A 138,286-nucleotide genomic window follows, 5' to 3' on the forward strand; every position below is an offset into this window, starting at 1 on the left:
AGCCACTCCCCCGTCCCTTTTTATCTTTTATTTTGAGACAAGGCCTCGCTAAGTTGCTTAGGCCCTTGCTCGGTTGCTGAGGCTGGTCTTGAGTGTGCGCCACCATGCCTGACTTCTCCTTGCTAGGGGATGCTCTGCCTCTGAGCTGTATCCCCAGCCCCTTCTTGATCTTTTTAAAAAACTAATTTTCACAAGTTTTCTAACTTGTTAAAAGTTTTTTTACTTAATATGTCTTAGAGATATTTTCATATCAGTCTAAAAAGAGCTTCCTTGTTTTTAAAAGCTGGCCATGGTGTTAACTGATGGAAAGGAAAATTCTCCTTTCATTGACATAAAGTAAGGGAAAATAGGATCATTTTTCTCTTTTTAAAAGCTTTCAAAGAGGGCTGGGGTTGTGGCTCAGTGGTAGAGCACTTGCCTAGTAAGTGTAGGGCACTGGACTTGATCCTCAGCACCACATACAAAAATAAAGGCTTGGGCTGGGGATGTAGCTCAGTTGGTAGAGTGCCTGCCTCGCAGGCACTAAGGCCCTGAGTTCAATCCCCAGCACCGCAAAAAAAATATATAAATAAATAAATAAATAAATAAATAAATAAAGTTTGGTTTTTTTTTTTTTATTATTATTTCAAAAAGCTGGTGCAGTGGTATATGCTTGCAATTTCACTGACCTTGGAGACTAAGTCAGGAGGATTCCAAGTTCAAGGACTGCCTAGGCAATTTAGTGAGACTGTCTCCAAATAAACCCTAGAAACAGCAAGGGATGCAGTTCAGTGGTAGAGTGCCCTGTATTCAATCCTCAGTACCTAAAAAAAAAAAAAAAAGAAAGAAAGAAAAAGATGCAAAAGATAATCAAATGATGATGGAAACTTCAGGAATCAGTTGGGCCTCTACTGGAGAGGTCAAGGAAGGGTAGCCAGGGTCAAGCAGAGGAGACTGAGGGACTGAGGGTAAGGCAGCTTCCCAAGGCTCCCACACAGGTCTTCCTTCTCCCTCCTCTGCACTGGTCAGCTGACCCTCCTGGGGGAGGGAGCAGGAGTGCCTTGAACTGAAGGCACCCAGTAGGTCCTCCCCTGTGCTCCTCAGCACCCAGATACCCGTGGCCACGGTAGCCCACTGAGTGGCTTGTGATTGAATGGATCATGTCTTCTTCTCTCGGAAGCCCTGGATCTGGGAGCTTTCACTACGACCATGAAGAAGGTTCTGAACAATGTGTCAGATGAGATGCTAGAGGCCCTGTTTTTGAAGGTGGACTCAGACTGCAATGGCTTCGTCACCTGGGTGAGGAGGGTGTCCCTGCTACCTCAAGTGTCTGGGGGAGGCTGGGGGGTACAGTCCTTAATGGGTAGAGCAAATGGAGTTACGAAGATGGGGAGGCGGCCATAGCATCAGAGAACCTTCCTTTAGATTCTATACCAGCTGGAGTGCTTGCCAGGAAGGAGAACTTTGGTCATTCTCTCTCTCTCTCTCTCTCTCTCTATCCAGGATTGAACCTAGCGGAACCTGCCCACTGAGCCACATCCCCAGCTCTTTTTATTTTCTGAGACAGGGACGCTAAGTTGCTTAGGGCCTCACTAAGTTGCTGAGGCTGGCTTTGAACCTGTGATCCTCCTGCCTCAGCCTCCGAGCTGCTGGAATTACAGGTGTGCATCACTGCACCCAGGGAGGAAACTTGATGTCTCTGAGGGGTCCTTCTGTCAGTGGAGCTCTTCACCGTTCATTCTCCTCTAGGGGTGTGGAAGAATCTGTGACAAGTGTCTGGCCCCTGCTTGAGACCTCCTCATGGGGTGTCTGACATGGGACTATCCTGCACACCAGACTCCTGTCCAGCTTAGGGAATCCAAGCCAGTGCTATGACCATCTTCTGGCACTTTATGGTCACTCGGGAGAAGACAAACCTATGACTGCTAAATCCAAAAATATCAGGTTTATAGGATGGTAGTGATAGTGCTTTTGTGCTTTCTGTTTCTAGATGTTCTATAATGAGCACATATGGCATGTAGCAAAGTACAAACATGGCATGACATGCTGACCTAGTGAAGATGAGGCACGTGCAGAGCACTTTATGATTGTACTTGACCCTCACAGGAGTGACGTGGGGTAGATGTGGGAAACTAAAGCGGCTCAGAGCTAGGGAGTAGCTGAGGCAGCATTCAAGCCCCGGGAGCTCTTTGAGATCCATGGGAACTGTCCTAGCACGTCCCTGCCCTTTGGTTTAGGTATGTATTGCAGGTTCTATTTTCAAAAGTGTTTTTGCTCTTATTTCTGTAAACATTCTATAGTACACATTTCTAGCATTCTCCGCCATCTACACAATGATCCTTCTTAACACCTCTATTCCTTTCTTTTTATTTTTTGTTGATATGGGGTCTCGGTCTTGCTGTTCTTGCCTGGGCTGTCTTGACTTTGTAGGCTCAAGCAATCCTCCCGTCTTAGCCTCCTGTGTAGCTGGTGTGTACCACCTTGCCTGACTCCTTTTTCTTATAGCTTTGTATGGTGGCTGTTTTGGCCCTGGCAGTAGTTTCATGAAGCTGTTTGGAGCCTAGAATTGCCCAAGTGGACCTAGTTATGGGTCCTTCCCATTGTCCACTTGGTACATGAGCTTGGGCAATTCATACATACTTAAAGGGCCTCTTCCTTACCTGTACAGTGGAGGCGAGTGCAGAGCTCCAGACGAGGTGTGATGCGCGCTGTCCTTGCCATCGCTGATGGTGTTCAGGAGAGGGGGCTTCTTGCCGTGTTCACAGATGCTTGTGAATAGGCCTTTCCCAAGTTCAGGATTCAAACACAGGTCTATGCTCTGGCTACTTCCCTTGGTTGGTGCTCAGAAAACAGCTCAGAACCCCTTGGAAGGGGCTGGGGAGGGATGAGGAAGACAGGAAACCAGACCTGGGTTCCTGGAGGTGACTGCTGAGCTGCTCATGCCCTCCCTCCCTCTCCTGGTTTCCCTGGGGCAGGACAAGTACGTGGATTACATGATGCGAGAGTTCCATGGGCTAGAGGAGATGAGGAAGAGCCAGTACCGCCTGCTGTTCCAACTCCCCATGAAGATCGTCCCCCTGTAAGGAGCCTCTTCCCTGGACCTGGGGTGCGACTGAACAAGGGCTGGAGCCAGCCCTGCAGGGAGCCGCCTTCCTAAGGCCCCGAGCCGTTCTCTACTGGTGCCAGCCAGGGATCTGATACCAGACCTGCTGCCGAGTGCTTTTCAGTTCTTTTCTGCCTCCCAACCTGATGAAGATAGGTGATTTGTCCCCATTTCACAGATGAGGAAACTGAGACTCAGAGAGGCCAAATATCTTGATTCAGGCCAAGAGGCAGAAAGTCTTGGGGTTGCAATTTGGCTCTCAGCGCACCTTGGGTCGGAGTGTCAGCTGCCTTAGGTAGTGACTGGGACCTGGGAGCCAGCTCCTATGGTAAAAGCCGTGGTGACCTACACTGGTGTCCTGGTCAGGAGGGGGCTCGTCAGGAGTACCCAGGTCAGGCATGGGAAGACCAAGAACTGGAAGTCATCCTTGCCCTCCAGTAGCTCGGAGTTTAATAACAAGGTAGTTGAACTGAGAATTGTTGGGGTAACTTGCAGGCAGGATTTGGCTGGGATTTAATTGAGGAATAGCCAATAAATATGAACACTAGAAGGTTTGAGGACCATGATTTTGGCACAGACGCTACTCTCTGTAGTCAGACCTTCACTGGACTTCTGTCTGTCCTGAGACAAAGTGTCAGGAAGCTTGTCTCTTATTTTCTCCTATTTATTTGCTTAATCTGCAAACCTAGAAGGCATTTCCAATTGGATGGAGGAAATAGCCAAATAATATTCGGTCACCTTCACAAAGGGGTAATTTTAAAAGGAGTCACTTTGGGATAGGGACGTGGCTCAGTGGTGGAGCACGGGCCTGGCACGCGTGACGCCTTGGGTTTGCTGCCTGACACTGGGACAAAAAGGAAAGAAAGGAAAGGAAAGCGGTGGCGTCGAGTCACCCGTACTGCGCCACCCAGCTGGGTGCCCAGAGCCACCATCTCGTTTGTTCCCACTGCCGTCCTGGGAGTGGCGGTGCCGTTAGCCTGTGAGGAAAGGACGGCATTGCCCTGGGGCCGCCTTGACTTTCCAGGGCTCTGCCCTGTTGGTGTCTGGTCCTCATAGTTTTTGGTCCTGACAGAAGTGGCAGAGCTGGAAGTGAGGACTAGAGAGGCCGCTGAGAGGATTCATCATTGTTCGCATGGAGCCGGGGGCTGAGGACGGGGCGGGAAAAGTGTCCAGGGACGCGTTTTCCTACTCTTTAACCGAGGTGGCAAGAGCGGCCGCGTTTCCTAGTGTGTGAGCCATGCGTGAGCCAGAAGTTGGATCACGTCCACAGCAAGGCTTGGGAAGGGCCTGGGGAGGGCGAAGGTCCTCCTTTCAGCTCTGCTGAGACCCGTCCTTAACTTCAGGCCGTGGGTCCCTGGAAGATCAGTTGCATTACCTGCCCTGCCAGGGCCCAAAGATTGGGCAGCTGAAGCGTCAGAGCACGTGATGCTGTGTCAGGGAGTCAGAATGGCGGTGTTCCTTTTGAGCTGGACGGCTTAGCCAACTTTGGGGCAGGAAAGAAGCCACTGGAAGGCGGCATTGAAGAATGCTAGGAAGGCTGCCGGCCTCGTCTGGGGAGGCCAGGTCCATCCCTGGACGTTCTCTCTGTGAGCAGTGCGTGGCCAGGAGGTGAAGAGTTGGGTGACAGGGTCCCAATTCCTCACTGTCCTCCGGTGCGCTCACCTCATGCTCGGGCTCTATTCTCCACCCCTCCCCAGAGCACTAGGGCAGTGGCTGGTCTCAGTCCCAGGCCCACTGCCTGCCTTGGTGGGCTGCTTCTGCTGTAGAAGACCTGGTTCTCTGTCCCATGGCATTGTGAGGGGCTGGCTGGCTACTGCTGAGGAAAAGCGTGTAGAGCCCATGTCGTGCCAGCGTCATCCTCGTCTTATTCTCTTTTCTTTTTGCTTTCGTGCTGCTGAGGATGGAACCCAGGGCCTCGCACTTGCCAGGCAAGGGCGCTACCACTGAGCTACCTCCCCAGCCCCACTGGGGCTCTACTTGGAGGAGGGGGCCGGCCGTGTCAGCCCAGTCCCCACAGTCCCTTGTGTGCGTGTGAAAGAGCTGCTCCTGCTTGCTCTGCCCTTCCTCCTGTGTTCTGCTGCGGACGCCACCTCCCTTCTGAGCTGTTTCTGCTTGCTCCTCACCATCCAAAGGAAGCATGGCTGTGAGATCGTCAAAGTGGACTTTTTCATCCAGAGGTTCAAGAAGATCGGGTGTTTCCTGACTGTCACCAAAGACGGGGTCCTGCAGTTCTGGTCTGAGTCTTTCTCGCTGATTAACTCCTTTATGGTGAGTGGGACACACGGGCGTCCAGTGTGTCCAAACGACATGTCACTCCAGCTCCCCTGCCCACGGGGTTGTTTCTTGGGAGTCATCTCAGCAAATGGCATCACCCTCCAGCAAGGTGCCTGTGCTGGAGGCCAGCCTTCTTTCCTTCCTTTGTCACACTCAGACGTCTCCCTGTCCTACTGGTTTAAACCCATTGCCTGGACCAGGCAGGATGTCACACGGTGTGAACCTGGACCCTGGAGCTCAACTGCAGGCCCAGAATCCTGGCTGAGCCACCCGCCAACCCCGAACCTGCATGGGGTGTGACGTGGCTCTCCAGGCCCCAGTCCTCCTCTGTCCAAGGGGCTCGTTGGGGAGACTTAGTGACATAGTGCATGGGATGTGCTTGAGCAGGGCAAGGCACACAGCGTGGGCCCAATAGAGAGGAGCCCACGTTGTTGTGGCCTTTCTGCTGTCAGGTCCTGGCCCAGAGTAGTAAGTGATAAGACCCTTAAGGAAAGCTGCTGTGCACTCCGTATTGCCAGGTACTCCAGAATGCTCCAGAAAGCGAGGAAAGCATTGCTCTCCAGGGCTCTGCAGAAAGGCTGCAGGTTCCCTGCCAGGGTGGCCGCCCAGCGTTCACGGCAGCACGCATCCCTCGGTGGGAGAGGCCTGAAGGGAGCGAAGGCTCGAGGAGGTTCCTTGGCTCCCCTGGTGTGTTCCTGAGATGATGGTTTCTGAATCTGCCTTTACACTAGGTTTGTGTTGAGGGGAGGGTGCATTGCTGCTTGAGCTCCTGGTGGCGGCGGCTATATGGCCGCCTCAGTGCCCCACAAGGGCGGAAGCCTAGGAGGCTGAGGAGAACTGGGAAGGCTCCCCAGGAGGGCTCCCTGGGAAGGAGAGAGGACCTGGAGATTCTTTCTGGAGGGGCTGCTTTGGCGGGTAGGTTTTGGCAAGGGCCCGCCATCTGTGGACACCTACTCTGGAGTTTGAGGTGGGGCCCGGACGCCCATCACTAGTACTGTGACCTTGGGCAAGTCCCCAGACCTCCCAAGGGCCCCTGGCATCACCCTCCAGCCATAACACCAAGTTATGGGTGTGTGTGGGTCAGACCCCACCCAAGACATGGGAGAGGACCTTAGGGGGTTTCTAATCCATCATCCTCACTGCCTGAGCACGAGGTCCAGTCCGAGAGTGCAGGATTGTGCTGGGTGCTCTCTTGGTTCCCACGGAACAGTCTGCTCCCTTCCCTTCCTACAGGAATGCCCCTCTAGTGCTGAGCATCCATCTAGAGGAACTTCTTTGAAACACAGCCTTTCTTCTTTTTTGGATCATACTCTTTACTGCTTTCTTTAGCTGAGGGCTATTGTTTTTAATCTTGGAGCAATTAAAAATAACACTCCTTTGGTGGGGCACAGTGGTGCACGCCTGTAATCCCAGTGGCTGGGGAGGCTGAGGCAGAAGGATCATGAGTTCAAAGCCAGCCTCAGCAACTTAGCAAGAACCTGTCTCTAAATAAAATATTTAGGGCTGGGGAGGTGGCTTGGTGTTTAAGCAACCCTGGTTCAATCCCTGGTTCCACCCCGCTTCAGAACAGAAGATTCCTGGGTGGTTTGCCCAACTCATCTCTTCCCTCCGCACACCCCCTCCCCCGTCAGGCTGACTTCTCTTCCCCTGGACATAGCAGGGGACATGATTTGCTCAAGGTTGTCCCTTGGAGCACCAGCTCAAGTCCCATCTGAGTAGGTGAGTGCCCAGGTGAAGGCCCCAGCACCTCACTGGATGCCTTTGTTCCCATCATTCCGTCCGTTGCTCCAACCTCGCGGAATACATCCTTACCAATAGGCAAGCCCTGTGACTGGGTGACCCCAGCATATGGTAAACAAGACCCAGACAGCGGGAAGTCAGCTTCCTTCCTCTGACCCTAATTCCTCTCCCTGGAGACATCTGCTGGGCCCAGTGTTGGGTCCCTCTTCCCCCTTTTTCTTTTTTCATTTGAAATTTTATTTGTACTAGGATTTGAATACAGGGGCACTTTACCACTAAGCTACATCCCCAGACCTTGTCATTTTTTAATTTTTTTGAGATGGTGTTGTGCTAAGTGTCGTAGGGCCTGACTAAGTTGCTGAGGCTGGCTTTGGCTCACAATCCTCCTGCCTCAGCCTCCCGAGTTGCTGGGATGACAGGTTTCTGACGCCACACCCGGCCCCTTTTCTTGATGCATGGCGGCATCATGCTGCTTTCCATCTTGCTTTTTCATTTAATAACCTATGTGGCAACTCTTCTTTTTCGGCAAGTGCACAGCCCTTCACCTTCACATCTGTCAGGGCCCTTGGTGGCAGCCCATCGCTTCCGGCAGTGCCGCAGCCCCACCCTTGCACACATGTGGGTGCACACAAATGCGTCACAGGTGCGTCTTGAAAACAGACCCTGGATCCCAAGCTCTGTACACTTAAGACTTTGAACAATTTTGTGAAACTCTCTAAAAGGGGGTTGTGAAGATGCATCATTTTATAGATGGGGATGCTGAGGCCGGCGTGGTTAGGAAGCTTCTTCAAGGTCCTGTCATTGGTAGTACCTGTGCCTGCTCGGGGTCCTGTGTGGCAGCAGCAGGTCTGCTGCCCTGCGCTCACGGTGTGCTCTGCTGCGTGAGCGTCCCCGGCCAAGCCTCCCTTCTCTTCCTCTGCCAGCTGAACCAGCAGATGTGGGTCACAGACATGGTGTGCCTGCACAACCTGAACCTTATTGCCGTGTCGTCCACGGAACTGAAGATAGGTGAGTCCCGGGCTCCCGGGCCTGCCTTCTGCCCCTTGCCCTTGGGAGAGCTGTGTTGGCTGAACCACCGTGAACATGGACGTGAGGCCTCTGTGAGCACTGCTGGGAGGGGAGGCCTGCTAATCAGAGGTGTCGCCTGGGGCTGCCGAGTGCCAGGTGCCACAGGATGGACGGAGGGGGACTGGTCACTGGTACTGCTGCCCACCCAGCTCCTTGTGGTAGGCAGGAGATGCCTAAAGAACGCATGCGTGTTCATCCACGGGAGGCCGCAGCCAGTCCATGGCCAGCCCCGATTCTCCCCTCTCCAGCCATCGTGGGCCAGCCGCCCTCTCCTCTCCCTGAAGCCTTGCTCTTCGCTCTCCTCAAGGCCCACGTCGCAGCTTGTCAGATGCTTCCTGCAGAAAGCTTCCGACTCACTCCCTGGCTCTCAGGCTGGTGAGGGCCCTTCACATGGCCCACAGGCCCTGGAATCCTGACCCCTGGTCCCGTCTTCTTGCCTGTTTCTCTCCCTGGAGTGCTGAGGCCACCGTGACCTTCTCTCTCTCCTCTTCTGAAGGTGCCCCAGCCTCTGTCCGTGTGCCCTGCCATCCCTCTGGCACCTCTCCCCACCCCGCAGCTTCTACTTTTCCTTTGGGTTTCATCTCAGATCTCACTTCCTCCAGGAATCCTTTGTGACCACCTGGTCCAAGTCAGCTTCCTCTGCTAAGAAGGTCCGCGTGATCTTGTCCCTCTCTCTTTCAGGGTCCCTTTCAAGTGCAGTCCTCCAGTCTAAGTGTGCTTCTGTGGGGTCTGCCTCCTCCAGCCCATGGGCTGCAGCTCTCTGATGCCCCTGTCTCCATGGCTGGCACCTGTGAGGTGCCTGGTGGCTACTGAGCGGGTGGCTGAGTGGATGGATGAAGTGTCCAACTGACTGGGCTTGGATGGTGGCCAGGGAGAGGAAATGAGCCCGCGGGGCAAAGCTGGATGGGAGGATGAGCCACAGAGGCTCTGGAGTGAGCAGGGCCTGGTTTCAGACCCCAGTCCTGCCACTTGGCTGGTGTGTGACTTTGGGCAACTTACTTTACCTCCCAGTGTCTCCGTTTACCCAGAAGTAAAGCGGAGCCAGCGGTTAGAGGCTCTGTCGTCAGGTGTGAGGCTCCTGGCAGGGCGCCTGGCTTGCAGTGGGTGTTGAATCAATATCAGCTTCATTATGAGGCTGAATGTGTGCTCGAGAGCGTGGCTATCGGGGAGCGCTGGAGCAGCCTGCGGGAGGTGTTTCCAGGCAGCCTCAGCCGCAACACATGTTTCCTGAGGGCCAGGTGCTGCCCTGTGCTCTCTCCCTTCGTCCTTCATGCCTGAGAGCCTGGCATGAGAACCTCATCGTAGGGAGCATCACGTCACCTCAGCTCTCCTGATGGAGCACTCAGTCGCGGCAGAGGCAGGGTGGCAGTGGCACCAGCGTGGGCCTCAGCCCCTGAGGCCTGGCCAGTCTGCCCTCCTCTGGGATCCGCAGCCTTTCTCAGGGGGCTGGCCCTGTACAGAGGCGGGGGTGAGACCCTGCCGCTCAGGCGGGACACAGCTCCGTCAGCCGGGCTGTTGCTCGTGAGGCAGAGGCTGAGCTGAGGCCGGGTCTGCTGGAAGCTGCTGGACTTTTCTGAGAAGGGTTGAGATTGGAAGCAGCTGGGTGTAAGGACCCCTTTGAAGGCTTTTGAACAGAATGAAAGCAGTGTTTTCAAAAGATTAGTCTGGAAGGGGCTGGTTCAGGGCAGTAAGACAAGGGGAGAGACGGCAAGAAGCCATCTCTTACCTGTCCTCATGATGCACCTGTGCAGAGCCTGCTTCCCTGGACTGTCCAGGGTTCCAGCAGTGGGATTGGTGGAGCTGGGGCTGGACCTGATGAGGAGGTGGGAGCATGGCGAGGAGGTGCGGGACAGGGATGGACAGTGAGTGTGTAAATGACCAGCTGAGGCAGAGGGACAGAGGCATCCAGCTGCCAGCAGAGCCCAGGGCTCAGATTCCCCTCACGTGCTTGTCACAGCCGTAGTCACTCAGCAGATACCTCAGCCCCCGGTGCTGTGCTGGGGACGGAGGATGCCCCAGGGTGCCTGCGGACGTGCTCCCTGCTCAGAGCCCACGTTCCAGGAGAGACAGACCCCAGGACCCAAACAAAACAAACGAGAGGCTGAGATAAGCCGGGAGGGGAATCAAGGAGCAGCTGCGTCAGAGGACAGTGGGGCCCTGATCCAGGTGGAAGGGCCTTTCTGGAGGGCATCCGCTGGTCTTGAAGGAGTCCCAGGAGGGCTTTGGGTGGGGTGAGCAGTGTGGCTGGAGCCTGTCTGGCAGGCTGGTCTGCCAGGGCTGGGGCTGGGACGCAGGCGGGAGTGCAGGGGCCCACGGGCTAACCTACAAGCCCTCACGGTGTGGGCTCTGGAGGTTGGTCTAGTGCAGGGGGAGCACTGGCTGGGCAGGTTTACTCTGGTTGGCGGCCTCTGGTTGTCACAGGGATGCCAAAGGGTTCCACGCGCACCTTCCTTCTGTCTCTTCCCAGAGTTCTTTGACATTAGTAACCATAAATGCGTCCGTGCCTTCACCTTTATTGATCTGGACAGCAGTATCCTGGTCATGAACTACTGGTGAGTCTCACAGGAGGTGGGTGCAGGGTCTTGGCAGCTGACATACCACAGGAGAGCCGGGACTGGGATCTCAGAGTGCCTCCCTGTAGGCAGGCCTGGAGAGACCTCCACTCCACTGCTTCCAAGGCCCCGTGTCCTCTCTCCCTCAAGCTGTTTCCTTCCTGGGCGGCATTTATGGTCTCTCTGACCTTGGAGTTGTGGTTGCTTCTCTCCCTATCCCTCCCCTGTTCAGTTAGCCATCAAACCCTTGCAGAGGCCGGTCCCGCTGTAGCCGAGGACTCTGGGAACATCACAATCTGTAGGGAGGGGTGGCTTGATAAAGAGAGTTGGAAGACTAGAGATTGATTTATTTTGATTGAAACAAAATACCAAATTCTGGTTTGGTATCAGTCTGGACCTGGGCCACTGGGCAAGGCTGGGAAGTTGGCTGGAACTGCCCTGGATCCCAAGGTGGAGGGGCAGTGGAGGATGGTGGGTGAAGGGCAGGAGCATCTGCAGCCTATCTGTCCCCATCTTTTCTCAGGTCTGACTATCACAGAGGCGTGTTCTGCTATGGGGACACCAAGGGCAACGTAATCGTCTTTGTCTCTGACAGTGTGACCACCGGACTGTTCAACCCCCATGTCCTCCCCAGAGTCTCCAAATGGGGTAGGAATTCTTAGGAATGGGGCAGAGGTCTGGGTGTGGATCAAAGTGGCCCCTAAGCTGGCCCTGGGCCCTGGGGTGCTCGCCTTACTCCCTGTGGTGGACCTCTGGGAAGGTGGCCAAGGCACCGGTGGGTCCTGGGCTGAGTGGCCTGTGGGAGAGTGGGTGGTGGGGCAACAGTAGAAGAGAAGACCAGAAACTGAAAGAGGGCAATTCTTCTGCAGGTGGATCTTGTGCAGGTGAGGACCAGGGGCTGCAGGACATCCTTACCCAGGAAGACTGGCACGTGCTGGGCATGACCCTGCAAGTCCCTCCTGCCTTCTGAGGCCAGGGATTGTGGAGCTTCTTGGATGACTGTGAGGTGGCTTCTGCTCTCCTTGCCTGAGCTGCCTTTGGGCTGGTGGGGGTGTGGCGGAGAGGCCCTAGAGATGTGGCCTCCAGTGTGGTCTGGAGGACTCCCGTCTGGGCAGGAGCGTGAGTGTGGTTGCCATCTTTGGGCAGCTGCGTGCAGGGGCCCATGCGCATCACCTCCCTGTCTCCACCTGCTGCCCGAAGGGAGTTAATAAAGGAGGTCAGTGGGCGGACGCCACTCCGTGCCTGCAGCTGTGGAGTGGTGTCCGAGATGAAGCCAGCTGTCTGTCCAGAGGCTACACTTTTAACCATTTGCTGGGCTACATCAAAAACTGGTTAAGGAAGCCACTGGAACCCTTTGCCAAGGAGTTCTAGATCCCAGCAGCCATGGGACTGGGGCTGAGCTGGGGCCCCCGCCACTCCATATCCATTTAGAAGAGCCTAGCCCACCAGGGGTCCCACCCACAGGGACACTGACCCCCCTCTGTCCAGGACACCAGCCCTGCCCCGTGGGTTTCCAGCCCGAGATTCCGAGCAGGACATCCTCCAGAGGTCCCCAGGCTTTGGTGAGGCCCGGGGCAGCGTCCTCCACTGACAGGGCAGGAATGCGTCTGCACTGGATGCAGCAGGAGGCTCAAACGGGATCCGTCCTTGCCCATCAGCCTGTGCTGCCTGCCCTGCCCTGGAAATTGGTGCAGGAGGGCCTGGTGGTCTCTGAGTTGGGTGGTGGATGGAAGTGAGGGAGGCAGATGAAGCTGGAGTGCTGGGGTCCTTCCAGGCCACCTGCTCTCTGAAGTCCGGGAACACACAGGAAGACCGGTGGGCCCGGCATGCGGGTGTGGGAGGGGATGAGCAGCCTGGGTGCGGGAGACCTGAATGTGGCTGCTTACCCTCTCTGGGCTCCAGTCCCCTATCCCAAGGGGAATGACCCTTTTGATGTCTTCTCTGTAAAGTGCGTGAAGGGAGGCGCAGTGTCAGGCACAGAGGACGCGTCCAGTGACAGTCTCCCTGCCCTCCCTGGGTCTCGCTGCCTCGTGAGACAGGCTCGTGGTGAGGACAGGTCCACAGCCCAGCTCCCTCCTGGGCCTGCGCACAGCCTGTCCCACTTGGGCAGCATCCCACCCGACTTTGGGACTTCCTTGCGTGCATCTTCCCGCCCTGGAGAGGTGGGGCTGGCGACAGCAACAGTGAGATGCATGGCCTTCCCCCAGACCCCTCATTCCCGGGATCGCCATCAGGCCCAAGGCCAGACGGTCGGCCACTTCTGACCTCCTTCCTTAACTTGCTCCTGAGGGCGCCCTGCCTGTGCCCTGGCCTGGCTGCTCCACCCGTCTGTGTCCAGCTGCTTTCCCTGGAGGCTCATCAGCTGCTGCCCCTGGGTGGTTTTGGTGGTTTTGGTGGCCAGGAGGTTCACGACTGTGCTGTGGGCTGTACCTGCCATATCAGAGCTGCTTGTTCTCCGATGTGCAGGTGCCGCCTCTGGTTCTTGGAACTTGAGCTTTCTGGATCAGGGGCACAATGGCAGGTCCCCCAAGAATGAATTTTCAGGATGAGGGGAGTCTAGGATCTCCATTTGTTTTCCACTGGCGAAAAACAACTGGAGCTCTGTAGTGAAGTGGCTTGTTTAGGTTGCAGACAGAGGGCCAGGAACTCTGCTCTGCGGTGAGCTGGCAGAGAACGCAGGGAACCAGTGCTGATCTGCCTGAGCGGTGGCATCCACCCAGCCACCAAGTCACCTGAGGCTTGATGCGTCCTGGGCTGAAAGGGCCCTTGAGAAGCAAGGAGTCCACGGTCAACTCCACGTTACCTGAGGGTCTTGACTGGCCAAGGGAAGCTAGTGTGGACCTCAGTCTTTCCCCCATTAGATCACTGGCGCAATGTTTCCGTGCAGAAACTCTTAAGTGAGAAGTCCGCTTTGTACAGAAGTTACCAGCTGAGGGTAAGTCGTGTCTTTTCTCCGCCTGTGACCATGTAATCATCTACGTACACACATCACTCAAAAATAAATGCAAAACGTAGACGTGCCTCCTGGGTTCGGTCTTGGCCCTGGGGAGTTGGCCTCCACACACGGGGCCGAGGCAGTTGTTAGACCTGGCTGGGCCCAGGTGTGGCCGGGCGCTTCACTGCCTTCGCCGCTGTGGCCCGGCCCTGCCACCACGCCTGCCTTCTGGATCCTGCAGGGTGTCCAGTGGCTCCCACCTCCTTCCTCGTGCGGGTCTTTCTCCTTTGGGCAGTCACAGGACCTGTCCGTTAGAATTACTGTCCTGCCAGCCCAGCAGCTTCTATCGCACTGAAAGGAATTCTCCAGTCCTTACCACAGGCTTCAGGACACAAGGCCCCTGCCTTGCTTCAGGTCTTGTTTCTGCTTTTTTTCTCGTTTACTCTGCTGCAGAAACTCAGGCTCCCTGGCTTTTCCCGCCAGACACCCCAAGCCCCTTACCTCCCCAGGACCTTGGCACACGAGGTCCCTCCGGCTGCAGGGCTGTTCCCCTAGGTTCCTGTATCCCACCCTCTACTTCCTTCCTAGGACAACCTGCTGCCGCCTCTGCCTCTGTCCCTTCGCCCTGCGGCCCTTGCCACTCCCAGCTTCATATCCCACCCATTATTCTTGCCCTGTTATCTCATGAGATTGACAGCCCCTTGAAGACAGGGACTGTGCTGTGCTCTCTGGTCACCTCCAGTGCCTTGAGCCGGGGGCTCCTAGTCCATCTGTTGAACGAATGCGTAGACCCCCGAGATGAGTCAGAGTGGGGGCTCCTAGACGCTCTCTTCAGAGCCGACCTGGACTTCCTCGGGCGGAGACACCCACCGCATCTGCTTTACCAAGTGGGAATCACGTTTGGGGCTTGGTTTTCCCTCCAAGTTGCCGAATGTCCCACTTTATTCAGTGCCTCGGACCAGTGCCGGCATTGTGGTGGACACTTGGCGAGAGCGTAAAGCCCAGCTTGGTACTCGCACCGGCCAGCACTGAGCGAGTGCTGGGTGGTCCTGTCTCCCACCACCTCCTGCATTCCTCACCCGCCTCTGTTCTTGTGCTAGAGAGGGAAATCTCCAGCAGGGGAGGCCAAGCGCTGGGCCAGGCCAGACGCCCACTTCCTCTGCGTGGGTGTCGTCCTTTGTGGCTAAGGCGGCCACAGGTTGTCCTCACCTCCCATTCTCCCATGAACATGTCTGACAAACTCAGAGGGTAGCCGTGGGTCCAGAGGGACAGGCTGCTTGCAGTGGGTGCTCCCTGCGGAGGAGGGACTGGGGTCTGGGAGGATGCAGTAGCTTGGCCCGGCCTCACCTGTCCTTTCACTGACAAAACAAGGGTCCAGATGAGACTGGGCTTGTCTGCTTCTAAGCACCTTCTGAGACAAGGGATGGCTACACTCCCCGATCGCTGGACCTGGGCTGGGACTGTGGGCCACGTCAGTTTGTCCCACTCGGAGAAGGGCCTCAGTCAGGCTCCATCATCTCCAGCCTCTCCAGCCCCCAACCCTGGCCATGTTCCAGGGGCTGGGCCTGGAAAGCGACTGTCCTCTGGAGGGTCTCCCACTAGGGCGGCTCTCTTCCCCAGGCTCTCCATCCCAACTGGTGTCAGCAGGTCAAGTTCATCTCCGAGCTGAACCTTGTGGTCTCCTGTTCGGCCATCGAGAAGTCCTCTCTGGTGCTGACAGTGTTGCCGACCAAAGACGTTGAGAAACCCAAGTAAGGAGGGCCTCTCCCCAGCCGCGGCGGCGTGGCCGAGAGGGGTGGGTGTGAGTGTGCCGGCGGGCCCGGCTTGTCACTGCCGGGAGAGGACCCCCTCTGTGCTAGTGGCGTCTCCCGTGGGCAGGGCAGTGTCCTGAGGATCACGCCAAGCCTGGGGGCAGGCGGTGTGTCCTGTGGGCTGACATAGGTCAGTGAGTCAGTCCGTCCTCGGGAGCCTGGCTTCGACGCTGGTGGCAAGAGTCTAGTCAGTGTCTTCTAGCCACCAGTTTAAATGCACGGCTCAGTGTGGAAGCCCACCCGCAGTAAGTAGGCAGCCCAGAACCCTTCCTCCCTCCCTCCCTCTGCCTTTCTGTACTAGGGATCTAACCCAGGGGTACTTAACCACTGAGCCGCATCCCCAGGACGTTTTTTAAAAATTTGATACAGGGTCTCACTAAGTTACGGAGGCTGGTCTCGAACTTGCCATCCTCTTGTCTCAGCATCCCAAGTCGCTGGGATTACTGGTGTGTGCCTCTGCACCCATCAAGACCATTCCTAAAGGGAGGAACGAATATGAATTGGTTCAACTCTGTGACTCTCAGTTTCCTTATCCATAAAATGAGTCAAGGACAGCACTTACCTTATTAATCTTGAGGATTTCTTCAGTGAATAATGCTGAATGTGGTGTGTGTTCAATGACTGCTACAGTGTATTCTTCAGAGATGGTTCCAATCTCTTTTCTTCATTCTAGATTCCTCTAATCCAGAGTAAATTTGCTTTTTGCAGTGCTGGGGCTGGAACTCAGGGCCTTGAGCATGCTAAACCAGTGCTCTACTCCAGAGCGAAGCCCCCAGCCCCACCTTTCCTTTGTTAAAAAAAAATCAAACCAGGCACGGATGCGATGCTCGTGCGGGTGATCCCAGGGCTCAGCTCCAGAGGCTGAGACAGGAGGACAGCAAGTTCAAGGCCAATCTCAGCAACTTAGTGAGACCATGTCTCAAAATAAAAAAAAGAGGGCTAGAGATGTGGCTCAGTGGTAAATCGCCCCCGGGTTGAATCTCCAGTACCAAAACCAAAAATCAATGTGTATTAAGCGCATATCTGTATCAAAATCAGACTGTTCTAAAGACGGTCAGAGCCCCGTGGGATTCCCTTGTTCGGTCCCCAGGGTCCCACTGCTGGCAGAAGCCCTACGCCGTCACTTTGGCACATAGCCTCCTTCCGCTGGGTGGCCCCCGAGGGTTCCCTCGGAGGCGCTCTTGGCCGGGCTTCTCTGCCTCTGCAGCCTTCACCTCAGACTCGGGCCCGTTGGCACTGGCTCCCGAGCAGACCAACGATGATCTGTGTCCAGGCACGTCTTTCGGGGAACAACAAGAGATTGGAGGTCTCTGTTGGGGAACAGCAGGGTGCGACGAGGGCTGAGGGCCGTGCAGGCCCCCACGGTGACCTTCTGTGGTGATTTCTCAGGAGAAATTTCAGTCTTGCGGTCACAGGGCTGACAGGCTGGCCTCTTCACTTTCCAGGCAGGGAGCCTGAGGTTCAGGGAGCGGAAGTAACCGTCTTGGCGCTTTTGAGCGAGAGCTTTGTCTCTGGCTGCCTGATCAGTGTAGTACCTGTGAGCCCCCAGACTCTGCTCACTCTCAGCCAAGTCCTGGGCCAGCTCCAGGTGGAGGGGCCCCTCCAATGCCCGGTGTGCGGGGAGCTCAGTGCTTTGTGCAGGGCAGTGTGGGGGGACTTTGCTCGGCCTAGATGCCAAGGTGGTCTCTGCCTCTGGTGGGCTCCTCCACCATGTCTGTGATACCGGTTTCACTCGACTACTTGTTTCTGGGGAGTCCGAATGGCTGGAGGATATCCGCGGGCCACCTCCCCGTGGCGTGAGGGCCTCCGTGGCTGGCCCTGTGGCCTTCCTGATCTCATGTCTCCACTGCTAGCCTCGCTGGCCCTTCCCTTCCCTCCTCTGGTAAGCTCTTGCTTTCTGATGATTTTTGTTATGAAAACTTTCCAACATACACACAGAGTGGAGAAACAGGACTCCTCCCCCTCATCACCTAGTGCTCAGTCCCAGTGTCTCAGAAGATCTTCTTATGATTATTTGGAAGCAGATATAAGCAAGAGGGTTCTCGGAGGGTTTTGAGCGGAGGAATGGCGTGGCCCGAGGCGCCTGCCGTAAGTGCTCGGGCAGGAATGGTGTTGGGATTTGAGCGAGACCATTGCGGTGGTTCTGGCCAGGTGATGACCCTGGAGCTGGTCGTGGGTGGAGAGCGAGGACAGGAGAACGTGAATTTGGCGGGAGTTGGGGTTAGGTTGGAGAGCGTGTTCACACATCCGCACCCCCACGCCTGCCTTCTGGTGTGGCTGCAGTGCAGCACCCTGGGCAGCAGGTGGCACCATTGACCGCTTTCTGGTTTCCCACTTTTGAAGACGCTGTCTTGGGTGTGACCTCTGAAAGTTGGGTCACCCAAACTCTGCCTCCTTCTCCCCTTTCTTCTCGTTGTAATTGAACCTAGGGGCACTCTACCACTGAGTTACATCCCTAGCCCTTTTTATTTTTTATTTTGAGATGGGGTCTTGCTAGGTTGCTGAGGCTGGCCTCAAACTCGTGATCCTCCTGCCTTAGCCTCCCTAGTTTCTGGAATAACAGGCGTGCGCCACTGTCTGTGGCCCCGGACTCCTCTTCTGGAGTCAGTCTCAACCTCCAAGGCCTTGGAGGTTTGGAAGTCAGCCTGAGGGTCCGACTTACCTGTAGCTGGTCTCCTGAATTCTTCAGGTGGTTAGAGCCAGCTGTGCAGCTGGGGGAGGAGCAGGACTTGGAGGGAGAGGGTGGGAGCCAGTGTTTAGTGGGTGGATGGACCCACAACACCTGCCCTTGCTTCCTCCTCTCACTTCTGCCACCACTACTTAGTTGAGGCCGCCGTCATCTCCCACCAGAGCTGCCCGCCCATCCCCTTGGCCACTGTCTCTGCATGCAGTCACCTGCAGGTCTCAGCCAGCAGGCGTCCTCCCTGGAGCCTTCTGTGGTCCAGACCCTGCCTCCTCTCCCTGTCCTCTCCAGCCTTCTCCTCCTGGGTCTCTAGAGCTAGCCATGTGGCCTTGCACACGCTGCTCCTTCCGTCTGAAGCCTTGTCCTTCCCTAGTGCTCCCCGTGGTCACTTCCTCTCCTCCAGTCGCAGCTTCTCCTCAGAGAGTCTGCTTCAGTTTCCCTCTGTCAAAGCCACCTCCTTGTTTCCCTTCAGGACCTGCCACGACTTGTCAACGTACCTTTCCCTGTCTCTGTCCATGTCCTTGCTGCTGTTTCCCCCAAGGAGGAAAGCTCCATAGCACACAGGTCTCTCTGGAACCCCCACAGGAGCGGGAGTGGATCCGCCTGTATCATTCCTGCTAGCCCTTGGGTGACTGTTCTTCCAAAATATGTTTCTGCATCTAAAGGCTCTGGAGCTGGGCACGGTGGCGCAGGCCTGTAATCCCAGCAGCTCAAGGAGGCTGAGGCAGGAGGATGGGGAGCTCAAAGCCAGCCTCAGCAAAAGCAAGGCCCTAAGCAACTCAGTGAGACCTGTCTCTAAATAAAACACAAAACAGGGCTGGGGTGTGGCTCAGTGGTCAAGCACTCCTGGGTTCAATCCCCAGTACCCCCCCACCCCCCAAAAAAAAAAAAATGCATGGAAGAGGGAGGTGGGTCTGACTCAACAATAAATGAAATACGCGCCCTTCTGCGTGTTTGTGATTTTGGGTGCCCTCCTCGTGGCTGTGAAGTGCTGGGAAGACTTGAGGGGAGCAAGACGGAAGGTTAAGAAACCAGCTGGGGTTGACAGATGTGAAGGCACCTGAGCTAGGCAGAGGTGCGTTGTGGTGGGCAGTGGGCAGGGAGAGTTTGGGATGACGGAAGCCACTGTGTCATCTGAGGTGACACCAGGTGGGCCAGTTCAATGAAGAGGGCTAGGGTGCTTTATGACAGGGCTCTTCAGATTTTTTTTTTTTGGTACTGGGGATTGAACCCAGGGGCACTCAACCACTGAGCCACATCCCCAGTCCTTTTTATATTTTATTTAGAGACAGGGTCTCACTGAGTTGCTTAGGGCCTTGCTAAGTTGCTGAGGCTGGTTGTGAACTGCGGTCCTCCTGTCTCAGCCTCCTGAGCAGCTGGGATCACAGGTGTGAGTCACCACACCTGGCATCCATATTGGGTTTTGAGGGGAGCATGGGGTAGAAGGATCTGGCAGGGCAGAACGAGGCAGACAAGAGGAAGCAGCATGGACAGAGGTGCCGAGCAACATGTGAAGGCCCTGGCTGTCCTGGACTCCTGTCTGGGTCCTCTGACTCTCCAAACCCTCCCCAGCCCTGCCAGGCCTCTTTCTTTCCTGCTGGTCTCAGCCACTTCTTGTTACACCCGCCCAGCCCGGGGCTAAATCCTTTCCCCTACCCAATTTGTTACCTGTGCCACCTTGGGCAAGTTCCTTGCTTCTCCTTTTAGGGTCTTTGTCCCTGACTCAATGCCCGTGACACTCTTCAGGGTTGTGTGTCCAGGTGACCCATAAGAAGGTACCCAGCACAAGGACCAGCTTACAGTGAGGACTGCCAGGTCCAGGGAGGGTCCTGGACCCAGGAGCCCTCAATTTCTTGATTTGTATCATGGTTAGGAAGATACCTGCCCCAGGGTGGCGATGTGAAGGTTCGTCAGGTTTGCCCTTGAAAAGAGGCAGAACACTTTACGCATGTCAGGAGCTGCTCCTCTTTCGGGGTCACCCTCACCAGAAAGGGGGTGCCTCCTCCACAAACCGTTGGTTTGGCAGCTGCTGTTTTGCCCACAGTCCTCAGCCTGGCAGGGTGAGCCCTGGACAGTTTCTGGGGCTGCATCTTTCTGGTTGGAGAGGTGGTGACTTTCCCAGGCTTCCCCGGGGGACCTGGCCTCCAGCTCCCTCAGAGGCCACTCGAGGCTGCCGCTCCCTGCCCTGCAGCCCTTACCCCTTCCATATTGTAGGTTGACAGTGCTGAGTATTAGAAAAGGCATTCTCTGCTTTGATTACTGCCCCGACAGGAACTTCCTGGGTAAGTATCTTCACGTCCCCAGAAGCTGCTGGCCTAGCATCTGGCCTCCAGAGGAGCTCCTCTCCCATGCTCTTGTCTGCACCCACGGGCACCAGGGGCCCGGGTAATGATGCAGGCTCTGCAGGGGTTGGCAGGGAGGACGGGGCAGGAGGGGCGGCGGTGGACGCAGGGATCCTCGCTGCACCCAGCAAGCCTGGCGGGCATCAGAGCCTGGCCCCAGGAGACCATGGCAGGCCCAGGGGCCTGGTACTCGTTTCTCTACCCCAGTGACCGGTGGCTACGACTCCCATATCCGCCTGTGGAACCCCTTAGTCTCAAAAAAGCCGGTATGGATGATGAAGGGACATCAGACCGCAGTGACGCACGTCCTCGTCAACAGCAGGAACACCAGCGTCCTCGTCAGCGTCTCCAGGGACAAGGTGCTGCGCCCAGTTCTGTTCCTCGGAGAAAGACACTAACCCTGGGGTCGTGCTCTGGCTCAGCCAGCCAGTGGACCCATGCTGGAGGTGTCCCAGGCCTAGAGGAAAGGGTGATGTCCCTCCCCAGCCACAGGCCTGCAGAGAGGCGCTCCGGATGGAGTCGCCATGAAGATCTCCCCCGTCCACAGCGCAGGCTCCCGCGGAGCCCGGCTTGGCTTCTCACACTGTGGCTCTGGCGGAGCCTCTCCTGCTTGGTTCCTTGGAAGGGCCTGGCCTGCCTCTCTGGTGCCTGGGGAGGGGCGTCACCTTGCTCAGGGGCAGCGTCCTTCAGGACACTGCACCCCGCTTGCTGCGCAGGGCGTCCTGGTCACTATGGGGGTGCGTCCCACAGCTCCCGGGTCTTTCCTTTAGGGAACAAGCTGTGCTTCCTGGGCTCAGCAGATGAAGAATTTTCAGGGCCCTTGGGGTCACCCTTCCCAACATGTCCTCACTCAGCCTACTAAGGGACTTTCCCGATAGCCTGTGAACTGGCATCATCACCTCTGGGAAGGACCCGAGGTAGAGGGGTGGGTGGTGGAGACCGGCCTGCTGAGGCCCTGTGGTGGGGGAGGAGCGAGCGTGTGCACTGGCCCTGTGCTTTCTGTGGCTCTCCGGGAGGGAGGGCTCTGAGCAACGTGGGTCCTGGGGGACGTGCGTGGGGCTCTCTGGGGAGCTTTTCCAACCCAGGAGGACTGCACAGGGCTACTCTGGGGACACAGGCAATTCAGCGGGTAGCTGCTGACTGTGTCCTAGGCTGGCTTTTTTGAGCGAGCTAGTGAGGGTCTGGGTGGGGTGCCTTGCAGGGCAGAGGTCTGGAGAAAGCTCTGGGGTGTTGCTGAGTCCTGCCCTCACCCGCCGTGTGGCTGGGTTACTGGCGCCCAAGCCTAGACATGGCAGACACTTAATGCAGGCCACGTGCATCGGAAGTGCTTGGGGAACGCGCCCCTGAGGGTCCCTCCGCCCCTTGCCTGTTTCCCCGCCCAGAACATCCGTGTGTGGGACCTGCAGGACTGCATATGCCTGCAGTCCTTGTGCGGGAAGCAGTTCGCCCTGGGGACCTGCCCCATCACCAGCGCCTGCTTCCACAAGACCGACAACACCCTCATCTGCAGCACCTACTCCGTGAGTCCCGTCCCAGGAGGGAGGGACGCGTGGCCTCGGGCACAGGGTGCACAGCAGCTAGGGACACCCAAGAGTCCATCACCTCCTTAATGGCAATCTTGAGACTGAAGCTGCCGGACGCTGGCCTGGCCTGTGAGGCTCCTGCTGTCCTGAGATTCTCCCCGAGAGGCGGGCTCTGGGCTGTGGCTGTCTTGCTCTCTGCCGCTGCCACCTTGGCTCACCCCCCTTCCCGTGCATCCTTGGGGCTCTCCTTCTGGAAACACCCTGCCCCAGGTGGGGTCAAGAGCCCTTCCTGTGTCCTCCCACGGCCCCATCACAGTGACATGGCTGTTTTTCCTGCTGAATCGTAAATGCCAGGAAGGCAGGGCCGTGTCCAAGCAAAACTCTGAAGGAGAGGTCCTGGAGGACGCTGACAGGAAGCCCACCTGTGAGTTCTGAGCTCGCGGGGGCCTGCGACATCTCCTGTCCCTGGAGGACAGGAGAGACTGGGACAAGCATGAAGGTGGACTGGCCAGGGTGGTTGGGGCGTGGGACTGAGTGGGGCTGCAGGGGCTGTGGGAATGATCAGCAGCTGGTAGGCGGAGGTTCTGCAGAAAGGAGAACTTTCTGCGGTCACTCGTGGTTGAGCTCCACCAAGTCCTCGTACCCTCTGCTGGCCAGGCCACTCTAGAAGGGGACATGGATGTCCTCCTGTGCTCTTGTTGCTGCTTCCCCAGATAGCAGAGTGCTGAGTGCTGGACCAAGTTCCTCTTCAGTCATCAAATATGGCTAACCTCCTGTTCTTTGTCAAAGAACTGAGAATATATTAATAAGACTGTCCCTTGAGGAGGAACCCTGAGGGAGGCTTTAGCCTCTCAGAAATGATAAGGAGAGAGGGACCTTGGACTTCAGCCTTGGGGTTCTAGGAACACTAGAGTTTGGGAGGCCAGGTTCTGGGAATGGAGGCTCTGGAGTAGGGTGAGAGCAGCAGCAGGCCCCTGAGAGCCGAGCAGCCTCGCTGGGAGCAGCCCAGAGGTCTTGATGGAGTGATGAGTGGCGGTCTCTCCCTGGGGCCATCATGGAGGGGCCCGGCTCACTGAGAGCAGAGCCCGTCCGACTCTCCTCACCTGCAGATTGGGATCCTCTATGGCTATTTGGAGTCTCAGCAGCCTATGAAAGCAGGAAAGGTCTCGACGCACGGTGCAGCTGTGTGCAATGTCCTTTACAGCAAGATCTTCAAGCAGGTGAGTGACCAGGACTTACCTCTGAGGCTGGGGGGAGAGCCAGGTGACACGGGGCAGGCCCAGAACTCACTATGTACCTGGGGGTGCGTTTGAGGAGCAGGAAGCAGCCCTGCAGAATGGTTGGAATGAGATGGGGTTCAAACTGCACCCCCTGGTCATTGAGTCACACAGCCCCTCCCATCCGCCGGGCCTGGGCTGACTGCCCCAGGTCTGCTCTGGACAGGTAGCCTCTGTACGTGGAGTGAGATGGAGCGCTGGTTATGGGGTGCTCTTTGGGGCTCCCAGCATGGCTCTTGTTCCAGAGCACTCCTTTTCGGGGACACTACTGTTGGGCTCTGTTTATTGTGGGAAGTGGGTGGCAGGGGGGGACCCAGATAGTGGGGAGCACCCTGGGCCTGGGCAGAGAGCTCTGGGGGCACAGAGAGGCTGGGCGCAAGGAAATCTCTCTGAGGAGTGGGAACAGGACAGGCTGCCAGGGCCTCTGCCCACCTGGCGCTCGCTGCCTGGCTCTCGGCCGTGGGCTGCGCCTGCTGCAGAGGCCCACGCCAGCTTCTCGCGCTCCCTTCCCGTCCTGGCTCTGGGCACTGCTACCTTGCACTGCGGGCTCTCAGTGCTGCCAACAGCTTTTGCTGTTTAAGCCTCCCCCGGCGTTTCTAGATGTTCCAGGAGGAGGGGCGCTCTGAAGAACTTCCTGGCCGCGGCTGCATTGCAGCCACTGTGCCGGCCACGTGCCCTTGAGGGGCATGACCGTCCTCTGCTCGCCACCGAGGGGTCAGTCAGTTTATCCTTCCTTCTTTTCCTTCCTCTTTCTTTTTGTCAGGCTAATGATGCTTCACTCACCATTTTTTGTTTTTTTCTGAAAAGGGATTATTTTTAGGGGGATAGATTCCAATAAGTGCCAATTCTGAGTTAAGGGAGACCCTACCTTCTAGAGTGAGAGCCGAGGAAGCGTGCATCCTGGAAACGGGCACTGCCCTGGGGCCCGGCTTGTCCGGCAGCAGGAGGGGCTGGGCGCCTGCATTCTTGGTGCCTGGAGTGGGGGGGCCCTCCTGTGCTGGAGGCCCCTTGGCGGTGGGGGCGCCGGCCTCCCCTAGTTCTGTGCTCCCCACAGGTGGTGAGCGGCTGCCTGCATGGCACCGTGTACGTGTGGGAAGTGTCGACCGGCAAGAAGATGGTAGATTTCTCCGTGTCGGGCACCCCGCTCGTGGAGCTGACCTCCATGGCGCTGGATGAGTCCGAGCGGTGCCTGCTCACAGGCTTGCGGGACGGCACCATGAAGATGTGGAACTACAACAATGGCGAATGCCTTCTGACCTTTCCCAACCCGGACAGCGTGGAGGTCAGTCTGGCCTGTCGGCCGGAGCCAGGGCGGGCCCCGGAGCATGCTGCTTTCCAGGGTGTTCCCGGAAGGCTCTACAGCGTGGCAGGCTGCCTGTCCTCAGCCTGCCTGAGCCCATGTCATCACATGTAGAATAAGGACAGGCGAGTGGCCGTCTCTACTCAGGCCTCCACAAGTGCTCTTCACTCTCGCTCCGAGTCTGTTAGCACTCTTCGCATACCGGAGCTTTGGAGTGCATTTCCGCAGGGATGCGGGGGTGTGATTCTGAGTTGCCCGCTCGCCCTTGTTTGGAAATACTTGACAAAGTCTTAGGGACAGTCCGTGGGTGTGACATAGAGCAAAGCCAGCAGTCCCACTTTGGGACTTGGGCCCTATGACACTGTCCTTGAACCAGCTCAGAAAGAACACCTGGCCAGGAAGCTAGGGCTTGGATGCCGGTCCGGATCCTATCGCTCAGTAATCACCCGACCTTAGCCAGGTCCCTGTGTTTTTCTGCTCTTCCTCTATAAAATGATCGTGGACACCACCCTGTCTGCTTCCTTTAAGTCTGTCAAGTTTGATGGGCTAGGTCCCTTAAATTAGATAATGGGATGTGAAAATTCTCTGAAAAATGCACGCTGGCAATGACTCTAGGGGATTCCTATCACCATGGAGAGTTTGGGCTTCTTGGTGGCACGTTTAGAAAGACTTTTGGGGTCTGGAGCCACGCTCTCTGAAGAGCTTTAGGGTTTTGTTTTCTTTCATCTTCAACAGATTAGTGGAATCGTGCACATGAACAAAGCGTACTACATGACGGGGTGGAGTAAGAGAATCACGAACTTCATGTGAGCAGCAGCCGGGGCGGGGAGGGGGCCAGGGCGGCCGCACGCTCTGCTTTGCACTCTGGGTTCCTCCCGTCCTAGTTCCTTGGTAGGTAATGGCCCTGCTTCATCTGCTGTCTGTCCTTCATTCGTCCCTCGTGGAGGCTACCATGGTCTAGGCTTCCTGCCAGGCGCAGGGGGAGCCTAGGAGGCAAGTACCGGCCCTCGTCCTTCTGGAGCGTCTCGTTCTGTGGGCAATGGCTTCTGTCTGGCTTTCGTAATAGAACATGGTAGACTGGTGGCTTACACACAACATGTTTATCTTCTGAAGGTGTCAGCAGGTCTGCTGCCTGGGGGACCACTCCTGGTTCATGGGAAGCTTTCTTGAAGGGGTGGGGGCTTCTGAAGGGGCCCGAACCCAGTTCCTTGGGGCTCCACCCTCATGACCTCATCACCATCCCAGGCCCCGCCTCCTAATACCTCACACATAGGATTAGATTTTTATATATGAATTTGGGGAGAATACAAAGCTCAGTCTACAGCAGTCCACCTCTGGCTCCCCTAAACCTGTGTCCTCCTCACATGCCTAAATTCTTTGGCCCAACATCAGTTTCTTGGCTGACTGAGCTGGATTATTACCCCCAGTGTTGATGCCTTTCCAAAGAGCAGAACGAGTGTGTGGGAGGTTACCAGGGGCATGCTGCCTGGGGTGGCACCTGTTCCAGCATCAACTTTAAAGTCTAAGCTCACTCCCCACCTACAGATCATCTAAATCAGATATGGATGAGACTCCAGGCGAGGCCAGTCTTCCTCAGCTATGAACCTGTGGTACCAACATGTCACGTATTTCTAAAAGACGACTGTGAGGCAGGCATGGGGTAGATAAAATGGAGCAATAGGAGAGAAGAAAGGAGTGGCAGATTGTGAGTTCAAATCCATAGGGTCAAATTCCTTTAGACCTTAAGGCTTTATGGTAACCCTCCTTGGCTTAATGTTCTCACCTCCAGGTCCCCTGGGGTGGATGGAGGTCCTGCCTTCCAGACCCACTGGGCAGCCATCCAGGTAGAAGTTGGGCCTCAGGTCTCCAGGCAGCCTGCTTCCATGACTTTGGGTCCCTGCTGCCATGGCGGCTCTGTCCTGGGGCTCCTGCAGGGGTTCTCTGCGAGGCTGGGGCTGTCAGGCTGGAGTCCTGAGCCGTGGCTCTGCTGGAAGCCTCTGCCTTTTGAAATCTGGATGGCGGAAATATTCAGGCCCTCTTGGCTCTGCTGTGTATGGGCCACTTTGTACTGAGGCCCACAGGAGCTACACTGGGGTGGCCAAGGAGCATGGTGCCGGAGTGTAGGATGGAACCTGTCATGTGTTGTCTTGGGGTCCTTCTTCCACTGTTTTGGAGGATAATGCCAGCTTCTGTGGAGCTGGCGGATCCGTACTGATCTCCTCTTCTGACATTCTGGTCATATTCCGGCAAGCTTGCGTATTCCTGTCAATAGGGAAAGGCTAAAATATGCTTCCATATTTTTTTTTTTTTGGTGGGGGCCGTTGCTGGGACTGAAGCCTGGGGCCTCGCCTGCTCTCGGCATCTCTTAGCAGTTCCACCTGCCACCAGAACACCAGAGTGCAAGCACAGTTCAGCCAGGCTCCTTGCCACCTCTAAAAAGGATGACTTTCCCTCCAGTTTCCAGGAACATGTCCCCATTTCCACCTGGGATCTCATCAAAATGGTCTTTATCATCCATATTTCTACTAATGATCTGTTCGAGATTAGTGGGGGTTTTTTTGTGTTTTTTTGATCCTAGGGCCTCACATATGCTAGGCAAGGACTCTACCACTGAGCCACATCTCCAGGCCCCAGTTAGATATTTAAAAAGATTAAGGGCAGGGGGGTGTAGCTCAGTGACAGAGCACATGCTTAGCATGCATGAGGCCCTGGGCCTGATTCCCAGCACTGCAGTTAAAAAATATATATGAATACATGCATACATACATGTGTATGATATATAAATATATATATATATATAAAACATACATGTAAATATATACATATTTTTTCAAGGCTTTCTTTATAATGCTCCTCTTTTCTGTGTCCTCACCAGAGTCACTTTTTTTTTTTCCCGTGCTGGGGATCGAACCCAGGGCCTTATGCATGCAAGGCAAGCACTCTACCAACTGAGCTATCCCCAGCCCCAGAGTCACTCTTAATGGCTTTTTCTAGCACATGCCTCAACTCTTCCAGCCTCTGCCTAATTCTCCAGTTCCAAAGCCATGTATGCGTTTTTAGGTATTTGTTACAGCAGCACCTCACTTCTGGTACCAATTTCTCTCTTGGTATCTCAGGCTGCCATAACCGAATACCGCACTGTGGGTGGCACAGGATGAAGAGCATTTTCTTCTTATACTTTGGGAGGTTGGGAAGTCCTAGATCAAAACGCTAGCATGCCTGGAGTCTTCTCTCTGTCACCCCACATGGTGGGAAGGACAATAGATTTCTCTGGGACTACATTTCATAAGGTCACCAAGCCTATTCCTGAGGGCTCTGCCCCTGCGACCACATCACCTCCAGATTCCTTCACCTTGAGGACTGTGTGTTAACGTATGAATTTGGGAGATACAAACACTTAGTCTTTCATTTATAAATCAAATCATTTCAAAATCATTATAAAGTGTTCTGAGTGCTGTGAAAGAAGAGCAGAGGTTTCTCTGGGGGTGGTAGAAACTGACTTGGTTGTGGGGTGTCAGGATGGCTGCGTGAGGGTGTTGTGGGTGGGGTGTGATCCGAGGGGTGTGCAGGACAGCTGCCAGGGCAGTAGGTACTTGGGGCAGGACACGGGGAGGGGGAACAGCAGGAGAAGGGGTCCTTCCTTTTCAGAGGGCCTTTGTAGGGTCATGATTGCCCCTTCTTTAGATGCCAACTTTTTTTTTTTTTTCTTGTGGTGCTGGGGATTGCACCCAGGGCCTTGTGCATGCAAGGCGAGCACTCTACCAACTGAGCTATCTCCCCAGCCCAGACTTTCTTTTCTTTCTTTCTTTCTTTTTTTTCTTTTTTGCAGTACTGGGGATTGAACCCAGGGCCTTGCTTGCTTGTGAGGCAAACACTCTACCAAATTTCCCCTTCTTTAAACCGTGATCATTTTCTCAGGTGTCTGAATGGGGTGAATTAAGACTCACTATCAGCCCCAAAGATGGCCTTTATAGTAAGCGGGTAGTAGATGCTTAGGAAATGAGGCCAGTTGGCCCAGCTGGCGGGGCTTCCAGCCAGCTCCCACACCTGGGAGTATCTTCCTCTCAGCTGGCTCCCCAAATCCTAGAGGCCAAGTTTCCCCCAGAGAGCATTCAAGGCTGAGCTCTTGGCCCTCCTGCCTCTGGCCACGTGCACAGGTTCCACAAGACCAAGCCGGTGCTCTTGTGCTACCACTGGCAGACCTTCCATGCCGAGGATGTCCTGAGCATGGCCAAGTACCAGAACCAGTTCCTCGGGACTGCCTCCTACGATGGGGACATCCTCTTCTGGAACGTCAACACCTTGAAGCCCATCTTGAGTTTCAATGCCTCCGTGAGCCCCTTGCCCTTGCAGCCCAAGAAGGTACGCTGGCAGCAGGGGGACACTCTCCTCTCACCTTTAGCTCTGCTGTGGGTGGCCAGGGAGAACAGGGAGGGCACCCTGGGAAGCAGAGCGAAGGTGGAGCTCGTTCTGGAAAGGCAGGGAGCTGGGAGGGTAGATGGCAGTGTCTACGATTATCTTCATGTGACAGATGAGAAAACTGAGTCCCAGAGAGAGTCCACGCCTTGCTTGAGGCCACACCACTAAGCCTGGGCAGTCTGCCTCTGGAGCCTGGTAGTGCTCGCGTTCCTACTAGATGCCCACTCTTGGGGTGGCTCACACCTTACCCACTGCTGTTTCATGTCACTGCTCGCCAGGCTTAGGGGAGGGAGTTAGGCAACTGTGCAGTCTCTGAGTTTCCATGTCTTGGCCGACTAAATAAAGCTGGAAGGGACTTTGGGGGTCACTTCCTCCATTGGTTTTCCGGGTGTGTTGGGGAGGGATCCTGCAGAGTTGGGTGGGCTTCCTCCTGAACAGCTCAGGATTTGTTCTTTCGTTTTAAATCAGTTTTATACTTTGGACTCCCCTAGCATTACAAACACCAGGACAGGATTTGAAACTCACTGTCCATCTTATAGACGGGAGACTTGAGTCACTCACAGGAGCAGCGTCCTGCCTCTGGGCATGTAGGGCGTTAGTGGTAGGCCCAGGAATAGGGTCAGAAGCCTTGGTCTGAGGCCTTTAAGGGGACAAGATTTCTGAGAAGCAAGCCCTCGGGCGACTGGAGGGCCCTGTGGTGCTGGCCTCGAGTTTCTCCCTAGACTGTGCAGAGCCTTAGGGCCTGTTCTCTCCCTGGCACAGGTGCAAACCGATGAGTGTCTGGCCGAGAGACACAGGCCCAGCAAACCATGTGCCATGCAAAAGAAGTGGGTCCACAAGGCCCCCCAAAAGTTCTCCAGGACGACAGCCAATGCCAGCCTGAGGCGGAACCTGGTGTCAGCCCCCCCTGTGATGAGGCACTCGTTCTCCCCCTCACTCCCGAGAGACAAGGGGTCCGACCTACCCGGGCCCTACCAGGTGGGAGAGCGCCCGCCATCCGCGTCTTTCTTGGGGTGTGCGTGTTCTTATTTGGGTGCGCCTTTTCAGAGTGACTGTCACTATCAGCCCACTTGTTTGAGATGGCCAGAGGGCAGGGTCCTTCCCCGTCTCACACCTGCTCTGTCCAACCCCCAAGGCCGCCGCCTTCCCAGGGCACTGCCAGCCCAGGCTCAAGAGTCTAAAGGCTGAGAGACCAGACTTGCAGGAAACAAAACCTGAAAACCTGAAGTTGGGTGTAGATCCTGGGCCAGTTCTCAAGCTGGAAACGCCCAGCCGTGGAGTGAGCACAGGCCCCCGGCCTGTCCCGGCATGCCTTGCCTCCTTGCAGACCAGCCTGAAAGGGGTGAAGCCAAGTTGCAGGCAGAGCACGCTTTCCCTCCTCTGAGCTGTCCTGGCCCCAGGATCCACCCTTCCAAGGATGACTGTTCTGTTTGGGGGGACGGGGAGAAGGCAGGAGGAGCTACTTCTCCTGAGTTCAGGAGTGGCCGGCCTTGGACTTCTAGCAGGGACCACAGTCTCCCCATGAGGACAGGGTCTCTCACACGGTGTTCGAGGAGCCTCTGTGATCAGTTTCACAATCAAGGACTGACTCCACCCTTGGGAGCTGAGACTTGAATGAGAAACACCACCTTCCTCACGTGCATGACCGTTGCCAGGCACAGGGTGGGGCAGACCCAGCCCGAGCATGTTCTGCCTGGACGTACTTTTGCTTAAGATGCACGCACTTGACGTTCTATACGACACTCATGCCATCCTTGAAGGATCAGGGTTACCCTGCGTCAGATCTCCCAGAGCTGGGGGTGACCTGTTCCTCTAGCCTCACTTTTAACCAGGGTGATCACTTCCAGGACAAAGGAAGGGTCTTCCCCAAAGGCAAACTCAAGTCTCTGCCCTAGAGAGCTAGTCACTTAAAATCTTGATTCCCTAGCCATCAGCATGTCCTGAGGCCCAGGATCCACAGATACTCCACTGGACTTTCCCCTACTGAGGGAGGCCACATGTGGCTATTCTTTAATCATCCTCCTGACCTCTGTCCCCCTGCATGGAAGGAAAACCACCCTTATGGTGAGCCAGGAGACCTGTCTTTCTTCCCAGATGCTTCTCAACTTTGATAGTTCCAGGCTGACAAGAAATACCCTTAACAAACCATCAGTGTACAGAGAGGCTGAACGGAAAAGAGGGGAATTCCAGAAGAAGCTTCTGCTGCAGCAGTCCACTGCCTCAGTGGAAAAGGTCGGTGCGCTCAGCCTCGGGCCAGCTGCTGTCTGGGAAGAGCTCCTCGGGTGGGGTCAGGAATGCCTGGGGATGTGGGCAGTGCCCCACCTGTGGGGGGCTTGGGCTGGGGAGGAAGAGAAGTGGCATCTCCAGACTCTGTTACAAAGCCAGAAGGGCGCTTTGCATGGCATCCAAGCGGGGTGGGTTTGTCCCTTCTCCCCTCTTCCTCCTCTGCTTCTCCTCTATTTGACCCTCACACCCCTCCCCTGAAAATGCACATCATACGCATGTTAGGGTGTGGCAGGCATGTCCCATCACCCAGCTGCAGGGACCAAGGACTTAGAGACAAGGGGCTGGAGGTCCCCTCAGAGCTAGCTGGTCCTGCTGCGGGGCGGGGGCGTGGAGAGCTGTGAGGGGCTCTTTCCTGTTTCCAGAGTTTTCTTCCTTCTCTTTTTAACAATATCTTTTAAAACTTTAAAAAGTAATATTGCAAGTTAATAAGAAGAAAGCAAGTGCATATAAATAAAAAAAAAAAAAAAAAGAAAAAGAAAAAAAGAGAGATCCCGCATATAACTCACTCACTCCTATAGCAGTAGGGGCTTCGCCAGTCTTCAAAGCCTGAGTTCTGTTAACTCTTCGGGTGGCCACAGTTGGGAAGTCCTGGGGCTTTTTACTTAGCCTGGTGGTCTGTGTATAATAGAGATTTGTATCATGGATCTTGATTGGATTTGGGACTGGAGAACTGAACGGCTACTGGTGAGATCTCAGGCACCACAAGACGGGTGTGTGTGTGAGGCTGACCTTCACACCTGGCCTCTAGGTGCCCTGCCTCCTGCTCCGGGAGCAGCCAGCTTCCTTCCCTCAGGAGTTGGGTCGTTAGCTGAGTCAGCTTTTCCCAATGGTGAAAAGCTGCCCTGGAGAGCGTCCAGAGCTTTTGGGTCGCCTCTGGGCTTGGTGGGTTTCTTAATGGAAGAGCAGCAAGGACCTCAGCAGAGGGGTCTTACCTGTTGGGTCTTCCCTTCCACCGCTTCCTTCTGGCCATCTCGGAGGACTGTGGAATGTGGCAGAGCGCTGGGAGGCCCCCAGCACCTGGTCGAGGCTTGGCCGTGCCCCTTAGGGCCTGTGGACCATGCACTTCTCTGTAGTGGTGGAGGACATTTGGTCCCCTGTCTGAGACCACTGGACTGAGCAAGGCTGAAATGCGTAGCAGGAGGTGGGCTAAGTATCTCATTTTGGACTTCCATGGCCATAGGGATAATCAAGATGTTTTCTGTTGCTTGGCAACAGGGTTTGTGGACACAGAAGCCATCACACTGTAAAGTTGTGACTTAGCAGAAGTGGTGAGGCCTCCAGTTTCCCCTTCCTGGCTTGACTGGTTCTGCCCCCTGACCGTGCTCTCAGCTTTGGGCAGGAGGCCGGCAAGCAGCTCTCTCTTCATGCCCACTGTGCAGAGTAGAAGCTGCTACGGCTGCCACATGGGCCTCGGGAGTGACACCTAAGTAAGACTCAAGTGGGCCGAGGAGGGAATTACCAAAGGGCATGATCAAAGCAAGGCTTGAGCAAGAATTCAGTTAAAGCACTCCCTTAGTAGCTGGCTAGAAAATATGGGTGTTTTCCTGAGGGTTTTTATGCATGGGAATGAGTTCCTTATCCAAATCACTTCGAGTTATAGGTCTTGAAAATTTTCGTTTGAGCCTTAGGACAACGCAAACTGAGGGAAGGAACAGGGAGGAAGGAGGGCATGAAACCATGCATCTTGTTTTCAACAAACATTTATTGATCACCTGCTATGTCTCACCACAAAGCTATTGCCCTATCGTCATTGTAGCTACAGAGGATAAAGCAGTAAATGGAAACCAGACCCAAGTCCCTGCCCTCAAGTAGCTCCTAGTCCACTATGATGTTTGTCTTCACCAGCTGGATAGTAAGGGGCATCTAGGAAACTGGGGACCAGGCAGGTACGGTGACCAGCCCAGGTCCCAGGGAAATATGTAGCAGCAGCCAGAGTGAATGCTGGCTGGCAGCCGCGCTGAGCTGGCCTCGGTCTTTGGCGTAGGTCATCTTCCTGCAGACCAGGCCCCGCCAGCCGCATGTAGCTGCCATGCTGAGCAGCTGCATCGACGGCCGCATCTACGCTTGGTCCGTCCACGGGAACGGGGGCCTGCTGGGCAAGTTCCCTGTGGACCTCGAAGACAATGGGGATGTGGTTGTGGGTGCCATGACCACTGACGAAAACGACTGGATCCTCATTACCGGGGACTGCAGAGGACACATCAAGGTGAGGAAAGACCACGCTGAGGGACGGGTGTCAGCCAAGCTCCTGACCACCCCTTGGTGGCCCTTGCCTACGCCCTGCTTGCTCTGGGTACTGGATTCATTTGTAAAACACTGGGCGGGGGGAGCAGGGTGGCTTCCTTAGGAGTCCCCTCCTGCTCTGGCAAGGCCACCAAAGTGAGTGAGGGCTTACTCAGAGGCCCTTGGGAGAAGCCCTTCTCAGTGAGTCTTCTGCCCTGTTGCCATCCCCCTCTGCCCGCAGCCAGGCGTCTCACTTGTGGTCAGCTCTCAGGGGCTGACTTTGTGCTTCCTGGTGAGCCTCAGGCAGGCCAGGCTTGTCCTTGAGCGGGTCACCACCTCTGCTTGCTCTAGGGGTTTGTCTGAGAGACGTGGGAACTGCTCCTAAGGTAGAGAGTAGTTTGGGAAGAACCCTCAGAGTGGGGTTGGGGTCCAGGGCTGCCAGGTCACTAACCCACGCTTTGTGCCTAGATCTGGGACATTAAGGATTACTGCACGCTGACTGGCCAGCGGCCACTCCACACCAGTGAGAGCAAGAGCCCCATGGACACCGAGAACAAGTTTCGCATCTTAATTCCTAAATGGCTCCAAATGAACATCCCACACTACATTCCCCTGAAGGAGACGGAGGTAGGACGATTACTGGAGGGTTGGTCAGAAAAATGCGTTTGAGCCCCTGCTCAGGAGCTGAGATGAGGAGTCTGCGCATTTCCTGTTCACGTTTGTCTGGCTTATGGGGAAAAATCTATATATATTTTTTGGATGTTAATTTTTAAAATTTTTATTTGTCCTTCTTAGTTATCCATGACAGTAGAGTGTATTTTGACCTCACACATACACGGAGTGTAACTTCCATCCTTGTGGTTGTACGGGGCGTGGAGTTACACTGCTGTGTGTTCATAGATGAGCATCATTCTCCTGTCTTTCCCATCCCGTCCCCACCCGGTCCCTTCCCACCCCCACCCCCAGTCTGGTGAATTTCCACTCGCCCCCTCCCCCAACCCATTGTGCGTCAGCATCTGAGTACCAGGGAGGATACGCAGCCTTCGGCTTTTGGGATTGGCTTATTTCACTTCATGTGAGTGTAAATGCCATCATTTCCTTCTCCTTATGTCCTTTGCCTATTTTTGAACAGGGTCGTTTTCTTGCTGCCGAGTTGCCTGGCTTCCTTATGGATGTTTAAGATCAACCCTTCCTGAGGTGTGGGGCCACGGTCTCCCTCCCACTCTGGGCTTTCTCTCCACCCTGTCGATCACTTTCCTTGTTATGCAGAAGGTTTCCGGCATCCATAGCCCCACTCCTTTATTTTTGCTTTTGTTCCCTAGCTTTTGGGGCCACATCTAAAAAATCATTGCCCAGACCAGTGTTCCCCCTAGGGTTTCTTCTAGTGATTTCCCAGTTTCAGATCTTATGTTTAGGTCTTCAGTCCATCTTGAGTTGATTTTTGTATGTGGTGTGAGATGAGAAGCCAATTTCACTTTTCTGTATGTGGCTATCCCGTTTTCCCAGCACCAGTGATTGGTGAAATGGTCCTTCCCCAATGTGCGTTCTTGCCGTCTTTGTCAAAAGTCATTTGTCCATAACTGTGAACGTATCTCTAGGCCCTCTACCTGTTCCACTTCCATGCTGTTTTGACAGTGGGGCTTTACCATGTGTTTTGAAACCAGGAAGTGTGACGCCTTCAACCTTGTTCCTTTTGCTCAAGACAACCCTGGCTATTCAGGGTCTTTTGTGGTTTACAAAAATTTAAGTGTTGCTTTTTCTATTCAATGACATTGAAATTTTGATAAGGATTGCACTAGATCTGTAGGTTGCTTTGGGTAGTATGGACATCTTAACAATCGTTCTTTTTCAATTTAATATTCATTGGTACATAGTAATTATACAGAACAGTGGATTTCACTGTGGCATATTCATACATGCATATTGTTTTCAATTAATTATTCCTGCCTTTGAATCCAGGGTATCTTTTCATTTATTTATGTTTTTTTTTTTTTCAATTTCTTTAATCAGTGTTACATAATTTTTAGTGAATAGGTTTTCCAAGTCACATAAACTTACCCCTATATATATTGCTGCAATTGCAAATGGGGTTGTTTTATTACTTTCCTTTTCAGATAGTTCATTATTAGTGTTTAGAAGCACTGCTGATTTTTGTGTGTTAAGTTCGTATTTTGCAACTTTACTGAATTCATTTATCAGCTCTAACAGTTTTTTTTTTTTTTTTTTTTGCTCTGGGAATTGAACCCAGGGGCAATTTACTACTGAGCCACACCCCCAGCCCCTATTTTTTATTTTGAGACGGGGTCTTGCTAGGTTGCCTGGGGCCTTCCTAAGTTGCTGAGGCTGAGGCTGGCTTTGAACTTGCAATCCTCCTGCCTCAGCCTCCTGAGCTGCTGAAATTACAAACATGTGCCACTATAAAAGTAGAATAAAAGGCTTCCATATTGGAATGGAAGTAGTAAAACTATCTCCATCTGTAGATGACATGGTCTTGTAAATAGAAAATCCTAACGCATCTCCTAAAATTCTATTGGAGCTAATAAATTAATTCAATGGGATTGAATGTACAAGATCAATATTCAACATCAAAATATTCTGATAAACTAACAAGGAGCAATTAAAAAATGAAATAAAGAAAATTTTTTTCCTTTCAATGGCATCAAAAAGATTAAAATAGGAATTATTAGCAAAAGGAGTGCAAAATCTGTACTCTGAAAACCACAAAACATTATTAAAAGAAATTAAAGCCTAAATAAATGGAAACACATTCCATGTTCATGGATTGGAAGAGTTAAATTAGTGTAGCATATTTTACAGAATGATTCATTATATTTATATACAAATCTCAGCTCTTTTTTAGATCTAAAAATTCATGTGGAAATGCAAAGGATCTGGAGTAGTCAAAAACACGACCCCTAAAAAAAAAAACCCCAAAACTAAAACACACAAAATGATAACGACACATCAAACCTTGAAGTCTTAAAAAAAAGAAAAAGAAAAAACAGCATGATTCAATAAATAGTACTGGGATACCTGATGAAATATTAAGAGAAAACCAAATCATTATCTTATATCTTAAATACATACGTGGTTGCAAATTTTAAGACTGAATATAAAGCTATAGTAATCAAGACAGTGTGGGCTGGGGAGATAGCTCAGCTGGTAGAGTGCTTGGCTCGCAAGCACAAGGTCCTGAGTTCGATCCCCAGTACCGCAAAAAAAAAAAAAAAAAAAAAGACAGTGTGGTTCTGGCATACCTAAAAACACATAGGTCAGTGGAAATTATATATCTGAGAGGGGACTAGTATTAGAATATATGAAGAACTCCTACAAATTAATTAAAATATAAATAACCCAATTAAAATACCAGCAAAGGATCTAAATAGACATTTCTTCAGAGAAGATGTATAAATGGCCTATGAGTGTATGAAATATCGCCGAATATTATGAGCTATCAAGGAAATACACGCAAAACAATAATGAGCTTCTACTTCATACTGAGTAGTTTGGCTATGGATAATAACAAGCATTGATTAGATATGAGCAAATTTTTTACTGCCTTTCACTTTCTTATTCAGAGATAAGGTAAATGTTTACTTTTTTCCCCTGTCCTGGGAATCAAATGCAGGGCCTCATGTGCGCTAGGCAAGCACTCTACCACTGAATCTTCACTTATTATTTCTTTTACAAGTTTTATGATTTATTAAAATAATTTTCAGGGCTGGGGAGATAGCTCAGTTGGTAGAGTGCTTGTCTTGCAAGCACGAGGCTCTGGGTTCAATCCCCAGTACCGCAAAAAAAAATAAATAAATTAAAAAAAATAAATAAATAAAATAAAATAAAATAATAATAATACTCTTCAATCATTTAAGTATTTATTTTAATATATAAGGTAATGATTGGTTTTCTCTTAATATTTCATCAGGAATCCCAGTACTATTTATTGAATCATGCTTTCTATTACCAATCTTTTTTTTTTTTTTTTTGTACCAGGGATTGAACCCAAGGACACTTAACCACTGAACCACATCCCCAGCCCTTTTTATTTTTTATTTTTGAGACAGGGTCTCACTAGGTTGCTTACAGCCTCACTAAGTTGCTGAGGCTGGTTTTGAACTCATGATCCTCCTGCCTCAGCCTGCTGAGCTCCTGGGATTACAGGTATGCACCTCTATAACCACTCTTATATACCAAAGTTTTATGTATATTCAGGTTGGTTTTTGAGTTTTCAGCTTTCTTTCATTGTTCTGTTTATAGTTTACATTATTCTGACTTAACTATACTTGCCTATAGCAGAATAAATGCCCCTTTCTTTTTTTTTCAAAATAGAAAAGAATTTTTAAAAATTTTAGTAGATAGAAAATATTTATACACATATAATTTTTCTTGACAAATAGCAACTACGCATTTTTATGGGCTTCAGTGTGATAATTTAGTACTTGTACACAATGCATAATTGGATCAGGTCAACTGGTATATCAACCACTTCAAATATCTGTTTTCAAATATTTATCATTTCTCTGTATATGTATATATACATATATATATATATATTTTTTTTTTTAGTTGTCAATGGATCTTTTATTTTACTTATTTACTTGTGGTGCTGAGTATTGAACCCAGGATCTAGCACATGCCAGGCAAGTGCTCTACCACTGAGCCCCAACTCCAGCCCCTATTTATCATGGAACATTCAGAATCTTCTCATTTTGGAGATATCTATCAGTTATTGTCAACCATGGTTGTTGTTCTTTGCTCCAGAACATTGGAAGTCACTCTCCTCTCCCACTGTACCTCTGAACCTGTTAACACTCCCCTTTCTTCCACACCTTCTGAAGCTCTGGCCACACTTTCTGCTCTCTCCTCCGATGACATTGGCATTAGTACCCACGTAAGTCAGAATGTGTGGTATAAATGCCCTTTTCTTAATCTTGTTAATTTTCATTCATTGTCCAGTTAAGTAACTGTATTATCTCCTGGAATAATGTGATATATCATCCCCTTACTCACCCCTAGATATTTTGAATATATATCTTCTCCCAATGTTCAACTGAAAAACCTTAGAAGAAGACCTGAACTCTTGTCCTGGCCCCATTATTTTCGAGCCCCGTGGACTTCGGCTCTTTACTGAACATCTCTATCTCCTACTTACCTTCTCTGTAAGACACTGAGAATCTTATATGTCCTCTAAGATTGTGAGGTTCAAATGGGGTGATCCGTATAGATGCTGTTGGTAAATAATATAGTATAGACATGTGAAAATGCTCTTTATGATTTCACTGAAGGAGACAGGGCCGGAGAAGTACGGGGACATACCCAAGGTCACCAGTGAGTTATGTGGAATGTGTCCAGAACAAGAATGCTCCTGGTCAGGGCCCTTCCACTGGGCTCTGCAGCCTGCAGTCCTGAGTCCTGCTGATGAGCTGTGTGGTGGCCTTGGAGTAAGTCATTTCCTGTACTGTTCCCTCTAGGTTGTGGCTGGCCAGGTCATTTCCCTGGTTCCCCCCACGCTCCTGAATACCTGGAGAGGCCATTTGGAAAGTGTGGCAGACATCCTGTATATAGACACCCTCCAGCTGGTCATTAGCGCTGGCCAGGACCGGGACGTCAAGACTTGGAAGCTCTCCGGTGACGCTATTGGTATGGGTCCTACTGAAGCAAACCCATACCCATGTTCCGTCTTGTCCCTGTCCCTGATAGGACATAAGCTGGCATGAGCCTTGTGCCCTGCAGGTAGGGAGCTCTCAGACTGCAGAACTGCCTTTGCTCAATAGTTTTACAGGATGCGCGTCTGACTGGCAGCCCCTCAGGCTCTGCCCATTCAGTCGTCAACTACCCACTCACTCATTCACTCACCCACCCACCGTGATGTGTCTTTGTATATTTTTGAAGATCATATATATGATAAAATATGTTCTTTTTTTAAAAAAGTAAACGTAATTGTTGTGTTATACATAAAGAAAAGCCACAAACCAAAGGGGTTCAGCTTGGTGAGTCTCCAGAACATACACATGTAGCGCGTAGAAACCAGCACTCCAGGGAGCCCCGCACAGTGTCAGCTCCTCCTCAGAACTTCCATCATCCTGAGGTCTAGATCCACATAGTGTGTGTCCGGTTTTGAACTTGGTAGCATTGGAACCATGCCATAGTTTCTGTGTGTCTCTTTCCTTCCTCTCCACATTGCGTTTGTGAGACTCATCTATGTGTGTAGTGTAGCAGTTTGTTCAGTCTTCCTGAACTGGATACCATCATTTACTTGTCTTTGTTGTTGTTGGGCATTGGGGTTGTTTCTGGCTATTTTGAGCAATTAAAAATAATGCTGCTATGAACATCCTTACATGTGTTCTTTGGTAAACAAATGTTGGCATTCTGTTGGCTAAGCATCTAGAAATGGAATTCCCAAATTACAGAAAACACAGATATTCAGTCCCAGTCGAGACTGCCAAACAGTCGCTCAAAGCCACTCCTAATCCGCATCTTTCACCAGCTGTGTTTAAGAATTCCCATTGCCTCATAATTTTGCCACCACTTAGCGTTATCAGTGCTTTGAATTTCAGCCACGTTGATGAGTATGTAATGGCACTTCATTGTGGTTTTATTTGCCTTTCCCTGGTGAATATGGAGGTTGACCGTCTATATATTTGTGGGTCACTTGGCTATATTCTTCTGTTAAATTCTTTTTCAGACATTTCGCCCATTTTTCTGTGGCATTATCTCCTTTTGAATTCGTAGGAGTTACTTATGTTTTCTGGACATGAGTCATTTGATAATTATGTATTTTATCAAGGTCTCCTTCCATTTCTGTGGCCTGCTTCTCATTCTCAGTCATAGTTTTGATGATCAGTTTTTCATTTCAAAGTAAACCATTTTATCTGTCTCATCACTTCTGGCTGATGTTTTTGCTTCTTTTTATTGTGGCAAAACCCAAAGGACACAAAATATCGTCTCTTACACAAAATTTTAAGTGTACAGTATCGTTAACTATACACACTTTGTTATCACTAGAACTTTTTCATCTCGCAGGACTGAAACTATACCCATGCACGGCAATGCCCCGCTCCTCGGCCCTGGCATCTGCAGTGCTCCTTGCTCTTTGTATGAGTTCACTGTCTTGATGTCTCATGTAAGTGGAATTGTGCAGTATTTGTCCTTCTGTACGTGGCTGTTTTCATTTAGCTTAATGTTCTCAAGGCTCGTCCACGGCGTAGCATATCGCAGGGTCGCCTTCCTTTGCAAGGCTGGGTAATATTCCTCTGTGTGTATACATCCCACTCTGCATTCATTCGTTCTCAGGGGACCCTTAGGGTGCCTCCGTCTCTTGGTTATTGTGAATGATGCTGCAATGAGTCCTCGGAGTGCTAATCTCTTTGTAACCCTATTTCCCATTGGTTTTATTTTAAGTCTTTAGTATTTATTTTGGATAAATAACCAGAAGGGGAATGCTAGATAATAAATAGTAATTCTACATTTAATTTCTTGAGGAACCGTCGTACCGTTTTCCATAGTAACTATCACATTTTACATTCCCACAAAGGCTTTGATTTCTCTATATCTTCTCCAGCACTTGTTATTATCTCTTTTTCGGATAGTAGCCATTTAACAGGTGTAAGGTGATACCTCTTTGTGGTCTGAGTTTATAATTCCCTGATGATCAGGAATGTTGAGCACCTTTTTAAAAAAAAATTTTTTTAGTCGTAGATGGACACAATACCTTTATTTTATTTATTCATTTTTATATGGTGTTGAGGGTTGAACCCAGTACCGCATGCCAGGCAAGTGCTCTACCACTGAGCCACAAGCCCAGCCCTTGAGCATCTTTTAATAAACCTTTTGGCCCATTTTTATGTCTTCTTTGGAAAAATGTATATTCAAGTCCTTTGCCCATTTAAAAATCAGGTTTTAATTTCTTTTTGGTTTTGATTGTAGGAGTTATGTGTGTCCTACATACTCACCCCTTGGTAGATGTATGGTCTATATTCACAAAGCATTCTCTCCCATTCTGCAGCTTGCCTTTTCATGCTGACATTTGTTTCCTTGGCTGCTCAAAGCCCTTCGGGGTGACACAGTCTTCCTTGTCTGTGTTTGCTTTTGTCTTGTGTGCTTTTTGGTGTCATCTGCAAGAATCCATTGCCCAAACCGCTTCTAGGAAGCTTCCCCTGTTTTCTTCTAGGAGTTTTGTAGTTCTTGCTTTTTTGTTTAAGTTGGTAGTATACTTTGAGGCCAGGGTCCAGTTGCATTCTTCATCACGTCGATACCTCGTTTGCACATCATTTGTGTAGGAAACCATCTTTCCCTCTTTAAAGGTCTTGTCACCCATCCTCCGAGTGTTTCTTTTGCTCTTCAGAAACTTTTTCCTTCCCACTTGGCTATTCTTGCTTTTCTTGCCTGGGCTTTTGGCGTTTGGATGTGGGTTTATTCACGCTGTTTAATTGGTTTATATGCTTGTCTTTATACCAGGATCGTCCTGTTGGGTTACTGAAACTTTAGAATATGTTTTGAAATGAGGAAATGTGAGGTTTTAGATTTCTGCTCCTCTTCTGTTCCACCTCCTCGCCCAGCCAGACTTTTTTCTTTTATTCTAGATTATCTTGGCTATTCAGGGATCCTTTGTACTTCTATATGAATTTAGGAATGTTTTCCCTAATTCCGTAAAAAAAAAAAAAAAATGACATTGAGATTTCCATAGGGATTGCACTGAATCTGCAGATCACTTTGGGTGGTGGGGACATTTTAACAATAGTAAGTCTTCCAAGCAATGAACGCCTGATGTTTTCCCATTTGTTTATGTTGTCTTTAATTTCTTTCAGTAATGTTTTGTAGATTGCAGGATATAAAATCTTTTGCCCGTTGATTGTTTGCTCCTAACTATTCTACTCTTTGGATGCATTTGTGTTTATTTATTTATTTTTGCAATGTAAGGGGTTAAACTGAACCACCGTCCCAACCCTTCTTTAAAATTTTTATTTTGCAATTGGGTCTCTCTAAGTCTCAGAGGCTTTTCTTGAACTTGCAATCCTTCTACCTTCGTCTCCTGCATTGCTGGGATTAATTGCCTGCACTACTGTGTCTGTCTTGATGCATTTTTAAATGGGATTATTTTCTTAATTTCCTATTTGTATTACTTATTATTATTTTTAAATTTTGGTATTGGGAATTGAATGCAGGGGAACTCTACCACTTAGTTACATCTCCAGCCCTTTTTATTTTTATCTTGAGACAGGGTCTCTCCAAGTTGCTAGGATGGCCTCAAACTTGTAATCCTCCTATCTCAGCCTCCAGAGTCGCTCGCTCATTGTTGTTAGGTAGCAACCCAACTGATTTGTGTACATTGATTTTCTTATCTTAGAAATTTTCTGAATTCATTTCCTAGTTCTCACAGCTTAAAAACTTTTTTTTTGATGGTTTTCTACATACAAGGTCATGTTATCTGCAAACGGGGATACTTCTTTCTTATTTGGATGCCATTTCCTTTTCTTTCCTAATTGCTCTAGTGAGGCTTTCTAGTGCTACATTGAATAGAAGTGATGGGAATAGGTATCCTTGCCTTATTCCTGACCTTGGAGAAAAAGCTTTCGGTTTTTCACTATAGAATATGATGGTATCTGTGCGTTTTCCTTTATTATTTGGGCGTAATTTTCTTCTATTTCCAGTTTGCTCAGTGTTTTTATCATGAAAAAATGTTGATTTTTTTTCAAATGTGCTTTCTGTTCCAACTAAAATGGTCATTTGGTTTCCATCCTTTGTTCTATTAATGTGGTCTATATCATTGATTGATTCTTGTATGTTGAACCATACTTGCATCCCAGGGGTAAATCCCACTTGGTCACGGTGTGTGATCCTTTTCCTATGCGGTTGAATTTGGTTTGCTAGTATTTTGTTGAGGATTTTCGCATCTCTATTCATCAGGCATATTGGCCTGTAGTTTTTGTTTCTCACAATGTCTTTGTCTGGCCTTGGTTATTGGTCAGAGTTATTGTGGCCTCAGAAAATGAGTTTGGAAGTATTTCCTCCTCTTCAAATTTTCGGAACAGTTTGAGAAGGACTGATGTTACCTCTTCTTCAAATGTTTGGTAGAGTTCTCCAGTGACTCCATCTGGCTCTAGGATTTTCTTTGTTGGGAGTTTTTTCATTTTATTTTTTATTTTTTGGTAATGGAGATTGCACCCAGGGTCACTTTACCACTGAGCTACATCTTCAGTCCTTTTTCTTTTATTTAATTTTGAGATAAGTTTTTGCTGAGTTGGCAAAAGCCTCACTAGGTTGCTGAAGCTGGTCTTGAACCTGCAATCCTCCTGCCTCAGTCTCCCTGGTTGTTGGGATTACAGGTGTGTACCAACACACCTGACTTGTTGGGGGACTTTTGATTACTGATTCAAACTAGTTACAGCTCTGTTCTGATTATCTGTTTCTTTATGATTCAGTCTGATGGACTGTGCTTCTAGGAATTCATCCATTTTTTCCTAGGTTACTTAATTTGTTGGCATGTGATTACGCATAGTGATCTCCGCCTCCCTTCCTCCTTCCCTCCCTCTCTCTGGTCCTGAGGATCGAATCCAGAGCCTCACGCATGCGGGGTGAACACTTGACCACTAAGTGAGCTCCCAGTGCCATCGTCGTCCTGCGTCTTTCTCTGGCCTCGGTCGATGTGTTCACTCTCATCTCTCATTTTATTTGCTTGAGTCTTTGCTAGAGTTTGGATCTGGAATGTCTCTGAAAGGCACATGGGTAAAAGGCCTAGTTCCCAGCTTGGTGCTCTGGGGAGGTCTTCTGGTCACGGGGAGTGTGCCCTCGAAGGGGCACTTTTTCAATCGCTACTTAGCTCTCCATTTGAGAGGTCGAGAATTCATGTCTTGACTCTGGTGAGGGCTTCTGGGCTATATCACAACATGGCAGACGTCATCACGGCGGGAGCACAGACGCGAGAGATCGCATTGTGAGGGCAGGACGCCAAAGGCCAGGGGCAGCAGTCTGTTTTTTTTTAAAACCCACTTTCAGAGAACGGTTTCACCCCACGAGACCAGCATGAGTCCCTTCTGAGGGTGATGTCCCCAGCGACATGGCTCCTTCCATGAGGTCCCATGCGTTGGAGTCCCACCACCCTCACGTCACCACACTGGGGACCAGGCTTCCGGCACATGCCTCCTTGGGGGACACCCTCAACCCAAACTGGAATCAGGCACCTGCCTCGTGTGCAAAGGCTGCTAGTGAGGGAGGGAAATATTTATTTCACCATTTAGAAAGAAACTTTCAGTCTGTCTTTGTTCCTGCACTTAAGTGTGCCTATATTTTTGTATTTATTTATTTTTTGGTGGGTGCTGGGGATTGAACCAGGATCCCAGGCAGTCTAAGCATACTCTCTACCACTGAGCTACATCTACAACCCCCTAAATGTAACTATTTTAAACCCTATATAGTTGAATCTTATTTTTTTCATCTTGTTTGGCAATCTGTGCTTTTAAATTTGATATTTAGTAAATTAAAATATGAACAAAATTACTTCTACAGCGGGGTCCCTCTTTGCCCGCAACCCACACAGCATCAATACCCAGGCTTCAGGGTCAGCTGGTACCTGGGTCTCTTTGGCTTTCCACAATCATTTAAATTTATTTTCTGTGTATCACATCAGTTTTTGGATCCTGTTTTCTTCTTTTGGATTACTCAAATATTTTAAAATTATTTTGTTTATCTTCTCTATTATTTAAGATTTATTTTATTTGTTTTATATTCTCTATTAAAGAATAAAATCATTTAGTTTTATCTTCTTGATTAATAATCTCTGTGGCTAGAGATTATTTCATGCACTCTTAGTACTATGTCCTACGCAAGAGCACTACCCTGCCCTCCCCTGCCGTTTATGCTAGTGTCATGTATTTTACTTGCACCTGTGTTGTCTCCCAAGACATTGTCCCTGATGTTGCATTAGGTGGTCAAATTTCTTTCACGTTTACCCACATATTTGCCATTTTTGGTGCTCTTCCTTCCTGAACTGCTTCTAGGATGTTTGTAATCATCTTCCTTCAGCCTGAAGAACTTTTATCTTCATTTTCTTTTTTCTTCTCCCCTAGTATTGGGGATTGAACCCCAGGCTCTGCACATGCTGGGCACGTGCTGTCCACTGAGCTACATCCCTAACCCTCTTTATTTATTGCAGTGTTATGTGTCTCCAATAAGCCCTCTAACATTGATTTATCTTAAAGTATCTTTATTTCATTTTTACTTTTTAACTAACTCACTTTATAGTACTGGGGGTTGACCCCAGGGATGTTCTGCCAGCCCTTTACATTTTTTATTTTGAGATGGAGTCTCTCTACGTTGCCCAGGCTGACCTTGAACTTGTGACCCTCCTGCCTCAGCCTCCAGAGTCACTGGGATGACAGGCATGTGCCACCATACCTGGCAAAACATCTTGATTTTGTCCTTAACATTGAAGACTGTTTTGCTAGGTATTAAGTCCTGGCCGGCAGGTTCTTGTCCTTCAACACATAAAAAAAAGTTCATTTCACCTGCCCTCTGGTTTCCACATGTTCTGTTGAATAATTGATTGTACGTTGCTTCTTTGAAGGTTGTTTGTCTTTTTTCTCTGACTGCTTTTGGTTTTCAGCAATTTGACTATGTCATGCCTAAGTGTGGTTTTATTTGTATTTATCCTGATTTTTTTTTATATATATATGGGTCAATGTCTTCAGTATTAACATTTCTCAGATACCATATGCCCTTAGCACTGCTTCTGCCCTGTTCTCTCTTCCCTCCTCGAGGGTTCCTAGCTGTATGTGTGCTAGATCATTTGTCTTGTCATTTATGTTTTCATGTTCTGCTCTGTTCTTTTTATCTTTTTTCAATTTCTATGGATTTTTTTTTTATGGATTTTTTTACTGACGTACTTTCAGTTTATGAATTTTCTTCTGGTTGCAGTCTGCTAGTAAGTCCATCCAACTAGTTCTTTTCTATTCTCTCTTTCTTTCTTTCTTTTTTTTTTTTTTTTTTGGTACTGGGGATTGAGCCCATGAGGGCTCTACCTCTAAGACATAGCCCCAGTCTTTTAATTTTTTTTTTTTTCAATTTTGAGGCAGAATCTTGCTTAATTTCCCTGACTGGCCTTGAACTTGTGATCCTCTTGCTTCAGCCTCCCAAGTAGTGGGGATTATAGGCATGGGCCACTGTGCACAGCCTGGTGAGTTAATTGCAGATATTGTTTTATTAATTTAATTTAATTTATTTATTTTTGTGGTGCTAGGGATTGAACCCAGGGCCTCACATGTGCTAGGCAAGCGCTCTACCACTGTGCTACATCCACAGACCTATTTGACTTTTTTCTACAGATTACAACTTTCTACTGAAATTCTCCTTCTTTCTGTCAAGCATTTACCTCACACTTTCTTTTATTTTATTTAGCACTACATATAATAGTTATTTTAAAGGTTTTATTTGCTAACCCCAATGTCTGAATCATCTGAGGGTCTGCTTCTAATGTCTGTTTTTTCTTTGATTGTTGGTTATATTTTTCTGCCTTTTCATCTATGTAAATAAAGCAGAATAAGACTCTTCTGAACTTTGTACACATGAACCATGGAGATTGAAGTTGATATTATTTTTCCCCAAGAGCATGAATGGGGTGGAACTCCTTCATCCAGCCAGGGATCGAGCTGGGTTGGGGTTGCTTTGTGGCTTTAGGTAGACTCGGTTTACTTTGTCTTCTGTGGTCTCAGGATGAAGTCAGTGGTATTTGTTGCAGGTTTCTTTCTTCTGTGGGACTGTCTCTTGTTGACCTCGTTCTATCCCTGCCCCCCCACCCCCCAGCCTCCCTACTGTTTAGCAAATGTCCTGTGGGATGAGATGTGCATTTAGGATTCCATTTAGGATTAGGATTGCATCGTGCTGACCGCAGTGGCTGGTGAAAGCCCTGAAGAGCTCTTCCCTCAGGTAGTTTACTTCTGGCTAAACCCAATCCAGCTCCCTCTCAACCTTTTCTCAGATCTAGGAGAGCCCCAAGAAAGCAGCTCCCATCCCCATTTGGCATGGAAAGACTTTCCTTTCTGTAATTTTAGTGCTTTTAGTTTTCCTTGCTTCTATAACTCTCTGATGACTTTATTTTTAAAGTATGACTTTGTAACATGTTCTATTTTTTTATTTTTTTAAAAACATTTCTTTGTTTTAGATAGACACAATACCTTTTTATTATTTACTTATTTTTTATGTAGTGCTGAGGATCAAACCCAGGACCTCATATATGCTAGGCAAGCGCTCTACCACTGAGCCACAACCCCAGCCCCTCTGTCATATTTTTATTAATTTAAAAAATTCTGGGCCTGGGGATGTAGCTCAGTGGTAGAGCATGCACCAAGTATGCTCAAGGCCCTGGATTCAAGCTTCAGCACCCAAGAAAAGAAAAATCATCTGTGCTAGGAGGATGGCCACCGCTCGTGGTACCCGGCCCAGAAACAGGGCTCCCGCTGCCCGATCGCTGTATTTTCACTACCTCCTTTTCACATCCATTCTCACATATGGTGGGTGCCTGCCTGAAGCCCAGCTGAGGGCCATGAGCCATTGTCCTGGTCCTCCTCCCCTCTGCCTCCACGCGTGGGAAGATGATCTAGGCCTGAGTGCTGTGCATACCTGGGCACTGGTGTCTGGTCATCCAGATACCTGTTGGGTACCAGCACAGTGCCTGGCACATGGTGGGCACTCAGTGTTTGGGGCAGGGGTAAGCGATCACTGGCTGACTCGAGGGTGGACGCTAGGGGCACAGGGTTCAGGGAGGGTATCTCAGTCCTTGGTCTGGGTCAAATCACAGGGACATTTGGCCTGGATGTTTGGAAAAGACTGCAGGACGCCAGAATGGATGGTGTTCATGAGCAGAGAGGAAGCTTTGAGAAGTCAGGCTCGATGGCCAACCTGCTCAAGGCCTCCCACCAGGAGCTGCAGTAAGTCAGCGCGGCCCCCTGGTCCTCCCTGGCCAGAACAGGATGCCGCAGGCCTCCTCAGCTGCCGGAAGCCCTCCTGAGGAGTGCTGGGCCTGGTCGGCTGGAAGATTGAGCATAAAGGAGAGAGTACAGAGCCCCGAGCACCTAGATGGGGCTCCCTCCCTGATCAGACTCGGACTTTCCAGGTGGCAGAGGTCCCTGCAGAGGGCATTCCCACATGGTCGGAGGTCCCTGGCAGGAGGGTGCTGAGGCCCCCTCTGGAGTCTCTGGTCCTGAGCTGACATTCATGTTTTTTGGGCAAGAGAGGCTGCTGCTACTTCTTCCTACCCCTCCATCAATTCCATCCTTACTCCTGACCAAGCCTCATATTAACTTGATTAAAAAATGTATGAAGGTCTGACTTCCAGACCTTATGCTAAGTCTCTAGAAATCCAGGACAATCCACACACAGGCCCTGCCTCAAGAGAACTCATAGTCACTTAGGAAGGTGGACACACAAACTCATGACTGCAATGCTATGTGGCAATTTGGGGGAATATTAGGAGTAGGGATGGTTTAGAGGACAAGTGACCTGATTGGGTGGAACAAGTAAGGAAGGCTTCCTAGGAAGGGAGAGTTTAGAGTTGCGTTTTGACATATAAGTAGGAGTTTGCCTGAATCCATAGACTATGTGATTCCTCTGTTCCCATCAAGGCAGTCCTGTGGGGACATATAAACAAGGCAAAGGCAGGGTTTCCCTGGGGTGGGAGGGAACATTTGAATATTCCACAAGGGAGGTCCAGGTAAGGCTAGAATGAGGTGCAGCCTCCATGGAGGACAGCACAGGGTAGTGGGAGGGACGGCAGGACTTGCAGAGGCCACTGTGTCTGGGCTTTGCAATGCCATTGAACACTTTCTCAGTGGTAGGCCTTGGGAGCATGGCCCTGGGCGGGGAGTGGAAAGGTTGGGGAGGACCAGGCCGACGAAGGGGAGATCCTCGCATGGCTCCTGGGGAGGGTCTCCTCCCCCTGCAGTGGGAGGGGCATCTTGTGAAGGAACGCCCCTAACAGCAGGGATCTGGCTGAGGCGCTGGTGTACCAACGGCGGGAGCAGGTGGCGCTGATGGCGCTCCTGAATGGGAAAGCAGACACAGAGGTGGAGGCTTGGGCCAAGCTGCACAGGATGGCCTCAATGTCCCCGTGGGCTGGAGAGCACCCCGTGAAAGACATCGAGGCCAGCTGGAACGAGTGGGAGTCCAAGGGCAAGCAGGTGAGGCTGGGGGGCGGGCAGGGGGCGGGCCCAGCGCTCAGCCTTCACTTTGGCCGTGACTCCTGCAGGTGAGCAGAGTCGTGGGCGCAGCGTTCAAGCCCAAGGAACGGTCACGGAACCCCAAACTCCTGTCCACCAGCGTGCAGTATAAGTGGATGAAGCATCAGGTACGGCCTGTGGGGCCTGAGCTGCGGGGGCTGATGCAGGCCAGGGGATCCCATCTCCTGCCAGCCACCATGGTGCCCATGTGGTCAGGATTCCGGGCCACAGACGATTCTGGCATGAGGGTCATCTGGCTGTGTGTCTGCAGGGTCCTGGTTGAGGCCGAGCCCAGGTTTCAGCCTTGAGGACAGACGTCATAGTCCGAGGGGAGGAGGTCCTGGGGGCCGGCACCCGTCTGTTGCTCATGTGCTTGTTGATGTGGTCACTGCCGTGTCCTCAGGACTCGAGAGCAGCATGGGGTGTCGTGGCTCAGGTCCACAGGAGGGGATGGGGTACGTGGAAGGGAGCGCCGAGAGGAAGGAGCAGGGCCTCGGCAAGCTTGGGCGGGGCTGGGCAGGGAGCTCAGTGGTGGGCCTGCCTGCGGAACAGGCCTCTCCCTCCTTGGCTGCCATGGGGCGCTGTGAGAGCGCCGCCTTCTCGGTGGTGAGGAAGAGGTGGGAGAAGGCCAAGACCCTTGCAGGCCCCTGGGCTCACTCTGCACCCCTGCCCCGTCCTGGAGGGGTCCTCGCAGCAGCTCGGCCAGAGCTGGTGGGCGAGGTGGAGTCCATCTCAGGAGCTGTCTGCGCCCAGACCCTGCGTGGGGGCCTTGTTCTTAGGAGGGAAGAGCTTGGGTGCTAGTGCCACCTTGCCCGCCTGCAGTGACCCCTGATCGGAGGAGTGGAGGGCGTGGGTGGCAGCCACGGCGCTCCGAGACGTCGGCTCTGTGGGAAGTCCGGCTCTTGGTCCTGGGTGTCCTCGGCCCCAGCAGAGCCCGCCCCTCCTGCCCGCTCTCTCCCCCAGATCTCTCCGCAGATCTACCAGAGCCTGTTCTTCAACGAGCTGACGCCCATCCAGCACCCCGACTCCCTGATACACAAGGTCCTGGACCAGCAGGGCCGGCACATCCGCTGGGTGGCGCACAACTTGGAGTCTGCCAGGAACCAGGTCTTTGCAGACACCACGCTCAGCACACCCGTCGCTGCCTCGCCCTCCTCCTCCTTGTCCCCCGCAGCCTCGGCCTTCAGGCTGCTGGACTCCAGCTTCCCGCTGAGGCCCCAGTCCTCCTGCTCCTTGCCCCGGTCAACCTCCACGACCTCCCCCTTAGCCCCACCTGAGGGGTCTGCCTGCGTCCTGCAGAGGCCAGAGGTCACCACAGCGCTGGCCTCTTCCCTTCAGCGGTCCCTGAAGCCTCCAGAAGTCACCCTGGTGTCCTCCATGAGGAAGAGCTCCCACGTCCGGTTCTGAGGGGCCCACCCTTCTCTCTAGCCCTCCAGCAGGACTCCGGCCCACGGGGCCCCTGTCCCCGGCTCACGCCTGCCCGTCCTGGGGAATGTGGGCTCTCTCCCTGCCCCCATTCTGCCTCTCTCGAGAAGTCCGACCATCTCCTCTCTGGATCTGCACAAAGTCCTGGAGAAGAAAATAAATGTTCTCCTTTGTCAGAGTCCTGCAGGTGATGAGGCTGGGCTGGGTGTCCCTCACACCCTTAGACCTCTGCTGAACCAAGATCTGTCACCTCCCTTGGCAAGGCCCCTGGGGAGGAACAGAGGAGAGAGTCCCCTGCCCCAGGAACCTGGGCGCAGTTTACTGGCAGGCGACAGGTGAGACCTGAGGGTGGTGTGGCAGGTGAGTCCGCCATGGGAGCTGGATAGCTCAGAACACTGAGGCTGTCTGGTGGCAGCAGTGGCTGTTTTTCTCCCTCCTCTGCTGTCTGTCTGTCCTTCACCATCGGGCCTCCACGCCAGGTCCCTGGATACATAAACTCTGTACCTGTGCAGGGCATGCAGATGGTACCCACCTGGCTCTGAAGCCCTGTGGCTTTGGAGCCTCCCTCTGGCCCAGAAGCACTGTCCAGGCTTCTGCTGGGCCACCAGCCATCTCAGTGGCTCCATCCCATCTTGGCACATGGGGACTTTTGAACACAGAAGATGGCATTTAGAGGTCATGAGGCACAAGGCCCAGCAGCCAGGCCCCTCACCCCAAACCAACTCATGCCCTTTTCAGCTTTGGTGACCCCTGGTAAGAACAGAGACCTCAGGCCCACCCTTGCCATGGGTGTGGCACTGTGCCACTCCCTAGTAGCCCACATCACCTGTCCCCAGGCTAGCAGAGCTGAGGCCTGTCTCTGGAGCCAGTTGAGGGCTCTGCACTCCTGAGTCAGCCGCGCGGGGGACGGAGAGGCTGAGGAAGGCTGAGGTGTTCAGTCTGGGTCTGAGTCCCCAGCAGCCGTCGTGAAGCGGGGCGGGTAGGGCAGGAGGTTCCAGGTCCCTGGTTCCTGCAGAGCTCCCTGCACGAGTCTGAGGCGCAGGATGCAGCGAGTCTTCTGTCAGATGTCCTCGAGGGAGGGTTCCGATGTCACCGGAGGAGATCTGAGGGGGTCCTGGAGAGGCGGACCTTTACTCAGGATGAGGGGTCCTCTACAAACATCAGATTTAGGCACGGACAGATGGACTCAGGAAAGCAAGGAGCGTGCGCTCAGTGGCACGGGGCTCCTAGGGCGCGGCGTGGAGCGCGACTCGGGTGCTACTTTTTAAAGGAGACTCCGTGAGGTGGGCGTGGGAAGCCGTCCTTATTTAGCAGAATCAGACTAGGCTGAGCCACAGGCGCAGAGGCCTGGCTTCTAGGAACCCACGGGAAGCCTGTGGCACTGCGTGGGAGTGGTTGCCTGTCTCCTTCTGGAACTTTCCCCCTAAGAAAATGGCTCCCCTGACTCCACCCTATCCTGTCCATCACGGAAGCAGCTCCTCCTGGTCCTGGCCCCCTTTACCTGTGTATTATAAATGAAGGAGTCGGGCCATTCGGTTGTCGTAAGAGGCCAGAGCTGGTATGGCCAGACCCGTCATGCCCCCTCTCATAAAAAGAGTATCGGCTCTTGTGTGTTCATTGAGTAGATAAGTTTTTTGGTAATAGATAGAAAAACCACCAACATCCTCCTGCGGCAGTTAACCCTTTCCTCCTCCACACGGGACGTGGCAGAGAGGACCCCACAGGAAGGGATGTGGGGGTGACATTAGTCTGTGATCACAGGTGGCTTGTGGTGGTCTGGGTGTTCTCAGGGTCCTTAGATGGAAGTCTTCTGTTATCTAGTCAGTAGACAACTTTGGGAAAGTACACTAGATTATAGATTTTGTATCTCTGCTTAGCGTATTATAAAAGTACAGTATTCATAGGCTGATTATCTGTGCAATTTTCTTAAGTGAAGATTGTGAAGATTTGGGAGTGACAGTCCTGGGGAAAAACTGGCCTGCGTAGTAATGGGCCTGGAAGGAACACTGGCTTTGGGAAGGAAGGTGTGAGGAATTTGGCTTTTAGACTAAAGCTATAGTCTCCCTGTCCTTCCTCGTGTCTCCTTTCCACTTTTCTTTATTCTTTCATCCTCTTACACCTATCCATCACTCAACGCACGAGGTTCACCTCCCGACCGTCCGACAACAGTCAGCAAACTGATCACCGACCGCCAGTGGAGCACCAGCTGCCTGCCGTCACCTGGAAGTTCACTGTGACAGTACCTGCAGGTTTGATTACACGTGGCTGCTGCCATTTTGAGACAACAGTCAGGCCCCGTGGGACCCCTGGCCGGACTGACTGAGCCCCGTCTCCAGGATCCCTCAACCCAACCGATCACTCCCTGCCTCTGGGGCCCTCACATCGACTGACTGCTCCCTGCCACCAGAACTCCCAGACAACTGATTGCACCCGGCCTCCAGGATCCCACAACCACACCAAACACACCCGACCTCCAGGACCACTGCCGGACCAACTGCATCCTGTCTCCAGGACCTCCAGCTGACCACATCCACCCCTGAGCTGCAGCTCCCCATTTGCCAACACATTTTGAAGCTAGAGTGGCATCTTGGATAATCCTGGAAGCTGTAGCTCCCATCTTTGGGTGGGGCAAATCCCATCCTGCGACGCCTGCTGGAGGCTTGAAGCTCATTGTCAGGTACCTCTCATACATCAGGCTACTGAACACTGGGAGGTTTAATTACTATATGACTGTTATATAGTAGATTTTCTTTTTTCTTCTTATTGAAAAAAAAATAAGTTTTTATTTCTTTACTTTTCTTGCTCTCTTTTCCTTTTGTTTACCTGTTCCCTCAGAGTCTCTTTCTCCCTTTGTTGCATGCTAACATCCAATTCCTTTTGATTACACTCTCGCCCTTTCTATTTTCTAGAACTTCTGTATATTCTTTTCTTATCCCATTAACAGCCACATTCTACATCCCTCTGCATCCTCTTTCTCCTCCATTAGAAACTGCAGACCTTATTGCAAACCTGTTTGTTTTACTGAAGATAACATTTGAACTCATTTTGTTTATTATGACAATTTTGTTTTTGTCCCCATGGGGCTATTTGGTCTAGGATTGCATAGTGTCTGGTTTGGGCACTGCTAATATTGATCTCCCCTTAAAGAAAGGGTTTTGGAAACCTATAGAGCCACTATAAGACTATAGGGGGAAATCTGCAATACCCCAGATCTGCACTGCTAGAGGGGAAGATACATGAACAACATGAAAAAACAAGGGAAGAAAATGATCCAAACAAATCTAGATTCTATATTTATAGAATCCAATGACAGTATGTTAGAAGAAATGTCAGAAAAGGACTTCAGATTATACATGATTAAGATGATTGTGAAGCAAAGGATGAGATAAGAGAGCAAATGCAGGCAATGAATGATAATACCAATAAGCTGAAAGAGCAACTGCAGGAAGCAAAAGATTATTTCAACAAAGAGATAGAGATTCTTTTATCCTGCCTCACTGAGATGAGTGAAACCCACCTTGCTACCATATCAAGGGATTCTTGGGAGGCAGGGCATGGTGACACTTGCTTGTAATCCCAACTACTTTGGAGGCTGAGGTAGGAGGATTAAAAGGTAGAGGCCAGCCTGGGCAACTTGGCAAGACCCTGTCTGAAGATTAAAAAAAAAAAAAAAAAAAAAAAAGACAAGGTTGGGGTGTCACACAGTGGTAGAATGCCCTGGGTCCCATCTATCCCCTCCTACCTAAACAAACAACAAAAAAAGATCTTTGGGCTTTGCTTTGACAGCCCCAGAGGCACATCTGGGTTTTCATGGGGCTTAAAGCTTATACAGCAGATTTTCATCAGGAAACAAGTCTCCAACAATAGATACCAAGATGAGGCTCTGGGTAATGGGGAGACTGGCTCGTCAGGAGCTGTGTCTTACACTTCACTAGTTTCTTGGTAAGCCCACCTTCTCAGCCCCTGTTTTTACTTGTGCAACAAACATCCATTAAGTACCTTCTAATCTAGAAAATTCTTCCTCATGGTAGATCTGAAAAAGGTGTCCTGCTGGCACCCAGGACTGGTCTGCTCTGTGGCCTCAAAGGTGGAAATGGAGGTTGGCAGCCTGAGATCAGTGCCGGCAGGGTGACCTGTTCTCCTGAGGGGAGAACTTTTCCTTGCCTCTTCTGAACTTTCTAGAACAATGTCATGGTGAGGCATTGGGGAATTTTCTTAACCTGGAGGATTTTTCTGCAGCTGACCAGCAATCCCGGGCCTAAGGGGACGTCACCCCAATCTTCTGCCTCTGGTCACGCTATGTCGCGTGCGGCAGAGAGGCGAGTGACTAGAATTTGGTTCCAAACAAATTGGCTTTATTTGATACACTCGGGATAACACAAACCTTAATCTTTCTAATATCACACACCAATCAAATTGAGTGGCAAATAAACATACCTCAATCAAATAGTCCAAAGTCCTCTGCCTTGTCGGTTCCGACAACCCTGAATGCGACGTTATCTTAGTTGGAGAGAAGACCACGGCTGGTCTCGGAACTCCCTCTGGCTGATGGTCTCGGAATTGCGGACGGCAGGCTCCGCGAGTCGTAAAGTCGTCAGAGCAGCAGTCTTGACGGGTGGATGATCGGTGGGGCCTGCGAACCTGGCTGACGTGGATTCATCAGGAGATCTGGGCTGAGTCGAAGCGCTGTCCGAGAGGGGAGTTTATATACCTTTTTCTTGGCTTGTTTCCAATTCTGGTCCAGACGGTGTCTTATCTCCTTGGTGCAGCGCTCTCGTGACACGTCTTTTTGTCTTGCCGTCCACTAGGGGCTTGTCATTTATTCGTCAGACATCCAAGTCTGCTCCTTTCATGTGGCCATCTACTCCATGTGTCTCTATAATTGTGGAAAACAAGTTGTGCCTGTTCCAAGTGACTCCATGATGTTTAGAGCAGTAGTTCCCAGATCACACCTAAGCCTGCGTGACTCCATTCTGAGAAACGGTGGCTCGCCATCAGCTGCTCCATTTTGAGTTTACGTTCTGCGATGCAGTGTCTCTACCCCTCGTCTATACAAGTAAACAACCCCCGACTGTCTACACAGACACGAGGCACAAACTGCTAATGAAAGTGACCACCTGTGCACTTACTGAATTAATCAGAAGCACGTGGATACACAGGTGTATCAACTTATATCAGAAAACCAGGCCCACGAGCTTGTCAGACACACCAGGCTATGGGAGGAAGGGACTCCCTCATTCAAGGACATAAAAGGAATCTCTGTCCTCAGGCTTCAGGGGAACTTGGTTTCTCCTGCCAGTGACAACCTCGAAGCCCACTCCAAGGTGACACTGGACCGCGCTCCTCCTGGACCTCGGCCTCGATTAAGTTTCTGCTCCTGACAGCTCTGCTCCCCGGACAGGTTCTTGTGCTGGTTCTTCATCTTCTCTGACCTTCGCAGTGGCTCTGCATTAGGTGCCTGCTCTCTGCCCCTGCTCTCCGTCCAGCTCCCCCACAGCGAGGCAGCCCGTCTTCCTGGCCTGGGGCTTTGCAGGGGTGGGTCAGGGGTGAAGGGTCTCCAAGTTCTGGAGGGTGGCCGAGGCTGTACCAGGTGGGGAGGGGTTCCTAGGCAGGGGCCTTGGGGAGGAAACCCAGCTGTCGTCTCCAGGGAGCCCCTTCCGCGGGACTTGCGGTCCCTCTTTTTCAGGTGAGGAAGCCGTGGCTGGGGGTTTATGTAGGTCTCATCTGGCTCTCTAGAGTGTTGGAGGTATCGGGCTGGGGGCAGCCCAGGCGGGACTCTGGGACTGGTAGGGGCTCAGATTGAATTGATGCTCAGAGCGTGGACTCTGGATTGGATTGACTGTGGTTTCTCTGCTCACTCCAGATGTGACCCTGGGCAGTGGCTTAACTGTCTGAGCCTCAGTTTCCTCATCCACAGCATGTGGAGAAGCTGCTGGTGGTCGGGCTCCTTAGCGGGGAGGATTTAGCCTGGCGATGGGGCTTCTGGCCTCTCCCAGGGGCTTTGCCTGCGCTCCCTCCCTGAGGCGAGCCTCTTGCACACCGGCCCTGGGCTCCCCTGGGTGGTCTGGAGGGGGTCCGCAGTCTGTGCAGATGTTGGCCCACAAGCCTTTTCCTTGAACACGAGGTGGTGATGCTGTGCGGGTCGCGCCTCCCTCCGCCTCTCCCTCCAGCCTGTCCTGTGACCGTGAGAGCCGCACAGACCAGGGACAGTGCTCTAGGCTTCAGGGACTTGGTGGCGAGGTTGGAAGGTGGCACTCACAGGGCTCGGGCAGCAGCACTGCTAGGCACAGAGGGCAGCCCGATGTGCCAGGTGATGGCAGCCTGGCAGGGTGGGTGGACGCCTGGGGCCCTCTGCCTCCCAACCCCCCTCACAGGGCCTGCTCCTCAGGGCTGCCTCTGTGGCTCACAGATGCGGTCACTGTGGCCTGGGAGGTGAGTGGGACAGCCCGGGCTGCCAGGCTCTGGACCACCTGCCGACCGGCCTTCCCTGTGGCAAATGCCCTCCACCCCTCTTGAGAACAGGGTGGCTCCGCCTGGCAGGGCCCGACTCCTTGAGGAAAGGGTTGTATCTTAGTGCCATCTGGGGGCTGGAGTGGCTCTGGGTCTTGCTGTGGCTTAGGAACTCCGGCTTCGGTGCTGCCTAGTCTTGGTTCCCATGATGGGGTAAGGTACGGTCCATCCCTGGACCGCCTGGCCTGTGAGCCAATTGGAGAGAGGAGACCGGGCAGGGCTGGGCTCGCACACACAGTCATTCTGGGAGTGCTCTCTGACTGATCGTGTCACCAGAGCGCTGCTGTCTCTCTGTCCCGTTTCCCAGGGACCCCGGGGACAGGCTCCAAGCTTTGCAGGGCCAGAGCGTGACCCTTCCTTGCTCCTGGAGTGTCTGTTCGTGTTGGTGGGAACCGAGGCTCAGAGAGGTTGAGACTTGCCCTTGGTCATGCGCAGCGTGGCGCCTGAGCAGCCGTGGGTGTTGGACTATTCCTTAGGCCACTCAGGGGCAGCGCCTCTGGTGGGAAGGGCACCCCGACAGGGCCTGTGGCCCAGAGATGGCCTCTCAGCAGTGCCTCCTTCGCTGGCCCTCACCTTCCATGGAGTGTGGAGAGGCCTGGGTTGGGATTCTGGCACCTTCTCTCTGGAGGATGCCCTCTGCGGTCTGCCACCAGCACGGGTGGTAGACCTCTGCCTGCTGATTCCTAAGTGCGTCAGCTGCTGGCCCCCAGCGGTAATGATGAGCCCAGGCCTGGCTCTCGGCCGCTGTGCCCCCCTGACTCTCCGTGGCCTGTCATCCGCAGCAGCTTCACAGTGCTGGGATTCCCGCTCCGTGCCCACACCAGAATGGAGGTGGAGAGTTAGATCTAGTCCTTCCTGAGGGACCCTGGCCCCGTGTGGGGAAGAGACTGGTTGAATTTCAATCGGAATTTTTATTGTTCATCCCCCTTGCAAAGCCTGGGGTCTCTTGAGCCTCCTGGACAGTTCCTGGTGTATCCGTGCTACCTGGAGGCCATCCAGGAACTTCCCTCCTGTCTGACGGGCCCACAGAGCTGGCTGGTGCCACTGGTGGTGGGAAGGCTGGCACGTTGCGAGAAGAGGTCGCTGGGGACTCTACTCTTCAGACCTTGGGGTGGATGAGGTCACTCCTGCCTTCCCTTCCTACTTCAGACCCCTCTGAGGAGCTCAAAGGACTGTGGGGGACAGAACTTCAACCCCCCTGGGGATGGGAGGCTTTCCTGGCCCTGCTTCCCTGGTCAGACTGGTCCTGGAGCCCAGGTGGCTGCCCAGGGCTGGGATCTGAGCCCTGGACGAAGCAGGAGGTCCTTTGTGCCTGTAGGGGGCAGCAGCATCCAGGCGTCTGCAGACCAGGAAGGCTGGGGGGAGCTGGGGCACCTGAGTCTAGGTCACCTGAGCTTCCCACAAGCCCTGGGACCCTATGGTCAGGAAGAGTGGTGATGGGGGTCTTTGGGTCTAGACTCCCTGGTGGTGTCCATAACAGGTGGTGACCAGCAGCTTCAGTCACCCCCACCCCCTAGGGCTGGCATCCTGAGCCCTTGGGGGACAGAGACCTGGAAAACTATTGCTGGGGCCTTCCCACTGACTCGGGTGTGCAGGGCTCAGACCGAGGTTTGATTTGGAGAAACAGTGTGGCACCCCCTCAGCTCGGGCACGAAGCACACCACACCCCCAAGCTGACGGGGCTCTCATGCTGGGCCCACTTTGGGCAGGGAGCAGGTGACAGCTAGCACCTCCTTGTGCCAATGGGGAAACCGAGGCTCCGACGGTGACCCCCAGGGTGACGCTGTGGAGCAGCACAGGCAGGGAGGGCACACAGGCCGTCCCTGGGGCCATCGCCTGCCGTCTGTCCAGGGACTTCTGGGTCTTGGAGAAAGAAGCAGGGCCCCCTCTACCTGTTCCAGCTGAGCTGACCTGGCTCCAGTGATTACCGGGATTAGCGACATCCTGGGGCTTGAGCTGGGTTTATCGGAGGCGCCACTCTGGGGCCTTGAGGGCAGCTTGGCACTCTCTACCTCCGGTTCTGTCCAGGTGGCGGGAGAGCCAACTCCGTCCTGGCCCACAGCCCACTCCTCTGCCGTGGGCCAACCTGGGGTGGTCTGAGTGGCAGACAAGTGGCCAGCCTGTTCCCTGAGGACCTGGAGTCAGGTGGCAGGGGTGCCCAGGACTCACATCTGTGTGGACAAAGCCCTCCTTGGCAGGGCAGGCCCCCGGCCCCTGCAGGGCTGGGCAGGGCTCACTAAGGGACTTGGGGAGGGCCGGCCCCTTGGGGCCTCTCCACCTTGTCTGCCCAGAGGGGCTTTCCAAGGGCATTGCGGACTGTATTGCTCCATCCAGGGACTGCAGCCTTGCAGGGTGGGAGGGCCTGAGGGTGGGGGTGAAGGGACTGTGGTGACTGGAGGGAGCCCCATGGTCTGGGCAGGGCCTGAATGGCGCCCAGCAGCTTTCCTCACGTGAATCACAAGACTTCTATTTACAGAGCACCTGCTGGGCTCTGCGGCCATCTGTACGTGGTCATTGTGGGCTGTCTCGGCCACCCTGGGGAGGGGGGACACTTGTCCCTGGTCCAACTGTCAGTCACTCTCCTGAACCTCCAGCAGCCACTCCATGCTGGGTGCACTGGGATCTGCTGGGATCTGCTGGGATCTGTCCTGGCTGTGGGAGGTCTGGTGGTCTCAGCTGCACCACGGTTCGCTGTGTGACCCTAGGACCCTGCTGCCTCGTGTCTGTGGGGAAGCTCCCTCCCCGCAGTGAGGAAAGGCAGCAGTGGCTGTGGGCACAGCAGGATCGGGTAACATTTGTGGACCACATGCCTGTCCACCCTAAGCATGAGTGTGAGCCCTCAGGAGGGCAGGGGATGTGGACGGGTGAGCACGCGAGCGTCAGATTAGAACTCCCCTCGCAGAAAATGTCACTGAGGGTAACGACCCCATTTACAATTTCCCTAAAGTGCTAAAATATCCAGGCTCCAGTCTGGCAAGACAAATGTGGAATTCACATGAAATAAGCAATGATTACTCTGCTGAAGAACATCGGAAACCCGAAGAAATAGATGATTCTAGTTTCAGGAAAAGAAGTGCTGATGTGGTTTAGAGATTTATCCTCCATACCTGACCTCATAAACCCAGTATAAGTGCAGTGTTTTAAAAATAAAACCTGAGCTGGGCACAGTGGTGCATGCCTGTAGTTCCAGTGACTCTGGAGGTCAGCACAGGAGGATTGCAAACTTGAGGCCAGCCTCAGCAACTTAGTGAGGTCCTAAGCAACTTAGTGAGACCCTATGTCAAAATGAAAAATAAAATGGGCTGGGGATGTTGCTCACACCCGAGTATCAAAAAATAAAAAAAAACAACCTGACAAGTCAATTTTACATTTTGCCTGAAAAAGAGTGTATGAGACTCTCCAAGCAAGTGTTGGAAATGGGGTGCTTGCTAACATGCATACCAAGCCCGTTGTAAGGCCAGTGTGTCTGAAAGACAGTGGCGACAACACAGGACAGAACAGGGCTCAATGAAGTGGGAGAAACTGGAGACATCACCACACTGTTCCCAAGCAATGGGGAACGGAGGCGCTATTCCATAATGGTACCTTATTGTGGTCTCTGGAGAGTAATCAAAACATTGAATTTAATCCCTACCTCACACCATACACTAAAATATATTCCAGGAGCTTCAGTATACATGTACCTCGTATGTTTATGTATGAAAGCAAATGATTGTGTGTGATAAAACTAGTGGAAGAAAATACAGGGGTTATGTTTTTATGAACTCGAGGCTGGGAATGTCCTTCCTGATCATGCACTTAGAAGCTGTAAAGGAAAAGACCGATTGGGTAATATTTTCCAAAATATCTGTTGAACAAAAGACATTCTAAACAAAGAGCAGCTGGGGAGGGAAGCTGGGGGTGATTTGGGGAAATGGGGTCCACGGGTTTTCTTTTTATCAAATCTCAGTGTGATCTGCCTTTTCCATAACAAGAATGGTTCACATAGCATCGTGATGCCAGGCTGGACGTGTGTGGCTTCCAGGTCCACTGAGGTGACCTGGAACTCCTTGCGGGCTGGTCTGGGGGGTCCCAGGGCTGGAATGAGGCCTGGCAGATGGTCAGAGGGCCAGCTTCTGCAGCAGGGTGGCCTGTCACAGTCCCTCCCTGGAGACGCGTGTGTCTTGATACCTCTGCCTCTTTAATGACCAGCTGGGCCCTTGCCAGTCTCTGCCTCCCTGCCCCTGCCTGCCTGGAATCCCCTCCCTTCCCCTGTGGACTGGACCTCCTGTCTCCTGCCTGGGTCAGAGGCTGGCCATAACCTCCGCGTTCACCTCGGCGTTCTTTATCTAACACCTACTCTGTGTCATGCTGCGTGCTGGGAACTCCAGGAGAATCATGTAGACCCTGGTAGGAGACACCCTTTCTAGCGCTCATGCTCTTGAGGGAATACTGGAACAGGTGGACTCAGCTCTGGCCAAGATTACACAGACAAAGAGGAGTGGCCTAAGTTTGGGGACTAGGAACTTTTATACCTGGAAAATCGAAGGCCCAGAGAGGGTGTGTGTCTTGCTCAGTATCACACAGAAAATCGTTCACAGGATGTTGAAACACTTGGTGAGGGGTGGGACCTCTCCTCTGCCACCTTAACTAACAGGCCTCCTGTCTTTATTGCACAGACGGGGAGACTCAGGGTGGGATCCCGCTGAGGTCATGCAGAAGTCAGGGGCAGAGCTGGATTGCAACCAGGGAGATAAAGACAGAGACTGCCCGGGTTTGAATCCTGGCCGGCAGAGACCTCCAGCAAGTCGCTTGGTTGCTCAGAGGCGTCCCTGTCCGGGGCTGTTGTGAATGTGCTGGGCGCCGGCGCGTGATCACGGACATCAAGAGTGAGGCCGCTCTGCCTCCGCAGGACCCAAGGACACGCAGTCTGGGGCTCGGGCTCAAGAATAAATTTACTCTCTTGGGGCAGCAGTCCTAGGTGCTGGGCGGCTCTTTGGGCAGGGTCACAGAGCCGTGCACACGCACTCGGTACAGGCAGGTGAAGCGTGGGTTCCCCCAGTTGCTTGAGATCTTCACCTTGACAGCACCAAAAGCCCGCGGCGGCTGGTTCTGGAAAACAGGGTCAGACATGGCAGCTCGCCCTCCCTGGCACAGGGGCACTTGGGAGTGGAAAGAGACCCTCCCATATCTCAGGTGGCGAAAGCTGAGACCCAGAGAGGGGAAGGATCTATCCCAAGGCCACACAGCAAGTCAGTAGTCAGGGGCCAGCATAGAAGGTGCTGAGACCAGAGCCACCAACCTATGGTGGCTGGGAAGGCCCCAGCTGTGGGCCTGGCAGAGGATCTGCACAGAACCCGACCTGTTCCCTTCTGGAGAGGGAGCGGCGCTTGCTGTGCCCAGGATTGCTGGGAGCTGAGGTCTCTGGCAGAGCGGGGAGCATGCTTATCATGCTTCCTGCCCAGGGTCAAGAGGGTTCAATCTCAGGGAATTATGGGGGGCGGTACGGAGGCCCAGGAAAGCTGGGGACGTCCTAAGATCACACAGCATTTGCGTCAGGGCGGGTACTACCTGCCGAGCCCCCTCCTGTTCTGCTTCCGTCCCCACACCCCTCCCCCCAGGCCTTTGTTTCCAGCCTGTGCTGGGGACAGGTGCTGATGGGGGGCTCCCAGGATGAGGACCCTAACGTTCGGAGCCAGCAACCCCCATCTGATGGGTCTGGGGGCCCTGGGAGGAAAGGCAGCGAGAGGGTCTGGGTGGGCCCGGCAACGTGGAAGACGGCGGGCCGGGTGGTCTCCCTGAGCCTCGCTTCCTGGCCTGTCGAGTGGGTCAGGAGGGATGGCAGACTTCAGGGGCTGTGGGGGTACAGGCGGGGCCCTGGCGAAGCCCGTGGGGCACACAGCCGGTGCCCCTGGGGTGCTCTCAGGTACCTGGAGGGCGAACATCTGAATGGTGTTTTCTGGCTGGAACTGGAAGGCGCCCAGGAACACCTCCTCCCTGGGCGAGCTCTCCATGCCCTGGGGACAAAGCCAGGTGTCAGGCCGGCAGGGCCCTCCGAGGTGCACCCCTCCCCGGGCGACAGGGACCAGGCAGCCTGGGTGGCCTGGGGGGCTCCCTGGCCCTTCACTGGACCTCATTTGACTGAGAAGTTCCTGATAATTCTCTGGACCTTCTTAACAAAATGGGGGCACGGTAGTCTCTGAAGACGCTGGTGGTCCTGAAGGCCCGGGTGGACATGAGGAGCCGGTCCCCCCGCTTGGCCCGGCTCCCTGCAGGGGCACGCTCACGTAGATGACAAAGTCCTTGGGGGCCGTGTCCAGGCTGCCTGACAGCGAGATGGTCTTGGGGATGTGCTGCAGGGTGAGGTTGGACAGGTAGACCTTCTGGGCCAGCCGGATGGTCACCTGGCCACGGTCGCCTGCGAAGGCCCAGCAGTTGCCAGGTGTCATGTTGGGCTGGAAGAGGCAGGTGCAATGGGGGTGAGGCTGAGGGGGCAGTGGGGGCTCCCTGCGCTCCCTGGTCCTCCTGCAGGAGCCAGGCCCTCCTGTCACAAAGCTTGGCCAGAACAGTACCCCTTCCAGAGGCCCCTGCCCACTGGTGGCAAGGATGAGCCTGGGAAGGGAGGACTGGGCCTGCTTGGGACCCCCGGCCTCCAGCCTGTGAGGAGGAGAATGTTAACTAACCCACTCACTCCTCGGTCCTTCCCATCAGTCTTTCCGTGGTCTCACGATCCCTCTTTAACTCAGGCTCCCTTACTGTCCTATTTTACAGACGAGGAAACCGAACAACAGAGCAGGGACGTGATCAGCCTAGAGCTCTGCAGAGCTGGAAGTGCTGCCTGGGCAATTTGACCCTGGACCACTTGCTTTTAACCTCTATAGTCTCCTGCCCAATAAAGGGGAAACAGGCTCAGAGAGGGAGAGAGTTTCAGCCGAAATCACACAGCAAAGGCATTCATTCAGTGGATTTTGAGCTTCTTGGTGACACAGTGTGACCAGCTCTGAGGTGGAGCAGTAGATGCTGAGACGGGGGCAGGACCAGGGCCTGGGGAGTCAGGGAAGGCCTTCCGGAGGAGCCGGGACCAAGGGGCACTGGGAGCGATCTGGGACAGTGAGTTGAGGGACAGCACAAGAAAGACCCAAAGGCAAGTTTGGACCGCAGTGAGTGGTCAGGCTGCAGAGGGAAGAGGGCCTTTCTCCTGCTCGCGGCCTGGTCTGCCACCCCTGCCCTCCCTGGCAGGCCCTTGACCCCTGCTCTGCCTAGTGAACCCTGCTCCTCCTTGGTCACATCCTCCAGGGCGCCTCACTGTCCCAGGCCCTGCCCCAGCCTGGCCTCAAGTGCTGACTCCTCTGGGCTCCTTGAGGGACCTGTGGACGAGTCGCCTGTGGCCTTGGCACCACCCAGGGCTGGCCACGGGGACGGGATGTCCAGCCGGGCATTGCTAAGTGGAGGGGCACTTGCTCTGGGACCCAGCAAGCCCCCGTCCCCTCCCTGGCCCGAGCCTCCTCATCCAGGAAGGTGAGGCCCCCTGTGGGTGCTGCCTCTGCCACACTCGGTGGCCAGCTGGGGGCCGGAAGCCACGTGACTGGCTCCTGGAGCCTCATGGCCTGCTTGGCTGCCCCCCGCTGTCCTTGGGGGTTCCCAGACCCTGCAGTCTCTAGGGCGGGCTGGTGGGCCTCTCCATGCCAAGCCTGCCGTCCAGTCCCTGCTCCTACACAGCCCCGGGCCCTGTTCTCTGCTCCTGCCTCCTGCCCAGCCTCACCACGCTGTCTCCTGCTCCTACCTCTAACCCCCGGCCCACTGCCCTGGCTGTCCCCAGCCTCTGCTGCCAGCCTCTATCCGGGGACCCTGCCTCTGACCAAACCCGTCCCTCTCCGTGGTGGCCTGCCTCCAGAATCACGTCGGGGGGCTGCGCGTAGTTCCACAGCCGGATCCAGTTCCAGTAGGAGCGGGCCTTGTCGTAGTTGTAGGTGGCTGACGTGTGCTCGAAGTCAATGCTGGACCCTGTCGGACGTGGGGGATCAGATTCCACCTGGGGAGGGGACTCGCGCTGACTGGGCACTCCTGTGTGCCAGGAGCCCTTGGGCAGCCTCACAGTGCCCCCTCTGAACCTCCTCTGGGCAGTGTCTGACGGTAGCCATGACAGCAGTGAAGAGGCACCCACCCTAGGGCAGCTGTTACCGTTAATGCGCCAGGGTGGTTCCCCACCAGCGGTGGGGAATGGGGCTCGCTGTGTCTGGCAGCCCCTTTGTGCTATTGTGGCTGGTTTTACACCCGTGGTACAGAGTAAAGAGAGGAAGTTCCAGCCCTGAGAGGGTGAGGGACCCAGGGTTGCTCAGGGGTCAGGGCAGATGCCCTTTGACCTCCACATTTCACCTGGAGGTGGCCCTTTGGCCTCTCGGATTCCTCACCGCCTCCCAGGAGACCCCTGGCTTGCTCTCACCAACTTCCTCTTGGTCTGGAATGCTTTTCCGTCTTCACAGGTCACTGTACCCACTGGGGTCGCCGCTATCCCCGCTCCCTGCTGCGCGCCCCTGGAGTCCTGACTCCTCACGGCGCACGCTGGTTTATTTCTGGTCCGTGTGCCCCCACCCCAGGGATGACTCTGTCCTGCGGACGCTGGGGCTGAGGGCGGGGCAGGAGTGGGGGCAGTGGCGCGGGAGGCCAGTGTCAAGGGCCGTGGACCCCAGCCCCACCCCTGCTCCTAGCTCCACAGGAGAAAATGGCATTCTAGCAAGGAAACCAGCTGGGAACAGAGGTCAGCTCTGAGGAGGACTGTCCGCAGGCAGAGGCGCGCCACACCAGAACTGGAATCCAGCCTCGGAAGTGCTTGGCGGCCCCTGAGGCGGGTAGCGGGGGAGGCCACTCACCTATGGACTTGAGGGCGAAGTCCGGCTTCTCGATGTAATCGCCTTGGATCATCTTCATTATCTTCTGGGTCATTTTTTGCTGAGAAGGCAGAGAACACAGCTGGGCCCTGATGTCCTTACAGATCACGAGCCCCAGGGACGCGTCCTCAGCAGGTCAGGGGGGCAGGAGACCCTCTTGTGGAGGCTCCGCTGGCCAGCACAGACTGCCCGGTGGCCGCGCTGGCAGCTGTCCCAGCGCCACGGAGCCCGGCCCAGGGGTTGACGGGAGTGCCTGAGTTCTGCGTGACGTCTCACGGGCCGGAGTCTGAAGGAGGCCACGGCGGGGCTCGGCATCGGCAGAACCTTGGTGCCGCGGGCCCTGGGCAACAGCGCGCCCGAGTCTGGACTTCCACCTGTAAGATGGGGTGGCGGCGACTCGGCTCGGAGGGTCAGAGAGGTCTAGAGGGCCCCAGGGTGCGCCGGACGGCCCGTCCTGTGCCTCCGTCACCCCCTGCAGCACTCCTGCCATTTCAAAGAGGAGAACGTGGAGGCAAAAGGGGTCAGTGTCCAGGCCACACCGCTGCCAAGGCGGAGCCCCTCCGGGTTCAGGCTTTCACTGTCCCGGCACCAGGTCCTCGGGAAGGCCAGCTGTCCTGCCCGCGGCTCCCACAGGTGTGGCGCCTCCTATTTTCCCACAGCCAGGTCTCCCTTGCCATACATTTCCCACAGGACTTCTCCCGGTGACAGGCACACAAGCTCCCTTGCCATCGGTCTGGGCTGGGGACCGTGGCAGAATCGATGCTCAGTCCTAGGAGGTGCTAGGACACTGTCTGGTTGTCCTGAACGCCCACTCTCGGAAGCTGCTGCCATGTTGTGAGGAAGCCCAGGCCACCTGAGGAGGTGCTTCAGTCAACAGCCACACTCAGTCCCCAGCTGCTGGCCAGCGTCAGCCTCAGGCCCTTCACCAGAGCCCCCTGGGTTGAGTCACCCAGCCTTCCAGGCTTCCCAGCTGAGGACCCAGGTGTCGTGGAGCAGAAACCCACCGTCCTTGACCCGTCCTGACCCGCAGACTCTCTGAGCATGAGACAGGGGTTCACACTGCTAGTTCGTGGGATGCCTTGGTGGCAGCCGTAGTGACTAAAGAATAGCCAGGGCATCATAGGGCAGTGGTTGTAATTCTATTTTGTTGATGTGGAAACTGAGGCTTAGAGAGGTTGATGACCTGCCTTAGGTTGCACAACTCCAAAAAATAAAGTATCCCTCACTCTTGCCTTGTTTGCTGGGTAAATACTCATTTATTCCTTCTCCAAACTGGGTCACCAACTTCAAGCAATTTTTCTGATGGTCCCTACCCTCTTCCTGCTCTAAGTCTGGTTAGGGGCTTCTCTGGGCTCCACAGGTTCTTGAAGGGAGGGATGGGATTTAGTTAATTACTATCCTTGAATCCCAAGCATAGGGCCAGGCACACAGTAGGTGCTTAATGATTATGTATCAATTGGTGTATGCTTTGGGCTTCTACCTTTGCTCAAAAGAAAGAAACATTTAAGGAGCACTTACCACATGACACACATTATTCTAAGGATTACATGAATTACCATGTACAACAACAATTTTCTAGATGAGGAAACTGAGGCACAGAGAAGTTAAGTGAGGAGGGCAGAGTCACACAGCTTATAGATGGTAAACATGGGATTCAAATCCAAGTACTTGACTCCAGAGCCAGTGCTCCTAACCACTATGCTTACTGTCTGTCTGAGTCAGTGGTCTCTCTTCTAAAACCCCCCAGGTCACCCAACTTGGCCTCCACCCAGAATGCAGAGGAAGCACCTGCAGAGGGCCTCATTCCGAGAGGAAGAAGTGACTCATGGAGACACTCTCCCCTCTGGCTCCTGACCCAGGCTTGGCGGGAGAGGAGGGAACCCTGGAACCTGGGACTTTGAAACAACAAAAAATAAAGACGAGTTTCAGAGAGCTTTGCTGATTCTCACACAACAAAATCCCCATCTCTGAGTTCTTGAAAACTCAGCTTCTAAAGGGAATGAGAATTCACTAGATGTTTCGGTAGATACAGCTCCGAATAGTTTTTTTAGCTGTACAACAAAGAGGCAAGGAGAAGAGAGACGAGGGAGGGAAAAACAGTAGAGGATTTGTTCAGGAGTTGACATCCAAATAATACGGAATACAGCCGGGCACGGAGGCGTGTGCCTGTGATCCCAGCGGATTGGGAGGCTGAGGCAGGAGGGTTGCGAATTCAAAGCCAGCCTCAGCAATTTAGTGAGCACCAAGCAACTTAGCGAGACCCTATTTCTAAATAAAATATTAAGAAAGGGCTGGGGTTGTGGCTCAGTGACTGAGCACCCTTGGGTTCGATCCCCAATACCAAAAAAAAAAAAAAAAAAAAGAGCAAACGAGACCAGGAAGGAGGTCACCAGTTTGCTCACATGATTAAAGGACATTTCTCAGGATGGAGGGAGGATGTGTGTTTGCAACTGGAAGGTTCCTCAGGGTGTGTCAGGTAGGACATAGCGAGGTGCCGAGGACCAATGCTCACAACAGCAACAACGGAAGTCAGTTGAACAAATCATATTTTAAGGCCATTGTGAGCCAGGGAAGCAGCAAGGACCAGATGGACCAAGATTCTGGAGAGGGGAGAACCAGCCCAGATTGGCTGACAATTTCATGTTAATCCCTGGGCTCGTTGGGTGATTCTACTCATGGACTGAGGATTGGGGCTTAGTTCAGACTATGAACTACAACTAGCGAAAGAGAACAGCAAAGTTGCAATGGTCACACGGGGCTAAGGTGATAAAATCGGGACCCGAGGAAATGCACACTGGGCCAGTCCTCCCCATGAAGTGTTTTCTGGGGTCAAAGACCACAGGAGACTAGAAGCTGCTCCCAAGTCTCCGAAAGGCAATAGAACTCCATGTCCTCTAAAGCTTAGGAAGGAAAGTCCATCTGGGGCGAGGGAGCCACAAACAAAACAAGCAAGAGATTCAAGGCTTAGGACAACGGGGTTCTCGGGCACGCACTGGAGTCCCCTGGGTTGGCTCCCAGCCTCAGACATCAGCTTCCACAGGACCAGGTGAGACCTGTTCACCCGAATGTCTGACATTCCCCAGGTAACGCTGCAGGTTCGGGTGCCATCCTGTGAGATCCACGGGTCAACTCCGAGCGCCTGCTGCTAACTGCTCTTCACCTGGGCACCTAACTCTCCTAGGCACAACTAGAAGGTGAGGATTCAAGTACGCCCCTGGAAGAGGAGGTGCCACGGGGGCCAGAGATATTATATTGATTCAGAGCTAGAAGATAAAAGGAGAATTGAGAGCCCTCAAATATATGGTAAGTCTTTCCCATTAAAACATTTGCCAAATTTTTGAAACTGCAGGGGCAGATTCCAAAGAGTTAACCTGAAAACATCCAAATAAGTTTATAAAATATGCCATTTGGCTCCATCTGAACCAGCTCAATCATGTCTAGAAAGAAGGTATCAGATCTTCCAAAGGAAAGGGGACTATTGGTAGAAGTTATAATTACTTGAAGTAATGCTGTTCTTTTGTATACAATGTGTCCAGAAAAACACTAAAAATATAAAAATGCATAAAAATTTTCATATATAAAAATAAATATTAAGAGGTTAGTCCTCTTAATGAGGTTATGGTCTTAAGAGGTTATGGTCTTACCTCTTAATATTTATTTTTATATATGAAAATTTTTATACATTTTTATATTTTTAGTGTTTTCTGGACATTGTATACAAAAAAACAGTATTACTTCAAGTAATTATAACTTCTTCAGAAAACAGGAGGCCAAAGATAATTCAGATATAGGAGTTAGCAAAGATTTTAAAGATAACCATCACTAAAGCGTTAGATGAAATAAAGGAAAAGATGAACAACATAGATGAAACAATGGAGAATTTTACCATAGAATTAAAGTCTATGAAAAAGAATTACATGTGCACACTATAACTAAATAATGTAATATCTGAAATAATAATAGATTGCACAGGCAGAATATAGAATTATTAGTGAACCTGAAGAAAGTTCAAAAAACAATATCAAGGAGCTGGGGTTGTAGCTCAGTGGTAGAGAGCTTGTTTAGCACATATGAGGCTCTGGGTTTGAACCTCAGCGCTACACAAATAAATAAAGGGATTGTGTCCATCTACAACTAAATATATTTTTAAAAAAAATATCAAAACATGGAGAAAAATAATTTTAAAGCAAAACAGGTGATAGTATAGGAATTGCACAAAACGCACTCTAAAGGTCTAGCATAGTAATTAGAATTCAAGAGAGGAGAGATGAGGGGAAAGATCAATATTTCAAGAGATAAAGGCTACAAGTTTTCAAAAACTATGGAAAAAATCAATATAGATTCAGAAAGTACAGGAAACCCCCAAGCAGGTTATCTATAGAATATTAGACACAAAAAGAATATCCTATAAACTCCCAGAAGTAAAAAGCAGATTAGACCCAAAGGATCTATAATCAGTGGCATTATAATTCTCAATAGCAACAATATAAACTAGAATACAGTGGTAGAATTCCTTCAGGATTCTCAGGAGAAACTTTCCTTTCTAGAATTCTATACCCAGCCAAACTATCAATCAAGTGCAAGGTTAGAATAAAGATGTTTTTAAACATTCAAGTTCTAAGTTCTTTCACTCTTTTCTCAGTAGTTACTTGGGGATGTACTCCATTAAAATGAGGGACAAAACCAAGAAAGGAGAAAAACTTAGGATATAAGAAACATGGCATCAAATAAAGAAGTTAGGTGCTCGGAAGCAAAATGAACAGCATCTCACCTCATCTGACATGGCCTCCATCTCTTGGAGTTTGGCAAGGAGCTGGTTCATGCTACCTCGGAGGTCCTGGATTTCCCCAGTGTGATGTCGAACCTTCTCCTGATACATCCTTATCAGGAAGGAGTGAAACAAGAAGTGACTGCCTTGTAATGCTACTATTGTGACCTCAAGTTCTACCTTTGTCAGTTAGCCCTCAAAGAACTAGTTTCACATTCTTCTACTCTCTTAGGCCCATTCCTGAGTCCACCCAGAGGAATTTCTAAAACATTACTCATTCTCTTCTTTCTGCTTGGAATATGCTTAAGACCAGCTCATTCTTTCCAAATATTTCTGAATATTTTGTTTGCAATTAAGAATGCTGTTACCAGGTGGTGACTTGTTTGTTAAAATCTCTTAACTACCATTTACTGATCACTGACTGTAGACCAGGAACTGTTCACATTTTCCTTAATACCCATAATTATCCAGGACAAGGTGGAATACTATGTCTCATCTCACAAATGAGGAGTTAAAAGCTCAGAGAGATGAAGTTTCTTTTGTATAAGGCCAGACAAATAGAATTTATGGGAGATAGGACTTCAGTCCAGATTCCTCTGACTGTGTAGCTTATATTTCCAGCAAATATACCCCAGATTCTTCTTATACCTGTATATTTTAGGTGACAGAACTTATCAGCAGACCCCTCTTACCTCAAGCTCTGCAGTGGACTGTTGATGCTGTCATCCTGGTGGAATTGAGGAAAGCAGAAATTCTCTTCAGACGGCCTAGTCTGACAGAGCTCCATGTATCCATTCTCCAAAATCATAGATCCATCCACTCATCCACATTCTCATTTACACTTCCTTCCATTCACCCACCTACCATGTATCCAAAATCTAAACTCCAATTCATTCTTCTTTTTATCCATCACTCTCACCCAACCACCATTTCTCACCCATCTACTCTCCCATCTCCCAAGCTCCCTATCCATTCACCTCCCATCCATCCACCCTACCCCATATATCCTCCTCTCAGCTATTCATCCACCCACTCACCTATCTAGTCTATCTGCCCTCTCAACCAACCATTCTCCCATTTATATATTCCTCTGTCACATCTCCTTTTCCCATCTCTACACCTCCATTACATCCAACATCCATCCATCCATCCATCCACCTTCCTGTCCATTCTCCTTCTATTCAAACTCCCATCTGGTCATCCAGTCATTCAACATTGATAGTGGCAGCCCTTTGGCCTGGCACTGAGATGGAATTGCTCAGAGGTATCAGCCCTTTCTCCTTCCTTCAAGTTGCTGCCAGTAGAGTTGGGGAGACAGTCATGATTATAGAACATTGTGGGAGGAAAGAGGGGGCTGGGACCACCTCTGGCTGGTTGTGTCTGGAGGAAGTGGCATTTTGGTGAAATCTTGGAGAATATGAAGGGGTTCATAAGAGAGAGGGGAGAAGAGAGGCCTCTTCAATCCCCATTCCCTGCAGACTTTGTAAGACTTGCTTGAAAAGGGAGTTCTAGTCATTTCCCCCTCTGCCTTCCTCCCCAGAAACCACAAAGCAAACGAGTCTCATCTCATTTAAGCAGAAAAGGACAAACTGTTGGGAAGAGAGAGAGATGTCTTCCCATCCCACTACCTCACTTTATTTGGGGACCTTGAGAAAGGAGAGATAGGTCATCAGGGGGTGAGCAACAGGAGAGCCATCCTGGAAGGACTGTTGCGTATGGTCTTTGAAAGTCACATTTAGCAGGAGAGATGGGTCCTAGATGGCTGGCATGACCATATTTGGTTCTGGAATAAATCAGGAACTTGACAGGGTCCAGATTTGGTAATAGCAAGAGGAGCCACAGCAGGACAATTTGCTGGTTGAGGTGAATCTAGTCAGCCATGAGTCTGAGAGGGTACACACTCACCTGCCAGACTTCCATTTTTGATGGTAAATGCATAGAAAACATCCAGAATCCTGTGGGGCCATAAGAACAAGGATGAACCACTTAACACAGAAAGTTAAGAGCCTATGCTCTGGATTTGAGGTATCCAGATTCAGATCCCAGCCCTGCCACTTGCTAGCATTGCCAATTTGGGGAGAAATGACTTAATTCCCCTATACCTCAGTTTCCTCCTCTGCAGAATGGGAATAATGTAATATCCCCTTCATGTTTAAATGATACCATATGCAATGTATGTCACATAAACTATATGATACTTGTCTCCTTCCACACTCCCATCCCATTATTAGTGCTGGAGATTAAACTTGGGGCCTCACACATACTAGGCAAATGCTCTACCTCTTGGTTACATTCCTGATCCCTAGAACTAATAATTGAGTTCAGCAGGGTTGTAGGATACAAGATCCACATATACCATCAATGAACAATGAACAATATACATGGAAATGAAACAGAAAATGATTCTATTTACAGGGGCATCATAAAGAACAAAGTTCTTAGAAAGAAAATTAACAAAAGAAGTGCAACATATATATTGTAAAAACGTTGTTGAAAGAAATTAAGGAAGACAGAGAGATTCAAAAGTACGGAAAAGAAAGCCCATGTTCATGGATAGGAAGACTTAATAATTGGTAAGGTAATACCACTCCCTAAATTCATCTACAGATCAATACAATTCTTATCAAAATCTATTTGATATCTCTTGCAGAAATGAAAAGTTTGGTTCTAAAATTCACAGGGAGATGTAAAGGATCCATAATAGAAAAAAAAAAAAAACATCTTGAAAGAGGACAAAGTTGAAGGACTTAACTTTCTGGATTACAAAATTTTCTACAAAGCAGTAGCAGCAATTCAGGGTCACAATGGCATACAGGTAGACACATAGATCAGTGTAATAGAATTGGGTATTCAAAATAAAGCCCTCACATTTGTGGTCAATTGATTTTCAACAAGGGTGCCAAGACAATTCAGTGAGGCCAAAAAAAAAAAAAAAAAAGTCTTTTCAATACATGATTCTAGAACAACTACATATCTGTATTCAAAAAGGATGACACGGGACTACTACTTCACACCACATGCAAAAATAAACTAAAAAAGGGATTTTGGGCTAAATGTAAGATCTAAAATTATAAAACTCTTAGAAGAAAACACAGGAGTGACTCTTCATGACCTTGAGTTAAGCAATGATTTCACATATAATATACCAAAAGCACAAAGAATGAAAGAAAACATAGATTACTTGGGCTTCATCCAAACTTAAAAATCTTGTGCTCTAGGGAACACTACCAAGAAAGTGAAGAGTCGATCCACCAAATGAGAGAAAATATTTGCAAGTCCTTTCTGATGAGGGACTCGTATCCAGACTCTATAAAGGACTCTTACAATTCAACAATAGAAACCACCTGATTAAAAAAAGATCAAATACTATGAAGTAAACCTTTCCCCAAATACACACACACACACACACACCACACAAACGGCCACTGAACTCATGAAATGCTGTTCAGCATCATTAGTCATTAGGAAAGCATGAACCAGGCCTCAGTGAGATATCACTTCAGGCCCCTTAGGATGGTCATTAAAAAAAAAGACAATGACAAGTATTTGTGAGGATGTGGAGGAATTCAAACCCTCACACATGGCTGGTGAAATTTAAGATGGCATTGCCACTTTGGAAGCAGGTTAGGCAGGTCCTCAAATATTTAAACCTAGTTGCAGTGTGACCCAGCAATTCTGCTTCTAGGTATGAACCCAAGAGCACCAAAAAGTTAGGGCCACACAGAAACTATACAAGGTCAGCAGTGGCTTAAAAGCAGAAGCAACCCTAGTATCTAACAACACAAATGGATAAGCAACACACAGGTGCGCGCACGCACACACACACATACACAAGCACACTGGAATATTTTTGTCCATAAAAGGGAATTAAGACCTGATCCATGCTACAACATGGAAGAATTTTGAAAGCCATTATATTAAGAAAAAGAAGCAACAAAGACCACGCACTATTTCATGAACTTATATGAAATGTCCAGAACAGGCAAATCTGAACACAGATTCCGTCTGTTCCATAGTCAGAACTAAGACATCAATGGTTTCCGAGGAGGAAGCTGGAAATGCTCACCAAGGGCTGCGGGGTTTCTTTTGGGGTGGGTGAAATATTCTGGATTCGATAGTGGTGACGGATGCTCAACCGCGGACACACACTAAGCCCCGCACTCTACGCTTTAAAAGGACGCACTCTGCAGGACACGAACCATATCTCGATAAGGCGGTTTTTTTTGTTTTTTTTTGTTTTTAAGTCCTTTGGTTGGTTTGAAGCAGGAGTGGTCGTGTGGCCTGTTTGTCTTCCCATGGGTAGAGTCTCGCTCTGTCCCTGCCGCCACCCTCCCCGCGAGGCAGGGATGCCTCCGCTCAGGACCACCGGACCCGGCGCCAGGCGGCGGCCACCAGGGCGCGGTCGGGACCCTGGAGGGCCTTACAGTCCTCGGGGCTCTTCTCGGCTTTCACACGATTTTCTTGGACATGGTTTCATTTACTCCTCGCAGCAACACCCATCAGGCGGATGGGGACACTGAGTCACGCGGGAAAGGTCGTGCGGGGTGACCCAGGCAGCGCCAGCGCCCTCGCTCCCTCCTCTCCCAGGACGGGCTGAGCCCGGGGCGCTCCCCGCGCACGGGCCCGAGGACGCACCGAACACGCAGAGGACCAGCACGCCCGTCTTCTCCATGAGCTTCTGGAAGAGCAGCCGGCACCTGGAGGCCAGAGAAGCCACGTCAAGGGGCCTTCACGCCCTTCCCACCTCCTGGCCGCTTGTCCCTGGCGAGGCTGTCCTCGGGGCTCAGCCAGTGCCCCCTGCTCCTGGGACCTCCGGGGTCCTCCAGCCCTCCCCGCACAGCTCTGGTCTGTGTTTGTCACCAGGCCGGGAGCTCACGAGGGATGGCGCAGGCCGGGAGCAGAGGAGACATAACCCTTAAATGAATAACCGAGGCGGCCCCTCGGAGAGCAAGGACTCAGGAACCCACGGGGACCTAGGGGTGAGGGCAGCCTGGACAGCACTGCCTGAGCAAAAGCAGGAGGTGGGAGGAGAGGCCAGTCCTGGGCGGGACCGAGGAGGGGCAGGACCCAGGGGCAGCTGAGGGAGGGAGGGTGAGGAGCCACAGGGGTCGGGATGGCGTGGGTCGCTCCGGGGAGCCCAGGGCGCGCTGCCGGCCCATCCCCTCACCTGCAGGTGTTGAAGAGCACTTGCTGGGCCTGAGTCCTCAGGAAGAAGGCCAGGCAGCCGAACCAGGCTGCAGAGGAGACAAACCACTGAGTCCCTGCGCGCTCCTCCCGTCCCCCTGCGTCCTGGCTGGGAGGCCCTCTTGACCTTCTGCTCAAGCCCAGGACAGGCCCTGGCTTGGCCTGTGGGCACTGCCCTAGGCGCCAGATCCTAACAGTGACCCGAGCCCCAAACTGGAATGCGCTGACGCCCACGGCCAGGGACGGGGAGCTCGGGAGGGGCCGGGGCTTGGCCGGGCTCATCTGCGGGTGCCTGGCAGTGAAGGTAGGCAGAAGTGGGGTGCAGAGGGGTGGGAAGGGAGCATCCACGGGTGGACGGAGGACGGAGGGGGCGTGGCTGCCCGGCTTGGAACTCCGATGAACTGGAAAGTGCATGAGAGGAGCTGCTAACCGGGTGGAGACACGCGTCAGCAAATACAGGTGAGGGCGATGGTGGGCCATTCCACAGGTGGGTGAAAGGCTGGCAGCATGGCCAGGCTGATGGCTGAGCAGGGGAGGGCGGACGGGCAACTCCTTCAAACGGCAAGTCTCCTTCCTCCTCCTGCCTTCAGCCACCAGAGCCCCTGGCCGGATGCTCCCTGGCGGGAGACCTCCGAGCTCAGCCCGCAGCTCCCTACAAAGCCGGGCAAGCTCCACCCTCCCCACTTAGAGGAGGACCCTCCCCAGGGCCAAGGGCTCCTGCAGAAGATACGCACACAGATATCCCAGCAGGAACTGTGTCAGGCTGATGGCCGGGGCATTGATGCGGACAGGCATGGAGAAGGCATCATCTGCAGAGAGCGTTGGACGGTCAGGTCCCTGCCAGCTTTGAGACGTGGGCTTGTGGAGCCCTGGGGGGCACTCGGGGCTCGGCTGAGCATCCCTGTCCCCCGGCCTCCACCTCTTGCTGTGTGACTGAGCCTCAGCCCCTCACCTGCCCCCCTCCCACTCCCCTCTCTGCTCACTCCTGCTTGGCGAGGGGTCCTCAGCCATCCTGCTGGTGTTCCGGACCCGCAGGTTGCTCCTGGGGATGACAAGTTCACAGTCTCCGTTTACCACTTACAAGTGCGTGATGTCGCCGCATTCCAGATTGAGAGACTGAATGACAGAGAAGTTGGCCAAGACCACCAGACTGTGAACCAGGCACAGGTCGGGTCTGGCCAACCCCAAATGCAGGTCTCTTCTGAGGCAAGGACTGCGGTTGGTGTGGCCATTCCAGGTGATGGTCACCCCGGTGTCACCCATGCCCCTTGCTGACAGAAGCCTGGTTTTGTGGAAGGTTTTCTCCTTGCTGAATTGAGACCACAGGAAGCAGTGGCCACGCTCCCTCCACCCTGGGCAGCCGTGAGCCTGGTCTGGAAGGCAGCTGGGCCTGCAGAACCCTGTGCTCTGCAGCCACCCACACCTCAAGACCTCTTGATAGATGAAATACAAACATTTCATCTCCTAAGGCAATGCTCTCCGAACACTTTTATTACATCACCTTTGTGTTTATATTTATTTATTTATTAAGAAATGACACATATACCTGTCACAGTTCAGATGTTGAATGTCCCCCAAAGGCCCATGTGCTAAAACTTTGGCACTACTGGGATTGGCTGGACCTTAAGGAGGCCGGGCCTCTTGGGAAATTCTTAGGTGGTGGTGGGGGGGGAGTGTCCTTGGAGGGGACTGTGAGACCCTAGTCTTCCTGTCTTTCCTTCCTGGCTTCTCAGGTAAGTGATTTTCTGCCCCCACCCCATGTACTCTCACCATGATGTGCCATCCCACAAAACAGTGGGACCATTTGATCATGGACTAGCATCTCCAAAACGATGAAATACACCTTTTTTCTTTATAACTTAATTATCTCAGGCATTTTGCTATAGTGATAAAACACCCAATTGTGCCAACTTATACTTACTCTTCCTAAATGTACAGATTCCTTTGTACATTTCTGAGGAATATATAGCATGGTAGGGTGATGAGCTTTTCAATAATTTACTATAGATCTCAAAATAACTAGGAGAGAGGAGTTCGAAACTTCCCAACACAAAGAAAAGCTCATTACCCTGATTTGATCATTATACATGATAACATTTTCCAAATGATCATATTGTACCCCATACATATAGATAATTATTATGTGTTTGTTAAAAAAAGGAAGATGAACTAAAAACACACATGGAGGCTGATCATTTCTTCCTTCACTTCAGTGCCTTTTCTTGTATACCTGTTGGGATACATACATACCCTGCTGGGGTCCCAGTTAGGTATCATTTCTGTCACCTGCAACTAGAGGCCTCCTGGCAGATCAAGGGCAGAGATGTGTGTTTCCTGGTTCAGCATCTGTCTCCTTCACCAGACTAGCTCCATGAAAGCAGGGAGCCCCTGTGGCTGGTACGATGCTGTACCCCAATCCTCTGCACCGTACCCGGCACAGAATAGGTGCTCAGTAAACACATCCTGAAAGATGGCCGCCTCTTGGCCAAGAGACTCTGGGAAAGCCACTGTCAACCTCTCAGACCTGCATCAACTGTAACACGGCTGATTGTGCCAGCTTACCTCCCAGGAGAGCTGGAGGGGCCGCCTTTGGTGAACTGTAAAGGGTTAAGCAAAGGGAGGGGCTCATGTCCTCACCTCCTGGGCCGGACATTTTGGACCACCTCTTCAGGTAGAGAACTTGGGTCCCCAGTGTTCCTCGCGGACCGCGGCATCGATTTCCTCCTGTAGGGCTAAGGGATGGTGGTGGGAATCTCTGGGAATTGAAGAGGAAGAACTGGCTGCTGCCACCACCTCTGAGTGTCCCCTGGAAGGTGCCATGTGGAACTTGCCGGGGTCAGGTAGAATTGTTGGCACTGTGACCTCACAGAGCAGGTGGGCAGGGAGGCCACCCAGTCTCCAGCTGGGCCCCAGAACCTGCCCTCAGAGGAAGCCATTGTGACCAAATTTCCATTAAAAAAAAAAATATATATATATACACATACATATATGTATATGTATATATTTTAGATAGTTGTAGATGAACACAATACCTTTATTTTCTTTCTTTATTTTTTATGTGATGCTGAGGATGGAACCCAGTGCCTCACATGTGCCAGGCGAGTGCTCCACCACAGACCATAGCCCCAGCACCTCAATTTTCCATGTTCCATATTTAAGATGGGGAAATTGAAGGTGTAAGACAGTATGGGTGTGGTAGTACACATCTATGATCCTAGTGACTCAGGAGGCTGAGGCAGGAGGATGCCAAGTTTGAGGCCAGCCTGGGCAACTAAGTGAGATCTTGTCTCAAAATAAAATGAAAAGAGCTGGGGATATAGCTCAGTGGTAAAGCAGGCCTGGGATCAACCCCAGTACCAAAAAAGGAAGGAAAAAAAAATACATTCAGGGACATGCATGGGCCTCAGGGGTTGGGGAGGGGTGAGTTGAGTCTCCAAAACTGGAACAGGTTTTCCTTGTTCCCAAATTCCTACCTGCCACAAATTTTCTGGATTTACCATTTTAGGTTGCCTGCAAATGTTTTTTGTATTGCTGAGCTTCTCACCAGTGGACGTTTTGCATCATACAAAATAACATTACGCGGGTTGTTTATTTAATTAAGTTCTACTATTTACTGGGAAAAATAAAAGGAAACTCCTGGCTACATGTTTTTCCGTTCATTCTGTCTGTAGAGAACCCGACCATTTGAATTGACACTAAAAATAAACTCATTTTCTTTTGCCCCCTGGTGGCAAATACTAAAAATTGCAGGTTAAGTAGCTAAGAAGTGGACCCTAAAGAGGTCCACCTGCTAAAATCTGAATATATGAATATGTTAAGTTACATGACACAGGGGAGTTAAAGATAGCAGACAGAGGTAAGGTTCCTACTCAGATGACCTTGAGATGGGGAGAATATCCTAGATTATCCAGGTGACTCCAGTGCAATCATAAGGGTCCTTTATTGGTGGAAGGGGGAAACAGAGATGTTCTCAGCTCAACATCACTGGCTTTGGCAATGGAGGAAGGGGCCAGGAACTGAAGAATAAGAACAGCCTCTAGAAGCTGGAAAAAGTCAGGAAACAGTTCCTTTCCTGTAGTCTCCAGTTCTGCCTCCTTGATTTTAGCCCAGTGAGATTCACTTTGGACTTTTGACCTCTAGAACTATAAGATGATAAATCTGTATTTAAAGTCACTAAATGTGTGGTCATTTGTTATAGCAGAAGCAGGAGGTTAACATAATGCCTTTGAGAACATCCAGTGAAGGGGACACTGACATTCTGTCACCAGTTGTCACAAGGGTCTTTAAGTTGTATATTCATTCAGTAAATTCGTGTCCAGGCACTGGATACAGGGCTGAGCAACACCAGTTTCTGTCCCTGGGCTTGAGGGGACACCTTGCCTGCAGCCAACGGCCTGCCAGTGCTGTAGGGAGATGGCTGGGCTCCAGGGATGAATTGGGGAGAATCCCTCCTTTGTGTCACCTGGATGTTCCAACATGTTGTCCCCTGTGCTAGCCGTGCAGAGGAAGAGGAAGTGTTCATGTCAAACACCGAGGATGGCTTTGGTCAATATTTGTGCTTCTGTCCATGGAGTCTGCTGTTTGCCTCAGCTGTGAGGAGGAGTCGGGGAGGGCTAGTGTGGGCACTGTGGGCAGGAGTGGGCCTGAGGGAGCCCGGAGCAGGCTCCTCTCCTTCCTTTTGCTCGGGAATTGGAGCCGTGGAGCATGGACTGGGAGGCAGGGCTAGTCTAGGGCAGATCTGGGTCCCCACGGGAGGACCTGATGGCATCCAGGTCCCTACCAGCTCTGCGGGCACTAATGGGAACCCAGGACAGGGTCACCTGAGCTCTGAGCAAGGAGTCAGTGGGAGCCACAGAGGATTCTGGAATGGGGGAAGCCCTCTGGGCCCCTTGCGCCTCTGTCCCAGTTGAGCACGTGGAAGGATGGAAAGACCCTCCTTGAAGCCGGACCCTTACCTCCTGGGCACATGTGTGGGCGCACACACACACACACACACACACTCACACCCCAAGGCAGGAAGCAGTCCACGCTACACACTTGCATCTAACACATACACACGGACCCACGGACACTCTATAGACCAAGCCCCTCACACGTTTGTGTACACATGACTTCACATCTACACACATGCAATTTTGCAAATGGGCGAGTTGGCAGGTGACGTCGTGAACCGAGATGTCGGTGTGCCCGTCATATGGACACCCACATACGTTTTCCTCGGATGCAGAAGTGATGACCTTGTGCCTATGTGAACACGCAGCTCTGCCCACACGCCACGCACGCAACGCATGCCATGCTCACAGCATGCAGGTGCCAGCGTCACGTGCACACACCGTCCTTTGGTCCTGCACAACCTCCATGGACTCTGGAATCTGCAGTGGAGGGAGGTGATGGGCTAAGCCACCATGCATGGGGTGCACGCTTGGAGGGGGATGGGTGTAAAGGATGGGGACTGGGTCATCCACACATCGTCACCTGTTCCCTTTAGAGTGAAGGCTCACTGTGTGACCAGCATCAGGGTCCATTGGTGACAGGGGTCAGAATTCAGTGTGTCACCAGAGGCAAAACTCAGAGTGTGACCAGGATCAGGGCTCAGCCAGTGATGGGGATTGGGGCTCAGGTAGCCTCCTTCTCCTCTGAAAGGTCGTGTTGCTAGGAGAGCGTGGAGACACTGAGCTTGAGGGGTCCCTGGGGCCATCCCCCTGCCTCTGGGCACCCCATTTGTCCTGGGCCTTGGTCAGGCCCGACTAGGGTGGTGAAGGACCACTCCTGGGGACAGCCATCCTTCCAGAGACCTCCTGCCCCCTGAGACCAGAGCCGTCCCACTCCGGGGTCTCAGCAGTTGGCATCCCGGCAGGGCGACGTGGCAGCCCATCGCACGTGACCGAAACGAGGCACTTGGCAAAGGCCGTGTTTGCAGGGAAAACACTCGCCACCACCCGTGAACCTCCTGCTGCCCGGTCCCTCCCAGCGGGCCCCGCACACAGGGAAGCCTCATAAAGCCACCTCCACGCCTGTCCACCTCAGGCAGAAGCGGACTCGTCTGGGACTGAGTGTCCACCTGCCTCAAGAACTACCTGAGGTAGGAAGGCCGGGACCGGCGCTTCCCCTGCTCCAGGGGACAGGACCTCAACTGCCTGCTGCAGAAGACCATCGATCCCTGACCTTGTGTGGGACTGTGGGCAGGGGCTGCCTTGCTGGGCCTCCGCGGGCCCCTCTGAGCTGTGGTCCCTCATTCCTGCGGCTGGGAAAGAGGCTGAACCCAGGTTCCATACAGAGCTGCGGACGTAGCTGGGCCAGGTCGGGAGGGCCGGGGTCGGGGGGACCCACTTGCAGGCCAGGCCATTCCTCACCTGGCCAGGGCGAGATGTAGGCAGGAGCCTGCTGGGTCCTCCCCTGGCTGGGTCTGCACTGCTGGGCAGGGGGCTGCCACACCAGGCTGGACTGCTGGTGACAGCCCTGGCCTTGGGATGATGGTCAGGGCCCTCTTCCCGGGATAGGAAGCTGCCCTCCATCTCCCCACCTAGGAGTCTCACCGCCGGCCTCTGACACCATGTGGGTTTCGCACGGCCACCGTCTGCCGTGTGGCCTTGGGCAAAGCCATGTCTTCTCAGGGCAGTGGGAACCATTTTCCACACCAGGTTCCCTCACGGTTCCTGATGAAGCAGACAGAGGAAGACATTATTCCCAAGGCAGAACGCGCCCGCTGGCCTCTGGGGTTCGGGCAGGGCTCTGAGCTCCACTTGGGACTCGCGTCCTCCAGACCAGGCTGGGTTTGAGCAGCCCAAGGGTGGGCTGTGCTGGCTGACCCTTGTCCCTATTCCAACCCACAGACCCTGGGGCAGAGGCCAGTACAGCCATGGCTGATGTACGTGGGCTGAGCCTGCTGCTGGCACTGTGGCTGCCTGTGGTCAGCGCCTCCGAGGCGGGCACTGTGATCCGAATCAACAAGGCAATCCTGAACTACGGTAAGAGCCGGCCGCCCGACCAGTGCGTGGAGCCCCTGTCTGTACGTGTGTGCATACTTGTGGACGTAAAGGGATTCTTTTGTAAAAATTAGGGCTGGGGATATAGCTCAGTTGGTAGAGTGCCTACCTTGTAAGCACAAGGCCCTGGGTTCAATCCCCAGCACCGCAAAAAAAAAAAAAAAAAAAAAAAAAAACTTTATTTGTTAGTTTTTGGGGGGTCCTGGGAATTGAAGCCAGGGTTGCTTAACCATTGAGCCACATCCTCAGCCCTTTTTCAATTTTTAAATTTTGAGACAGGGTCTCACCAAGTTGCTTAGGGCCTCGTTAAGTTGCTGAGCCTGGTTTTGAACTTGTGATGGTCCTGCCTCAGCTTTCCATGTCTCTGGAATTATAGGCATGCACTATTGCACCGAGCTACACCTGAGTTTTCAATGCTTTATTTAGAGACAGGATCTTGCTAAATTGCTGAAGGCCTAAGTTGCTGAGGCTGGCTCTGAACTCAAAATCCTCCTGCCTCAGTCTCCAGAGCCACTGGGATTATAGGTGTTCCTGGCCACAAAAGGATTCTCATCTGCTGCTGTGTCCCTGGCTCCCCGGCAGTGCCTGAACCAGGGCTGCTCAATGAACATTTCTTAAATGAGTTCGTGAGCAGGAATGTGTGTCATACGGTCAACGTGCAAACATGCACACGTCTGTGTTCATGTGCACTAGGGGTTAGTTCCAGTGGTCATTTTTACAAGTGTATGTCTACTTATGAATTTGGATTTTTCTTTTTGGTACTGGGGATTGAACCCAGTGGTGAATAACCACTGAGCCACATCCCTGGCTAACTTATTTAGGGCTTCACTAAATTGCTGAGGCTGTCCTTGAACTTAAAATCCTCCTGCCTCAGCCTCCCAAGTCCTGGGATTCCTGGTGTGCACCTCCACGCCTGGCTGCATCTGGGAGTTCATGCGGATGTGCTCATGTGGATGCTTGAGTCCTGCATATACCCGAATGTGTGTGCACAGGTGTGGCTGTGCTCCCTGGGTATACCTGTGCACGTGTGCCATCTGCATGCACGCATGTTCTGGGAGAGAGGCGTGTCAAGCGGTTCTGTAGGGAGCGTCCTGAGATTAGATCCTTGCTGGGCTCAGTGGGAGAGGGCCAGTCTTGCTCTGGGCCCCTCTCGGGCCAGGCCTCTGTCTTGTGACTTTGCTGCTAAATCCTTTTGAGAGCTGCCCTATCCCCTGGGGAAGGTACGATGTCGAAACCAAGGCCCGGGAGGGACCACAGTTGCCAAGGCCCAGGACTCTGGCTCAGAAGTCTATTTGCTACCCGCGGCCTCCCGGGGAGCTTCTGTGTCCCACCAAAGCTGGGTGAGGGTGAGAAATGGGCAGCAGTGTCCCCTGAGGCCAGATCCAACTCAGATCGCGGCTGAGCAGCCCAGCAGACAGCAGAAGGAACTTGCAATGGCCCAGTCCCCAAAGCACCGAGTCAGCGGGGTCCCCTTCCTCCCGCCCTCAGGGCGCACACAGCTTCACCCTTGTGCAGGTCTCGCCTGGGTGCTGAGGGCGGGGCCGCGAGGCTGCCCGCCCCCCGGGGTTCCGCCCCCTCGACCTGGGCGGCCTCCTCTGTTCCCAGGGATCCCGCCCTGGGCTCTGTGCCTGTGCCTGTTCTCCGCCTGGCCTGGCGCCTTCCGGGCCTTGCTGGGTGTCCAGCCCACCCTGGCCGAAGCCCTAGACTGCACAGGGCTCTGGAGATGGGAGTGCGAGGCCTGGGTGGGGGGTCTGGGCTCCGAGCGGTCAGGCTGGAGGAGCATGGCCGCTGCCCTCCCGCCCTGGCTCTGGGGAGACGGAGGCGGCGCCTTCTCCCTTCATCCGTGTTGGGCCCGCGGAGCTGGGGCTCTCCCCACCCAAGCCGACGCTCCTTCCCGCACCATTGTCCCTCCTTTGAATTCAGCTTGCCTTTAATTAGTACCAGGGCCCAGCAGCACCCCAGGGGGCCGGAGTCCACAGACTTGAGCCCACCACGGTGGCCCGAGCCAGGTTCCCCTGACCAGGTGTCCTCACCTCCCTGTAACCTGGCATGGTAATCAAAGGAGAGAGCCCCAGGCAGAGCCCTGCTGCAAGGGACAGTCATGGTCATTATAGAGATCTGCAGCAGCCGTCATAGCTGGATCTCATTTTGCACTGTCTCTGCAGTGGCCCTAAGTGACCGTACCATTATAATCGTTGCAAATTTACCCATGAGGAAACAGAGGCATGGAGCTGCCCATGGGCAGTGAGGGGCTGAGCTGGGACTTGCACACAGAATCCAAGGACTCTGGAGTGCCCAGCCTCCTTGCCCGGGCTGCCTCCTCAGCCGCCAGCATGTCGGCAACCCACAGGCACCTTGCGGGATGGGCTGAAACACACGGGGGTTTGAGACGCAGGGGACCTGGCGGGAGCCATGGACCACCTGGGGCAGTGGTCACCCCACATGCCCAGCCTGCCCAGAATCTGAGTCCCCTCCACTCCAGGTGCAGGGCAGATGGTAGGTGGTGTGTCCTTGCTGCTTGGTGACGACCAAGGGCAGCCTGACCTTGCTCTGTCCTGGCCCTCCAGTGTCGGAATTCGGGAAAGTCCCTTTCCAAGAAGCCCTAAAGATCAATGACGAGCATTTCCTGGACCAGAGTAGTGACGTGCTTCCGTCTGTCAGGTGAGTGCTCCCATCCTTCAGAGACATGCCTGGGACACCAGGTGGGGTGCTCCAGCCAGCCAGGTGTGTGCTCCAGCCCACCAGGAGGGGACACCCTGCCTGGGCTTTGCAGGAGTGCTCCCCCACCCCCCCTCAGGGGCTCCCCCTCTGGCACAACACCCCAGACCATGGGACGAACATCCTCGTCTATGGATGAATGCTCCCCTGTCCAGGTTAGAGCGCCCGTCCCCTAGGCGAATGCTTGCAAGATGTCGGAGGTGGCCCAGGTGGAGACAGGAGGGCCCCCCTCTGCATTCGTGAATTTCTGCCCTCGGGGCCAAGACTGTGGCTCCAGGGACCCTCGATGCATCCTCCAAAAGCTAGACCAGAGTTTAGACACAGTATGAGCGTAACTCCTCTGTCCTTTAATGCGTAGATGCTCACACTCAGGCACCTGCAGAGTTTGGGCAAAGTGTCCCCTTTCATGTGACAAAGACTTGCTACTGCCAGGGGTCTGGGAATCCAGGAGAATGAATCAATCTATCTATCTATCTATCTATCTATCTATCTATCTATCTATCTATCTATCTATCTATGTATACCTACCAATCTATATCTGTATCTATCTCTATCATCTATCACTATCATCTATCTCTGGCTCTATCTCTATCTCTAGCTCTGTCTCTGTCTCTATCTCTATCTCTGTCTCTGTCTCTATCTCTATCTCTATCTCTGTCTCTATCTCTATCTCTATTTCTGTCTCTATCTCTATCTCTATGTCTCTAGCTCTATTTCTGTCTCTATCTCTATCTCTATCTCTGTCTCTATCTCTGTCTCTATCTCTATCTCTGTCTCTAGCTCTATCTCTATCTCTGTCTCTAGCTCTATCTCTGTCTCTGTCTCTATCTCTATCTCTGTCTCTAGCTCTATCTCTGTCTCTATCTCTATCTCTGTCTCTAGCTCTATCTCTATGTCTCTAGCTCTATCTCTGTCTCTATCTCTATCTCTATCTCTGTCTCTATCTCTATCTCTATCTCTATCTCTGTCTCTATCTCTGTCTCTGTCTCTAGCTCTATCTCTATCTCTGTCTCTAGCTCTATCTCTATCTCTGTTTCTAGCTCTATCTCTATCTCTGTCTCTAGCTCTATCTCTGTCTCTGTCTCTGTCTATCACTTATCTGTGCAGCCATCTACCCTCCCAGCCACCCGGCCACCTACTTATCATCTATTCTTTTGAACGATGGCAACTAATTGAAAAACGTAACTTTAAGACCCTGGAACACTCATGGGTGATTAAAGAGCTGGATCGGGGCTGCCAGTCTGAGGCCCCCAAGGTGGCGCTGCACTGTTGTTCGCGGCCTGTCGATAGTGGTGGAGAGCCGCGGAGACGCCCGCCCACCAAGGATTCTGCAACATCTCCTGTGTGGCAGGCCAGGCGCGTCCCTCGGAAGGGCCGGCGTTCACAGGCGTGGAAGCACACCTAGGGTGGTTGTGCTCTAGAGTGGCCCGTGTGCCACAGGCTGTGGACCCACGTCACCTGAAGCCAATGGCGAGGGTGTCCGGTGGGGCTGGATGTAACCGTGACACCTCCTGCCATTTTATAGGGTCCGGTCACCCCCACCTACTGTGCAGGGAAAAGGGACTTTCACTTGGGGACACCGTCACACGCTGTTGCTGAGCAGAGCTTGGCCCTCAGAATGGGCAGCCTGGAGGGGCGTCTCCCCTTGCCCGAGGGCGGCCAGCCAGCCGTGGGCTGGAAAGCTCTGGAGGGATTTCCACCCTTGGCGGGCCCGGGTCCCTTTCCCCACCTCCCTGACTCCCAGGCCGCCGTCGGAGCCCTCAGAACCCCGCGCGGCTTGTGACTCGGGCACTCGGTCCTGCCTGGGGCCGCCCAGCCTTGGCTTGGCCGCCCCGCTGGCTGGAGAACTCGCCGCCGCCTCAACTCACCATTCGAAGCTGCTTCTTGGGCATCAACGGTGCGAGGGTGCTCAGGCCGCCTGCTGCAGCGTGGACTCCCTTGTCGCCCTGCTTGCTGCAGGATCCAGGTTTTAGAGGCCCACGTGTCCCGCCTCGGCCTGAAATTCCTCCCTGATTTTGGCGTTCGCCTGTGGGCATCGGCCAATTTCACCGTCAAGGTGTCCTGGTGAGTGACTCTCCTTGTGGGGGGCAGGAGACGTTTCAGGGACACCCCAAGCAGCAGAGCAAGGCAGGGGGCTGGCAGCTCCCCCGGTCTGTCCCACTGAGCAGGATGAGGCAGTGAGAGAGTCTCTGTGACCGCAGCCCCTGCTCAGCAGTGGGTGACTGCGCTTCCCACCCCTGGGTTTCCCCTTCTGTGACGTGGGCTGAGACCAGCAGGGGGCTGTGCACAGATTCATCACTGGACTTATAATTACCATCCTCTCTCTCATGGTGCAAGGCACATAGTAGGTACTCAATAAACGTAGCTATCGGAATCAGTTCTGAGCCCCAGGCAGCTCTTGGGTGACTGCAGTCCATCGCGGGGCTGCGAGCCGGTGTCTGCGGGAGCCTTTGCTTCCACCCCTCTGCCCGGCACTGCCCTTTCCTGGTCTCACAGGGCCAGGCTCAGGGCCGGGCACTTGCACCTGGCAAGCTCACGGGGGACTCAGCACAGCCCTGTGGAATAAGCACCACCCGTCTCAGGTCCACATCACCGAGGAGGAGGCTCGGCTCGGCGAGTGGCAGGCCCAGGGTCTTGCTTTGGGGTTCAGAGAGCCAGAGTTCAGCGGTTGCAGCATCTAGGCCCCCAGGGGGCCCAGGGACTCTGGGCTGTGCCGGTGGAGCCCTCTCATGCTGAGCAGGGGCCCTGCCTGTGACACGTGGGGGACAGGCTGCATGGTGCCGCGGGGACTCAGGTCTGGCCTCCCTGCAGCATCCCAGAGTCCCTGGAGCTGTCGCTGCCCGTGAAGTTGCTGTCTGACTTACGTGTGACCCAGAGTTCCATTGGGACCCCCAAGATCAGCATCTCCACCTTCTTCCCATATTTCGGCCAAGCCACCGTTCTTGATGACAATAAAAAGTAGGTGTCTACTAACAGGTAGGGAGCACGGGCCCTGGAGTCCCTGGTGCCAGGCTGTGGTGCCATTTCTTGAGCTTCCCACTCAAATCTTTGTCCAAAACCCACAATGGACCTAAGAGACCCTCATCATCATGACTGTTTTGTGATGGAGAACACTGAAGCTCAGAGAGGGGAAGAGACTTGCCTCAGGTCACACAGCCTGTGCCCGAGCCATTGCCCTGTGTCACTGCCAATAGGCACAGCCAGTAACAGGTGCCCCGCAGAGGGACTGTGCCCATCAAATCAACTGTCAGGAACCTCAGAGGTCAACCCTCCCAGCGGAGATGAGAGTCGGAAGCCAGCTTGCACTCTGTGTAGCGGTGGCTCATGTTTGCACGCAAGGCTATTGCAGCACCTGCCTGAAAACATACTGTGCACTCCTGTGCGTAGGTGTCAGGGTTCCTCCATTTACAGAACAAACGGAGCACAGAGAATCTGAGTGCCTAGCCTAAGGCCCGGCAGCTGAATTCAAGCACAGGCAGCCTGCTTGATCCCACTGTTCCTGAATCCCCCATATTATGTCCCTATCTTCCCAAACACGGGCAAGGGCTCACTCCAAGGTGGTTGAGCATTTTGGAGTCTTTAAAAAATGCCATGTTTGCACAAAGACTGAACTTCTTCCCCGGGGAGGGTCCACATACATACATTCACTCATGCTGTGTCCTGGGATCAGCACGTGTAACCCAGGGTCCCTGGCGGTGTCTGCAGGCAGGGGTCACTCCCGTTTATTGAAGGGGAGGCTGGGACCCAGATGCTGTCCCCCCTGCTCCCGGGAGGTGGCTCAGTGAGTCCGGGCTGTGTTGTGCATCAATATCTCAACAAACCGAGGGAGCCCGGGTTCCGAGGGACCACCACTGAGAATCACCAGCTTAGACCCCTCTCTCATTCAGAGGGACACTGAGGTCCAGAGCTAGGAGGGGACCTCACTAGGCGGGTCACAGAGAACTGGAGCCAAAGTGGGAGGCGGGGCCCGGGTCCTGCCCCTCCATCCTGCCTACTCTGGGCTCTGAGTGGCCACGAAGCCACTTGGCGGACAGAAGAGCAGCCTGGCCGGCCTTTGCGACGTCTTTCGTCTCCCCTGAGCCTGACCTCAGGGGTCACCTTCTTGGCCACGTTGGGACAGATGATCCTCTTCTCCAAGACTCGGCTTCCTCCTCTGCAGGCCTGGGACAATGATCCCTGCACCATGGGGCCTCTGGTGGGGTCTCAGGCAGGAGTCACTGGCTCCTGGCCGGGGACGGAGACTTCCGGCCCAGCCTTGAGGCTTTGCTGAGAGAGGGGCCCTGAGAGCTCACGGACCCCCGCCTCTCCCCGCAGCCTCTCCCCCGCGCTGCTGAGCATGGTGCAGAAGGACATCAAAGCCATCTTCAGCAACAAGGTACACAGCACCCCACAGGCGGTCCCAGACTGGGGGCTATTCGTGTCTGAAGCAATGGTGGACGGACGGCCGGGTCTTGGCCCAGGGTGGTGGGAAGCGGGGTGGGGGGAGCATGTCTGTGGGCGAAGGACGGAACCGGGGCCTGGCGCAGGACAGCAGGGCTCCACCACTGAGCCGCACGCCCCGAGACGCTGGAAAGGCCCTTCATGGGACACCTCCATCTTCCCAGGAGGGCAGAGCAGAGGCTGCTGTGGGCCCGGGGGGAGACGGGGAGCCCATGATGGACGGTTCTGAGGGACCAGCCGGGAGGGCCTGCCTGCGTTCCATGCAAGAGGGTGGACAGGGCTGGCGCAGGAGCCAGGTGTGCCTGGGTTGGGTCCTGTCCCAGCCCTGGCCCAGCCCTGGCCCAACCGTGTCCAGCCATGTCCAGCATGGCTCTGGGGAAAGGAGGGCCTGTTGTCTCCCTCCTGGCCTTGCTACCTGGCTGGGCTCTGAGTGCCCCGGCCTTGCGGTCTCTCCTCTGACCAGGCACAGTGCGCCACCAGCTGCCCACTGTGCCTGGGAGCGCCTTTGGTCTCCCTGGACTGGCATCTGAAGCCTGGTTTGCTGTGGCTTGCTGGCCACTGCAGTCACTGCCCCCTCTACTGCCCTCCAGACCCGGGGCGGCAGGCTCCCTGCTTCGGTCACCCACCTGGTGTGGCCACCTCAGCAGCATGCACAGCCCCTGGTTCTGCATGCCTCTGGCTGTGCTGCCCTGACCAGCCTCTGGGCGCTTCTCCTGTTTCCTTAGTGGCCAGAGGAGGAGCCAGAGGTGCCCCTGGGTGGAAGGATGGGATTCCAGGCTTGGCGTGAGGCCAGGGGAGCCTCCGGGCAGGGACCCCGGGCCCCTCCTAGCCCAGGCCTCTAGCCGGAATGGCCCCTCACCTGCTTCCCCCCTGTCCTGCCCCAGCTGAGCCTGAACGTTGCCAACCTGGTGGACGACATCAACATCAACATGGGCACCATTATTGGTAAGACCTGGGACCTCAGGCGAGGGAGGCCTGGGGCCTGGGGGACCCCCAAGACCCTTCAAAGACTCCCTGCCTAACCAGGGTCCCCCGTCTGGGGGGCCAGTCTCAGCATGGCCAAACCATGGGCTCCTCAAACCACATCGTCCATGTAATCTGGAACCCTCCGAATTCTAGAACCAAGTCTTTGATTCTAGAATCTGCGTATTTTAGCTCAAATCATCTGAGAAAAACAGAATAAAACCAAAGCTTTAAATTACGGGTCTTTGTATTAGAGAATCTTAGAATCCAGACTCATCCACATTCCCGGGAAGGTGGAATCTCAGCAAGCGGGTTCTCCCGGCGGAGCGGCCTGGGAGCTACCTTTCTTTGCCACGCGTGCGTTGTGGTTGTGCCTCGGCGGGGATTTGCCGTTCCGTATTTGTACACGTGGCAGCAGGCCTGAGCGAAGCCACGGGAGGCAGGGTGTGGCAGAGGCACCGGCCATGCCGCGGGGCCTGGGGCTCCGGCCCGGGCTGTCACAGGTACTTTGTGTCCAGGATGCGACTTCTTCAACTGTGTGTTCGTTTTGCGGCCGTGTTGGAGGGGAGGTGTAAGCACCCGTCCGTCTGGCCATGTCATGGCTGTTAGTGCTGCTTTCTGGTTCTTGACAGTGAGAGGTTTCCCTTGGCAGTGGTTTAAGCAAAGCTATCACCGCGATCCAGGAGGACACTGCGTCCAGCCTGAGAGCAGCTTGCCCTTGAGCCGTCTGGCTGGGTTCCCGGCTGTGCGGCCCGGGTGGGGTCAGTCAGGCCTCAGTGTCCTCCTCTGTAAAGTGGAGAACGGCCTTCATGAGGTCGAGGCGCAGGCCCCGGGGAGCCAGCTGGGTTATGTGACGAAGGCTGGACTTCGAGACGGCTTGACACGGATGGAACTCTCGAGGCAGCTCTAGGAAGGCGACGCGTGACCCCGGGGCTCCCATCTGTCCTCTTCTGTGTCCTTGGAGCCTTTGGTGACAGACTCAGGGCCGAGCACAGCCTGTGGGACTGAAGGCAGTGGCGGGGGGGGGGGGGGGGTGCCGGGAGAGCCCGGGAGGGGGTGCAGATGGGGCTTGACCCCTGTGGCTGCCTGGAGGGCCCCTCCTGCAGGACAGGTCTGGGGGCCTCCCCCCAGGCAGGGCCCGTGGTCCAGGCTCCCCCTCCATCTGTCAGCCTTGTTCCCAGGGGTGATGGGCAGCAGGAGTGTGCACTGTCCACAGCCAGTTAGGCCAGGGCGGCGGGACAGGTGCCAAAAGACCACAGAGCACGCCCGGAGATGGCGTGGGTGGCACGAGGCGTGGGAGACTTCCGGCCAGGACGGTGGCGACGGGCTGTCCCCCCCGGCACTCTGCCCCGCGGTGGCTCCCTCCCTCCTCCGGGTGCCCCGTCGGCACTGCGTCCCCTGGTGGCCTGCGGCTGCGTGCCCTCCTCTCCACGGGGCTCTGGTCTAGGCACAGGGAGGAGGGCTTACGGGTGAGGGCACGGAAGCAGCGACATCGGTGTCTTGCTTTGTCCCACGGAGTGGCCAGCATCCCGAGGAGGCAGTCTCCACAGAGCCACAGAGGCCTGGCGCTGTGCGTCAGGGTTGGCGTTCTGGAGGCCGCTTCCGGGAGGTTCCGTGTGCTTCCTCGGAGGCCTTGCTGGTCTCTTTGGTCAGCTTGGTTCTGGCTACTCAAGGTGGTCAGATAGTTTAGTTTCGATGGTCTAAAAACACGCTTTTTCCTTCTCCGTCCTGATTTTGCCAAGGCCTCAACAACCTGAGTCCTGAGTCCCAAATCTGCTACTACGTGATGAGCGAGCCCAACATCACCAGCGATTCCATCTCCATGAATCTCAATGCAAGTTCCTTCTCTTCGGCCCAGTGCTGGGGGCCGGCTGCCTCTGGGGTCCTTGGGGGCCTGGAAGATTCTTAAAAGTGGGGAGTGACAGGCAGCGGGGCTGGCAGGGCGCTTGGGAGGGAGCGAGGCGAGAGGCCAGGGCACACGGGGCCTCCGGGTGAAGGCTGGCCACCTCCACTGAGGCCCTTCTCCCGCCACCGCAGGCTGTTCTCTTCCTCCTGGGCAAACCGGTCATGCTGCCCCAGGAGGGCCCCCACTTGGAGCTGCCAGAGCCCGAGAGCAACAAGGATGCGATGGCCACGCTAACCCTGTCTCAGAACCTGTTTGACGCCATCCTGATGCTGCTGCAGAAGGCCGGAGCCTTCAACATGGACATCACGGGGCAGCTGGTGAGCGAGGCCTGCTGCCCAGCGCGTGCAGGGGAGAGGCACCCGCGCCCCGACCCAGGGGACGCCGCGGAGGCCACGTCGTGGGCGGGGGCGGCCAGCATGGTGGCCGTGGGAGGGTGACACGGGATCCCGGGAGGGGCTCCTGTCTAGGAGGGCGCGTGGTGGGCTCGCCTGGGGACTGGCTGCCTTAGCACTGGTCCTGGGCTGGGGTCTGATTTCAGAAATCAGAGGACAACCCACTGAACACCTCCGCGCTGAGCCAGTTCATCCCTGAGGTTGGTGACATTTCTGGTCATTCCAGGTACTGGGGGTCCCCTGGGATGTGAGGTCTCTGCTGGCTCACAGCGGGGTCCCGAGTCCGGGGACCTGCGCCCCACACCTCGGGTGGCCGCTGGCTGAGATGCAGGCTCTGCTCTCCTCCTGCCCCCAGCCCTCCGCCCGGTGCCTCTTCTCTTCTTCCTGTCCCTCATTCATCTTCAAGGCGCGGCTCCAGGGTCCCCTCCTAGGAGGGCCGAGCCCCTTCTCTGGTCCCGGGCCTGGGTGGGACACGCCCCGAGGTGGCCAGCACACAAGGGTGACTGAGTGGGAACTGCACGTGGCCCTCACCCCACATGGCCTCCTCCCTCTTGCCCTCTCTGCTTCCCAGATGGCCGACCAGTTCCCAGAGCCCAAGCCCGTGGTGCTCAGGGTGCGGATGACTGTCACACCCGTGGCCGTGTTCCAGAACAACAGCATCACAGTGCGGCTGCAGCCCTTAGTGGAAGTCCTGGCCACGTCCTCCAACTCGGCCTTCCAGTCCCTCTTCTCCCTGAATGTGGTAAGGAAGCCAGCTAGGTGGGCCTGGCCAGGCGGGGGTGTCTCTCAAGATCTTGTGCTCCTCACTGGCTTTGTCCTGTGCACACTGTCTCCTTGCTGTCTCTTGAACTCGTGGGCACATTCCTGCCTCAGGACCTTTGCACACACTGAGCCCCCTGCAGAGGGCTCTTCCCTAACGCAGCATGGCTAGCTTCTCTGCGTCTTTGGTGCTCAGATGAAATGTTGCAGCCTTCCTCAGGGCACCGTACCCACCCTGAGTAAGGGTTCCCACCAGCCCTTCATACCACCACGCATCCTCCACTCCCTAAAAGGACCCCGTCTGGTTACTTCAGCTATTGCTTGCCTCCCCTGCTGGCCTGTGGTGGATTCCCGGGCAGGGACCTGGACAGCTTTGTTCACACTGTGTTGTCCCTGGTGCTCAGCGCAGGACCAGGCACCTGTGTGACGCGTGAACGGGGTGGGGAGGCGGCTCCCGCCTGGCCGTGCTCTGACCCTGCTCCCCCTGCGCCCAGGTGGTGAACCTGAGCCTTCAGCTCTCGGTGTCCAGGGCGAAACTCTACGCGACCACATCTGTGGTGGGGTAAGCGAGGCCTTCGACCCCAGCGGGCTCCGCCTGAGCTCCGTGCGATGGGCCGTAGCTGCTGGGCCACGGTGTTGGCTGGGGACGCCTGGGATGCGGCCGGGTGCCGCAGGGCTGGGCTCCTCTGGAACCCTCCCGTTGTCTTTCAGGGACGTCTTCCTCGTGGTGGCCTCTTCCAACGTGGGCTCGGTCAATGTGAGTGGGGCGGGTCCCCGGAGCTCCCTGCGGGTGGGGCAGGCTGGCTGTGCCACCGTGAGCAGGCCTCCTGGGGACGCGTGGGCAGTGGTCGGGCCAGGCCTCCTGTGGGTCTGTCCCTGGGTGGGTCACCTGGTGTCTGCTGGTCAGGTCCCCGGCCCCCACGCGTCCATCTGTGGGTCTGTCCCTGGGTGGGTCACCTGGTGTCTGCTGGTCCTCTAGATGGTCCACGTGGTCACAGTGTGAGCAGGAGCCTGTCAGGGCCTGTCCCTCAGCCTCTGCTCGGGCCAGCCTCGCTCTGTGCCTATTCCAGGAGAGCTGACCTGGTTTGGGGGTGTGGCTGGGCTCTACCTGGACCCCAGATGTGGGGGACCTGCCTCTCCGCCTGTCCCCTGCCATGTGTCCGTTGATCTGTCTGCTTGCCTGTGCGCCTAATCGTCCCTCCCTCTCCGCCCCTCCCCGGGCCGCCTGGGCCCACCCCCTGCAGTTGGATCACATGCAAACGCTCATGAACACGGTGTTCCAGAAATCCCTGCTGGATCACATCAACGGTGAGTCCTGCCCACCGCCACACAGGGACTCTGGCCCCCTGCTGACCCCACACCCTGTCTGTGCTCTGCCCCAGCCTCCTTCCTACCTCCCAGGTCAGACAGTAAGAGGTGGCCTCCAGAATCCAGCGGTCCCGTGGGCATCTGGGTGCACACCTGCATGGTGCTGTGTGACCTCCACTAAGTTCCCTTCCCTCTCTGAGCCTCACATTTTCTTTCTGTAAAATGGGGTAATAATAATGGAGTCCACGCAAGGACTTCCACTCGGCCGACTCCAGGGATGGTCCGTTGCTGCCTCCGGCTGAACTTGACTTCTTTCCCGCCTGCAGCTCTCCTGGGCAATGGCATCTCCCTCCCCACCATGGTCAACCTCCACTATGTGAACACTAACATCCAGATCCGTGAGGTGAGCGTCTTCGGGGTGCGGGTGGCGGGGGTCCCCTCTCTCCCTCCCGCCGCTGGTGCCCACAGTGGGGTCTTGGGACCAGCCAGGCCTGGGCTGCACCCGGCTCTGGCCAAAACCACACCACGATGCTGAACTGTGAAAAGGTGGAAGATCAGCACACGGGAGCTTCAGGGGTGAGGCCTTCACGCGCCTTTAGTCCTCGCCAAGCGTCACGCCAGGGCCCTTGCGCCTTCGACGTCCCAGGATCCTGGATCCTGGGATGGACATGGCCCCTTAGGTGTCTGGGGCGGACGCCGGGCTCCTTCCAGCCTGGAAGTCGGCCTCTGCAGGCTGGACGGGTGAACCCAGGAAACGCCAGAGCCTTCTCAAGTGCTGGTCCCTAGATCGGGACTCGCGGGCCCAGGGGGAGATGCGCCCCCAGCCGCCCGGGCGACGTCCTCCAACTGCTTTCTGTTTCGCTTGGGAAATAAAGGGAAATTCCCTCAGCCAAGAGCCCACAGGACAGAGGGCCGGACCCAGGGCCCTCCACACGGGCCTCCCTGCCACCCCCAGGGGAACCCACCCATGTCCTTACAGGAGGGAGGCCCTGGATCCTTGGGAACTGTTATCCCAGGGCAGTGGGGCGACCCTCCCCCGCAGGAAGGAGCGCTCAGTTCACAGAGGAGCAGGGCTCTCGGGACACCTCCCCACCCCTCCCCAGGGACCGACCCACACTAGCCCTCCAGAGCCAGCCTCCTGGGCCAGAGGCCAAAGACCAGCACTCCCGGCATCTCCCTCTGAGGGAGATGGAAACCGGCAAGGTCCAAAGCAGCAGCCACCGGCCCTTGCAGCTACTGAGCACTTTGGGATGAGGCTAGTGCGACCAGAGGGCTGGATTTTATTTATTTTATTTTAATTATTTTTATGAGGCCATGCGAGCTAAGGGCCACCATACTGGACCATGTAGGCCTAGACTGTGAGCAGCCGCTGGGCAGCGACTGGGGTTGGCTGGTTCTTTGTTCAGTCCCCAGCACCTGCCACAGGGCTTGGTGTGTAGTAGAAGCTCAGTGAAGGTTTGTTGAGTGACTAAATGACTAGTCCTCCAGAATGTCTGTGCAGTGTCGCGTAGACCACAGGGGAGGCACGGGGCACCTACCTCTGCTTGGACCTGGACTTGGGGAGGGTGCCCGATGGTCCTGGACTGCCGGTCATGCAGTAGCAATGGCCCTGACCATGCAGAGCACACGTCCTGTCCCGGCCCCCTGCCCAGCTCCTGCATCCTCACCGTAGCCTTGGGTAGTTACCCCCAAGTGACAGAGCAGGAAATGGAGGCCCAGAGGAGAAGGGCTGTGCCAAAGGGAACAGCAGGAGAGACAGGTCACGATCCCAGAGCCGGGGTGATGGGCCTCCTGTGCCCCTCGGCCTCTGATTGGCCATGGTTTCCTCTGCCTTCAGCACTACGTGCAGATTTCCAGTGGACTCTCATACCACCCTTGAAGTGCGCGCGCCAGGCAGACTGGGAGCCAGCCAGCCTCCCCACTCGGGGCCCGCACCCCTCAAGTCACTGCGGAAACGGAGGCAAAGCCACCCGGAGTCTTTGCCAGCAAGCCGGACTGCCTAACTGGGCTGTGAAACCGTCACGGAGACCCCGGGTCTCCCCCACCCCCCGCCCGCCCCTGCTCTGCACCCCCTTTGGGGAAACAGCTGTTCCTCTGGGCTGGACAGATTGGCCTCCTCGTGCATTAAACTTCTCTTGAGTTGCAACTTTCACCAGGCCCAGTGATGTCTCTTTGTACCTGAGGTCTATTCCCTACCTGCCTCCCCTGGGTCCTACCTGTCCCTAGAGCCACCAAAGGCCTGGGAGAGGACCACGCCCACTGACTTTATCAGCTTCTTGCTGAGGGAGCTCATATTTTGAAAGAGGACCCTGGAGAGCAACGGGGATGAGCTAAAAGTTAGGAACACCAAGTGGCTTTGGTGCCACTTGCCACTATCTGGTGGCATGCCCCATCTTGGTACTAGAAGCTCACAGGACCTCTACCAGCCAGATGGTGGGGCCTGGAGTTTCATTGTATGAACTGTGTCCTTCCCAGAATCCAGACATCAGATGTTTGGTTCCCTCTTCCTGTCACCAGCATTCCCACCTGGACTTTGTCCCCATGTCACAAACTTCAGGTGACAGGGAAGTCACAGAGGCAGGCTTCCTTCCTGCCTCTATATCTGGGTTCATGTTCTATTTATGTTTCCTTGGGCAAATTCAGGTGTGTGGATTTCCACCACGGGTAAGCAATGCCACGGGTACAGCGTGGCACCAGCTGCTGTCCCTGCAAGTGCCGCAGATTCATCCCTGAAGCCTCAAGTGTGACTGCAGGAGGGAACTGGACTCTGCTCTGTCTTGCCGATGGAGGTGTGGGTGGTCTGAGAGCAAAAGGGACAGACTGTGAAATCCAGGACTCTGCTCAGGACCGTGTGGCTTTTATTTCCTTAGGCTTAGTTAATTCATTCATCCTACTTTTATTGGGGTTTAATACAGGCTTAGTCCTAAGCGAGGTGGTCTGGAGTATGGAAGAGACAAAAAACCTAAGACTCATCCCTAAGCCATAAAGGAAGTTGATAATGTGGAGAAAGAGCTCAGTATGTAGGTTCCGAACAGTCAACCATCAGTCCAGTGATCTGTCCAACCATCCATCCATCATCCATCCATCTACCCAACCATCCGTCTGTCCATCCTTCCGTCCATCTATCCACCCATCATTCATTCATCTGTCTATCCACCCATCATTCATTCATCTATCTATCCATCCATCCATTCACCCATCCTTCCATCCATCCACCCACCCACCCACCCCTCCATCTATCCATCCATTCAACCTGACATCCACCCACCCATCCATCCATTCTAACATCCACCCATCCATTCACCCATTATTCCATTCACCCCCCACCCATCCATCCAACCTGACATCTATCCACCCACCCATTCTAACATCCACCCATCCATCCACCCACCCACCCATCCTTCCATCCATACATCCACCCACCCATTCAACCTGACATCCGCCCACCCATCCATCCACCCACCCACCCACCCCTCCTGACATCCACCCGCACCTCCTGACTTCCTGACATCCTCCCACTTACTGAATCTTTGATTCCTACCTGGCCAGGCTTTGTTTTCATCCACGAGGTGTCCTGTTCTATACTACGTGATCTTTTAAGAGGGTGATAAAGACCTGAGTCAAACTCCCTGCCAGAAAAAACCCATGACCTCCCCAGAGAGCTGGCCCCTCCCCAAGGGATGTCCTGCAGTCGGTTAGCTAGGTGCCTGCTGGGCACGGGCTGCTGAGAGGGACAGCGAGTGCAGCAGTCTGGGTTCCATCAGGAGCGACAGCCTGTGGGGGGCTGCCCAGCTCTGCTGATACCTGCCTCCTGTCTCCCATCCCATCCACGGTCTGGTGGCTTCCCCACCTCGCCACCCTCTGCAATGCAATGTGGCTCTGCAGTGTGACTTGCCTGGTTGCCCCGTGAGCCCCAGAAGCCCCCAGAGCAGGAACCCCAGCTGCCTGTCCACCGAGGTCAACCCAGTGTCCTGCACGGCCCAGCACACAGTAGGCACTCAATAAATGTTTGTTGAAGAATGGACGTGTGCTTGCTGTGTGTCTGGCCTTGGGGCAGGTGCTGGGGCTGGGAGAAGGGACAGTGGGCGCTGAGGCTCCCTTGGGCCACCGTGGCCTGTCCCCAGCACCACCCTTGTGCAGCCACGGGCTCCCGAGCCGCCGTGTCTTCGAGGCTATTTATGTTGGAACGGACTGAAGTGTCACGTGGGCGCCTGGCTCCTGCTCTTGGGCCTCTAGATAATTATCTAGCCCTTAATTATCCAAGCAGCTAATCAGGCTCCCGAATATAAGGGCTTCCTGGCCTCAGGGTCAGAGGCAGGGGTCAGTCACCAGCAGGATCTCCCCGAACTGGGCAAGGTAAGGACAGTCCCCACCGTGACTTCCCCGAGTGCCCCGTCCAGCACCATCACTTCACAAATGAGGGACAGCCCAGCAAGGGGACGGGTGGGCAGGGCCGGGGCTTGGGTCTGGACACTGTGACCTCAGATGCGTGACTCGAGCTGCAGACCCGGCGCCTCCTTGGACTCCCGGGGGGACATGAGGGAGGGAAAAGCCAGGCTCTGCCTTACAGGAGCCCAGGGCCACTTGGCGGGGGCTTCGAGGAGCAGGTGGCAGGCAGAGAAGGGACGGAGGGACTCTGGGTGGGGAACCCACACGCCCAGGCAGGCGGCCGGGCAGCAGGAGGTGGGGTGGGGCCCCTGCAAGGTCAGGCTCAAACTGTGACCTCTGAGGCCGGGGGTTGAAGGGAGGCCAGGGCTGGAGTCAGACCCTGAGGGAGAGCAGGTGACAGATGATGGCTGGGTGTAGGGCAGGCACTCCACACGGTGGGGATGCTGGAGGCAAAGGCTCTGGAGAGAGACCCCGGGTGAACCATCTCCCAGAACACCTGCAGGACCCTGGGGCCTGAGACACTCACCCTTCACCCTGCCCCGAGGGACCAGGACACCTGGCACCAGGCCGGCAGGGGACGGGTGGTGCTCAGTGTCCCCGTCTGTCAGCGGGAGCCGGCTCTGCCACCTGGCACAGAATTCCACAGCCCCAGGGATGACTTCAGAGAGATCTGCCCTGAGAGCAACCCCAGCGCCTGCCCGTGCCCCGCAGGGAGCCGTCCCAGGGGCCGAGAAAACACCCAGGCCGATCGCTTTCGAGCCCAGATAGATATTTAAAAATTGATCAGGGCAAGGGAGAAACAGACCACTTTTCTCTAGTGATACTGAGTGTTGGGGCTTCACACTCCAGCTCCTTTCCAGCCTTCAGTTCTCAGCCTCAGAGAGTCCTTCCTGGCCACTTTGTCCCCTCTCCCATTCCATTCCTTCTCCTCTGCCAGACATTAAGATTCGGGAGAGGCAGAAGGTGGGTATGGTGGTACGCAATCCCAGCATTCAAGGAGGCTGAGGCAGGAGGATTGCGAGTTTGAGGCCAGCCTCAGCAACTTAGTGAGGAGACCCTGCCTCAAAACAAAATTTTAAAAAGCATGGGGGTGCAGGGGTAGAGTACCCTGGTTCAGCCCCCAGCATGGTGTAATCCGTCTGCCTGGCACAGAACAGGCACAGGAGAGGTGAGAATCGTGGACTGGGATGGAGGCTCTCAGTGGGAGCCTCTCTCTCCACACTAGTGCCTCAACCTGCTTCCAGCCACACTCCAGCTCGAAGCCTCTCTGGGCTGACCCAGGTCGGGCCACCGTGAGCCCCTCCTTGATGCCCTCCAGCCACGGCTCAAGCCTGAACTATAGGCGTGGCCTGGTCAGGGGAATTTCAGGTCCCGGGGGCAGAGGGAGGGATACCCTGGGGCGGGGACATTTTGGGGAGCCCTCAAGGGTCTAGGAGAGGGGTGTCTATTTGGTTTGCTGTTCACCGACTTGAGACCTTGTGCCTGCCTCTGTTCCCCATTGGTGAGGCCGTGCCTCAGGGGACCTTAGGGGCTGATTAAGATTTTGGGGCTCCTGGTGGAGGCGGGGCCAAGCCGGGGGAGGCGGGGCCGAGCTGGAGGAGTGGCACCTCCCTGGGGGCTTGGAACACCCGCCCGTGCCTGGCGCTGAGCTGCACTGGCCCTTGGAGACGTTGCCCCTGACCCTTCCCCTAGCTGGGCGACTCCGAGGGCATGGTGCCCACTGGGAGCTGAGCTCGGAGGAGAGGGGTCTGCCTGGGGGGACGCAGAGGCCCTGCTTTAGTCTGGGTGCCCATCCCTTGGGCAGAGGCAGCCATGACGCTGGCCGAACTGGCTGCAGCCCAGAGGCTCCTGGGCCCCCAGCTGCTCGGGGCCTGGGACAACCCCATGAGCACCAAGGCCGGGCCGTCCCCAACTCAGGCCCTGGAAGCAGGAGGAGCCATGCTAGGGATCCTGTGCCTGGCGCTCTGTGGCCTGCTGACTGGCGCCCGAGCCGACCCTGGTGCGCTGCTGCGGCTGGGCATGGACATCTTGAACCACGGTGAGCTTGCAGGCCTGGGCGAGGGGCCAGGAGGTGGGCCGTGGGCACCTGCTTGGTAGTGAGACTCATGTTCGCAGGTCTGTGAGTGGGTGTCCCCTGAGCATCCCGTGATCCTGGAATCAAACTCCTACGCAATGCATTGTCGTTATTCTCCCATTGTACAGAAGGGGAAATTGAGGCCCAGGGAAAATGAGATGACTTGCTCCTCCATCTTAGAGGCAGAGCTGGGAATCCTGCTCCCTTGAAGTCCCTCCTTGGCCCTGATGGCAGGGGTTGGTGGCAGCATGTGGGCTGTGGGGGTGACAGGCGTGTGTCAAATCCCAGCTCTGCCAAACAACTTCCTGTGTTACCTCAGGCAAGTCACTTGGCCTCTCTGTGTTGCTGTTTGCCCATCTGTACGTGTGAAGGAATGTCACATGGGGGAGCAAGTGAAATGTGACCTCAAAATCCCTTAGGAGGGATCTTAGTAAAAGTTATTTTCCACCTCCACCCCTGGCTCCATGACCACGAGGTGAAAGGATTCAAGTTCAAGTGCAAAGGGCTGAAGGCAGTCCCAGCAGCTGAGTGGCCACCCCTTCTCGAGAATCAGCCTGCGTCATAATGAGGAGTTGCTGGCGGGTGTCACCTGGGGTCGGGCCTCCTCCCTGGGCAGTCGGGATCGCGTGGCCTCGGCCTGGTTCCTACATTTTGGCAAGCTCCCAGAGGAGCCCTGGACCCCCAGTTTGAGACCCCCTGGTCCTCAGGGAAAGGGGACCCCAGCTTGGCGTCCCAGGCCTCCAGGTTGTGCCCCTGCCGTCAGTTTGGTGCTGGGTCTCCATGCTCCCTGCCACAGTGGATCTGCCTCTTCCGGTGTCCGGGCCCTGCCCACTGTCTCCGCTCTGCGCCCGCTGGTGTCCTCTGCCCTTCACCTCTAAGCTTCCTGGTTACGACTTCTAATCCTCCTGGAGGACCCACTGATATGTCACCTCCTCCAGGAAGCCTTCCCAGCTCTTCCCTTCCTCTCATGGTTCCTATAGCTGCCTGCCCTCCTTCCATGGTGGCTCTTGTCACTTGTTACTGTCACTGCTGGTCACTTCCCATTAGGGAAGGGCAGGGCTTGGGGGCACTACCCAGCACTGGGTCCTTGGCACTGCCCAGCCTGGAGTAGGACAAGTGGCTCTAAGTGGCCTGGGGTGCCCGAGAGGTTGGCACAGGGCAGGGAAGCAGTAGGGAGCCCCCTAAATGTCCCTCTGAACCCGTCCCCTTCAGAGGTGCAGAGCGCCATGGACGAGAGTCACATCCTGGAGAAGATGGCAGCAGAAGCAGGCAAGAAACGGCCGGGGATGAAGCCCATCAAGGGTATCACCAAGTAAGCGGGGGCCGGACCCTGTGCCGTCCTGCTGCATGACCTTGGGCCAGTCACTGCTCCTACCTGGACCTGGGCCTCCCCAGCCATCTACTGGGGACAATTCCTGCCCTGGTATGAGCTGCCCTTGTGAGGAGGACGTGAGGTTGAAAAATCCAACTCTAAGGAAGCAAAAAAAATCCCAAGTGCTGGAGCTGGACAGGCGTCAGCACTCATTTGATGACAGGAGGAAATGTGAAATCGGTGGCTCAGGGCTGCTGGCCTGATGCACTGGGGGGCGGGCCCAGATTCCATCTGGACTTAGTGGGAAATAGGACTGTGATCGATTAGTAATGTCTGCCAAAAGCTCAGGAGAGGCAGGTGGAGGTATGTGTGCTACATCTTTGTTACCTTGGATCTTGACTGCTGATTCTCAACCAGGGTTGATTGTGCCTCCAAGGGGACATTCTGTCGCATCTGGGGACATTTTTGGTTGTCACAACCTGCAGGGGAGTGCTGGGGTGTTACTGGCATCTAGTGGGGTGAGGTCAGATTTGCTACTACACATTCTGCCCATGCACAGGACAGCCAGCCACACCTAAGGAGCTTCCTGCTTCAATCCCACAGCATCACCATTAAGAGGCCCTGCACACCTCCCCATTTGCTCCCCACAGAAGGGAGGAGAATGGTCTAATGTCACAGTCAGTCGTGCGTCTCTCCTCGCATACACCAAGTGCCTTCTGTGTGCAACTGGGTCACGTCCAGTTCTTTTCTTTACATTTCGTGGTGGCCCCACAGGACAGGCTCATCCCTGTGACATGGGGGAGAAGGTTCCCTGAGGACTCCCAGCGAGGCGGAGGAGGGGTGGAGGGCCTGGTCTTGCCTGCCCAGTCCTCATGGCCATGGATGCCTGTTCTTTCCCAGTATGAAGGTCAAGGACGTCCAGCTGCCGGTCATCACACTGAACTTTGTACCTGAAGTGGGCATCTTCCAGTGCGTGTCCACGGGCATGACCATCACTGGCAAGAGGTGTGTGTGTCAGGGGCTGGAGGGGACAGGACAGGGGGCAGGCCTTCCTGTCTCACTCCTACATGCACACTTATTGTGTGCCTACTGTGTGCCTCCTGGGTGCTGCCATCTGAAGTGATGCAGACTTGGTTCCTACTTTGATGGGAACCAGGCTGAGTACAACCACAGACCGACAGACTATTCTAAAAGAGAGAAAGCACTGAGCGGGAGTGAGGAGGTCAGAAAGGGCTTTGGGAACATGGGCAGTTTTGAAGGATGTGTAGGAGTTCACCAGAGCAAGAGAGGAGGGTCCCGTCACCTCTCCTGTCCGGTGGCCAAGGTCCCCTGCCCTCCTCCCTCAGAGCTGCTGAGATCATGGGCAACGAAGGCACAGGGACAGAGGCCCTGGAGCTGGAGAGCCCATGATACCCACTGCCCTCTCCTCCAGCTTCATGGGAGGGAACATGGAGATCATCGTGGTCCTGAACATCACAGCCACCAACCGGCTTCTGCGGGAGGAGGAGACGGGCCTGCCCGTGTTCAGGAGCGAGGGTTGTGAGGTCATTCTGGTCAGCGTGAAGACCAACCTGCCCAGCAAGTGAGGGGCTCTGCGGCGGGGGAGGCTGGTCCCATTGTGGCTGTCCCCTGCATCACGCTTCCTGAGCACCGAGCTTCCTTAACCTTGTCCCTCATGTCCTGTGCCATCGGCCCGTGCTCCCGTGCTCCCGTCTAGCATGCTGCCCAAGATGGTCAACAAGTTCCTGGATAGCACCCTGCACAAGGTCCTCCCTGGCCTGGTGAGCAGCCCAGAGCGGCCTCGGCCTCCATTGCTAGACTGCTTAGGCTCAGCGGGAGGTGCCATGATCAACTAGAGATGTCTGCCCCGAGCACTGGCGGAGAAGGCGATGGCCGCCTGCCAGCCCTGCTTAGATGACCAGCCCCGGGGAGGGGCCCTCACTGACTTTGCAGCCTCTGCTCCGGGATCTGCGCTCTAGCCCAGACTCTGCCACTGACTTCCTGTGTGACTGGGGGCGTCAGTTTTCCCACAAGCCCTTGTACCATCAGGGTGCTTGGGGTTCCCCATAGAACACAGTGGAGCTTGAGGGCAAGGCCCCCCTGCAGGGACCCTCCCACCTAGGGCCTCCTCTGCTTCCAGCTGTGTCCAGCCATTGACGCCGTCCTGGTCTACGTGAACAGGAAGTGGGCCAACCTGAACGGTGAGTGTCCCCAGCCACACCTCCCGGCCGTGTGGACACATCAGGAAGGCTAGACCTCGATGCCCACTTCCTGTTCAAGTGGCTGCTTCTACTTGAACTCAGAGGAAGTCTGAGGTCTGGTGTCCATCCCCCTGACTGTCCAGGTGGGCCTCCTGAGCCCTAAGGGCCTCTGGGATCCACCCTTCTCATTTCTCCATCCAGTATTCTACCCAGCACCCCAAGACCCCAAGGGCAGCAGCCACGCTGCCCCAGGCCACAGCCTGTGTCCTCAGGGTGTATCTGACTCTTTTGCCAAGGGTATCCACTGGGGGTCCACAGGGCTCCCCAGTATGAGAGAAAGGAAATCTATTCAGTGGCTGAGACTGTCCCCAGCAGTGTGCCCTGGCGAAGTCACAAAGCCCTCAAGCCCGGCTCTGCCCATCTGTGAGGCATCTGGTAGAGCTACCCTGCCTATCGGCCGTGGTGGCCCTGGGTGAGCCCCCAAGCCTGCCGCTGAAGCCACTGAGGCCCAGAGATGCTACGAGTTTGACTGGGATCACACAGAGGGACAGGTTCTGGGAGCAGCTGGCTGGTGCCAACTTTTCTGGGTGCCCTGGGACCAGCGTTTCTCTGAGTGGAACCTCTTCTGCACAGACCCCATGCCTGTGGGCCAGATGGGCACTGTCAAATATGTCCTGATGTCCACACCGGCCACCACAGCCAGCCACATCCAGGTGGACTTCAGCGTGAGTACTGGGGGCCGCTGGGGGTGGGCTTGGGCTCACTGGCCCTGGTGGCCCCTGACACGAGGGTCCTCTCTCTCTTTCTCTAAACATGAGCCTTGAGCCCCCAGCTGGCTGTGGTGGCTGCTCACGTTGCTCCCAAGGCTGATGTGCAGACGGGACCACGGAGGCGGGGGGGGGGGGGGGGGGGGGGGGGGGGGGGGGGGGGCGGCGCTTGGCCAGGGTCCCCCCAGGCGTGGGTGGCAGAGTCTGGCCCTCACCCAGGCCTCCAGAGCCCCAGGCGTCCAGGTGAGATGCATCTTCCAGGATCAGAAGAAAACTCCCTCGAGGTCATCTCCACATGAAGTCTTCCTGCCCTGGGCTCCCGGGGGTCCTTGTGGTTGGTCGCCTCCCTCTTTCTCCTGAGGACACAGCAGGAATGGCATTCTGCAGAGACGAGGCCCTGACCTGCTGAGGTCCGAAGCTCTCCTGGGAGATCTCAGGGGTCCAGTGACAGTCCTTCTCCAGCTCAGGCCTCAGGCTACCCACCGTGCGCCGGGGGCTCTAACGCTGATGACCTTGGGACTCAGGGCTTGGTCTGAGCCCTGTCTGTTCAGGGGACTGAGCCTCACCCCGGCCACCGCCTCTCGTGGCTGAGTGTCCCCCTCCTGGCCTCCCACAGCCCGAGGTGCAGCAGCCGAAGGGCAAAGCCATCAAGCTGGCTGAGGACGGGGGGCCCCTCGAGATCCCGGGGGGCTATGCTGAGGGCTCCTCGCAGCTGCTGCTCTCGGCCGCCCTCCTCACCGCCGAGCTGGCCCTTCTGCAGAAGTCCTTCGACGTGGATGTCCAGGCCAAGACGGTGAGCAGCGCCGCCCTCGCGGGTCTCTGGCCCAGGAGGCATTCTGAGCGCCATCCGGGTGGCCAGGGCTGCCTTGGCTCTTACCAGCCTCCCCAGCATCCACCACCCATCTGCCGCCTGTCCCAAACCTCAGATCCCCACGCCACCAGCCACCGATTCATCAGCCATTCCCGGCCAGCCCCCCTCTGCTGCTCCAGTGCCCAGCTCAGCCCCGGAAGGCCACGTTCATGTCCTGGGTTCTGTCCTTACCCCTGGGATGCCGGGAGCAGGGCCGCAAGCTGTTGAATGAGGGAATCCGCGAACCTGCCCCTTCCCCCAAGCCCCGCCTTGCGCCCCGCCCCCAGCTCCATGCCCCGCCCCCACTCGCCCTCCACCCCCCTCAGTGTGACCTGAGACCCCTGTCAGTCCAGAGCAGAGCGTGCCTGAAGACAGGGCCTGGGGCCACACTGCTGGGTGGAGGGACGGCCCCCGGGACCTGGGGTCCCCAACTCTGACTTTTACTTTGCAGATTGGCGAGCTGCCCCCGCAAACCACAGAGACACTGGCTGGCTTCATCCCCGAAGTGAGCGCCCCCGCACTTGTCCCCGCACCCTAGCAAAGGGCGGGGGGAGTTGGGAGGCAGCTTTTCAATGCCACAGCTCCCCGGTCATCAGACATCGTGGACACAGTCTGGCTCCTCCACGGGGTGCGCTTTGGGCCCGGCAGAGAAACCGCTCCGCTTTTGGGTCCCACCTAGGAATAGCCGGCCGGGGGTTTTGCTTCTTTCCTGTCCTAAGAGACTTCCCGGCCCTTGCCTGCCCGGCCTCCCGTGTCCAAGGTGGAGGGCACCTCTCCTGAGGGATGCTGCTTCCACCTGGAGCCCCGTCTGAGGCCCCGGTTCTGCAGGTGGCCGAGGCCTACCCCAAGCCCAAGCCCTTAGTGACCCAGATCAGGGTGAGCAAGCTCCCCAAGGTCACCATGAAGACAGGCAAGAGTCTGCTGCACTTCCACGGCACCCTGGAGATGTTCGCTGCCCGGCGGCGGGGCAAGCACCCTGTGTCCCTCTTTCTCCTGGAGACCGTGAGTGGACTCGGTCCCCATCGGGTCCCCAGCCTTGTTGACATTCAAGGAATTTTAGCTGAAAGCCAAGAAGGAAATGGAGGTGTTCTCCATCAGCCTGAGGCGCGTGGTCCTGACTCCCTGGCCCTGCCGCCTGGTATCCCACCCCTGGCTCCGCCACTGAACCTCCTAGTGGCAAGACCGGCAGATGCAGCTCCGTGGTGGGGTCTCCCCAGGCCCCTGTCCCCTCCAACATCCAGTAGCAGCCACAGGGCAGTGACCGTCCACCCAGGGGACATGAGAGCCTAGAGAGACCCAGATTCAGAGGACTGCCCAGAGGAGGTGGTGGCTGAGCTAGGTTTTGAAGCAGGAGCAGGAGCTGACCAGGTCAGGGGGATGGAGGACACCCCAGCCCAAGATGGCAGGTGCTGTCCTGGCCAGGGAAGGAGCAGCAGGAACCTGGGGAGGGGAGGGCGGCTGCTGGGTCACGTTCCGGGGGCCTCACGGGCAGGGGCCGACTCTGCCTTGTCTCTGCAATGGCAACGGTGGTGCTGATGGGGACCCACTGCCTCCTCTCTGCTTCCTCCCCTGACACCAGCACTTCAACCTGGAAATCCAGTACTCGGTGCAGGAGAACCGGCTGCAGATGACCACCTCTCTGGACAGGTGGGAGCCCGCTGCCCCATGCTGGCGCTGCTTGGCCGTTGCCAGCACCACTTGGCTTCCTGCTGCAGGTTCTCCCCCCAGTCCATCCAGTACAGCCCACACTGCCAGGCTGCTCTGTCACTGGCCCTGCTCTAGACCCCTCAGTGGCTCCCACCGTCTGCATGGTCTTTTCTTTTTCTTAGCTTGGCACTCAGACTTTCTCGAGGTCTCCTCCTACCCTCACTTTCCCACTGGGCTTTTGCAGAGTCTGGTTATGGGCCCATGTCCCCTTTATCATTCAAAGGTCTTTGCCCCTGCCACCCAAATGCCACCAGAGCCAGGGCCTGTGTGAGGCACTGGCTGCACACGTTACATTCATCATTCCCCTTCAGTTTGGAGGAGAGCGTGTTGACTTCCTAGATTTACGTTCAGTCACTCATTGATTCTTATATTCACCTAATTAATTAATGACTCATACTATTTTGGGATTCTTTCAGTTGAAAGAGACAGAATTCCAACTTCAACTGCTTTAAGCCCCAGAGGGAATCTTTTGGCTCATATAACTGAAAACTCTAGGGATAGGTGTGCTTTCAGGCACGGTTGGATCCAGGCACACAAAGTCCTCAAGAATCTGACTCCCTCCTCCCCTTGAGTTTACTATCCATTCTGTGGGCTAAATTCTCAAGCAGCCTCTCCCCTCCGGGTGGCAGAGTAACCCTCACATCAAGAAAAACTTCTTGTCCAGTACTTGCAATAAAATTACCAGGGCTTGGATCCAGTTTGGGTCACATGACCCCCTCCATGCCAATCACAGGATGGATTGCTCTGATGACTCGGCCTGACTGTACGCTGCCCCTGGGTTCAGCCGACCTGAGTACTTGGAATAAGAATGGAGATAGAGGCTAGACAGGCAGAGTCACCAGGTGGCCTTCCCCGCCTGCCTATGGGGAGCTGTGCTGGGCCAGGGCTCCTACCCTGTGTCCAGCACGGACATGAGCTTGACCAGTCTGGCTGTGAACCTTTGTATGGCTGACCCTGGGCAAGAGCAATAGACGTGTCTGGGGTTCCCAGTGGGCAGAGCAGGACCAGCAGGAGGACGTACAGGAGCACTTGGGGTTTGAGTTGTGACAACAGAATGAATGGTACAGACAGGAGGTCCCGTCCCGTCACCGGTGACAGGGAAGCAGAGACTCAGGGAGGGGGTGGGGGTGGCAGGGGTCCCCTTCTCCAGGGCCAGGCCCATGGCTCCGACTTCCCCCTCCCCCACAGATTGCTGAGCCTGTCCCGGGGGTCCTCATCGATTGGTGCCTTCAATGTAAGTGTCCTCAGTGCTTCTGTCTGGCCTGGTTGTGAGGGCAAGGCTGAGCCATTCTCCCTTGGGACCACAGCGAAGAAGTCTCAGAACCCTGTCAGAGTCAAGAGAGCAAGGCCATTGGGAGATTTGGGACTCCTGATCTACTGTGTGACCTCAGGGCAGTTTCTTAACCTCTCTGAGTCCCTGTTTTCTCTTCTAGATAGAACCTGGGATATCTCCCGGGATTGACTTTCAAAACATTGCCGCGGGCAGTGGCAGTGTGGGCTGATTTTTGTTGACCAAGCTGTTAATTTTATCAGTTTCTATAGCCCCAGGACCCAACAGAGTCCCTGACTCTGGCAGTGCTCACCAGAACAACAGAGGCCCATCCCCCGTCCATGCTTCGCCCTGGTTTAACGCTCACTTAGCCCAGGAGGAGGCCCATGGCCTCTCACTTTCCTAGGCACAGCAAGGTGGTGGCCAATGGTGGGTCAGAGCTGCCATTTCTGTAGGAGCAGAAGCAGGGCCCACAGAGCCACGCTCTGTCTCCTGAATTTCCCCACTCCAGCACGGTGACTGGGCCCACACGTCACCTGAACAGGCACTAAGCAGAGGAGAAGGGCAGAGGCCTACAGTCTCCCAGACCCAGGGCGAGGCCCAGGTGTTCTTTTTGGTACCAGGGATTGAACCCAGGGGCATTCAACCACTGAGCCACACCCCCAGGCCTGTTTTGTATTTTATGTAGAGACAGGGTCTCACTGAGTTGCTCAGGGCCTCGCTAAGTTGCTGAGGCTGGCTTTGAGCTTGCGATCCTCCTGCCTCAGCCTCCCGAGCTTATAGGTGTGCGCCACCACGCCTGGCGAGGTCCAGCTTTGATGCGAGCTGGACGAACTGCTTGATGTCCCTAATGCTCATGGCCGTGGTCTCCAGGCCTGGCCTGAGTGAGGCCAGGAAATGTGTTGAACTGGGTTGGGTTGGGTCGTGTTGACTGATGGTGGACGTGCTCTCTCTCCCAGGAGAAGGAGCTGACCACCTTCATCACGGATTATCTCCAGGAAGCCTATGTCCCAGTGGTCAATGGTGAGGCCAGCCATAGGCTTCCATTTTACTGGTGCCGAGAAGCCCCTAGAAGGGAGGCTGCCCATCTGATCTCAAAGCCCCATCACTGGCTCCAGATGGGGAAGCTAACGGGTGGGGATGCCCACTGCTGAATCTTTGAGACCCATGTTGACTTAATATCACCTGCCTGGGGACAAAGGCCCGTCCCGCAATTTGGGAGTGACCCTTGACCCCATGTCATGAGTGAGACCTGGAGCTGGACCCCAAATACTGCGCATGGCAGACATGCCTCATCGAGCCCGGCACTATTCCCCGGCCTCTGCTCCAGGCAGCCGCTCCTTCAACGCCTGCCTAGCGGCCAGGCTGAGGTGAGCTTCCTGGGTTTCTCAGGCGTGCTCCAGGGCGGGTTCCCACTCCCGGACGTTCTGGCCATCAACTACGACCTGGCGGAGCTGCACCTAGTGGAGGTGAGGGAGGGGCTGCGGAGGCCACGCCCATCGACCTTTTTTGGCCAATGGGCGATAAGCGGAAGCCCTTCTCTCAGACTGGAGGGAGTGGGGCTGGGGAGGGCAGGTGGCCATCACTACGATCCTGTCAATCTCTGAGCAAGACCTGCCCCTCGGAACCCGGGCCCTCCTTGGCCAGGGGGTCCCCAGAAGAATACTCAAGCGCTGCAGCTCTCGTCCTCTGCCACCAAATCACGTGTCCTCTCTGTGCCTGCGTTTTCCTGTGCTTAAAATGGGGCTCGCAGAGCTGTTGTTAGGCTTCTCTGAGATGATTCACCTCAAGGTATACAGGAAGCGCTCAATCATTACAAGCATCTCATTGCCAGCCAGGCTGTGGGCCTGGAAGGTGAAGTGCTTGCTTTTCTCACTTCCCTCTCTCCACTCTGGAGCTGGGGTGCTTGTGCCCTTTTGGCAGTATTGAGGCCCAGAGAGGTGAGGGGACCTCCGAGGTCACAAGGCAGGTCCACCCGACCTTTGCTTACACAGTGCCCTGCTTCCCATTTCCTGGTCAGGGGCCCAGCTCCGGCCACCCCGTGCCGGGTGGCCCCGGTCATTGCTCCCCTGTTCTCTCTCCACCCTGGCCCCCTTTCTCCTGCCAGGATGCTCTGTTGCTGGATCTGAAGCTGGACTGACGGGTCAGGACTCCCTGCCAGCTGCGGCACCCCGCCTGCCGCCCGCCCCGCCTCCTGGTCCAAATGGAGCCGGGGCAGCCCCTACCAGCGGGGGCTGCTCTCTTTGAGGAGGAGTGAGGGGAGAACCCGGGCCTGGCAATAAACAGGAGAAAGGCCTTTACGCTCTGGTCTCTTTTTTTAAAATAGCAGATCCACATGTGGCTTCTCCTCCCCTTGGTGGGGGCTGGGGGCTGAGATCAGCCTGGGTCTGAGGACAGTGGGCTGCAGCCTTGGGGCGGGGGCTTGAGCACCTGCTGACGACCTTGCTCAGGGCTTTTCTGTGTCCATGACCACGTGGGGGAGGGCAGGCGCTGTGTTCCCCACTTTATGGATGGGGACGTGGACACTCGGGCTGGCTGAGTCCCCTTGTTCGAGGTCATTCTGTTCAGTGAGTGGCAAAGCTCTTCTCGTCTCAACTTGGTGTCCCCAAATCTTGGTGACTCGAGGGTGGTTCTACTCATGGGGAGCCTGTGCCCCAGGAGCTTGCCTGTGTCCTACAGCTGCTGAGGCAGGTGAGGACTGTCCCCATTTCACAGATGAGGAGACTGAGGCTCAGGGAGGCGGGAGAAGTGGCCCCAGACACCCTGCTAGCCGGGGTGCAGAGCCGGGACTGGGCTCAGGCTCTGGGTTTGAATCTCGGCTCTGCCTCTTTGCCGCGTGTGTCCTGAGCAAGACGTTCCGCCGACAGATGCCTTGGTTTCTCCATCTGTTAAGTGGGATGCTGTCAGCACCAGGCAGGGGTGATGGGACTGAGCAAGCGGAATCCCAAAGTGTGCAGGGCGGCGCCCGACCTGGCGCGTCCCCACAGATACCAGCCGCAGGTGGTTTCTGAGGTCAAGAGGGCTGCCATGGCTGTCTTCAGGCTGCAGGTCGGGTGTGGCCCCGCGCCAGCAAGCGCAGGGACGCGTGACGTGCCTGTGTGTAGTCGGCTGCCGCAGGCTGCCTGCGGGTCTGTGTGCCTGTGTGCGAAAGGCTTGGGGGACCCTCTGTGTGCCCGTGTCCCCGCCCTGGAGACGGAGCTGAGGGTGCCTCCCTGGCTCCACTGGGTGAAGGTCACTCCTGGTGCCTCCGAAGTGCCCCCAACAGTTAATTCACCTTTGTCGACCTGGGGACGGGACCAGGGCCTTGTGATGGGCACGCACTGGACCACGAAGTACAGCCCCGCCCGGTCATCCTCAGATGGCCCTTTACACCGATGACTCTTGACCTAGAACTGAGCTAACATGTTTTCTCTGTAGACCCTGAAAACCAGTTTTATTTGCTAGAATGTTAAAAAAAAAAAAAAAAAAAAAAATCTGTAACACTGAAAAATAGCGCGCCTGGGAGCCTGGCGGGCGCAGGGTGGAGCCACCGCGGGAGTGGTCGGCTGGGGCTGTCCCTGTGTCTGTGTCCACACCTCAGTGCGACTGTCGGGGTGGGCTGTGGGCGTGGTGAGTCCACCTCTGGGCACTCACGTGTCTGGGGGGTGACCAGAGCCTGGTGGAGGTGCACCCCAAGCGCGTGAGGCCCGGCCGGTGGACTGTGTCCCAGTTTGGCGCCAATCCATGCACCGAGGAGGGTGGCCCGGATGCCAGGCCGTCCCCTGTCCCTCAGCATCAGCCCTAATCTCATGGCCCGCCATCTCTCCAGTTCTAGGACAATGGCAGCCTTGAGACACTCTGGCAGGTACAGACGCCTGGCTAATCCACGGGTAGTTGGCCCCGGGCTCTGGGAGTGCCCAGCTCTGCTCTTCAACGGCAACTCAGGGCCACCTGGAGCCCTGCCGCCTCCTCCCCGGGCTCATGGGGCTGCTGAGTCAGAAGACCAGCTCTCACCCCAGCCTGCACCCCGCGTGGCCACCTCCCTGGACCTCAGTTTCCCCATCTGCACAATGGGGAAGCCTTGACCACTCTGACCTCTAATCTGATTTCTACTGCCTTCGAGGGGTCAGTGATCTGGATTCACCTGGGCAGAAGACGGAGGCTGGGTCCACAGGGAGCTGGTGGGCAGTGTCAGAGGTCCTGTCCCCAAGCACTGCTCCCACTGGACTCCCCTTCCCCTACATGAGGATAGGGGCTCAGAGAGATGAAGCCACCTGCCCAAGGGCACACAGCCACAGGTGGGACTGGACTGGACCCTGTTTCCTCCTGGCTCCACACCGCATTCAGGGAGGGAGGCGATGGCATCCTTGACAGAGCGCGAGGCGGCGGGTAGCTAAGTGGGTAGAGCGCCGCCCTGGGTTCCATGCCCAGAACGGGGAAAGAAGGAAGGAGAAAGAGAGGGACGGAGGCACAGTTCACAGGGCACGGAGGGCCCCGCATCTGCTCCCAAGCCCGCAGCTTCCACCTGGGGCCTGCCAGGCTGCTGCTCCGGGTCAGCCAACCCGACAGAGCGGGGAGTCGAACCCAGGACTTGAGGCTCCAGACTCCACCAGGAGCTGATCCCTGCCGGACTGTCTCTCCTCCCTGCGGATCCCTTCTGGCTGCCCCTCACCAGGCTCCCCCTTGCACTGCCCCTGCTGGCTCGCTCACCAGTGTGGGGCCAGAGTCTTGCCCTGGGCGGGCACAGTCCCTGACCTGGCTCTGGTACACGAAGGGGAAGGGAGTGTCTGGGGAGCTGGTGGGGTTTGGGGTCCCCCGTGGGGTCTGGAAAGAAGAGGGAGAAGGAAGAGGCAGGCCAGAAACTCAGTAGCATTTTCCTCTTTCCAGAGGCTGGGCTGGGCGGTGGCCAGGAGGACAGAGTCCTGGCTGGACTGCTGTGTGGCCCCGGGCAAGTTGCTTTCCCTTGCTGAGCCCCCACTGTTGGAGGGCAAGACAGGAAATGAGAATAGCGCCAACCTCCCTGGTCAACTAGATGTGTGCACACCCATCAGATGCCGGGTACGCAGTCTGCTCAGTAAACGCTAGGTATCCGCTTGCTTTCTTCCTCCTTTGAATACGTATCTTCATGCATTGGTGCTGGCAAGGCCGAGGAGCCGTGGCCGCCACCCTTGCAGACCCGGCGGGGCGAGCCGTGGCTTGGCCCAGCCATCGGGAGACCCGAGGCCACAACCAGGAGAGCCAAACACACAGGTGCTGCTGTGGTCCAGCAGTCCCGCTCCAGGGTGACCCGAGAAAAAGGAAAAGTGAAACACGCACCCAGAGACGGGGCAGGGACATGCCGGCACGTCTCTCACCAGAGCAGCCACGGGAGGGCCAGGCGCCTCTGGACAGGAGAACACAGGGACAACCCCAGCGTCCATGCACAAGTGGCCCTCGGCGGGAAGCCGTTGTCCCAGGTGGACACGAGGGTGCAGGAAGCACGGGTCATTGGGGCATTGTGGGGCTAGGGGTTCAGAGGTCACAGAGGCTGACAAGGCACCGCCTCGCCACCCCCCTCCCCCGGCATGGGCTCAGGGCACTGCAGGGGACCCAGGGGACTCAAAGGGGCGCCTCCTCCAGCTGGGGCTCAGGGGGCTTTTGGGGTGGGAGGCCCCAAGCCCTCAGGGCCTGCCTGCTGCTCCTGGAGCGGCCACCTCAGGGCCTGTGCTGCGTCCCTCCCGGGCACCACCGGCCCTCGCCCTCTCCTCCTGCAGTCAGACCACCACTCTGAGCCCTGTCCCCCACCCCCAGGTCCTCCTGCTTTGTCCTGCTCTGGTGGCTGCCTCCTGGCTGCTTAGTCCAGGGCTGAGTGTCCGCCATGACGGCCACGCAAGGAGGCGGCTTGAACTGTGGCGAGTCCGACTTGGAGGGTGGCTGGCAGATCTGAAAAGCTGAGGGGAAGCCGAAGGAAGGGAGCCCGTGCAAAAGATGGACGTCGTGCATGCGGGACGTGAGGGAGGCCCTCGGGTCCACCAGGTTAGAGAACAACACCCTCGGGGTCCAATCCACCTTCGCCTGCGTCCTCTAACCTTCTTTAAAAGTAACGTGGCCCTGCATTTCTCCCGGCCAGCTCCCTCCGGCCAGGGCCTTGTCTCTTGTTTACAGGAATCTCCCCCAGCATCTGGCAAACAGTAGGTGCCCCATAAATGCCTGCTGTCGAATGAGCAAATGAAGGAGGGAATCCCTTATCACTGTCATCTGGACTCTCCCCAGGAGGGGACCAAGCTTCCTGCTCTGGCGTCCTGCGGATACTGGGCCTTAGGAGGGGGTAGAGCTGGTGTCCCCCCAAGTCTGCCCAGAGTCCCCCCTCCAGGCCCATGGCCATCTCCACACCAGGCCCCAGCCTGGTGGAGAGGGTCAGAAGGCCCAGTGGCCTTCAGCCACCACTATCCCCTCCGGGCCTTGTGGAGGGGTGGGGGAGGCATGGAAGATTCTGGGCCCTTGGGGTGGCTTTGGGGAACCTAGAGGATGCGTGACCGGAAGCCATTGGTGGCAGAGCCCCTGGCCCGGCTCTGGGGAGGAGGCAGCCTCTGCAGCCCACGCCCCTCTCCCGCCCCTGGGCACCGACCCCAACCTTCTCCCCTCTCTGCAGAAGGAAGGCTTAGTCCGGGCCCTCGGGGAAAACCGCAATTTGCTCATGACATGACGAGTTGACGGGTTTCTGGCGGCTTTGCCCCCTTTGTGTCCCCAGGGCTGCTGTGGGCATATAAGGGCCGTCCCTGGGCTCGCTGGGTGGAGGAACCCACAGGAGGCCAGGCGCCCCCACCCACCCCGTGGAGCCACAGGAGCAGCGGGTAAGGCAGCCCGAGCAGCCCTGGCCCTGTCCTGATCCCCAGCCCTGGACTCCACGGTCTTCCGCCGGCCCATCTGAGTAATGGGCGCAGAAAGGATTCACCCCAGGGGGGCCTGGGAGTGTCTGGGGTGGCGGGAGGAGAAAATCACGTTTGAGAGATCTGGGAGCCAGAGAGGCCACAGGCTTACACAGGCCCTCAGGGGCAGGCAGGCTGGGGACAGAATCGTCCTATGGACGGGACTCAAAGGGCGCTCATTGCCTCCAAGTCACGGAACCTGGCTGGCTTCCCGTCAAGGGGGCGTTTTCTTCTTTGAGAGACCCCAGTGGTCACAGGGCCACTCTGGGATGAAGCAAGACGCACGTAGCCAAGACTTCTGCTGGGTCACATGGCTCTATGTGGTCCCTTGGTGCCAGGGAAGGAAAGGGGCCTTCTCCGGGTAGACCCCGAACACACAGGGCTTGTGGCTGGTGAGTGACAAGCTGCTGGACTTTCACCCCCTGCCCCTGGCAGGCACCCCTCCAGCACACAGCCATTCATGGTGGCCTGAGACACAGTCCTGGCCCCTGCGGAAGAACAGAGATGGCACACGAGGACACGAACACCTACTGTGTACCTGCAAATTGTGATAAATGCCTTAAAATAAATATTCTGGGTGGTGTTCAGTGATAGGCAGTTTTCTTTAGACTAAGTAAAGGGGAGAGGCCTCCCCCAGGAGATGGTGAGTGTTTAGGACCTGAAAGATAAGAAAGGAGCTGTGCCATGACCCAGGGAAAAGCCTTCCTTGCAAAATGAAGAGCATGTGCAAAGGCCCCGAGGTGGCCAATGGCAGGAGCCTAGGTTTTATTCCAAGGGCAGTGGGGATCCACTACAGGGTTTCAGCAAGGGTGACAGGAGAGGAGAGAAGGATAGATGATTGGGTGGGCAGCGTGGATCTCCATAAGGAAAAGCCCATGGTGTGGAACTGGTCGTTAGCCACGTTCCCACTCTCCACTCCGTTTCCCTTTTCAATACATTTGGAGTGGAGCTGGGGACAGAGAGAGGAGGACACATTCAGCACACCTTCTGAAAGTGGTCCATGAGCCAGGGCCCGTCCTGCTGTCCTGGAGGGGCACCTCCGAGCCTCTCTCCAGGGCCACCAGGGTCACACGAAGGCTTCGAAGTCACACGGACTCAGGCCGAATTCTGGCCCTGCCACTGCTGAGCTCCGGGGCCTCCGTCAAGCCCCCTCCAAAGCTCCCGGCCTCTGTTTTCCAATCTGTGAAATGGGGTCCCACGATGGGAGGCTTGGGAGGGGCCTCCGAGGCCAGCGGGTGGCCGGGCTGCACGGTGCGGTGCTGAGTCCTCTCTCGCGGGTGAGGTTGCCCTGGGCCACAGCGGGTGGACGGAGGCCTGGTCCGTGGTGGGAAGGGGAAGAGAGAAGGCCTGGGTGGAGTGCTGCCTGAGTCCTGCTCCGCCCCGACAGGCGCACGGCGGAGGATGCCGGGCGTGTGGCCTCTGCTTCTGCTCCTGGGCCTGGCCACTCCAGGCCACGGGCTGCTGGAGACCGTGGGCACGCTCGCCCGGATCGATAGGGATGAACTCGGCAAAGGTGAGCCCGAGGCGGGCAGTGGGGGGCCCAGCGGCCTGGGGGCTGAGGATCCTCGAGGCCGTGATTCTCCCGCTGGGGCGGGTCCCCCGGGATCCAGAGGGGAGCCTGTTCCGGGGCCCAGGTTTGCTGGCAGGCTCAAGTGGGCGACCGGCCAGGTCTGGTCGTCGGGGCTGAGGCCGTGGGGGCTGCCGGGGGCTGGGGGGCGAGGAGTTGAGTGGGGGTCGGCCGGGCACGCCTCTGCCCGTGGACCGGGAACGAGATCTCCGGGGCCTTTGGCCCCACGGCCATGGTGACAGCCTCAGGGACGGAGCAGAAGAGGGGCAAACAGGACCCTCTGGGGTCACCTGGCCTGTGGCACCCCCAGAGCGCCTTCCCCCCTTCTCAGTCTGCACAGGGCCTGGCCTGGGTTCCGGCAAGCGCCAGCCTGGCCTCCTCCGTGGGGACCAAGCCCGCTGGCTCCGGGCCCCTCTCCTGAGGTTCTGCCCCACCTTCGGGCAGCCCAGGATCCAGAGCCCGAGTCGTGTGACTGGCCCCAAAGCTGCTTTTCTGCTCGATCCTGTGCACGTCTCTGCCTTTCTCTGGGCCTTCGTTTACCCATCTGTAAAGTGAAGGCTGGTCGTGGGGCTCAGTGTCCCAGGCAGAGGGTTGTCCCCAGCCCTGTGGCGGGAGAAGGAGACCGGCAGCCTCCACCCCTGGAGGGTGACCTCCAGCTCAATTCTGGTTTAAAAACAGTGTCCCTGCAGCTTGGAGGAGAGGTGGGAGTGTGGCCCTGGGGCTGGGGCGGGTTCTAGCATCTTCCTGCTCTGCCCTCTCCGCAGCCATCCAGAACTCCCTGGTGGGGGGGCCCGTTCTGCAGAACGTGCTGGGGACGGTGACCTCTGTGAACCAGGGCCTCCTGGGCTCCGGAGGGCTGCTTGGAGGCGGCGGCCTGCTGAGCTACGGGGGGATTTTTGGTGTCGTGGAGGAGCTGTCCGGGTGAGTCCCTGCGGGGGCCTTGGGATGCCCACCTGCTCTGTACACTGCAGGAAGTCCCTGATCTCTGCTTCAGGAGATGGAGAGGAGATGGTCTCTTCAATCGATGTGAGAGTGGAGCAGGAAGGACAGAGCAAATAGCTACTGGACTGCGTGCCTTGCAGGACGAGAAGGGCCGCAGGCCGCTGTGATTGAGGCTCCATGCTGGGGTGGATTCTGGGCACCCGCTGTGTGACCCAGGGCAAGTTGCTAGCCTCTCTGGGCTAATCCATGTATCTGCATGGCTCCATCAATAACCTTTGGGGATCTGCTCAAAAGAATCCTGTCCTGGCTATCCCTTCCTTATCTCCCTCCCCACCTTCAAGGTCTCCAGGACACATGTCACTTTCCCTTACACCATACATTTTATTGGTTTGGGTTTTTTCTCTCCTGGGAGATTATAAACTCCCTCTGGGGTCAGTAGGATTTTTATCTGGACAGTTCACTGCTGTGTCCCCATATCATAAATAGGGCATGACACATAATGCTTCCCACATATTTTCGAATGAATGACATCACATAATAGTTAATATCTGTAATTTAATGGCCGCCTGTCCAGGGTTTCTGTGTCCGGCACTGTGCCAAGCATTGCAGATGAATTGTCCTGCCCAATCTAGAGGCAGGGCAATTGTCAACTGCGCTTAGGGCGTGAGGAGACTGAAGTCCCGGCACGCTCCCCCATCGGGGCCGGAGGGGACCGTGTCCATTTGATCGCAGGCCACGCAGCCTGGCCAAGGCCCGTGGAGACCAGTCTGCCCGAGACAGGCCCCAGAAGGCCGAAGCCCAGAGCCAGGCTGTCAGGAGGACTCAGTGCAGAGGGCAGTGAGGGGAGGGAAGCCCACCTCCCCCAACGGCATGTGCCTCTGCAACGTGCTGGTGAGGCCGCCGTGCTGGGCTTGGCTGCGTGACGCTCGGTGGCAGGGTCATCAGCATCTGTATTTTACAGATGTGGAAGCGGAGGCACAGACGGCAATGCCGCTTGCTCACAGCGCCATGTCAGGGCACTGCTGGGATTTGGGTGGCCGGGTGGCCTCGACGGGCAGCACTCTTAGCAGCCACTCGCGGCGTCATTGCCAGGGCCTTGAGCTAACCTGTGTCGGGCAGCTGAGATGCCACCTGGGGCAGTGAGCCCTCAACCCACACTCTCGTGTTAGATTAAATGTCCCCACTGGAGAATCCCCTGCCGGTGAGGCTGGGGACTGAGGTAGAACCTGATGCTGTCCTTGCCTCAGAGAGCCACTGACAATCCCGTGAGTTCAGACAGTGGTGGAGGGGCCCAGGCAGAGGGCAGAGCCACCCCGAGGGCCTCGAGTAAGGCAGGCTTCCTGGAGGAGGGGACCCGAAGCTGAAAGCTGAGCGCCGGGAGGACCAGGCCACCTGAGGGGGGCTGCAGAGTGGAGTTAGGTAATTACCTGGGCAGAGACCTGGAGGACAGAGAGGGTAATGGCCCAAGACCAGCCTGGTCTGAGAGGCCACTTGGGTTGTGTGTGTGTGTGCCTGGGGGTGCAGGTGGGGACGATGTCAAGGTCAGAGGCCAAGCCAGGGCTGAGGCTGTGGGAACAGGGCGGGAGAACCTGGATTCACTGAGCCTGGGTGGTGAGAGGGAGGTGGAGATCTGGCACACACTGTACCGAGTCTGCACCCCCTCGTCCACCCCAGCTAGTGCCACCCCACTTTACAGATGAGGACACTGGGGCCAAGGGGGTGAAGTAACTGGCCCACGCGTTCACGGTTGGTTCTGTGGGTTCTGTGGCAAGGAGACCTGCCCAGGAGAGACTCTGGCCCTGCCTAGTCCAGGGTGGTCCAGGCCCCCAGTGGGGCCAGGGAGAAGGGTCGGGCCTGAGCAGTCCTTTCCTCCCCCCACCCCAGGCTGAAGATTGAGGAACTCACGCTGCCCAAGGTGTCTCTGAGGCTGCTGCCAGGTTTTGGGGTGCAGCTGAGCCTGCACACCAAAGTGGGCCTGCATGGCTCCGGGTGAGTTGCCCTGGGGTCTCCAGCCTCCTGCACTCTTGGGATGCAGCTCCCTACCGTTCCCTGGCCTCCAGATCCACTTCCTGTCAAGGGACTCCCACCCGCCTGCCCCCATCCTACGCATCACCCCTCCTCAGAGACCTCCTCCCCATGGACCCCACACACTCCCATCTCGCTCTCTGCAGACGCCTGTGCCTGGAGCTCACCGGAGCGGGTGGGAAAAGCGGGGGAGGGACGTGTAGACCAGGCATGGAGTCAGGGCAGAGATGAGGGCAGGCGACTAGACCCGCAAGCCGGGCCGCTCGCCCCTTCCCAGGGCCTGTCAGTAACCGAGTGGGCGTGGCCGGGGCGTGGCCGGCGGGTGGGGTCCGGCAGCCTGGCCACACCCCAGCGCCCTGTCTTGCAGCCCCCTGGGGGGCCTCCTGCAGCTAGGGGTCGAGGTGAACGTGTCGTCGCGGGTGGCACTGGGCGTAAGCCCGCGGGGGACACCCATCCTCATCCTCAAGCGCTGCAGCACCCTCCTGGGCCACATCAGCCTGATGTCGGGGTGAGTCGCCCAGCAGCCGTGTCCCCACTGCATCCCCACCGCTCTGGGGCAGCCACCTCAGACATCTGGGTCCCCCAGGACAGAGGCTGCTGCCCAACCCAAAGCTCCTGCCAACCACCCTCTCCTGGCTGTCCTCCTCTTCCAGTCCCCTGGATCCTGAGGTCCCCTCTCCCCAGACAGAGCTGGCCAGGGGGCCATTCTGGATCTCTTCATCTGTTCCAACCTCTGACCCTGCTCTGGCACCTCAGAGATGGGGCTCTGCCCCTGACTTGCTGTGTGACCCCTTGTCTGGGCTCAGTGTCCCAGTCTGCATAACAGGCAGGACTGAACTCCGGAAAACACTTCCCCTCTTCCTGTGGGGCCATCAAGGATGGGTGGGCTTCCCTACCCTGTGTGAATGTCCTTCCCATGGGACACTGGAGGCCCAGCGAGGGCGAGGCACTTGCCTGAGGTCACACACACAGATGGAGGCCGAGGTGGAGAGGAGCTGGTCTCTGCCGAGGTTCAGGCTTCCCCAGTGCCCTACTCTCACGTCCAGTGGCGCCACGCCCCGCTCCTTCCTGTGTCTCCCGTTAGTTTCTGCCTTCCAGGCCCAGGGCCAGCACTGTCCGCCATGAGTCAGCAGATGGCTTTGTGCTGGCTCCCAGGAGTGGGGTGGACCTGGTGCTCCTGGGTGCTCCTGTCTCCGGACACCTGAGCAAGGACACGCCAGGCGGGTGGAGCTTCTCAGCTCCCCCAGGCTCCACCTGCTTCTCTGGGCTATGGGGGCTTGTGGAGAGGGCTGGGAGGGGAGTTGGCACCCTGACTGTGGCCCTGCGGGGTGTGACCCTGCACCCCGGGCGTCCAGTCAGGCCTGAGCCAGCCAAGGCACTCAGGGCCGCAGCCTGCCCACTCATTCATCAAGGACAGGTACTGAACCCCGACACCGCCCCCAAGTGGCTCTAGGCCCACGGGTCCTTGTCTGCAAGAGGGATGGGGACAGACGTGGAACACGGTGGCAGATGAGGCGCCTCCGCTGTCATTGAATCAGGGCAGCGGCAATGGGGTAGAGCAGGCCATGTCCAGAGGGGGAACCTAAAGCCAGCCCCCTGCAATAGGGCAAGGACATCCAAGTCCTCCAAGCCCCGGCCACCCCACCAAGCCAGGAGACGCCAAAGACCCCCAGTGCCCACCCACCGAGACCACAGCCCCGCCTGTCTCCTCCGCCAGGCTGCTGCCCGCGCCACTCTTCCGGGTTGTGGAGCAGACGCTGTGCAAGGTGCTGCCGGGAATGGTGAGTGGCCCTGGGCCGCGCCCTCCCTAGTTGGGGTGAAGCCACCCAGGCAGGATCAGGCGGCACACACTTCCCCACCCACCAGGCAACCCGCCCTGGCCTGCTGGTCTGGGGGACGTGTGGGCGCAGCCTCCCCAGACCTCCAGGTAGGGAGCGACCCCGCCCCAAATCTGCCTCTTCCTTCCACTGCTCTGTCTTTGCCACCTGTACCATCATCATCATCATTATTACATTGACTTGGTTTTTCTTTAGAGGACCTTTACATTAAAATCGGTCACCTGTTTTAAGCCGAGCGGTGCTTGGCAATCACGTCTAGAAAGTCCCTCACGTGTACATCCTTCAACATGATGATTAATCTGCCGGGGTGTGTGTCCATGGCCAGCCACAGCCCGGCCTCCGTCAGAGGGGACAAAGGCCCCCTGGCTTGGCCCAGGCTCCATCTCACCGAGGTTGGGGCAGCGATGCGCCGGGGTCACACGGAGAGCAAAGGCCGGGCCTCCCGCCCGCTCAGCAGGACCAGCCGACGCCCCCCTCCACCGTGGGTCCTGGCAGGTGGCGGAAACGGGGCCTGGGGTCGGCAACGCTGCTGCCCTGGGCTTGAAGAGGAGGCCACGCCAGGGCGAGGGTCCCCGCCAGGCCCGGCAGGGACTTCCACAGGGGGCGCGGCTGCGTCTGCCCTGCGGCCCCTAGGGGGTCTTGCCCCCTTCGGAGACCAGCGATTTCTCCTCACGGTCGGGTTCCAGGCTTCCCCTGCAGGCAGCACCCTGGCTGCCCAGCACTCCCGCAGGGCCACCCGGCCCTCCGGCCCTCCCGCGTCCCCTCGCGTCCGGGACTGGCCTGGCATCCGAGCAGGGCCTGCAGCAGCGCGCTCCGCGTGCAGACCGCGGGCGCCTTCCTTCTGACCCCGCTGCCGGCCGCTGGCCTCGGAAATGTCTCCCCTGGTCCCCCAGCGACCTTGGGGGCTCCTAACGGGCCTTGCATAGCAGAGGGAATGGGCGGGGCCCCTCTCCGCCCCTCCCTGCCCCCCTGGTGGGTCCCCACCTGTCCCCACCCTCTGCCTTCCCTTGGGGCCAGAACCGCAGAGCAAGTCACCTAGAGAGAGCGCAGCTGTCTCCTGTGCCGGGGCTGCGGCTCATGGCCCTGTAACTCCTGCCTCCACAGCTGTGCCCCGTGGTGGACAGCGTGCTGGGCGTGGTCAATGAGCTCCTGGGGGCCACGCTGGGTAAGCTGGGTCCCGCCTCCTCGCGCTGGGCTCCCTCCGGTCAGTCACCCAGGGGAGCGGGCTCGGGAGGCCCGCAGGACCAGGGTCCTGGGACCTTGCACTTTCCCTTCTGATTGAGGAGGCTGCGGCTGGGAGGGCTGGGAGGAGCCGGGCGGAGGCCTGTCTGGCGGGGTGTGGAGGCTCACGGCCTCCAGGCAGACCAACGTCTGCTGAGCCCTGTGGTCAGACGCAGGAGGAGGACAGTCTTCTCCTGTCAGACAAGGAGGCGGAGGCCCAGGCCCCAGAGCCACAGCGGCCCCCAGGCTCCCTGCTCCTTGGGAGACTACAGGCCTCTTGTGCTCACTCGAGGTCTTTGGAGAAGGTCACAGACATGGCCAGGAGGAGGAAGGAATCTGGGGCAGGTGACTCTGCACGACTTGGGCTGGCGACCTCCTTGCCTGAGGCTCAGCCTCCTCCTCTGTGACATGGGGGTGCTGTAGACCCCAAGTGAGCACTCGGGAGCTCTAGGCCTGCGGCAGGCTCCGGTGATCGCAGGCTCCGGTGAACGCAGGCGCCCGCCACTGTGGGGACTAGGCTCAGGGTCCCTCTACCTCTCCTCCCCGCACAGGCCTGGTGCCCCTGGGGGCTCTGGGGTCCGTGGAGTTCACGCTGGCCACTCTGCCCCTCATCTCCAACCAGTACATAGAGCTGGACGTCAATGTGAGTGTGGCCAGGTGCGTGGGTGGGGACACGGGGTCAAGGCCAGGCAGTGAGCTGCCAGACACCCTCCCATGCCGCTTGTTGCCCCTGCAGCCCATCGTGAGGAACGTAGCTGGTGACGTCATCGACTTTCCCAAACCCCACGTCCCGGTCCAGGCGCCCCCCAAAGAGGACCACACGTCCCAGGTGACCGTGCCGCTGTACCTCTTCAACACTGTGTTCGGACTCCTGCAGACCAACGGCGCCCTGGACATAGATCTCACCCCTGAGCTGGTGAGTGCCTCCCCGGGAGCCCTGGCCATGCCAGGCACACCTGTCTCACTGAGCAGCCCTTCGGACCAGGAGAGTTGGACAGGTTCTAGTGTGTGCCCCGTCTCTGTGCTCGGGGAGGATCCTGCTGAGCTGGAAGGAGACCTCTGAACCGTCTCAGTCAGCACTCTAGGAATCACTTTCAATTGGCCCAAACAGGTAGAGGCAATGAAGCCAACCTTCTGTCCTGGCACCATGAGTCCTTCCTGAGTCCAAGCTCGTTTTATACTAAAGTGTGGGTGGCTAACATTTCCACTACTCTCTCCAGAGCAGATTGGAGATGGAGAAAAGTTAGCCTGGGTTGGGTCATGCTAGAAGTCACTGGCACTCTTGTTCTGAAGCCTCTGGGAGTTCCCTGCTTCTGTTCTGGCTCCTCATAACCCTGGGGGTCGGAAGGCCCAGCCCACAGAGCCCCCACCCAGAGGCATTTCCGTGGTCCCAGCCTTGGTCAGAGGTGGTGAGCTCCGAGCTACTCGGGCTCCCCAGCTGGAGCTCAGGCCCAGGGGAAGAGGGGGGCCTCTGAGTTTCTGCAGATGGAGTCCCGAGACAACAGCAGTGGGGAGCAGGTGAATTCCAGCTGGGGATGGGCGCCGTGGTAGCGGGGCAGGACTCTGAGGGTGTGGGGGGTGTCAGGTACCCTGCGTGCAGGGGTGTGGGCACCTGAGTTCCGTGGCAAGGGAGAGGCGCCTCAGAGGCCACGCCCCGGGCTCCTGCCCCAAAGGTGTGTTGGGTGAGTCTGGGATCCTCCTGCTCATCCCTGTCTGTGCGGACACCTGGTGTGCAGAGCTCTGGTCTGAGAAGCCAGCTCGGGTAGCTGGTGGGGTCTCCACCACCAGGGCCCAGGAGCAGGGCCACTGGGGACTAGCCACCCATAGGACAGCGCTCAGCAGCCCCAAGGGACAGTCCAGCCTTAGTGTGACCATCTTTTCCAACTTTTCAGGCAGAAACACAAATTTATGTAAAACCCCCTAGTTTGTAAACGTGGGGGAAATTCATATTTTTGAGCCCACTATTTGGATCAAAGGCAACAGTGTCTGAGGCCTTCAGATCACGAGCAGTTCAAGGCCTTTGGAACCAGCCTTCTGGTTCAGTGGTGGCCCTGGGCAGGAGCCTTGGGTTCCCCATCTGGAAATGGGGCCAGTGGAGCCCCCACCCTCGGAGCCCGCGTCCCAGGGAGGCATGAGCAGCTCAGACTGTGCTCCTGGCTGGCGGCAGGTGCCGGGAATCGCTAGCTCACAGAAGCAGCTGAGTGTCTGTCACGGTGTGTGCATCGGCCAGGCCGTGGGGAGCAGGGACAAAGCTGGCCCGTGTGCACGAGGGTCCTCGTCCCGTTTCTGTGTTCGCCATCAACTCTCTCTCCTATGTGTCTCAGGTTCCCAGCAATGTCCCTCTGTCAACTACAGACCTGGCAGCTTTGGTCCCTGAGGTGAGTGGCCCTCTCATGGGCTTTGATCACGGTAGTTCTTTCCCCTAGAGGCTGAATGGACTCCAGACTCTTTCTCAATATAGCTTTCCAGACAACGGTGATGGATGTTGAATCCAAATTCATACTAAAGTGTGAAAGACTGATACCATGTCCTTTCCTGATAGCAGATTTTGCTTAGAGAGGAAAGGACCAGGGTTTGACTGCCCCAGGAAGCCAACTGGACATTTGTCCTGTGGCCACTGCTGCTCTACCAGGCAGAGCACAGGAGCTCCTTCCCAGGTTGATGAGCCCCTTTCCTCCAACTTCGTCTTGATCTCAGTCTCCTCTTTCCCCAGTAAGAAGATGCAGGGCACTGGTTGAGAGGGAGGAAAGGGAGGCTGGCCTAGAGGCATTAACACACGATCCCAGACTTCCTATTCACCCAGCCGAGACTGGAGCAGCCACTTTACAACTGTGAGGATCTGAATTCATACTAAAGTAGAAATGACTACCACAGGGTCCTTATGTAAAAGCAGATTCTGACAGAAGTTGGAAAGAGGCCCAGAGAACCTGGGCATTCACTAAGGGGATGCGGTGGCAGCTGCATCTGGGGTGCAGAGAATCAACTCTGTGAGCCCTTGACAGTGGTGATCGAAAGCAGCCTTGGGGAATAAGGTTAGGGTTGCCATTGCTCATAGTCCCCTGGCTAAAGGGCATGGGAGTCTTAGGGAAAGAGTGGGACTGGGGTGAGACATTCAGAAGAACTTCCTGAGTGCTGGAGTTGTAAGATGATGGAGAGGCCTTGGGGCAGGCAGAGGCGGCTAGGGCAGGGATCTGTGGGTGCAGCCAGCTGGGCTGGGTCCCCCTCACTCTCTGGCTGCAGCTCTGCCTCTGGTTTTATGGCTTCAAATTCCATGGAGCCGTCAGGGTGGGATCTGGAGATTCCTTGCCTTGTTAATTCAGATCCTCGGGGATCCTCTGCTCCCCACATTCCAGTCGGGGAGTGTCCAGGGCTGTGCCCTCTGTTCCAAGTTCCCATGATTCCACAGTGTCTGTCCCTTCCATAAGGCCACAACCACAAGACCCGAATCCCCTGACTGCATGATGCAGTTAGCTGTTCAACTACTGCCTCCCGAGCCCCTCCTGGGTCCCGGGCCCTGTGCTGGTGCAGGGATGGCCTGTGTTGAGGCTATGAAAGGGGAAAATGGTGAAGAGCGGGTAGAAGCCCTGGCGACCGCGAGCAGAGCTGCAAGACAGAAGGAAATGGAGATGGGACGTGGCGTCGGGCCTGGGGTGGTACTCTTTAGGCAGGGTGCTCTGCGAAGCTGCGCTGAGGAGGCATTTAAGCAGCAGGTGAAAGTGGGGAGGGGAATCCATACCGCTGGCTGGGAAGACATTCCCAGGCAGGGGCAGCAGCGGGTGCAAAGGCCCTGAGGCAGGAGCAGGGTGGCAGGTTGGAGGGATGACCCATGGCCAGTGAGTGGAGAGGGGAGGAGCTGCCAGCAGCAGGAGGGAGAGGTGAGGGGGCGGGAGACAGGGGTGCATTCTACCAGACTCGCAGACCTGGGGGAGGGTCTCACCTCTGCAGGAAGCACGAGTCAGCCTTGGTGGCTCCGGGTCTGTCTCCTCGCCTGCGCGTCGCCTCCTGTCTCCTCCTCCTCTGCTCGGCACAGTGCCGGGCCCAGCAGCTGCTCCAAGCATTTGCTGACCGGCGGGTGGGTTCTGGTCTGGGCAACTAAACTGCCCGCCCACCCCTGCACTGCTGGCCTCTCCCTAGGCCCTGGGGACGCTGCCGCCCGGCCAGCACCTCCTGCTCTTTCTGCGGGTGAAGGACGCCCCCGGCGTCACGCTCCAGAGCAAGAAGGCCACGGTCTCCATCCCAGCCAGCATCCGTGTGCTGTTCTCTGTCCCTGGCGGGACCCCCGAACCCCTCTGCCAGCTGAACGCGGTGAGTGCCTGGGCGGAGGGTCCTGGCCCCGGGGCCCTGTGCGGCCCCTGCCCTCCCCTGATGGCAGGCGGGAGGCCCGACTTGGTCACCACTGGGCCCGCAGGCTGGCCTGGACACCTGGGGCTCTCGCTGCGCCTGACCCGGCCCGGCCGGTGCCCCCTGTTCTCTGGGGACCTCAGGAGGCGCCCCGCCCCTCCGCCTCCTGCTCGGCTCTCCCCACGGGCCTGCAGCTCGCTCTGCGCTCCCTCCCAGTCCGCCCTGCCGGCCTCTCCCTGGTGGCCCTGTGGCTCAGGCTAAGGCCTGTCCCTGCTCCCTCTGATCCGCGCCCCCCGGGGCCCAGCAGCCGAGCCCGGCGTGGTGCCCACCGCCTGGGTCCCTCCGACCGGGCAGCCCTGGCTTCCCCTGCTCACGCCTCATCTTCTGAGGTTCAGCCCTGGCGCCCCAGTGGAGGGAGCCCTTCCCTCACCCCGCAGGCTGGGCCTCCAGACCCCGCAGCCCTGATCCTGGCACACAGTAGGGCCTCAGCAGGGTCCCTATCGGCTTGCGCCCCCCGTAGGTTCTGACCCTCGATGCACAGCTGGCTCCCTCGGCCACCAAGCTGCACGTCACCCTGTCCCTGGAACGGTAAGGGGGGACCCTGGGGCAGGACTCTCCTGAGTGCAGGCACAAGCGTCAGAGGTGACCAGGGGCAGGGGCCGCCTGCTGAGTGTGGAGACTGGCTTCATGTCCCCCGGCTCCAGGGCTGCCGGGAGGGGCAGTGTGGCCACGCTAGGAGAGCAGCCGGGGACAGAGGGGCTCTCGGGCCCAACGGGTGGGCGAGGCTGCCTTAGGCCAGTCCAGAGCCCTGCGGGGTCAGCCCCTGAGGCCGGCCGTGGGGACGTGGTCCCGGGCTGTTGTCAAAAGCGTCACCTCTTCTTTGAACCTATTATTTCTCTAATCTCCCGCCTCGGGGGTGACCAGGCATCACGATGGTCGTGACAGCTAAGGTGTCCGTGTCGGTGACGACCCTACACACACACAGCACTTTACAGTTTGCAGAGCCCTCTGTGCCCAGGCTCAGTAGTGAGGTCCCGGGGGGTCCTGGAGCAGTGTGCAGCCTGGCCTCCCCCTCAGGCGGTCCGGAGGTGGGCACACGGGTCTAGGCTCTGCCCTGACCTGCCCTAGGGCCAGGTGCTATCCCTCAGCCCGTCACTGCCTTTAGTGAGCACCTGCTGTATGGGGGGCTCTGTGTCCAGTGCTCAGTCTGGGGAGGGCCACTCACTCACCCAGGGTCAGCTCCAAGGCTGTGGGTCAGAGGTGGTGGTTGGGTGGTCAGAAGAGAGGCTAGATCCCTCTAGTCCATTCTGCAGGTAGGAAAACCGAGGCTCTGGGGCGAGACTAGCGGGAGGCCAGCTGGGCCAGTCGCCCGTCCCCGATCCTGGAGAGCCGCCTGGGCTGGGGTGGGCAGGGCCGCTCCCGCCTCAGCCCCTCTCTCCTCTCCGCCAGGCTCAGCGTCAAGCTGGTCTCCTCCACGACCAGCACCTTCGACGTAAGTTCCTGGGACCAAGAAGCTTGGTGGTCAGGCCTTCAGACGGGAGGGGAAGGGGCTGGCACGGGTCACGGGCCTTTCTGGGCTGGCTTCAGCTGGCCTCTGCCCCAGCAGGCCGGGCGGGCGCGTAGGAGGGCGCGTGTGTGCGCACCTGGGTCGGTGTCGGCTCAGGAAGGTGGATCTCGCCAGCTCCCGAGGTCCCGGTCCTCACGAGTTCCTAGACCCTAGGACCTCGCGAAGATCTGAAGTAGCGAGGTCCCCGACGGGAAGAGCCAGCACTCCGCGCAGAGCCTGCGGTTCCTGCCTCTCACAGAGTTCTGAGGCTCTGGGATCTCGGGACGGGCTCAAGTTCTAGAACATTCCCAGGAGGCCTGAACTGACGGGCATCTGGGATCAGGCCCCACAGTCCCACCGGAGCCAGGGGCACCTCCTCTTTCTCAGGCACTGCACGCCCCACGCGCCCAGCCCAGGCCCCACAGACCCTCCCAGGAGGACACTAGATCCGGGTGGAGGGCGCAGTCAGACCCACTCCCGGGGTCCCATAGGGTCAGTGGGGGGCAGCCCGTGCGAGGAGCTGTGTCCTCAGGCTTGGGGGAGGCTCAGCGGAGCCTCGGGGTTGCCTCCCTGGAAGCCACGTCCCGCTGCGTGCTCTGTTGCAGGCGTCCCGTCTCGAGGAATGGCTCGGCGACGTGCTCCGGGCCACCTACGTGCCCATGCTCAACGGTACGGCCGCCCTCGCTGCCTTCTTGGACATCAGCATGTCTGAATTTGAGATGGTCTGAGCTGTGGCCTCTCCCATGGCTCTGACGGGGACCCTGAAGCCAGAGCGGGGTCCTTCCCCCATTTATAAGATGCAGGAACCGAGGTGCCAACGTCTCCATCCACACACCATCGATCAGCACCTGCATCACACCAGGCCCCAGGAACTGAGCGGTCCTGCCAGAAGCAGCCAGGAGCCAGTGGGAAATAATCGTGTAAACACACGATTCAAACATGGGGCCCCAGAGTGTGCAAGGGATTGATGGAGCCTCTGGGAGGCTTTGCTGAGGGGAGCCACTGACACAATGCAGAAAAGGGACTTTTTTGTTTGGGTGTAGGAGGTTGAGTAGGAGTTTGCCAGTAGGAAGCTGAGTCCACAAGAAGAGAAATAACTGGCTCAAGGAAAATTGTGGAATGAGGTCAGCAGGATCCAAGGGTCCATAGGCTGAGACTGGCCTTCATATATATATATTTTTTCAACTTTTCCTTCTTCACAGAGGACTTGGAGGTTGGAATTCCCTTGCCTAAGATTCTCAATGTCAATTTTGCCAATTCGGTTCTACAGATCATTGAGGTGAGTTTCCCAAGCAGAGGGGCCTTAAGCTTGTGTCTGGAGAGCCCTGTTTGACACTCAAGAGGGCGATGCTCCACCTCACCCTCTGGGCTCTCCTTCCATCATTTTCTGAATTTCTCAGAGAATTACAAATTGCTTAACTCGGGATAGGTAACTACATGGCAGGCGTGCTACTGCTTCTTCCTTACTTGCCCCGGCAGACATTGTCAATCGATCACAGAAGTCTTTTCTGTTGGATTCAAATATCTCTACCCAGTAGAATGGAAGCTCATATTTACTCATGGAATCCGTTCTGCTGGTCCAAGGGTAGCTGGTCCTGTGCTGTTTCTCCCTTATCCTGTGCCTGTGGCAGACATGACTAGTAGATTGTGACACTTTTTCTTGCTGAAGATTGACGCAACCTCACAATCCTGATCAAACCAGTACAACCTTGATTCTTGGAACAGCTCTGGGAGGTGGGCTGAGCAGGGGGTTCCCATTTTCCAGATGAGGCTGAGGGAGGTCAAATTGGGGCCCAAGGTCACCCAGCATTGTGGCAGACATGGCACTTGGACTTGGGTCTCTTTAAGTCGGCAACCTGTCCGGCACAGGGGGTCACTTATTCACCATTTCCGCATTAGTCCACTCAGTCATTCCATGAGCCCACCGTGTTCCAGGCCCAGTGCTGGCCACAGGTGGAGGTGGGGACGATGCAGGTGGCCTAGGCATGGGCCAAGATCCCAGAGGGCCTAACCGAGGACTCTTGCTCCTTGCAGAATGCCGTTGTACTGACGGTGCCATCCTGAGACGGAGGTGGCCTCCACCCGCCGTGGACCATCAGAGCCTGTCTGCCTGCCCACTCTGCCGCAGCTTCCCTCCCAGTCTCTCGTCTGTGTCAGGGACAGTATAAATGCCCCGTCCACCCAGGTCCACCTCGCCCCCTGGCCCTGCGGCTCGGCCTCAGCCTGGGCTGGGACTGCTGGGTCAGCCACAGGACTGTGTCAGAGAGTGCCCTGGGGCCTCAGCCAGAGTCCCACCCCTTCAATAAACCGCTCCTCCATCTCGCTGCCTCCCGGCTGGTTTGTCCCCAGTGGCTCAGGGGCACCTTGGCTCGCCTTGGCCTGCAGTGCCCTCCCCGGCTGCAGGCAGAAGCTCCTGGCTGGCCTGGGCAGCCTTCTTCCCGTCCCCTCTCCTCCCCTCCTCCTCCTCCACCTTCTTTCTCTCCCTCTCCCTCCCCCTCCCCCTTTCTCTCTCTCCCCCTCCCCTCCCCCTCCCTCTCTCCATCTTTGGCTCTGTGTCTCTGAGTGCATCTGAGCCTGTGTCTCTCTGACCCTGACTTGGGGACCCTTCTCAGAAGGACCTCAGCTGGATTTTGAAGGGTGGCTGGGAGCCTCCAGGGAGAAGAGGAGCCAGCCCTCCAGGAGGCTGGCCCTGCCTGGAGGCCCCCATTGGCTGGACAGCCAATGGGGACACCTCCCTGGGAAGAGCCATGCACCTGCCCCTGGGGCAGACAGGCAGCTGCGGCCCAAGCAGTGCAGGGAGGCAGCGTGGGAAGAGAGGCTGGGTCCTCCCTCGTGGTCCTGGGCTCTGGTCCTCTGCTCAAGACGGGCCTCCTCAGTGAGGGGGGCCCCTTGTTGGCCCTCGGGGGTGGGCTTGAGTGAAGAGATGCCCATGAAATCTTGGTGACAGGCTCAGAGGATTTGGGCTGGGGGCAGGAAGAGAAGGGCTAGGGCCCATCTGAAGTTCTGTCCACCAAGAGGAGTGACCCTGAGGCCCCTCCCTCCCTCCTCCATTCATCCTCCCTCCTCTGTCCATCCTCCCTCCCGCAGTATGGCGGGCACCTAGCCCGCGCTGGGGCTGCCCAGCAGCGTGTTGGAGGTAACCTTCGACTCCTTTTCCCTGCGTCTGCTGATTCCCACGTGGTCCACTGAGCGCTTGTGCCAGCCACCAGGGTCCAGACCCCATCCTGGCTGCTGGGACTCTTCACCGGTCACTGAGGATGACGCAGGCATAGGGTCCTGAGGATTAAACCAGCACCCAGGAAGGCACCTCATCAGCAAGAGCACCCAGTTCTCACTGGCCGCTGTCACGGATGCACCCTGTCACCTCCCCAGGCCCGCCTGCCGGTTCCCTCCTCCACCCCAGCCCCAGCACACCTCCTCACCCTCCCCAGTCTCCCACTCTGCCAGCCCATCCTCCTCCCACTCATGCTTGCCCTCACGTGACAGTCTCTGGTCCGCTGACAGCCCCCAGCAACAGGATCCTCAGTGCTAACAGGAAGTCGTCCAAGTCCCCAGGTTAGGGATTCAAGGCTGCCTGTAACCCAGCCCCCTGGTGGTCACGGAGAGGGGCAGAACTGCCTCTGCACCTCAGGCTCTGTCTTAGCCAGTTTTGTGCTACTATAACAGAATGCCTGAGACTGGGTTATTTATAATGAAATTTATTGGCTCACAGTTCTGCAGGCCTGGAAGATCAAGATTGGGGGACCAGCATCTGGCAAAGTCCTCCTTGAGCTGTGTCATCACATGGCAGAAGGCAGAAGGGTGAAGGGGAGGAGAGGAAGAGGGGGACCAACTTGGCCTTCATAAGAAACCCACATTGATGAACCTGCTCTGCCATAACCACCTGAATCCAGAGTGGAGCCCTGTGAGCCAGCCCCGTGGCATCTCACAGCCACTGCCCTGCCTCATTCCCCCACTTGACCCAGAGTTCCTCAGTGTCAGGGACGGTGTCTGCTGTGCCCTGGTGAGTCCTGCGGCTGCACAGAGAGGTGGTGAGAGCAGCTGATGTTTATTGAGCACCTACTGTATACCAGACACTATATCAGATGCCTAACCTCCTCTTTTACATGTAAGGAAACGGAGCCTCTGAGAAGCAGGATTGGAGAGCTCCTAAGCAGCAGAAGCAGGATTCTGAGATTTCTGATCCTCATTTCAAAGCCCAGGGCTCTTACCTGCTCCAAAAGCATCTTCCTACACTCACTATGCACCCACAGATGCTTCCACCAGCTTCAAATGCATTATGTCATCAACTCCTCAAATTAGTCCCACTTTCTAAGAACTGTTTTTACCTCACCCTGTAGTTGAGGAAACTGAGGCACAGAGGGGGTCAGTGCTGCACCAAGGCCACACAGCCAGGCAGCGACAAGGTTGAGACTTGAACTCATCTCCCTCAACACTCAGCTTCGGAGCCCAGGTTCTGAACCTCCACCCTGGGGTGGGGTAACACAAGACAAGAAGCGTGCCCCTTTCATGAGAGGCTGAGGGAGGGGTCGGAGGTACATACGGGTCTGTTTCCGGATCTCAGCAGCCTCCACGTGACCTGCACACGCAGGCTTGGCCCCCTGCAGGGTTGAGTCACCTTCAAGGTGAGTCACCTCCCAGGGAATCTGGAAGTCCTTGTCCAGCCCCAGCTCCAGACAAAGGGCTTTTGGACGCCGAGCCAGGCGATCTCCCTGGCGCCAGGGCTGCACTAATCCTCTCAGGATGGCCAGGCGAGCCTAGGGGACAGGTCAGCCGATGGCCACTGGGGCTTGGCAGTCCTCAGGGCCAAGGGTGGGCAGATCTTTGGTGACTGCCAGCCTGTGTGCCGACGCTGCCCTTGCCATTTGCAGTGCCCCTGGGTCCCTGCTCCCTCGGGTGGGCGGCTCTGCATGTCACTTCAATTTCCAAGGTGTCCTGTGTGTTCAGCTAGTTTATGTCACACCAAGGGCCAGGCACGGGGAGCCACAGAGCCTTAGACAAGGCCCGGGGCCTCAGACGTGTCCTGGCAGAGGTGCCCGCCCTTCTCCTGCTTGGCAGGGGGCACTGAGGTGCCCAGAAGACGCTGACGGCCCAGGTGAAGCTCAGAGCAGCCTGGGCAGAACCTGTCCCTGGTGGCAGCGGTGGCCTTCGCGGAGGGGCTAACAGGGGGCTACCGTTTACTGAGGCTGAGGGACATTCCAGACATTTCCTACCTGACCCTAAACCTGCTGGAAAGGGTGACGCAGGTGGCCTGTGCGACCTTCGGAGGTGCCCACCCCCAAGCCCTTCGAGTGCCCACAGGAGACAGTGGGGCGGCCGGGCCCCGAGTCCCCCCTGAGCTGCTGCCACATGGAGCTGGCAGGAACCCGAGGAGCAGGCCACCTACTGAGCCCCGGGGCGCTGGGCCTGTTCCCAGAGCTCCGCAGGCCAGGGCGGTTCCAGACTCGATCTCGCGACCGCGAAAGCAGAGATGTGCGGAGAGCATGGGAAGCCCGCAGCCCTCACACACCCAAGTGGGAGCCCGAGGCGAGGCCCAGAGGCGCAGATGAAGCTGGCGGCGACATCAAGGGAGCGGCCGCGGAGACCCTCCGCTGCAGGGAGCAGGAGGAAGCGGCCAGAAGGGCACTCGGGACCCGGGCCCAGCTCCAGAGCTGGCCTTGGCGGGACAGAGCACACGCCCGGCCTCTCAGAATTGGCAGGTGGCAGGCAGGGGGCTGGGGAGAGGTGGCATCCTCCGAACACGGGACAGGACCCGGGAGCAGGGTGCCTGGAGGACTCCCATCCGCCGTTCACCCCCACCTGCCGCTGCGTCTGGGCCAGGAGCGGACACACACCTGGTTGGCAGGAGCTCCGGGATCCCCGGGGTCCAGGGAAAGGGAGCAGCTCTGGGAAGCTTCATGCATTGACCAGTGGAACCTAGAGCAGGACGTCCCAGATGGCAGGATTGCAGGGACCTGGAGGCCTAGAGGCAGGGAGGCCAGGGAGACCAGAAGCGGGCGGGAGGACGAGCAGGACAGGGGAGAGGAGGGGGCGGGCAGTGGCGTGGACAGCCCCCAACGGCAGGGAAGAGCCTGACCGGGCCCGCAGCGGGTGCCTCCAGGGGAGCAGGGATGGGCGCACCAGGAAGTAGGGCGCTCTCTGGGGTGATGGAGATGCTCTCTGTGGTGATGGGGGTGTGGGTGACGTGGTGGCATAGAATTGTCAGAACTCTGCAAATGGCCACTTAGGGTTTCCATGCTTCCCAGTCTGGGCACTTTACCTGGGGAGGAAAGACTCCTCGCCAGCGTGCTGAGGTGGTTGAGGGGTGCCCAGCGATGCTGGCACCTGGCCTTGAAATGCATGAAAAATAAAATGCAAAAATAAAAGGTAAACTAGTGGATGGACAACCACGAGAGCGAGCAGACACAACAGTGTCCGTGGCAGCTGTGGCCAGAGGGTGTGACTGACAGGCACGTGTGACGATTACCTGATGAAGTGTTTGGGGAAAATCTAGATTCTAGAAAAATCTAGATCCTGGAAAAATCTAGGTCCTAGAAAACTAGCCCTAAGTGTGAGGAGTTGGATCCGTATCCATCTCCCTCGGTCCTCAAAGCAGCCCCGTAAAGCAGGAATTATACCCACTTAACAGGCGGAAACAATGTCAGCCCTGAGGAGGGAGTGGACCACCCAGGGACACGCTGTTGAGTCCGGGCTGAGCAGGGTTTGAACCTGGGTCCTCTGACGCTGAGTGCAGCCCTGGGGCAGCTCCAGCCCGCCCCCCAGACCACCTGGAATGGGCAGTGCCTGTCTTGGGGTGAGAATCCATCTGGGGCCTCCCCAGGATTTTCCGAAGTGGGTCCAGAGCAGGAGCTATCATGATAAACCCCAGCTCACATGACACCATCCGGGGCTGACACCTCTTGGAATTAGCCACAAACCACAAACGCTTGTGGCTTTGGGGCTCAGTGCTCAACTTGCAGAGAAAAATCTGAATTCCGGTCTCTTGTAATTCTGATCTCTCATAATTACATGGTGGGCCCCCTCTGGGTCCAGCTGGCTGCTATATAAGGGTTGCTCTGGGGACAGATTGAAAAGCAGAGGGCCTGGTGAGCAGGACCTCAGGACGGAGCTGCTGGGACCTCCTGGGGTAAGGAGGAGTCCCTTCCCCTTTCTGTGTCCAGGCCAGCAGGGGAGCGAGGCCTGGGGAGGTGACAAGGAAAATGTCCCAGACGGAGACCTGCCAGGTGAGCCCTCCGAGCTTGGGCACCTGGCCTGCACCATGGGCCTCCTCAAGAGACCCCAAAGCACCAGCCAGAAGATCTGAGTCATGCCAGTGTGTGTGAGCAGAGCTGGCAGGTCTTCCCCAGGACGCCGACCTCCTGGGACATTGCTACCTCCCGGACACTCCTCAGCGGCTGGTT

At 55.6% G+C, this 138,286-nt stretch overlaps 5 protein-coding genes across 5 annotated transcripts; 4 read left to right on the top strand and 1 right to left on the bottom strand.

Annotated features, from left to right (window-relative positions):
* The first annotated feature begins 1,173 nt into the window (after nt 1–1,173).
* EFCAB8 (EF-hand calcium binding domain 8) lies at nt 1,174–51,272 on the top strand. Its single transcript, XM_079129723.1, has 24 exons — nt 1,174–1,278; nt 2,955–3,058; nt 5,215–5,350; nt 8,020–8,104; nt 10,632–10,716; nt 11,240–11,364; nt 13,578–13,651; nt 15,272–15,402; nt 20,360–20,427; nt 20,695–20,846; nt 21,870–22,007; nt 23,120–23,230; nt 24,342–24,569; nt 25,323–25,393; nt 28,745–28,949; nt 29,769–29,902; nt 31,055–31,238; nt 33,277–33,498; nt 33,984–34,142; nt 38,987–39,155; nt 48,307–48,436; nt 49,486–49,684; nt 49,753–49,851; nt 50,687–51,272. Exons 1-24 carry the CDS (start codon nt 1,189–1,191, stop codon nt 51,128–51,130), a joined length of 3,543 nt encoding a protein of 1,180 aa, XP_078985849.1. The 5' UTR covers nt 1,174–1,188; the 3' UTR covers nt 51,131–51,272.
* An 11,342-nt stretch (nt 51,273–62,614) lies between these two features.
* On the bottom strand, nt 62,615–83,081 carry SUN5 (Sad1 and UNC84 domain containing 5; the record flags this gene model as incomplete). The annotated part of the gene is made up of 13 exons (XM_079129724.1): nt 62,615–62,749; nt 63,568–63,654; nt 63,925–64,092; nt 65,526–65,641; nt 66,508–66,586; nt 71,297–71,405; nt 71,986–72,020; nt 73,199–73,248; nt 75,929–75,990; nt 76,461–76,878; nt 77,212–77,286; nt 77,461–77,519; nt 83,014–83,081. The coding sequence occupies 13 exons, from the start codon at nt 83,079–83,081 to the stop codon at nt 62,615–62,617; spliced, it is 1,461 nt and encodes a 486-aa protein (XP_078985850.1).
* Nucleotides 83,082–83,336: 255 nt separating this feature from the next.
* BPIFB2 (BPI fold containing family B member 2) lies at nt 83,337–96,629 on the top strand (the record flags this gene model as incomplete). The annotated part of the gene is made up of 15 exons (XM_079129725.1): nt 83,337–83,445; nt 86,031–86,124; nt 88,141–88,245; nt 88,993–89,139; nt 90,496–90,556; nt 91,506–91,566; nt 93,327–93,418; nt 93,622–93,807; nt 94,029–94,082; nt 94,454–94,624; nt 95,136–95,203; nt 95,353–95,455; nt 95,886–95,949; nt 96,276–96,367; nt 96,549–96,629. The coding sequence occupies 15 exons, from the start codon at nt 83,337–83,339 to the stop codon at nt 96,627–96,629; spliced, it is 1,488 nt and encodes a 495-aa protein (XP_078985851.1).
* A 5,631-nt stretch (nt 96,630–102,260) lies between these two features.
* Nucleotides 102,261–112,705, top strand: BPIFB6 (BPI fold containing family B member 6). Its single transcript, XM_079125774.1, has 15 exons — nt 102,261–102,376; nt 103,625–103,724; nt 104,625–104,729; nt 105,157–105,306; nt 105,442–105,505; nt 105,865–105,925; nt 106,559–106,650; nt 107,309–107,485; nt 107,994–108,047; nt 108,371–108,544; nt 109,122–109,189; nt 110,438–110,483; nt 111,479–111,542; nt 111,912–111,988; nt 112,627–112,705. Exons 1-15 carry the CDS (start codon nt 102,277–102,279, stop codon nt 112,657–112,659), a joined length of 1,365 nt encoding a protein of 454 aa, XP_078981900.1. The 5' UTR covers nt 102,261–102,276; the 3' UTR covers nt 112,660–112,705.
* Nucleotides 112,706–118,807: 6,102 nt separating this feature from the next.
* BPIFB3 (BPI fold containing family B member 3) lies at nt 118,808–132,950 on the top strand (the record flags this gene model as incomplete). The annotated part of the gene is made up of 15 exons (XM_079125991.1): nt 118,808–118,919; nt 119,738–119,894; nt 121,800–121,904; nt 122,308–122,448; nt 123,658–123,721; nt 124,883–124,943; nt 125,551–125,642; nt 125,736–125,915; nt 127,324–127,377; nt 129,134–129,304; nt 129,861–129,928; nt 130,790–130,832; nt 131,492–131,555; nt 132,089–132,165; nt 132,921–132,950. The coding sequence occupies 15 exons, from the start codon at nt 118,808–118,810 to the stop codon at nt 132,948–132,950; spliced, it is 1,419 nt and encodes a 472-aa protein (XP_078982117.1).
* Nucleotides 132,951–138,286: the final 5,336 nt, after the last annotated feature.

The sequence above is a fragment of the Sciurus vulgaris genome (genome assembly GCF_902686455.1).
Source record: "Sciurus vulgaris genome assembly, chromosome: 2".
In the NCBI taxonomy this organism is placed as follows: domain Eukaryota; kingdom Metazoa; phylum Chordata; class Mammalia; order Rodentia; family Sciuridae; genus Sciurus; species Sciurus vulgaris.

Coding starts and splice junctions, on each gene's coding strand:
- BPIFB6 (XM_079125774.1), top strand. CDS start 102,277: ATGCTAGGGATCCTGTGCCTGGCGCTCTGTGGCCTGCTGACTGGCGCC. Junction 102,377..103,624: donor CATGGACATCTTGAACCACG/GTGAGCTTGCAG, acceptor CGTCCCCTTCAG/AGGTGCAGAGCGCCATGGAC. Junction 111,543..111,911: donor CTATGTCCCAGTGGTCAATG/GTGAGGCCAGCC, acceptor TGGGTTTCTCAG/GCGTGCTCCAGGGCGGGTTC.
- EFCAB8 (XM_079129723.1), top strand. CDS start 1,189: ATGAAGAAGGTTCTGAACAATGTGTCAGATGAGATGCTAGAGGCCCTG. Junction 5,351..8,019: donor CGCTGATTAACTCCTTTATG/GTGAGTGGGACA, acceptor TTCCTCTGCCAG/CTGAACCAGCAGATGTGGGT. Junction 20,847..21,869: donor TCAGCGTCTCCAGGGACAAG/GTGCTGCGCCCA, acceptor TTCCCCGCCCAG/AACATCCGTGTGTGGGACCT.